Source organism: Pelecanus crispus, chromosome 5 (genome assembly GCF_030463565.1).
Source record: "Pelecanus crispus isolate bPelCri1 chromosome 5, bPelCri1.pri, whole genome shotgun sequence".
Lineage (NCBI taxonomy): Eukaryota > Metazoa > Chordata > Aves > Pelecaniformes > Pelecanidae > Pelecanus > Pelecanus crispus.
The window spans coordinates 82,273,394-82,407,694 of record NC_134647.1 but is presented as its reverse complement, the minus strand read 5'-3'; the positions used below and the strand labels follow the sequence as shown (position 1 = coordinate 82,407,694).

The window sequence follows — 134,301 nt, the reverse complement described above, 5'->3', positions numbered from 1 at the left end:
CACGAGGGGATTTTAAAGGGAGCTCTGGCTTTCCGTGGGAGCGAAAGCAGAGATAAGCAACGACCACCAAGTAGGCGTCGAAGCAAGGGCAGAGATGACCAGCGGCTCTCGGGTGTTAACAGTGGGTGCAGTGACTCCGTTTAATGGTGTAGGTACATGAGGCACGGACAGCGGGGTGCCCTGGCCCTGTGGAATTACCACCCGGCACCCATCTCCGCGCAAAATCTCGGCTGGGTGCGTGAACCGGCCCCGCACGCCGGGTGAAGAGCCCCTCCTGGGGACAGCCCCGCCCGGCCGCAGTGCCGGCTCCCCCCGCGCTCGGTGCGGGGCCGGGGGGGTGCTGGCGGCGGGGGGGAACCCGCTGCGGGCCCCCCGAACTACAAAGCGGGGCCTGCCGGGAGGAAGCGGAGGGCCGGCCCGCAGGAAGCGGGGGACGGCGGCGCCGCCGTAGCGCTGCGGCGGGGCCGCCCGGGCCGCCCCTGAGTCACCGGAGCGGCCTGCGAGGGCGGGACGAGCTGCGGGGCGCCGGGCCGGCACCCCCGCGCTGCACCCCTGCGCTGCACCGCTGCCCTGCACCCTCGCCGTGCATCCCTGCGGCACCCCGGCGTTGCACCCTGCCCTGCACCCCTGCGCTGCAGCCCCGCCGTGCACCCCTGCCCTGCCCCGCACCCCCGCCGTGCACCCCCGCCGTGCACCCCTGCGCTGCACCCCTGCGCTGCCCCGCACCCCCGCCGTGCACCCCTGCGCTGCACCCCTGCCCTGCACCCCTGCCCCGCCGTGCACCCCCGCCGTGCACCCGTGCCCTGCACCCCTGCCCGGCACCCCCGCCCTGCACCACCCCCCCCCGCACCTCTGAGCTGCACCCGTGCCCTGCACCCCTGAGCTGCACCCCCGCCGTGCACCCCCGCCGTGCACCCCTGCGGTGCACCCCCGCCCCGCACCCCTGAGCTGCACCCGTGCCCTGCACCCCTGCCCTGCACCCCTGAGCTGCACCCCCGCCGTGCACCCCCGCCCCGCCGTGCACCCGTGCCCTGCACCCCTGCCCGGCACCCCCGCCCTGCACCCCCGCCCCGCACCTCTGAGCTGCACCCCTGCCCCGCACCCCCGCACCCCGCACCCCGCCTGGAAGCGCCGCCCGGCTGCCGGCAGCGCCCGACCGCCTGGGAGAGCCGTGAGGGAAAGCGTGCGTGAGGGGCGGCCGGCGGGGGTGTGCGGGGGGCCGGGCGGGCCCGGAGGGGGGGAGCCCGCTCGGGAAGTGGTGTTTCTTTTCCCGGAGTGAGGATTCAAATGCTGCGTGTCGACATAGGGGGGCTGTCGGTGCTGGTTTGGAGAGGCGTTCCTCTACAGCGGGTTTGCAAGAGGCTTTTAAAGAGGTCAGTCTCGCAGTTGCTAACGGAATTGGCCAGGCTGATCTTCCCGGCAAGTGCCACGATGCTAACTCTAAAGATCTTAAACAGACGTTTATTTTAATTAGAGAATATATAGCAATATATAGTAACGTCATCCTTACTTATCATTACAGCGTACTGTATGCAATTGAGTAACGCAAGAACGTATGGCAAGCCGGGAAGTCTCATTACCACAGTAAACAACATTTATACTTTCATCTTAAGTACGCTTTTAAATTTTAACTAATTAATCCTCGTGGTAGTACTGGTAGGTACTGTTGTGTCCAGGTTGCAGCTGGGGAAAGGGGATCTGAGGTTCACCTCTGTAAAAGCCGACGCGAGCAAGAGGTGGCGGTCCTGAGAAATGCCGAGCAGCTACTGCTGCCAGTCAGGTTTGGAAGTCGGGCATGATTGTTTACAGCTGTAAAATGAAGCAACCAAACCAAGCAATTAGCTTCTGGAAATAGTTTCAATGACCTCTCCAGCCTCACAACGTAAGGCGGTGGTAAAATCGGGACTCAGGTTTGGGAAGAGCTCTATGTGTGGACGTACTCAGCTCGGCATCCACGCGAATCGGCAGCTCTGGACTTTTAAGAAGTAGGTTTATATAAGCTAAACAAACTACTCTTACAAACGTTCACATAGGATCAATTATTAAAGACAAGTTCTTGCTCTCTAAACTTTTGTAGTACCATTCCTAGAGCAAAAATAAAAACTCCCTTTCTTTGTTCAACTAGTTTTAAAAGAACAAAAATCCCTCCAACAACCTAGGAGCCTTAGCAGACGCAGGTTTGTTAGGCTGCGGTCCTGCATCTTCTGCATCCTTCCTTTCTGTGCTTACACTCATGTTCGCTGTCCCTTCTGCCAAGCTGCCAAACCAGATGGGAAGAACAAAATGCTGTGTCTTAAACCTCTAGCGCAACTGGTAAGCTTCGTGGAAAGAGAGCGTGAAGGCAATGAGCCAGAAAAGAAAGTAATTTTATTGGGACTACTTACCTGCCTGTGGTAGCCAAACGTATATTTTCGTGGTGCCTGCTGAACAGAGCCCCAGACTGCGAGGTCCTGGAGACCCGCTTGCATCTCTGTAGTTGACCCGACGGATGGAACGCGTAGACGTTGCGTTGGTACAAAGCAACGATTTTACAAGCGGAGAGAGATGCTGTGCTTTTTTTTTTTTTTTTCTAACCAGCCGGCGTAGTAACTTCTTTCTGGAGCGTTCATTGAAAGGCACGAGACAATTTTGCAGCTGAGCAATAGGAAGAGGGATTGGACCATTGCCAGGAACGCGCACCTCAATCAGTAATTGAGAGGAACGTTTCCTCGTACACGAATGCTGGGTAGCGTGGGAGATACCTGTTGATCTTCAGTTACAGGGTCCCTTTCATTTCCAACAGGTTCAAAGATCACAAACAACTGTCCTGTAAAATCAAGGGGGGGGAAAACAGTCCTACCTGGCAACAATGAGGTACGTTGAGAGGTTTTTTTCGACTAAAATGATTTACGTTCGTATTTTCAAGCGTGGTATATGCACTGTGGAAAAAAAATGATCAAAACGTCTGTGAAAAAACACACAGATACTCTCTCAAAAATTGTCATGGATGGGGCTGTCCTGGATCCCTTAATTTGTTCAGAATTACTTGCTGAAAGCCTAGAAATTACTAATGGAGTCACATGAGTAATATGTATAGATGAGTAACTGTCTAGTAGTAAACTTAGAATATTCATCTTGTATTCGGTTCGTACTAATCTTGCGAGCAAAGGAGGAAGAACAGATGCGGATGACACATTTGAGCTGCGAACTGTGGAATGCAGTGGCTGCTGGCTCCTGCTGAGATGACAATTTATAAATGTCTGGAGAACCGGGAGTGCCACCTAAGAGGCATGAATGTCGGGGCGACCTTTGTGGGAGCCGCTTTTTAAGAGCTCCTGTTCAGTTCCAAGATCGGGAGGATCCAGCAAGCCCTGCCTTGTGCTAAGGCTGCTCCCCCAGTTAGCTGATAGGTAGCACCTAGCATCTGACATTTCCAGTTAAGGCTGAGTTCTAGATTTGGCAGTCCAGCTGTTGCTGATGTTCTTGCATTCCTGCATTACTCCATTTGGCACGTTTCTTTTGCTCTACCTGTGTTAATAGCCTCAGTTAGCATGATCGGAATCGTATTTTCCACATTAATAACCGTTATCGAGCAGATATACAAAACTATTGGCAAAATGTCCAGCAAATCGGTGATAGAGATTGTTCCTTCTGTGTGTGGTGCCTGAGCAACGGAAAAAGAGCGAGCATTTAACTTCCTCCTCTCTGCCAGAGCTCTTGAGGAGGCTCCTGCTCTCCCTTTTGTCTCCCAGCTAAGACAGAGCTCCCGCAATGCTGCAAATACTGAATCTGTGCAAATTTGCTTGCCAGTTTCAGCTGGATGGGTTTGGTGAGGTATGTAAATGTTCAATCAAAAATGCGGTACTGAGAAAATAAGAGATGATGAACAATCTGGAGTTAAAGAATTACTGTAGATTCATTTTCACAGAACAAGGAAATTCTAAGTTAACCAAAAAAAAGTGAAAAGCAAATAAACGTAGAAACCAAGTACCAGAAGTATCTGTCTTGATAGTTGAAAGTAAGCGGCCCAAGTCCTAAAATCTTCCTTACTTATTCACTTCGACAAGTCTACTTGATACTATGGGAGTTTTGCTCAAGTAAGGGAGATAACTATACATGGGATTAATGACTTTTCCTTTCCTGTTACTTGTTTTAAAGGTATTTTCACTTCTGCAAGCTTCCAGGAAGAGTTATGGGAATCCGCCTACTACGCTTCACTTCTGTGGTGATCATTGTCTTACTTCTTGTGGCAGGTGCTTTAACAGCTTTGCTTCCCAATATCAAGGATGACAAAATGCCCAATTCGAGAAGGGAACCAAAAACCCCGAGTCAGTCTGCCTTGGATTCATTTACTCTTATTATGCAGACATATAATAGAACTGACTTACTGCTAAAGCTTTTAAATCATTATCAAGCCATCCCCCACCTACATAAAGTAATTGTTGTGTGGAACAACGTTGGTGAGAAGATACCAGAGGAAATGTGGAATTCCCTGGGGCCTCATCCCGTCCCTGTTGTCTTCAAAGTTCAAACTGTAAATCGCATGAGGAACAGACTCCAGAATTTCCCTGAGCTGGAAACAAAAGGTAATCAGCAGTTCATATCGCTACTACTAATAGTATTTTCAGACTTAAAATCTGAAAGCTAAAAGAGGGATGGTTTGAGTTATACTGTATGATAAATCCATGGATGTGTTGGGCCACTTTGTAGAACGTGGGTAATGTAGAAGCAGCCCATGTTACGGTAACAGATGCACACCACCGTCAGCGGGCTAGAGGCTGTCAATGAAGAGTAAGGAAAAAAAAGAGGGATGTCAAATGCATTTCATGGGCTTTTGCAACTTGTCCGTTCTCCGTTTCCTTTGTCAGGCAAACATAGGTAGTTCAGCCTCTCTTCCCCTCATGGTGTAAACTGAAATTCATAGTGCATGTATTTGTTGAGTCTCTGCGTTAATTTGGACTTAAGTCATCTGGTAAAGACTTGATTTAATCCATGCATTTTAAGACTAAGTTCTCAAGGATGTTCTGCTCCTCGGAGAAACTTCCCTCCCTAGCAGTCTGGCTTTCTACCTCAAATTATGCATCCTTTTTCAGCGTATTTTCCCCATTCTTTTGGCTATGCATCTAAATATTCTTCCTAAGCTCTTTCCAGGAGAAGCACAACAATAAGCACTGTTTGTTTCAAGTGGAAAAAAACCCCATATGTTGCATTACAGACCTGACCTTACTCATGATTAGTAAAGGTAATTCTGTTTACTGCCCCCTTCCTAACATGCCCTGCTACTCAAACCCCATGATTTCTAGGAAGATACCAGATATTTCAACTTCCCAAGTGTTTTATTTACTGTAATAGGATTTATTCTGACTATAAACTTAAAAAGCTTTAATGCATCTGGAGTTCTGATCTAAGGATAACTTTCCTTTTCCACTTCCTGATAGTCTTTTGCCTAAAATTCGAAGCAAAGATTCTCCCTTCTGTAGTTAATCATATTGAATGTTGCCCGTGCAATTTATTAAGCTTGCTTATTCAGAACTTGCAAGTAGTGAGGAGACGGGTAAAATTTTATACTAATAATCCCGTATAAATCTCGTACACTAAAGAATGGTATCTAACTCTTTATTTTAATTGTATTCTTACACAAGATGAGTAGAATATTAAGTTGCTTTGCCAGCCAGTCCCGAGTTTTCCAACACATATCTGTCCAGCTGTACTACAGATGGTCAAAGGTTGCTGAGTTTCGTTACGGCCTGGCAAATAATCTAAAACTTAGGTTTGCTTCCAGTTACCACAGAGCTGCAACCTTGCTTTAGCTTTGAAATCTAAATGTGTTTTCTCAATCCGCTTTCGAGGGGTTACAATTCAGTTCTGCAATTCAGCTGAACGGTTACAGAAGTTTCACAGCTAACTTGTCAAATACTGTGCTGCATACTGTGCTCATGTATTTAATCTTTTGATAAAAGTTTTTTTTTTTTTTTTTCTCTCCCTTCAGCTGTTTTAATGATGGATGATGATACACTAGTCAGTGCTCATGACCTTGCTTTTGCCTTTTCTGTTTGGCAGGTAATGTTTTGCACCTTGGCAGGCAGTATTTGTGAGCTACAATTGAGATTAATGGTTTTAAGTAGAGTAATACTACATCATAATGTTTTACCATTGATTTTCTAGCTATAAAGTTAAATTTCAGAAGGATCGAGGCATTGAATAGTAGAAATTGCAAAAATATTCTTCAGTAGTAGCTATACTTGTAACCTATACATTTTTAACTCTTCTTGTACATGAACACTGAAGTTTCTGGCTGCTGAATTTATTTAAATTGATAGCAGGCTGCAAAAGAAAAGTGTGGGTTTTTTTTCTCACTAAGAGAAATTGCCTGTAAACTTATTTTGAGTGCCAAATATACAGCTGCAAATTGTGGACAGATGTTTCTTGGCACTGCCTGATGTGGAATGAGGCATGTTGTGTCGGTTTTGCAAAACTGTATTTAATTGCAACATTTATGCAGATCAGAGGACCATATGCCAACAATTTCATTCTTTCCTGGCAATAATTTTGTGCTCCTCTCACTTAAAAAAAAAAAAAAAAAAAGCATAAATCTCTCTTATGAAGATACTTAACACATTTCACAGTGTGGGCTTCCTTTTGATTTTTTTAAATTTCTTTTTTCTTTCAGCAATTTCCAAAGCATATAGTGGGATTTGTTCCTAGAAAGCACATTTCTACTCCTTCAGGTGTATACAGTTATGGCAGCTTCGAATTGCAGAACCCTGGATTTGGAAATGGAGATCAGTATTCTATGGTTCTTATTGGTGCAGCATTTTTTCATAGCGGGTATTTGGAAGACTTTCAAAGACAGCCAGAAGCTGTTTACGCCTTAATAGATGAAACTCAAAATTGTGATGACATTGCCATGAATTTTCTGGTAGCCAAGCATACTGGAAAGCCTTCAGGAGTGTTTGTGAAGCCTGTTGATATAAGAAATTTAGAAAAAGACACTAACAGTGGCTATTCTGGAATGTGGCACCGAGCAGAGCATTTGTTACAGAGATCCTACTGTGTAAATAAACTGGTTAATATTTATGATGGCATGCCTTTAAAATATTCTAATATCATGATTTCTCAGTTTGGTTTTCCTAATTATGCCAATCACAAAAATAAAATGTAAGCCGATGAATTTCAGGGGTTAGACGTTAAACAATACTCAGTGAATTGTACTGAGTTCCAGGAGAGAAGAAGGTGTAATTACTGCATCTTGGCCATCCTTATTTGTAGCCTCTGAATTTTTTCCATTTGGCTTTTTATGTATTTTTTTTTTTTCCTTTCTTACTAATTCTCCAAGGTAAGTTTTGAGAAAACTTAAAGAATATATACTAACATTTAGCTGTGATAAAATCATCCTCCTTCCTTAAAACCTGAAAACCTACTACAATTAATTAGGCCAGTTCTTCAGAAACATGCAGGCAAACATGCACTTCTACCCTTCGGTGCTTATGTTTTGATTTTTTTTTTTTTCCCAATATATGTATCTAGTCAAATGAGGTCTAGGCATATTTTTGATAGTTACATGTTGAGATGCTTCCTTGCCTTCCCCTTCCTCTCCTCACCTCCTCCTACTGAGTTCCCAGTGAAACTACAGAAGGGCAGAAACTACAGGTAAAAAGTCAACTGTTGGCCAGGCTTCCAGACTCCTGTACAAAACCCCTCTGAAGTTTGTATATAAGCTATTCTGCGTTCTGAGATGTTCCTGAAGCTGCTGTGAAAGCAAGCCAGAAAAGAGCACCTCACCTTAATCCCAGATAGTCCTAAAACCATTGCCTACAACGTCTGCTGCTGCTGAGATAGTGGAAAACGATCTCTGATGTGGCTTTTTTTCCTATCATTAATTTGCCTAGAGTTGCTGAAACACTGCAAGCAGCTGAAAGGTAAAACCTAGCAGTTGGAAATACAAGAAACACGATTAAATGAAATATGAAACTTATATAAGCAGCCAGAAGAAACGCGTGGGATATTACTTACTAATACTCTCTTTAGTACTTAGTTTTATTTTGATATTTTGCATGTACATTGTTACAAAAATGTGCCCAAGAAAATCCTCACTTTTTTAAAAATGTCTTACAATTCCTAATAAGAGCAAGCTGTTCTACGTTTATTACAGAGTGTACATTTTGTAATATTACAGGTCTACTGTTTTTTTAACTACTCTTTCAAATGATTATTTACTTTTTGGTCCCTTTCATCTCTGTTTTTGGTGGCTATGACAACAGAATTTAAATGTGCAATGAATGGGTAAAGCATTATATAAAAAAAAAAGTATTTTAAGGTACAGTGATATTTGACAGGGCTGGACTATCATCAGTCTCTGAATTCCCAGGCTTCATCTATCACAAGAAACAGAGCTATTGTTAACAGCTTTTGTTAGACTGGGACTCTGTAGTTCTGGAAGCATTGTGTTAACGTAGACAGGACAAACCTTCTCCATTGCTGTTACAGAACTTTTTTGTGGTACGGGGGAAAGAACAAAAGACGTTGATTTTCCTGGATCACAGAGAGGAATCAAATCTGGCATCCAAATTAGATTTAGTTTCGCTTGCATCAACTTTTAATTGATTGTTGGTATCAGTTCAAAGGTATCTGTGGGCAATCAATAACAGCTAATACCTAGTACACAAAGAGCATCTGCACAAAGGGTGTGTAATTTTGTCATTTTTTTGTAATAAGTTAGCTGAACAAAAAGTGGTTGAAAAATGTGACGAGTTCTTTACAGTCTTTGGGTTTCTTTGGGGGAACGGAGGATTCTTTTGCTGTGTTCTATCAGTGTTAAAGGATTTGGTTTCTGTTCAGTGAAGTCTTCCTAGTACTTTTGCAAGATTTAAAGGGCAAAATCTGAACATGGCAATGTAAAGTCTGCTTAATTTTGTTGTAATAGTGAAAAGTAGCTTTTAATTATTGTGCTGCAGTGATAAGTAGTATACAAACAGGTCTATGATCTTTCCAGAAATGCAACTTTCCTAGTAGCAGTTTACTGCATTTCATTTACTTACTGGTCTTCTGTAATTTCCGTGCAGTATCAGCTAGAATTGTGAAGACTCACAGATGTTGTTTATGTTACTTCTAAAATGTGAAATGACCTGTCAACTCGGCCAAATCTTAGTATTGGGTTCTTTGTTGAGGGGAAGGAGTTGTTTTGGGTTGGGTTTTTTTTGTTCTTCTGTATCGGTGAAAGAATGAATAGAACATGCTTTTATTATACTGGTAAATTTAATTTGTACCATTGTCAAATAAAATACATAAAACAGATTTGCGATGTATTTATTTTCAGATTATTGACCAAGTTTTTCAGTGTTAGATGTCTACAGTAAGTTCACAGTTTGCATACAGATGAGCAGCACCAACATTTCATTTTTTAAAAAACGTGTACTTGTTGGCACATACATTCACTTAATTTAGGCAAGGCCCATTCATGAGGAAAAAAAGGTGTCAAAAACCACAGCCTTAAGCAGTCTAGGCTTAGATAGCAAAGAAAATTCAAAGATAAGACTTCAGCTCTAGCCATAATTCATTGTGCTTAGGAACCAAAAGGGTTTTGTTTCTTTTTTAAAGGCTGGTAACTTTTTCTCCCTTGATAGTTATAAAAGTGCCTTAAGATTCTTTAATGAAATATATTACTGAGAAGTTATATTTTTCACAAAATAATATGCATGTGATGATTTCTTCTTAGAGATTATCTGGATGTCATTTGGAAATATCTTGGAGTCTACACAGATTCATCACCACCTCTGAATGTTCTGTAGAAATTAATGTTTATGCAACACAGGATTTAAAAAATGGTATCTAAAAGATATATTTAAAAAATCCTTGTTGAAAAAATCAGGATATAGTCTTAAAATGATGCAACAGGACTACAAGAAAATTGCTTCTTCACCTACAGTTAAATAAATGCCACAAGATGTCACTGTAGCCTTGATATTTGATATCATCAAACGTTAAAAATAGTAGTTGGAATTGATTATAATAAAAAAATCGTCTGAGGTAAAAACATTCTTTAAGCTAGCATTTTACAAGGTGAAATTCATTAGATAATTGTACTAAAAGCTACTGCAAAAGCAGTACTGGAACTGAAAAAACACGGAGGTTATTTTGTACGTATTTTTACAGGGAAGAAGAGAAAGATTATTTTAAGTATTTTCTATGCTTACAAAGGCTGTAGCTAATTGCCACAAATGAGAGCTTGCATGCAACCAAAACAGTATTTGTAATTTTGCAAAAGGTATAGAAGCCATACACAAACAGCATTTGGCAGCGGGGCTTCAGTTTCTAGTCATGTTTGCCTCCTAGATTGACCAGCCTAGCTAGATGGATTTACAAATAATAGGCTTTAGCACAAACGATGTATCTAGGGATTCTAAATACTGGATAGCTGGCCTGTTACGCTGCTTCATCTTTGCTGCTGTTGCCCAAGATACCTTAGTTCAAGCTAATGTGAGTATGCTCAGACAAACTCCCCTCAAGTAGCATGCAGCACAGACTTGGAAATATAAGTTACATTGGACTGTAGTGAAAGTTTGAGTAAAAAAGGGTGTGAAAAAAACTATGGTTCTGGAGAAAATACATTGATACTTCTTTTCTGTGTAATATATTGATACTTCTTTTCTTTATGTTACCCCTTAGAGAATTGCTTGTAAATAAAACATGAAATATTTGATTTAATGGAGGGTTAAATACAAGTGGAAGTCATATAGAACAATATAGGAAAAGATAAACACATCGATTTCCATGAAAAGCAAGTACCCTCCAACAACCTTTATTTAATTTGCTGTTACGGAAGACTATGGTGTCAGCCCAGCAAGCACCTTGTATGGAATAGTACTTACTACTGGGAATGGGACTTCTTACCCAAGTTCTCAGGACCAGGCCCAGAGAGAGTCGTATTTAGGAATATTAGTTCTGGAGCTATGGAAAAAAAAAGGAAAAAAGAGGAATGTAAGAACACAGATACAAATTATTAGAACCAACGCCAAAAATAAATAAGCAACTACAAAACAATTGCACAAGGGAAGCATTTTCTGTAGTGCTTCGGCGTATTTGGAAGGCTTTAAATGTTAGCCAGTGCTTACGACGCTGGATTAAAAACTGAAGAGTCAAATGTGTTTCACACTCGTGTTTAGCCTCATCTGCCGGCACACTAGAATTAATTATATGAACTGGTAGTTACAGTCGGTTATTTTATAGCGTTAGGAAAGCGCTGTGGTAATAATGTGGACCTCAGGGCTGCATATTGCTTTGTATTGCAGTGTTTTTAAGGTGCTTCAAGGGTGGTTTTTTTTGTTTTGGGGAAAAATAGCATTTTTTTTTTTTTTTTTTCTCAAGGTCCATCTCCTTTGCAACCTTTTGCTTGTTTAGTTGTAAAAATGAGATGGCCCGTCTGCTCTGTTTGGCACTTACTCTTTCTAAAGGGGAGGGCGGCAGAAGGCAGGCATTTCTACCACTTTTAAAGCTTCTGTTCCTTCGGCGGGAGGTTTAACTGCGGGCTACACGCAAACGCAGCTTTTGCCAGTGAGCCACCAGGAAGCCAGTCTTTCACTTTTGTTAAAAGCTCCAGCTACAAGTAATTCTGTGTAGTTTGACGACAGCCTTAGAAGCGTCCGCGAACCTCTTCGCGGCGGGGTGACCTCTCGGAGGGAGCGGGAGCCCGCGGCTCCAACCGGGGCGCCCAGAGCTTCGTGAGGCGGCCGTGCGCGTCCGCCCGGGCCGAAGCAAGCGGCTTCCCCGACATCTTGCTCCCCCTCCGCTCTCCTCAGCAAACGACGCTGCCCGGCAGAGACAACCCCTCGCCGCAGACGGGGAAGGAGGCGGGAGAGCGCCCGGCAGCTGGCAGAGACCCCGGCGGGCGGGCAGGGAGGCGGCCGTGAGGCGGCGGGCGCGGCGCCTGAGGGGAGCCCCGCTCGGGGGGTGGGCCGGGCGGCAGCCCGCTCTTCCCCAGGCACCGCTCGCTCATTGGCTGGAGGCGTCGGAAGGCAGCTTGTGATTGGTGGCGCGCTGTGTCAATCACAGTCATAAGTGTCCCAGGTAGGGAGAGAGCGCTCCGCCGCGCCGCGCCGCGCCGCCCGCCCCGCTCTGGACCTGCGCTGCCGAGGTACCGGTTGCGCTCCCCGGCGCCTCAAGACCCCCTCTCCCCCCTCGGTGAGGCGCTTGGCCACCGGCTGGGCGGAGAGGAGCCAGCGGCGGCGCGGAGCGGGCCGGGAGCTGGGCGTGAGGGCGAGGCGGAGGGCGGAGCCGTGCCGGGTGCAGCGCCGCTGTCGGGCGGCTCAGGGGCGCCGCCGGCCCGGCGCTGTCAGGCGGAGGGCGGGGCCGCCGGGGCGGGCGGGGGGAGGCCCGGTCACTCGCACGCCTCGGCCCCGGCCCGGGCGAAACAAAGGGCGGCCGACGCGGTTGCTAAAGCGCCGCGGGTCGCCTGGTAACCGCCCGCTGCCGCTTCGCCCCGGGGGTGTCTCCCGGCGGGGAGCGGGGTGGAGCCCAAGTCCCTGCGGGCGCCCGCCCGCAGCCCCCGCCGCGTCCCGGAGCTGGTTCTCGCCCGCGCTCCCGTTCCTATGCGGGCTGCGGCAGCGGCTCTGCCAGCAGCCTGGCCCCCGGCGGGCGGGCGGCCCCTCCGGGCAGCGGGTGGCTTCCCAGCGAGCGCGCCCCGGGGCTGCCCGGCAGCGCCATGAGTTCGGAGCCGCCCCGCTCCTCGCTGCTCCGCGCCCTCTTTAAGATGGAGCCGGCGGCGGCCGCCTCCGAAGTGCTGGGGGGAGCCTCGGAGTTCGTGAAAGGTGAGAAGGGGCCGGGGGGCCCTCCCCTGGCCGCGGGGGTCCCGCTCGGCGGAGCCACCCACCCCCCCAAAAGCAGGAAGCCCGCTGGCTTCTTGCCCGTCCTCCTGCCCGCCTGCGCTGCGGCCCCCCCTCGCCCTGCGGCTTTTGCGGGCCGCCTGCCCCCGGCCCGCCGCGGGGCACGCCTGAGCCGATCCTTCCTCCTCGCCTTTCCGCTGAAGAAGCGGGGCCGGCACCTGTTGCCTGCCTGCTGCCGCCTTCTGTGTCGGAAATGGGCGCCGGGGGGGGGGGGGCGGAGCGGGGACCCCCCCGGGGCTGCTGCGGGGTGCGCCGGGCCGCGGGCGGGCAGGGGCGGCGGGGAAGGGGTGAGCCGCTTTGTCCGTCCGACGCTGCTGCCCTCCTCTGCCTTCCAGATCGCTTGTACTTCGCTACTTTACGGAGCAAACCGAAAAGCACCGTGAACACCCACTACTTCTGTACCGATGAGGAACTGGTCTATGAGAAGTAAGTGCTGGGGCCTCTTGTGCCTCGCGTGCTCAGAGTGCTCACCTGAGACTCTTCCCGACCCGCTTCAATACCGTATGGAATCTTTTTGCCCCATTTAGCCACTTGCTCAAAGCATGAGTATGAAGTTAGTCTGAATATATTTATTATATAGGCTGTTTTTGCCCCATTTAGCCACTTGCTCAAAGCATAAGTATAAAGTTAGCCCGGATATATTTATTATATAGGCTGGTTTTGCCCCATTTAGCCACTTGCTCAAAGCATAAGTATAAAGTTAGCCCGGATATATTTATTATATAGACTGTTTTTGCCCCATTTAGCCACTTGCTCAAAGCCCGAATATATTTATTATATAGGCTGGTTTTGCCCCATTTAGCCACTTGCTCAAAGCATAAGTATAAAGTTAGCCCGATTATATTTATTATATAGGCTGGTTTTGCCCCATTTAGCCACTTGCTCAAAGCATGAGTATAAAGCTAGCCCAAATATATTTATTGTATAGACTATGTTTGCCCCATTTAGCTACTTGCTCAAAGCATGCGTATAAAGTTAGCCTGAATATATTTTATACATTAGCTGAAACTAGCTTAACAAGATTGCTATTTAAAAAAACAAAAATAAAAAAAATTGCAAAACCAGCTACAAGACCAGTTAAATGGTTTAAATTGTGGTTGAGCTAGGGGAAGGATATCTGAGCTTTGTAAGATTTGTTTATAAGGTGGAGAAGATCTCTTAAGACTAATTACATCTTATTAAATGGTGTCTTAAATAGAAGACTGTTGTTCGGTATGAACAGATGAAACAATACTTTGTTTTATATGTATTTTTCTGTATAGAGAGCACGAAGTGATCACCTTTTATACAGACTCGTAAGAATGCAAAGCTCAAATGTGCTTTTGAAGAACATCTGCAACTTTCTTTATAAGTCTGCAGAGGGTTTTGAGATTAGCACTTCCTGGTGGCTTTTGTAGCTTTAGAACAGCAGAAAAAGCATTTTCTGTGAAGTAAAAGCTTCACGTGTTTGGACGACACTGACAGCACATAGAAGGTCAACAGTAAAATCGATTGTGGTGTGAATACTATGAAAGGACATAAAATACAGTAAACAAAGTAATAGCTCTATGCTGTAGTTAAAAAGTAGTTGCTCTACACTGTGTTCCCGGATCAACTGTTTCATGTGCGATGATATATATCTAGCTGCTTGACAAGGGGTTTGCTGCAGCACAAGTGAAACAGAAAGCATGGTCTTGTTTTAAATACAGCTTGCTTTCTGTATGAGTTGAAGAACTTGTGAGCATCAACCATTCTTCCTTCCCTTCTCCAGTGACTGTAATACTGCTTCTGTGAAGGTGTAAACCAATCTTCCTTGGTTTCTAGCTTACTTTCTGTGCGGAGCTTACAGTTTTAGGGTTCCTTTTCTACGCACATTTTTGAGTCTTCGTTATCTTAAGCTGTATGTCTTCTATTGCAGTTCCCAAAGCTGACTCCTGTAATTAACTGCTTGGGTTGGGAGTAGGTTCTGTAATGATCATAAAGTAATTTAGGTTGGAAGGGACCTCAGGAGTACCCTAAGGCAAGGTTGACCTAATATTAAAAGCAGAATTCAACTGGAGAAGGTCCTGAGCAATTTGTGTTATATGAATATGTTCCACTTTCTTTAATGAAAGGAAAATTTGATCTTGTATCTTTTGTAAGACTTCTATGTTATGCTTGACCTGAGGTATCTTGTTTCTAATTCTTAATACGCTTCTAGGAAGGGTGGAGGAATCTTATGTGGGATTTGATCTTGGGGGTGGGACGGGGGAGCAGTTCTGTACTCTCTTAGTTACAGGTGATAGTACTAACCAAGGACTGTAACTGGGGTATTTTGAGGACAGCATCATTTAAAAAAAAAAAAAAAAAAAAGACTAAGAAACTTGAGGGGGGGGGGGGGTGGAGAATAACTTTCTTTAACATGTATAAAGGAAATTCAGTAAGTGTACTCCTTAACCCAGTTACCTGTTAACCACATACCAGGGTGTAACTTGATAGCAGGTATAATTACAAGATGATAGGTTGATGGTTGGACTGGTGATCTTAGAGATCCTTTCCAACCTTAATGATTCCTAATTTCTACTTGCATTAAAAATAATCCAGCCACCAAGCCAGGAAACATGAAATTACTACTCTCCCCTGAAGCGGTTTAGTGGTGGACTTGGTAGTGTAGGTTAATGGTTGGACTGGGTGATCTTAAAGGGCTTTTCCAACCTCAGTGATTCTATGATTCTAAGATAATGGAAGAAAGCAAAGTTTCCTTTAGCTTCTAGGGCACATCTAAAGATTTTGGACATGAACTCGTGGTGTATTTTCTGAACTGATAGTTCCTAATTTATTTGGTCTTTTTTAAAGGTATCATTCTGTATTTGGTAACCATAATAGTACTCTCCCTTTTGCGCTCTCAAATTAAAATACTAAAATGTAATAGGAGGTAGAAATTAAGTGGCAGTTACCAGGTGGCATGAATGAATTTTGTGTAACAATCTAACTCTTTTACATAACAGTGCTAAACTTCCCCTGATATTTGTATGCAGCACTCATCACTATCAGTGTATGCGATATTTGGTAGTAAAACCATGCCTGATTTTATTTTTTTTTCTCCTCTCTCTTTTTCCCTCTCATCTCCAAGGAAGTTTATATTGTGTCAGGGAAGTAAAAGCAGATGTCAGTAGGGTTACCTTTTTATATATATATATTTTCAGTGTCTTTCTGAAACTGGAAAGCTAGAGGCAAAATGAGGAATAGAATGCAAGTATCTTGGTTTGTGGGGAAGCAGTGATTGTGCTATAGCTTCCCATTCCCTTGGGCTCATCAGCGAGCTTGACACCAGTCTGTTGTTTCGCAGGCTGCACAGCAAAGTGAGGGGCCTGACATCAGGGGTTGTCTGTAGGTAGCAGTGGAGTGTAACTTTAATACACCAGATCGGGTCTTCTGCTCATTTTCTCAAAAAAGCAGCCTTCTTTCTGAGGAAGTGATTAGAAATGTTTGTTAGATGATCGCAAAATAAACACTTGGAAGTGAGTTTTGAAGTGCAGTAGCTCAGAACAGTGGTTTCCAGAGTCTTCGTTCAAAAAGGCCTGCCTGTGCTGTTCTCGCTGATCACGATTTCATGGCCATTTCTGCTTTTTAATCAGACGAGCTGTTCAGTTTTTAATCAGACGAGTTGTTACAAGGAGGAGGACAGGAGATGTCTATTCAAGCACAAAATCCTCAGCTCCTGTGAGGTACATAAGTAATTTTGTTAATAGGACTGTTTATTGACTTAATTTGGTTTAGATGCATCATTCTAGTGACAAGACGAACATCCTTCATTGTGCATGGCAGTAAACTGCTTTTCTTTGGGCTCTTACTCTGTTAACTTTAGTGATAACTCTTAAGTGTTACAGAAACTTATTTAGCTGACTTCACTGAGGTGTCAGTTTTCTTTCACTGGAGCAATATATGATCTGAAAACCTCATGAATATGTAGTTTTGGGGTTGTCTGATTACAGAGAGCATGTTATTGGATGACGTAGTACTTAAAATCTCACTGCCTCACTTCCCTTTTCTCCCCGCTCTTGAAGAGACATTAAGGAAGTAATAGTGTACATTAATAGTATTCCCCTTTTTTTTTTTAAACAAAACAGCTGTAGCGCTAGATCTAATGGGTTTGGAAGTTTTGGTCTGATAAATGCTGACTTGCTCTTTCCGTCTGTCACGTGGTCTTATCACTAAATTGTACACAAAGTGTGGTTATGTAATCTTGAGTGCTTTAGCCTTCAGTTTTTACTTGAACTTGTCAGCTGTTCTAATGAATTCATAACACTGTCTTCACTTATTTAAACAGTCACACTTTTAAAAATAATAAAGATAGGCTTAAATGCTTTTAAGAACATCTCAAATGCTAGCTGACTAGGAACTCGCTACTAGAACTGTCACTATTTCAGTTAAATGTGCTGCAATTTAACCTTGAACCTATTATGCTAGCGAAATGGTATGTAAATGCCTTGGCTGACGGAACAAGAAACCTGAATGAACTTACCCAATTCTGAATTTTCTTTTTTGATTGTTCTGTTTCTGTAAGATTTTGTCAGTCTCCTTCTGAAACTCTCCGAGGTCCCTCCTGAGAAAGTCTGCACTGCTACTTATAAGGAAATACAGTCTTTCAGGGTAACGTAGTGCTAGGAAAATGGAGTTAATGAGAAATAATCCAGCTTGATGAAGACTGTCATTTGGCAAATAGACAAGCCTTGCTTTGGCAAGACCTCAATTAATGAGTTAGGCGCTATTAAGAAGCTTTCTTTTCTCTAAGAATAGCGTCTTTCATGTTTCACCTTTCAGTAAACAGATCTGGGTTGAGAATACTACACTTGACTGGTTAACTTGCCTTTCACACATTTTTATCAAAGCAACTTTTCCTGTCCTTTTTATTGTTGAGTAGTTTTCTCAAACAAAATTAAAATTTAAATAATGAGGAATAGGAATCTCTTAATGATAAATTATAATGGCAGCTTTCATAAATCATAATGTGTTTAATCCAGTCATTTGTTCTGACTTCAGATCTCTTGTATAAACAGCTTTTCAGATCTAGTCTCTGACATCTTGTGAGCAGCTGTAGAAGTAATTAATATGATATTCTCTGTACATCCTGTGTTTTACACTAAAACTTTCTTTCAAGCCATGGTACATTACTTGCCCATTTCACAGCAGTCTTAATGTTAGCTGCTTCTTTGAGTTCATGCAGCAGGAGAATAAGACAATCAAATGCTTAGCTACAGCAATATTAAGTGAGTCCTGTTTGGACTTTGACTTGTAGGACTCATTTCTGTCCCTGCATGTGTATATGCAAAGAAGCAGTTTCTATTTCCTGTGAGAAGAGTAAGCGTTAACTTGTTTATTTCTACTTTGGCTAAATGCTGCTTTTCTGTGGCTATCCAGTAACAGTACTTGCATAGGAAACCTGAACTTCTCCATTATTCTGTGGCTTATATCATTTGGGAGGAAAAAAGAAAACTTAAACTTAGCCTTGTTAAAACAAACGGAGCTGTCTCTCCACACAGAGAACAGGGGGTTCCTTGTTTGCTTCAGTAGCTTTTGAAGACTAGAACTTGACTGTCAGATGACCAAGACAACTTAGTAAGCTAAAGTCCACACAAAAAAAAAAAATTAGGCAATTTCCCAACTTCTAACTTCTGTCAATGTGAACGTAAATACAGAGCAGAAAAACTTCATATACTAATACTAGCTTTTGTATGTCTAATTCTTACAGATGAGTATTAAGAATAGTATTCCACCTTTATTTTGTTTTCCATCTTAAAATGAGAGATTTTAAATTCACTGCAAAGAAGAAAATCAGATCTAAAAACTGTGAGTGTCAACTTTTCCTTCAGACACAAACTACTGACATAATTTTATATTTGAAACTTGTAAAGTGCTATCCCTTAACACCTGTGGTGTTCTCACCAGTCCAATAGTTTCATAAATTTTATACCTACACATTGCTTTACCATATCTGTCTTTGCTTCTTCATATGGAAAATACAAAAGCAATTGCCAAAAATACTGAGGAATTTTTTTTCTGTTTGCAGTAAATGGGTACCAGGATAAAACAGATCTGTTTTCTAGGTTTCGGTTTTACACTGGATGGGAGTGTAGCTTGATACAGGAAACCCTTTATGAGAAACCTGGCCTCTCTTAAGATGACTTCTTTTTCCATAGAGAGTAGGTCTTCAACATGACCTGAAGATTCTTCTATAGGGACGCTTTGTTCTTGACATCAAGGAGCATTGTATCAAAAATGCATATATCTGGAATAGCTGTTTAATTATCTACAATTTGGATCTTTGAGTTCTTGTTGGATTCTGAAGAATCAGGATTTTGAGGAGAATTTGGAACATTCAAGGGGAAATGGAGTGGGTACCTGGTGTTTTGCATAATCCAGAGCCTCTGCATTATTCCTACCTTCGGATGCAAGCAGTGAGGTGACAGATCATTTCTAGGGTTATATTTGCTGTTGATACAGCAAATATTTGCTTTGTCTATTCAGAAGCATGCAATCCCTAAGTAGTATTAAGTGTTAGGGATTGTGTCTCAGCCCAGATAAGAAAGCTGCTAGCAATTCACGTGTTACTGGAACTGGTGGGGCTGGAGCAGGGAGACAGTGCCATTGAGCATCCCACCTTTGTCTGCATGCTTGGGAAGTGGGGAGGAGGAACACGCTCTAGGAAACGGGATTTGGAGAAAGAAGACTGAACAGGTAAGGTTTCCTGACCAGCAGTTAGGTTGTAATGAATGTGTGGACTGAGCCTCTTGGCTTTCATCCAGAGACTTTGTTGCACGTAAGATGTCTTCAGCTTATGATTTGAAGCATCTACCTGTAGTAGCCGGTTGGCTGCTTTTGCAGTAGCTGGTTCTTGTACTGCTTAACGGCTAGATTCAGAGCACGTGCAGTAAGGGCCTTACAGTGCAGTGGCCCGAATGTTCCAGTAATCCAGCCTAGGAAAGGGGGAGAGAAGCAAATGGAGGATATTTTTCTTATTCTAATTCAGTCTCATTGCTTAATTTTAATAGTAAGCTGGATCTTTGTAAAGTGCTGAAGAATTAGTGTAGTTTTGCAGTCAGGAAGCTGTATTTCTGCTAGTTCCTGAAGTTCTTGTGGTTAATTTTTTGGTTTGAGTAATTGCAAGCTTGGGGTGCTCCTGTTTTGGTAGAAAAATGACTTTGTATGGTTGCTAGTCTCCAAGAAGGCAAGCTTCCTAGGTAAAGGAGTAGTTGTGCTCCAATTCTGGTGTACATGTTCCAGAAGATGATTGCAACTGTTAAACTGTGCCTCTGTTTTCAAGTTACTAAACCAATAATTGAGTAAGCTGCCGTGCAAGTTACGTTATCCCCTCTGAGCATTATTGCATTGTTAGAACTGACTTGGTGGATCTGTCCTTTCCACCCCCCCATATGGTAATTAATTAGGCTTTGGACCATATTCAGACTGTTGGAAATGCCTGCAGCCTGGTAGGAATGCATGCATAGCCTTGTGTTCAGTGTAGCAATAGCACTGAACTTTAACTGGTCTGTCATGAAGAAAAGAATCCTGAAACAGCTTTTCAGATAGAGGTACAGATGAAAGGACAGATTCCTGTTGCTTCATTGCTAAATTGTAAGTGAATGGCAGTACAGAACTACTGCTCTGGTGTGTTCATCTGTGGGGAAAAAGTACCAGGCTTCTGGGGTAAAGTATAAGTAGTGCAGTTATCTTTGAAAGATAACTTTAGCCATAAATAGATTGACTGTGATGTTAATGTGGAGGTTATCAATTCATTTCAAAGTCTGCCAGGCTATAATATTCGTTCATTGACCTTAACCAGGCTCCATCCAATAGTTCGAGATACGAAAGGTGTTTATCATTCTTCTGCTATACTAGGGTCAGTGGTATTCAAATGCTTAGGAAAAAAGGACTTGAGCATCTGGAAGAGGTGCCCAAGGCTTGAGCTGACTCATGGCACCTTCACATGGCATCCCATGGAACTGCATCAGAAACAACTTGAGTTGCTGTCCTAAAGAGTTGTGAACTACATTTTTATTTCACCATTAAATTCCCTGGAAGAATGTACAGTAACTGCTTGCAGAACAGAGTAGACCAACGGGCTCTTCACGGGCTGGTCTTTCTAGGTAGATGACCATTCCTATGATACAATATGGCGAATACCTCAGATGTCAAGCTAGAAGAACTGGTAGGAAGGAGTGGTTCCAAGAGTCTAATCTAAGGAGAATACAGATACAAGAAACCTGTGCTACTGCTTCCAGGTAGCATTACGATAGTATTTTTGAAGTAGAGTATTTAAATATTCATCCGGTGTATTCTGGGGTTTTGCTGCTAAGACACTTGAGAAGCATAAGGATAGCAAATTTCCATGGGATGAGGGGGAAGAACAATTTAAGCTATCATCTAAGTACTTGATTAAAACAAAATATAATTAAATGTAGATTAATACCATACTTGCCTTCTGTTCCTCCTATCTGGTTCCCACCTCCATTGTAAATGACTGTCTCTCTTACCTGGCTTAAGCTTCAGAGGCATCCTGATTTCTTATGGTGTATAAATACTTATTAAAACATATAGATGTAAAGAAAGTCTATTACCCGTAAAAGAGATTGCTATCAGTGACTATCATATAATAAGATTTGATTTCTTTTATGTGTTTGATCTTTAACTTTTGCCAGATAAAATTCTTCATTAAGGTGTTGACTTGGTGTGTCATTTCTTCCCCATTCCCCATAGCCCCCATCTTCCACTTAGAGTTAACTCTATGTCAAAATTCTGTTCTTAAGAGAAAATCCTGTGGGTGAGTCAGGATCAAGTGTCTCTAATTCAAGTACAAAAATGGCCTGTTATGCACCTTCATTACTTTTAGTATAAGATGAAACCCTTCTGTTTAAACGTGCCAGAAACTGTATTTAGTTCTAAGGATATAAGTTGAAGGGTTTTGTAGATCAGCGTTCACTGACTTCAGTACAGAGCCTTGTATTCTCTTTTGGAGAACTCTGGTTTGGAGGTTTGTAAAGCATTTGTTTCACTTAGCCCCATTAAAAAAAGGACATCCAAGCTTATTCCAATTTAGAGCTGTTGAATGGAGAAAGTTAGAATTATACGTGTAACAAGTGACCTTTCTCCTCCGCATATCTACCACAGTGTTTTATCAGCGAAGCCTATGGCTGGTTTATACTGCCTACATGGTGTTATTTACATAAATTGGGAACTGCCAGTGTTTGGTGTGTGGGTAATAATGCTGGTGCAACAGCGACCGACAGTGCCTTTCCTTTATGATTGTGTTTGGATTCTGAGAAATATCTTGTTTCTGCAGCACAGACACACAGTGGTAGTACCAGAGTCTGGAACATTGACGCTTCTTTTTTTCCTCCCCCTTGTGTTAAGAGAAGCACAGCATGCTTAATGGAAATAAGTGATTGAGAAATAGCCAGCCTAAGTTTGTGACATATTTAGCTTGGTGGCTGAGAGAATCTGAATAGCTTTATTTTGTAGAAATAGAATTACTTCATGGATAGACTCAATAAATGTGTTTTATCGTTATCCCCACCAAAACAGTAAATAATTTGTCTATTGTAGATAAATTGACTTGTAAATTCATTTCAGCGTGCTTTTCCTACACTTCTGTTTCAGTTTAATCATGTGGAAAAGTAGAAGTGGATATATGACTTCATATTGATGTACTTCTAGCAAACAAACAGTAATAAAAACTTATCCTAAAGCACAGCTGTAGTTCCTCAGTGCTTTAGATGAACTGTGTGTTCAGTTATATCTTTGAGCTGATCAAAGCTGCTTTGCTTACACTGGTTTAAAAAAGTATTCTGTATTCTAGTAACTATGATATTCCACACTTTTTCACAATACTTTAAGATTATTTTGTGACAAATACTTTTTAAAATCCTAAATTCTACTCTTCCATCATAGATTTAAGTGAAAGAAACTCTGAAGTTAATGGAACAAGATAGGGTTGGGTTTTTTTATTTAGAGAAAGTGCATCAGAACGGGAAGAGGTGTTATAAGCCTTCTGTATAGCTTTTCTAGAAGCTACATTCACTCTAGTGTTGTCAGAGCTCCAGTTTCAACTTCTTTGTCATAACTCATACTTGTCCTTTTTAGAACCATTTTTTAATTTCATCTCTAAAAACTGCATGGAGGGTTTTGTTTTAAAAATAACTATAACTGCTGACCATATCTGGCAGACTTATCTAAGAAAGGATGAGGAATTCTGAAGTTAAATTCTGCTTTACTGCCACTGCAATTTTCCCTTGAGTTAGTTAACTTCTGTGCAACCTACAAATAAAGCCTTAAGAGTTGGACAGCTTAGTCTTTGACCCAGCTAATGAGCTTCTGTAATTAAGCGTTATGTCATAATATTTTGTACTGAAGGTTGAACTGAATCTTAAATACTTATGTTGTTTGGTGTTGTAAAGTAGATGGTATTGACACAGCATTGGTGTGGCAGGCAGGCCACAGTGATCAGCCTAATACAATTGTCCCTTTTTGCACTGGGCTTGGCTTTTTTGTTTGAGAGAATGTGGGAGGGAGGATATTAATAAAGTTACAAAAAGATAGGGCACTCCTACTTTGTTGTTGTGTCTGCTTAGAATAGCAGAAGGGCTGAGGCTGGAAGGCACTTCTGGAGTTGATCTGATCCAAGCCCCGGGCTCAAAGCAAGGTCGACAAGAGCAGGTTGCTTGGAGCCTTGTGCAACTGAGCCGTGACTCCACAGCTTCTCTGAGCAGCCTCTTCCCCATGTTTGACTGCCCTCAAAGTAAAAGCTTTCTTCTTATGTTTAACTGGAATGTAATTAATTTTCCTGAAAATAAACCCTCTGCCATGGGAAGGAAAGCTTGAAAGGTACTCCCACCTATTCTATCATCTCATTTCAGTAAGTTTTCACTCCTTCAAAGCCCAGGAGTCATAGGATATAGTTACCTTCTTCTCTTGCCATTCCCCAAATAACACGCGTTCAGATGCCGATGGCCTGTTTTGTTTGTCAGTAGGCAAGAAGTGTCCTGTCTCTTTTATCAAAAGACTTAAGGCAGAGCAGATTAAAACAGTTTAAGTTATAGTCCATTCTCACTGCAATTCACAATGTGTGCATCAATGAATTTTCATAGACCATCAAGATAAGACTGCTGTACACAAAAAGGGAAAATATTGGAGAAAGCTTGTAACTTAAATCTTGAGCAATTTTGCACAATGGGTGGGGAGGCAGAAAGCTCTAGAAGGCAGTGTTATATGTTGCTTGGTGCCTATAGGGTTAGCTGGGAAGAGCACTGTGCATCCCTACCAGGAACTTGCTTTTATTGTGCAATAATTTGCCTGTACAGATTACTGCTACTAGCTCTTATCCTAAGGACAGTGATTGCTGCTTCAAAGCTAGTGTGAATGTTTGAGAAGAATCTAGAAGAGAGAAACAAGAACAGTCAGAGGACATGAAATAAAGAATAAATTGGAAGAACAGCCTAAAGACAAGAGGACTGGGGGGGCAAAAGGAAACATAATTATATGTGAAGTGTATATGTAATGACTGGAATAGTGGAGGATGGGATAAAAAGAAATAAGCTTAAACTTCAGACAGAGACCAAGACTGGACGTTATTAAATAAATTCTACTACCCATAAGAAATTCTATTTAGCTTATTCTTCATAGTATCTAATGATACAGTCTCCTGTCAAGCAGTTGTAGAACCTTCATCTAGGATGACATCAGCATGGCTTAAAGGGGAGTAGATCATGTCTTGAAGTTCTTCACTCTCTACTTCTGGCTAAAACCCCACGGGATATCATGGGATGAAGAAAAAATTCTCTAGTTAGTGTGTATATGTGATGGAAAAGGTAGTTACTGGAGCATCTCAAACTGCAGCTACAGGTGCTTTCAAATTAATTGTTAGTCTTGTCCTCTTAAATGACTCAATAAAGGGCTTCTCTGTTGCACCACATATATTGGCTACTCGGTATCCCCCAGAAGTTACTGATTTGCAACTTTAACTATCAACAACATGTATGTTGAAATTTGCTTAGCTCTTTTGTATAAATAACACTTCTTTTTGTTGTTCTTTTTCTCCCAGTTTCTATGGAGATTTTGGACCTTTAAATTTGGCAATGTTATACAGATACTGCTGTAAACTAAATAAGAAATTAAAGGTAAGCTTTGTTTAAAAACAATGTTCCTATATTTTTTTGTTTTGAAATTCAACTAAGATGTATTATCCAGTTTGAAAGTGGTTGTTAGGTGCTTGTTATCTAGATGGTTAAGGTTTTAAAGCTTTAGGGTTATTCTTTGTTCTGAGTTTTTGCCTCTGAAGAGTGGAAAAAATGAATATGCTCTCATTGTTGCTTAGCAGGTGAGGCACTGAAGGATGTGTTCACCTTTTTTCATAACCTTGCAGTTTCAAGACAATAGTAACAAAAACCACTCTGGATATTTCATGGGTTTGCAGCTAATGAAGTGGATATGCTAGTATGAATTACTGGAAAAAACAGATACTAGAAAAACAACCAAACAAAAAAACCTATACCCAAGAACAAAACATGGGCCCCAAAATCACACTATTTAGACTAAATCTCACTCAGTGGAAAAGCTAAAATTTCTAAATCTCATTCATTTTAATAAAATGCTGCTTCTAGTAAGTGTTATGGAAGTGTGTCTTTACACACATAAAATGGTTCCTTTTTCTGTCTTACTTGTAGAAGCGTCACTCCCTAACAATTAATTTGTAGAAGTCGTCTTATTTTTTTTCCTTCTATATAATGATTGCTGATTCAAGGCAATTTTGAGGTGCTCTTCACTAGAGATAGAGAATTTTGGTATCTTCTCTGGATACCACAGTAGCTTTTTCTTTTGACTGCAGAGTGTTGGTCTGTCCTTTATAAAGTTGTCTAGAATCTGTAAACGCAGCAGTTAATTCTGAAGACCACCATGACTGAGTTTTGTTCTGACAACGCTGTTCTGTCATAAAACCACAACCCTGACATTGGTTGACCCTGGCCAGAGATTAAACACCTGGTAGCTGCTCACTCACTCCCACCCCAGCCCCAGTATGGGACAGGGAAGAGAATCGGAAAAGTAAAACCAAGAAGAACTTGTGGGTTGAGATAAAGCCAGTTTGAGAGGGAATGAGAAGTGGGAGGGATGGCAGGGGGAACAAAACAAGTGGTGAAAAGGCAATCACTCGCCACCTCCCACCAGCAGATCAATGCCCAGGAAGTCTCTGAGCAACTGCTAAGGTAGAAAGACTGCTCCTCAGTTTTATTGCTGAGCGTGATGTTATACGGTGTGGAATATCCTGGAACCTTTGGGTCAGTTGTCCTGCTGTGTCCCCTCCCAGCCTCTTGCCGTGGAGGCAGTGAGAAACCGAAGGCCTTGATGCTGTGCAAGCGCTGTTTGGCGATAGCTAAACCACTGGTGTGTTATCAACACGGCTTGAGTCACAAATCTAAACCACAGCGTCACGCGGGCTGCTGTGGAGAACACCCAGCTCCATCCCAGCCAGACCCAGTAGGCTAAGCACATATAGCTGTCGATTTAACCTGGTCCCCAAATGCCTGTGAAAAAGTTGTTTGCAGCATGTATAGAAAATTTATCAACTGCAAGGAATGAAATAGATGGTTTAGTTCTAATTAACACCACTTGTGTGCAAATAGCAAGGAGACCCTTCACTAAGTATTACAGACTCAAAATCTTTATACCATCAAATGCTAGACCTGTTACTGATAGAAGGGGAGAATGGGACAACAGGTGCGATAACGTTGGCCACTGTTAAGAGGATTCCTGTATCAAAAATGACATTACGTTTTGGGACTGATGTTCGCTGCACAAATGAAACCATTCTGCAAGTTGATTCACGCTATCTGCTGCTTCCAGGGGCATGCTGACTTCAAGTCAGGTAGTCTTAAGAGGAAGTTCTGCAAATTGAGGGGTTTGTAGAGTTGCTATAACCTTTTGGAAAACAAGTGCTTCTAGTGAAAATTTACATTGCTTCTTAATACAGAACGTTAGTTATAAATAAAAAAAACCCTCTAGCATTTCTAATTTTGAATGCCTCCGTTCGTATTGGGAAAATATTGGATTTGCCATTTCTGTGTTAACACTAAATAGGGCTTGTAAATACATTATCTTATCTCCCTATTTTCCAGTGCCACTGTCCCATCCAAACACATGACCAACGATGCGCACTCACTAGGAATCTCTCTTTTTTTTTTACCTTAATTCTGCTGTTTGTGACCGTATGTTTGGGTTGTTAAAGACTGTGGAGAATGCTTGCTCTGTGAAGTGGTTACTCCAGAGGAGAACCGATAATAAACCTCCTATTCTCACTTTCACTGTGCCTATGAGAACTAGAGAGATTAGTTCTGTTTTTTCCAGATTCAAATTGAGACTGTGATCAGTTTGGGACCTGAATACAGGCTTGCATATCACTGTTGAAGTGTATCTTCATGGTTTGATAGTTGAACTAGAACGCCTTCAAAACTGGACCCTAGGTACCAAGAGTTTCACCCATAAAACAAAAACACAACTAATACCTCAGGACTTTTTATTTTTAATGATGCAGTATTAAACAGGAGTGTCTCTACAGTCTTTATTCTTCTTGTAAGACCATCATCTGCATTGAATGAGGCAAGCTGCTCATCATAAATGGCTTGTAATCACGATGGTATAAAGATTGTATACTATAATGGAAAAAATACACAAGGGAGCCAAACTGAAACTGAATTAGTAACTCTGATGCTTGCAGGGTTGCTTTAGCAAACCATGATGTCATTTTAATGTAACTTTTATACTTTTTGAAAAAAGCAAACACTTGTGGTGCTGGGTGAAGAGCACAGATGGTCAGGAACAGGACAGAGAAACCTCCTGCAGATCAGCTGCAGCCTCAGCCGGGAGGAGGTGCAGTTTGTTGCTGCTACCTGACCAGAAGCTAATTCCAAATGGGTTCATTTAAACTACTAGTGCATAATAGGGAAGGGTAAACTGATAGTGCAGCGACTTGAAAGTAATACTTGAAATCAAACAGCTAAAGCGTGGAATGCCACCAGAGTGGTACAGAAACTTGCCCATGAATAGATTCCAGTCTGGCTGATTGGCACTGCCCCTGAGGTAGGCCAGTACCTGCTAATGTAAGCTTTGCTCTTGTAATAGTTAAAATATATGCCAGCATCTCTCCTAATTTAGATACTGTTTGCTGTGGGTAAGTAGGCTTGTAAGACCAAATCCCAGGGCTGAAGCATGCATCTGATATGTGCTGTAGGCCTAGCTACAAAAGGCGACTGCTCAGCTTCACTAGTTGAGAATTCTGCATATACAGTTTCTACCCTTCTACCCCTCACCTTCTCATGTCTGTCCTTCACAAGTGGCCCCAAGAGGATTCCTGAGGCCTGAACTAGTGTGTGCAAGTAGTTCATGACCTGTGGCTTACCTGCCAGCAAGGCATTGAAGCAATGAGCAACTGCAGCAGCAAAAGTACGGTAATTCTCAGGTGGCACCAGGGGGACGGGCGGGCAGCCCATGATCCGACTTCCAGAGCTGGGAAGTGCCAATTGGACTAACGACACGGAGAAAGGGTCCTGCTGGGCAACCTGCTGCTTGCATGCCCTTGCGTTAGGGGTGACCATGCCCCGTGACCGACGGCAGGAGTTGGCTGGTTATAGGAAGTCAAAGGCGCTGCAGATTATCGTTCTCTGCTGTGGGAGGGTTGCTGTTGCCGTACTGCAACACTTTTGGGACCCTGAGGCAATCACAGTGCTTAAGCCCACGTGACTCCTGCCGTGATTTTGGTGTATACCTGGTTGGGTATGCGCTTCATGTACTTCTCTTAGGAAAAGAGTCTTTAAAAGAACCGTGGCACAAAAAAAAAAAAAAATTCACAAAATGTGATGGTTTTTGTGTGCATATGGTGTCTCAAAAGGAATTTAAGACTTAGGCTTTTATTAAGTTTAAAAATTCTATGAATAGGAACAGGAGAAATGAGAGTGTAAGATCTCATTAAAACAAACAAACCCCACAGACTTTCCCTCAAAGTCTTCCAGCTGTATCTGTTTCTGTTTTGGGAGAGGAATTAGACATGCAGGCAGTTTTCAGCTTTCCCTTCTCCTTTCTTGGGGGACAGGTGGGGAAGGAGAATACTAGACCAACATTTTAAAGTAACCTATTGTAAGTTTATGCTGACTGATTTTAAAAACAGTAAGTAGTTCTGTTCTGAAGAGCTGAAGAATTTATTCAGATACCCATTTGCTGAGAAAGTTGGAGGTAAAGTCCTGGTTATGCTTTACAGGAAAACCCTTCTGACCTTGTTATGTTTGTAATGTTTTGATTGCTGATTGCTATGGAGATGATCTTGACTAGCCAAGTTAACAGCAAGAAAAAATGCTTGGCTGTGCTATCTTCCTACTTGTTCTTTGAATTTTGTTTGGGGAAAAGAAGCTTGACTAAGCAACTGATTCATTTATGAAAGAAATATTTTTTTTCTTCCATTTAAATAAGTCTGATTTCATAAAAACTGCTTTAAAAACCTGCTGTCTTTTATGCGTGTGTAGCTTTACACGGTCTCAATAAATTCAGAAGCAGGGGTAATCAGAGAGGGAGTGTTGCCGAGATAAATGATGCAAGAACCGAAGATTAAAGGCAGGAGAGGGAAGGTTCTGGCAGGCTTATGAACTGTGGGGTTAACATTTCTTGTATGCTAACTGTACTGCTGCTCAGTCGCAGAGGGGGTTTGGTTTGGTTCTGGTTTAGTATAAATAAAGTGCTGGGCATTCACGTGGAACTATAGCAATTGCAAGCATCTCCTTTAGGACAGCTTAGATTTTGAGGCAGGTTGTGTGTACTATGTACGTACTACATATATACACACACATGCACACACTTTTATATATATATCTATAAATAGTATTTGCATTGATCCAGGCTTATTAAACACATTGCAGTAATTTCTTGCTTGAACAATGCAGGTATGTTAAACCATATCCATTAAATAAAATACTGTGGAATAGTCTGGTGATCTAAACAGATACCAATCTCGTAGTTGTCAGCAATGGCACCTTCTAAGCCTGTCATCAATTTCTGTGCAGGAAAATCTCTAGAGGTCTTCAAGAAACAAGAAATGATCTGTTATTAAAAAAAAAGGAATCTTACAGTGAAAATAATGTGTTCTGGAACCCTCTCATACACCCAATCAATTAGTTTTATCACCTAAAACAAAATGTGCCACACTTTTCATATAACTTCTGCTTTTAGTTCAAAAGATTGTCTTTGAGTATATTCCTCTAGGATGTAACTTGACAGCTACTGTTCTGTTATATTGTTACATTTTTGTCTTCTAATGATGTGTAAAACCGCTAAAATTTTCTTACCCATAAAGAAAAATGGCTTTAGCGCTTCATAGTGTGTGCATTAGTTTTGTTTCAGAAAAAAGATTATTTGCAACTATGTTATCTCTAACTACAGCTATTCTGTAGACAACCTGTATTGAAAAATTCCTTGTTGAAATATTTTTGGTTCTTTTGGGTTGCGTGCTACCTAAGGGAACGAAAGCCCTAATCCATCCCGGTGGAGCTCTGGAGCTGCAACAACAGTCACCTTAAAGAACTCTCTTTAACACTCGTTATCATTGAACCTAGCCAAAAGAATAGCTTAGCTTATTAAATGTGGTCAGAAACCAATATTTTTTGAATAGATCATATAGCTTGGTATAGATATTGAAAGTGTACTGAGTTGAGAATTTGTGTGTTAATGTGAACAGAGGCATTGCATTGACACTTAAGCAAACACTGTAAGACTTGATTTTCTGTAACTTGTGTGCAAATCAGTGGTTTGTTTTGCAGCCTTCTGAAAAGTAAAATCCTGATGCAGTTTTCCTCTAGTTGCTATGCTATAAGCTGTTAATTAATGTCGGTTTCCAATTTTGTGTTAGAAGTTTTAGTCCAGATTCAAAAAACATTTAAATATTTCAAATAGCAATATGGCTCATAAGGATTAAACCCTTACATTTTGAAAATGAAGCAATTAAATGATATTGCTTTCATTTAAACGTTCTGGAACTTTTAAGGTGAGCTGTCCCTTTTTGGCTACTTCAGGTACAAAAACGACTCAAAATTTGAATGACTTGACATATGCATATGATTAGAAAAATCCATTTGGTAAAATAAAACAAGAAATATGGTCTTATTACATAGAACTTACTTCCAGCTAGCTAGCAGAATGTGCTTTTTGCAGTTTAAAATGGTGTTTCAGGTGAACTGTAAACTGTTGCAAAGAACTTTGCTTTAAAATAAGTAGCAGTCAACAAGTTATAATTGAAGTTCTGTCACTGTTGCATAACTACTGTAATCTTATCCCACCTACACATCATGGGTGGAACTGCAGTTAGAGAACACTAAAATTAAAAAAATGAGGAGGGGGAAGAAAGGAGGGATCTTAAAATACTGGGATTAATTTTGTCAAGTTTCAATAATGATTGAATGCTTCGCTAATTAAATAACTACTTGTGCTTTGTGTGTTTGCATATACAGTGAGGGAGATGTTGCTGTTGGTCTCAAGATACAACCTCTTCCAGTCAGCAGCAACCAGCTCTCAGGAATTCCAGTCCTCTGTAGATATACTCAGCTGCATTAACTCTCACTCCTTTTACCTGTGGAAGTTGTGGGTAATGAGACCAGACTGGAACGTGCAGTTAGAACTGCCATTAAAGGTGCTATTTCGGGGTGGGGGGGGGGGGGTGGGAGTAAGAAGCTCGCTGTGATACATATCTTGGTTTTCCCCCAAGTTTATCAGCTATTTGGGTTTTTTGCAAAATTTGATTCTGTGGTTAAAGCTGTCCTAAAATTTGCAGCAAGATTTAAGATGAGAGTTGACGTCTACAGATTTCTGGAAGTGAAATACAGTTGGCACTACTTAAATAAATAAAGCACAATTCTGCAGCAGTTCTGTTATCTCCCACCCCCAAGTGTCATCAGTGGCAAGAGTAGGGGAAAAAAAAGTAAACTAAAATTGTCAGATCGGAGTTAAAAACCTGAAGTTGGGTAACAGCAGCACTGGTATAAAGGCAGTTTATAAAATGTGCAACTTAAAAATAGAAAATGCGCTTCAAATATTTAGAAGCAGAATCCAGTATGTCTGTTGATGACTTCCTCAAAAAGTGTAGTAGTACTGTAGAAATCTGTCAGGAAAAACATGAGTGATAGTGTTGCAGAACATAATGAAGGTGTAGCAATTCATGAAGCTAAAAAAATAATAACGCAACAAACTGTCCAACTTGCCATTTTTAAGTGACAATTTTATCTCTCTCTGGCTTTAAATAGTTTTGCTGCAGTTTGTCATTATTGCTCTTTTCTGGTGCTTGTTGGTCTTGTTTTCAATGGGAGTTTTGTCCACAGGATTCTGACAGAGGCTTCTTTTCTTCCTAAAGAAAGAAGAATTGCAAGTGTTACTAGTTTTGTCTCTGCCTAGCCTTTTTTTCAGGCTTTTCACTTGTGCGCTCGTTTTGGTTTTTTGTTTGGTTTTTTTTTTTTAATAAATTCTTGCTGCTGAAGCTTTCTAAAGGTGTCTGTCACCCCGGTTTTAGGTAGTATAGATGGAAGAGTGGTGTTTAACTTATAAAACGCCTGTAAGATTGATTGCTTCAGTTTTTCTCTTGTCTTCTCCACGGAATTATGTGCTAAAGAGATTTAACATATAGGAGGGTGCTTTAGTCTGAAAATTTCAATGTCTTTAAGCAACGTTCATAAGCTATTGTTCAAATATTTAAACGTGGGAAAAAATCCAGTATTTTATATCGAACATTTTGGTTGAACTGCATTTTATAGGATATTTTCGTACAGCAAACTAAGAGATCTGCCCTGATACAGTGGCTGTTTCCCTGCAGTCTTATCTATCATGTAAGAAGATTGTTCATGGTATCAGTAATTTTTTCTCCTTTAATTTTAAGAGTCTCTCTATAGGAATTTTTCAGTTTTGGAAAAGTGACTTTTTAAAGTATTTTTAAAATGTGTTCTTCTCTCAGTAAATATGCTGTCTGTTTTTTTTTTTTTTTTAAACAGTATTTCAGTCTATCAAGAAAGAAGATAGTGTACTATACCAGTTTTGACCAGCAGAAGCGAGCAAATGCGGCATTTTTAATAGGTGCATATGCTGTAAGTATTGTTTATCACGTGGATACTTCTAACCTTCCTTAAGAGACATCTGCTGCATGTAACACAGCATCTCAAGGGATGGTCCTTTAGGGAGGTGGGCAGATTGTCGTTTGATTCTTTTCTAAGCTGCCTTGGAAAATTCTGCTGTGTGAGTTTTAGGGAAGCCCCGTCTTTGGCATTTAACGCCATTTACTGCACAGGGAGTGGCTTTGGCAGGTCATGTGCATGTTTCCCATAGGATACCATTTTCTTGAATGTCAAAAATGCAAACCACAAACTTGCCTCTAAACTTGGCTGTCTTAGGATTAATGGCTGCTCATAGCAGTAGTGAGATTCATACTGGGGAGGAGAAAGCTTATTCTCACAGCCTTTCTTAAAGTTACTAGACCAGAGGCATAGGGATTATTGGATGGATTTCTTTTCTCAGTTAATTTTCATAGCCTACCCAGAATGATGGAAAAATTGAGGTATTGCAGCCTTCTAATATTACAGACAATATGCAATACATAGGGCTGTCTTAGTTACACAAGCCTAATTTATTATGATATCATGTAAGTTTTGATAGTCCCAAGCTGACACTTGCACAGCAACTTTTGTGTTTTCATGGCGCTGTAGCTCAAACTTCAATTTCACCTTCTTAGTCTACTGTCCAGAATTAGAGCCCGCTTGTAGAAAACTCAAGAGAGTCTTTGCGATAGCATGTTTTATGCTGATAAAGTATTGAAACTAATAAGCTGCTTGTCCTGAGCTGACATCCACGTGGTCAGCTGAGTTCTAGAATTCTCTGGTGGGTCAGGCTTATATACTGTGTGAAAGCTGGTGTATTTCTTTCAGGCCTGAGGTGCTGAAAGCAAAGCTCAGTAAATGCAGATGATAATATTGAAAGAATTTAGCTTGCAGATTCTTGTATTTGGAAAAAATGTTTTACTACAAGTGTGGGGATAGTGTGTAAATGCTCTTGAGAAAGCAGATCTATTTAAATTTAAAGATGGAAAAAAATCGGGGGTAAGTTCAAATTTTAAAAACCTTTGGGTTAGATTTTTAACCTTTGGGAGTAGACCTGATGGAACAACTCTGCAAAAGGAAGAGTAAGAACAAATGAGTTAAACTGTTCGAAGTTTGTTAATGTTTTTGACAGTACAAGGCTATATTTAACAATGCTGGATTAATTTCTAATTCTGTGTTTTATATTCTGTTTAAAGAGCCTCCAAATTTGATAGTATATCTTCATAAGCTTTATTGTCCCTTCAGATCCAAAATCTGTCCGAATTGTAGCATCTTCAGTAAGGATTCCCACACTGTAGTTTGTAAAGGAACTTCAGTCATCGCATTCAGACTGCTTTTTGTTTTCTGTTTTCATCATTATATCTCCAGTTCCGTTTTTGGAAAGATCCTCTTCATGTTTTGAAGCTGGTCTAATTAAGCCCGTAGCTAGAGAACGCTCATCTAGCACCTATGTAGATTACAGCGTCCAGTTGCCTTCACTGGATTGCCCTCTTCTGAGCCTGCCTTCACCTTCCGATAGATCTTAGGGAAAAAGTAGGAAGGGGATGAGGTTGTCTTTTTATTCCCCTTGTCCAGTCCTTGTTACGTGGCTGTATGTGGCTGTCGTAGCTAAGCAGCTGTTCTCTGTGGATAAGGGGTTCAAAGGCCCTTACCAGTATTAGGTGGACCCAAGGAGGGAGCGCTGCTGTCCGCAAAGAGAACTTCTGGCAAAGCCAGGCTGTAGGAACAGGAAGGTAAGGAGGTTTGTAAGGCGCAAGACAGAACTCCAAGCAGAGGACTCATCAGCTAAGTAAGACTATGCCATGTTTACACTATTAAACTTAAAGGTGGGAACAGTCTGGTGTATTTGGTAGTCCTTACTTGAAGGAGCTGCTCAGGAGCTGAAGCTGGAGATAGGGGCACGCACTGAGCGGGGAGGGCAGCGGAAATCCCTCTAAAGAGAGTCGGGAGGGGGAGCACGTAGTGTGGGTACCGTGGCAGGGCTGCGTGCGCTCCATGATGGCTATCAGGTGGCCCATCGCATAAAGAGCCGGTAGCTTATGTGTGCGATAAGGTAAATCAGTGTGCCGCGACTGCGTGCACATTGAAATTTAACCTTTGCCTCGCTTGTTTTAAGCTGCTTATAGCTCTTAACTGCTAGCATATGCAAGTGATCCACATCTGCATTTGATAGTTATTCTCCTGTCACACCAGTAGATGTTTTACGTATCTTCTGATTATTGAAGATAGTATGTACCAAAAATAATTCTTTACTAATACAGTGTTACCAGTACAAAAAGGTATTCGTTCTCTTGTTGAAGACACCTTATAGTCACTTTCCAATTCATCTCAATTTAGCGTAACGTTGGAAAGCAGTTTGCACAAAGGTGTCCAATATGTTACATAAGTATGTCATGCCAGAATTATTTCCATAGATGTGTGTTCCTAAACGTGCAAGTGGTGCGGGAGTTCATTCGCCTTCTTCTATAATGATTGATACTAATGACAATAAATTCTTAAAAAGAATATATATTTATTCTAAAAAAGTTACTTATGATCTACCTAATAATCTGATTTTTTTTTTTAACTGCAAAAGTTAAAGCTTTTATAATCCAGGCGTATTCATTTCACACTCAAGAAACAATATTTGCCTTTTTGGAGTGTTTTACCTGTAAATGCCATGTTCAGTCAGATGCGGTAGGTGTACACTCTTGGCTTACATGATAGGGTGGTTCCTGACCTGAAGGAATCTAATCATATCCTTCAGTAAAAGAACTGTGTGTAATCAGCAATTTGATCTATTACAATTTAAATATCTCAATTGTGACAGAAATAGATGTACTCTTTGATTTAAGGTCTTCTAGATTTTATGTCTTTTCTTCGATTATACAAGCTCTTTGAGATCAGGAAGTCTTATAGCTATGAACTCTACCAGTGTGTGAAAGTTAATTGAGAAGGCTTGTTTTATTTGTCCTGGTGTTAAAATATTAAGTGTAAAACAAAACGTGGAAAGCAGTGGATCAGGTTCTAGGAATGGGTTTCCAGTGGTGATTATGCAACTTGGATTGTTCCACTGAACACCTTCTTAGACACGTGGAACTGAAATACCCTATAGCTATTGAAATACTTCAAGAGGAGAGTCATAAGTTTAAGCGAAAGTTAAGTCTTAAAACTTCATTTGCAATAGCTTGCCTGTTTGTAAATTGCATCTCTGGAAGAAGCATTTGCTAAATTTCAGTTTTTACAATGGACTTTCAATACATTTGGGTGAATCGTGTCCAGTTGCAAAATTACTGTCCCTGCTCTTAAGAATTCTGCAAAGGTTACTTCTGTCACAGAATTCAGATTAAGAAGAAAAAAAAATATTTCAAGTGTTACAAGAACAGAGCAACACACAGACTTCTCTGGTCTCAGAGAGGAGTTCCGGGTTCCTCCTAAATGGCCAAGACTACGACAGGGACTGCTCTGCGATGTCAGAAACAGGGTGCTACTGGGTTTTGCAAAGTCTAACCAGGCGCCACAGAGAATATTTTGAAGCTAGTATTGCTTTGCTTTTCCCTTCATCTGTTTGCAGACTTAATTTAGTTGGTAGGGGGTTTTATGTAGTCTTCCAAAAAAGTTAATTTTAAAAAAAAAAAAGTCTTTTAAAAATAATTTTAAAATAGTATTGAAAGTACTTTCATGTGTACCAAAACTGAAGTAGCTGGGATTGACTTGATTTGTCCCTAGTAGTTTGTAGGGGAAAGAGGGGTGAGAGGGAGTAGGTTTAACTGAATTATGCTGAAGTGATGACGTGAAGTCCCCACTTGTCATCAAATAATTGATTCTTGGAGAAGTCGTGAAGGAGAGTGCATTTTCTCCTGTCTGATAACATATGGATGAATTGGGGGCTGGGTCCCTCTTTCCATATTCTTAAGGTATGTGTTATGTTTCTTTTCTGGTTGGAAACCGAGAAACTCTCCTACCTGGCTGTGTACTCTGCTCTCCAGTAAGGTTTGCGTTCCCTGGGGCAGGGAGCAGAGCAGGAGGAATGCTACTCTGTTTGTACCGGGGACTGCTCTTGTACCTCTAGAGAAACAGGGCAGGGGGAGGAGAGAACAGATGTGTAGGAAACTTGCTCCTCCTGGTAAACCTTGAGCTTTAATTCTACCCTTGTAGCAGACAACTACTAGTTGCCTCTTGCAGTTCTTCAAAGATCAAAGCTTGATTAGTGGACCAAAATCTGACTTTTGAGCGGTCCTGGTGAAACATAATGCTTTCATACCGTGACAGGCTCTGAAAAGAGATCCAGTGAGCTCTTTTTGCTTTTCCTTGTAGATAGCAGATGGGCTGGTCGTATTTCTTTCTCACAATTACCTTAAGTGTGTATTTTGGTAGTAATAGCTTTTATTAGACTTCTGTAATGCCAGTAAGGGAGAAAAGCTGTTGAGTTCTTAAGTTTGTAATTTTATCACAACAAATGACATGGGTAATAGCAAACTACTACGGCATGTTTAGTCATTTGCGTGCAGGAGTGTCTTTTCCTAATTTAAAAATATAAATTAGACTTCTCGGTCCTACCTGAAGTTTTAAGGGTTTGTTCACTTGCAATGTAAGCATATCGCACCCCTGCCCAAATCCGTAACCCCTCCCTTGGAGGGTCAGCAGGTACAAAGGCTTTTCAGTTACTCCAGGGTGTACAGCCTCTTTGCTGTTTCAAGCAACACCTTTCTTCAGGTTGCCTTAGATTGCCTTCACAGAATTCTAGTGATGACTTAGCAGCCGTAGGGTGGATCGGCTCCATATACTTCTAATTCAAAAATGGCACGTACGGGTGGGAACAAGATGAATCCAAGTTGTATTTGAAATATGGGTGGGTGTTAAGGTGGACTTGCAAAATACTACTTCCCTTTTTGTTCTGTAAACTTTGTAGGACATATGGTATGAATTTTCTTGGCAGTGTGTATGTGGCCAGTATTGCTAGATGTCTATGTGCCTGCGTAGTGTCCCAACTGTGGAGAGCTTTATCTTTCAACCACATCATTATTCAGTGAGTTGAGAACATAAGAATGAAAATGTCAGAGGAAAAAAAAAAAAAATTGAAACTTTGCGTTATTTGCTGAATCTGTTTTTTACAGGTAGCAGCAGTGCCACATGTTATGAGTTAGAATAGTGACAGTGGGGTAAAGGGAGAAGAACCTTGTCCCTTGTAAAACAACTCTTGTAAGAGAATAATTACTATCTGGAAACTGACTTTTTTTTTTTATAAAAGGCTTTTACTCACATTATTTCTTAGATACAGGTTCAATTTATACAAACTATTCACTACAGTTCACTATGGGCTCTTTGTGTTGGTTTTTGGTTTTTTTTCCTTGTATATGTTGCAGAATGAATGCACTCTGAAGATTCATCATAAGTTTCAGTTGCTGAGTTTTCATTGATAAAGATGAGTCAGAAAGCGGTCTCCTGGGTTTTTCTTAATGGATATCACTACTTTTTAAGTACTAAAGACATGTACTGTAGTGTTTCCTTCTCCATTATCCTTCTTCCTTCAGTTACCGTGTTATTCTTGACATCTGTGATACTTTTGGTTTTTTCAGGAGCTCTGTTCAGTGTTTCTTTCCCTCTCCTCTTTCCTTGTGTGTTCTTAATATCTTGTTTCCTGTTTCCATCCTGGTGTCTTCATTAGGAGCTTTTACGAGCTTTGTGGACACACAACTAGCAGTGTTTGGTTCAAAATGCCATGTAGACGTGTCTGTGTGCAGAGGCAGCTTTGAAGTACCATAACTTCTGTGAAATAAAAACTGCAGCATTGGGAAAACATTCATATAGTACAAATTTGCCCCTGCTTCAGATTTGTGACTCCCCTCTGTGTAAGATGGAAACTCCTCTTTTGCTGGAGTCCCCTGAACTACCTTCTAAGGATCTTTTGGCTATAAGCAGGAATTTAGGCTTTAAATGTAAACTAATTGATGTGATTTTTGACATTAATTGACATGAATAAAATCAGTATTTTTCTCTGAAAGATACCCCCCACCGAAATCTAATGCACAGGATGCGTTGTTCTTAAATGCAAAACCTTTGTGCTGGGGGGGACTGTAAAGGAAATGTAAAGGAGACTTCTTTCACAGACTAAAAGAATCTTTTACAAAGGGCTGTGAAAACAGAATAGCATTGCTATGCTGCAGCAGTTGAAAGCATGGAGTTGGTGCCATTAGTTAGCAATCATTGCTGTAGACAGACCATTACAGCTTGGGAAAAAAAAAAAAAAGGGCCTCTCCACTTTTCGAATTAAGTAAATACATATATCCATTAAGTAAATCTCTGAATCTCTTTCAATATTCAATTACTGGTTTGACCCCAACAAAGAGTCCAATAATTGAGGTAGAAACAATTGTTCTGATAACACAGAATAAATGGAATGGGTTTTTTTATATAGAAATTGTGGTCTGTTTTGATGGTGGAAGATTTCAGGAAACCTTTGCTTTCAGAGGTTGAGGAGGGAGGAATAGGGAAGTTCACGCAAATACAGGGACATTAATTTTGAGAAACCTGTAATTTGGGCACTTGCTAAATGAAGCAGCAACATTGACACTGCTTCAGTATTGAGATTTAACATTCGAAGATAAGTGGGGTTTGCTCCTCTTTTTGGGTACTGATTATACTGATAGACGCTATCAGCATGACCGTGATGAGTGGAGTAGCAACGTTGGAGGCTGAGACCGAAATACAGCTCCGTGTCGGGGAATTGATCTTTTGAAGGCAAATCAGTTTGTGTAGAGGGTTTTGGTCCAAAATTAGACCAGTTGTTCAAAGCAGTGAAATAGATGGTAGTTGAAAACCAGAGATGATTCTGGACCCTCTTTTCAGTGCGCCATGGCAAAGAGTTTTTCAGACTGTTTTACCTGAGTCAATTTTTTTTGTTTTATCCTTGTCTTTTCTGTCTGCCTTGTCCATGCTTGAGGAAGAAATGCAAGAAAATTTACCTACCGTGTTGACATCGTACAGAATACTAAGAATCCCATTAACTTGAGATATAACTCTACAGACATAAAGCAAATTGCAAACGTTCTGGGAGTGACCACCACTTAGCTATATTCTCATGTGTTCAAGATCAAAAGTTGAATAAATCTTTTAGATCAGGAATTAGCCTATGTCTTGGTTAAGAAAATAATTATTAGAATACATTCGACAGTTAGATGTGTGTAGAGCTAAAAAGCAGCCATGTAGATGCTGGTTGTAAGGTGAGTTGGGGGCAAATGGCTAGGAAAATCGTGTGGCTTTGTTTAGAAAACATGTTTGTGCATGTGAAATATGCCGCTCCAAACTGGTTGAAATCTTTTGTTGCAAATAATGCACTTGCTTAATATGTATTCCAGGTTAAATTTATTTTGGGACCAGTTTTACTGTACAAATAGGAATTGAAATGCAACAAGATGTGCTTGTATTCTAATTTCTTAAGTAAGCAAGCTGAGCTGATAGTGTTCAGCGACAGCAGAGTGAACCTTGGCTTAGGGTGTTACATTAACTGTATGGTGGTCTCATAGTAACAGGCTCAGCTTGTTGAGTTGGATATTTTTGCTAATTGGTAGTTTGATATTGACAATTAGGAATCAAAAAATATTTGCGTTGAAAATCTTCCATCAAGCTGTGGTGGAGAAATGTTTCCTTTGTCAGCTGCTGTGATAGTATTTTGACTCATCTCAAACTGGACAGAGAACTGCTAGCATAGATGCTGATTTTTCATCTAAGTATGATGTAGAGTCTGTCTTAAATTCTCTCAGTTGCAGCAATGTGATTTTTTTTTTTTTTTTTTTAAGGGGGGGAATGACACAAAACAGAAACCCCAGTTTCTGTTGATTTCTGAATCTTTTGCTTTGTGTAGGTATGTTTTTTCTGACCTATAAATGTCATAGGAGTTGGTCATAAAGCAGTATAGTATACATACTTAAGAGTTTAGTGGGCTGGGGGAAGCGTACATGTGATTAATGACTTTTCAGGCTCAGGGCTTATTTTTTTTCCTCTCACCCCACCCGCTTTAGGTAATATACTTGAAGAAAACACCAGAAGAAGCTTACAGAACACTTTTGTCTGGATCTAATCCACCATATCTTCCATTTAGGTATGTGAACATGAGAAATGGGCCTAACTTTTGTGGTTTGGAATTTGCTAAATATAAATTTTTGAGATTGCCTTCCCAGAAAAGGGTTTCATGTCTGATACAAATGTTGTATCAAAATGACTGATGTCCAGAAAAAATATTTTTTACTTCTGGTGGAATTACTTGCTCTGTGTTGGAATAATAAAGCCATTATGATTGATCTAAGTTTAAGTAACACTCCCAGTCTTGCAAACTGTCAGGTTTAGAAAATAGTTCTTAGCATGTTTGTGATTTAGCAATTAAAAATTTCTTTATGATATATCATCTTTTACTATTTGGAAGTAATTCGAATCTTTTAAATTACCTAGTACCTAACCAGCTAGACTTACATGAATGAAGAGGGTTTTATGCTGTTACATTTGCTCTATTTTACAGAACAAGTACTGATGTTCCAGTTGTTAAACTGCTTTGCCTTTCTGTTTTCAATGAATCATAGATCATTTCTATCAATCTGTCTTTATACTCTGTACTAAGGTCATACTGAGTTTTAGCTATCATGCCTATCTAATACAGAGACTTCCAGATTTTTTTTTCATGGTGTGGACCATGAAATACCCTTGTACTTTATGAATGAAAATACCTCACGCTATTCTTAGGCAAACACTGGCAATAATAAGGCGGCTGCAAGAAGGTCAATGTTCTCTTTTTTTAGGGCAGTCAGTGTTTTATAAGAAAGTGTTTGCTGTCAGCCAATGCATTTGTAAATGCAGACCTACCTTGTCTGTATCAAATTCATCAGATTCTACAGCCACTCAGCAGAGGAAGATCAGATTGTCTCTCTTCTCATAGCTTGTACAGGAGCCAGATACATTAGAAACTATTGGGATGGTAGATTTGTACGCGAAGACCAGTTTGACTTCGAAATCTTAAACCATCAAACATGTTTTTAAAAAGGTATCAAATCAGTCATAGTTTTTATTGGCAGATTTTATACATTCACCTGGTCATCAATAGCTCTCCAAAGCCCAAGAAGTTTACTGAGCTGTTGATATCCATATTTTTTTCAGCTAATTATAAAAGATAACTTGGTACAATGCATAAAAAAAATGAGCTACAGATGTTTTTTAACATCTCCAAATTCTATATAAAACACAGGAGTGATGATCTAAGTTAAACAAAGAATAATGTATAGTTTTCTCCACCCTTTAGATTCTTTGGTTCTTGATCTTCTCCCAGTTTGAAATAATTACATTGGTCCTCTCCATTTACAGAAGGTTCAGCTATCGGAAACTTGCTACAAGAAGTTCTTTGAAGCAAACTATTATTCTGACCACAGAAACGGTGCCAATACATCTTCTGTCTCCTTATCATTTTTGGGAAGCAACAAGTGAAATATATCCTGGCAATATTTCCCTTCCTTCTGGGGATTGCTGTGTAGCATTTTAGTGGAGTGTAAAACAACCTGATTCTCCCTTTCATATCAAATTCTCAGTGGTTCAACTTTGGCAGGAATATTTCTTTCATATAAGAGCTTTTAATATTAAAGTGACTTAAATTTTTCAGAATCTTAAGCTTAGTTTATTCAAAACTTGCTTAAAAAGCGCAACTTCTGTTAGTAGTGGAAGATGTGTGTTACCTGAGAATAGCTGTATTTTGTTCACTAATTAAAAAAATTTACTGTTTGGAATTACAGTACATTGCTATGTCTTTAGCTTCCTTTCTCCCCCGCCGAAGTAAAGATTGAGGTGTGTAGAAAAGAGGTTCTGACAAAGCAAGGAATCTTAGTTGTCAGATCGTAAAATTTTAAGACAGAAAACTTGGGAGGAACAGTGTGTTTGCAGAACAGTCTCATATGACCCTATTTGCTCAAACCAAAGGCTATACAGGACTTTGCCTTGCAACCAGTTCCTTGTAATAATGAAGATGCTGATAGTAGTAATAATAATAAAAAAAATGCTATTTCTGCCTGACTGGTAGGGAGCAGTGAAAGTAGTTGGCTCTGTGGTTTCTTGTGAGGCTGATAAGAACCACAGTAACAAATTTAATGACACGAAACAGTTTCATTTGAAGTGTTAAATAATTATTCAAAGCAAATACTTGTAGAGTTTGAATTCATAAAATTCTATTCCAAAATAAGAATAGTTAGCTAGTTAGCTACTCTGGCATCAGCAAAGGAGGGGTCAAAAAATACAAGAAACAGCAAGATTTTCTGAATATAGCTTTATATTATTATACAAAGAGCATTTCATGTTTCCCAGGGGAGAGAATACTAACTGAAAACATGGAGGAAGGCAATGTCCAGCAAAGGGACTACGTAGTTTTTGCAGTTCGGGTTGTCGAAATGATTAGAAAAGTATAACCGCTTCATTCCATTTGGCAGCTTCAGGAGAAGAGGGCAATAAATGTACAGAGTAGGCAGTCTTCTGAAATTAACTTCTCTGCAGCCTTTGTCCATGTGTTTCAAGCCCTGGGTTGCCGGGAGATAAATGATCGGCTAAAACTAAAGCTTTTTTGGGAGGTTGTGGGGTTTTTGTGGTGGGTTTTCTGCGGTGTGGTTGGGTTTTGGTATGTTTTTTGGGTTTGGCTTTTTTTCTTTTTTAACGCAAAGCTTTGGCTCTTTTAGAGGGCAGGAGGGAGGCAATCTTCTGGGGCAGAGCCTTGCTATTTCTAGAAGGAATATGGTGTTATGAGCTTTTGCTGGAAGAATTAAACATCTTGATTTCTTGAGCGTTCTTTCTCATACAGCGTGGGGCTGCAAAGCACTCTAGGTTTATTTTGGAGCTGCTTTGGCCTGTGTTGGGTCTTGGCACTGGGTTAGAGCCTAAGCAGATTCCGTCACCTGCGGTATAGTTTGTCCTGCTGGGAGAGAAGGCTGTGTAATCCAGCTGTATGGGAGGTGAGACGAAGAGGAGGGAGGAAATAAACTGAAGGATTCTGACAAGGTAGGAGGCTAGGTAAGAAACGGGGAGTCTGATAGGTAGGGAGGGGATATTTGGGAGTTGAATTCGTGGGAAGAGGCTGGAATAGATACATAAGGAGCTTAAGAATTACTGGGGCTGAGAGAAGGGCAAGTAGATCTGATGAGAGCCTGCAGTGGGACAGTCTAGATTAGCTGGGAATGGGGCAGGAATAATTTATTCCTCTTCCCCTGGTTTTCCAAGGCCTTTGAGATGATTTTCTCCCCTTGTCTGTTCTAAGACATTTGAGACGTCTCTGGTGCAAAATATAGCATGATGCAGAGGCTGAAGCAAATGCATCTGTGCTGGAAGCAGTAGCACTGCCTTAGGTAGTAGATCTGCGTGGCATCGAGCTGTGCTGTGAAGAAACAAGTTGGTGCTCTGAGAAAGTCTGCGCTCCTTCCACATCTTTAGTGTCTTGAAAAGGACTAAAACGACTCTTAAGTACAATGACAAACATAACCAAAATGTCTTACCTCTTCCCTCTTATTCTAAGGATTAGGAAAGAAATCATTTGAGATATTAATCATTGGTATTCAGTAGTTACTGACTTGAATTTATTCTTGGAGCCTGGAACTCAGGTACTATATAACTTCTGTAGTATAGGTCATCTCCATTTGAATAGTTTCAAGTGCAGGAGTTTATCAGTGAGCAATGATCAGTTAAGTGTTACAGCTAGACTATTTAACAAGTTTGTTAATTTGATATCTTGAGGATCTTCTATTTGGAAAAAAAAATGGACAACTTTGGACAGGTAGGAGGTGCGGGATTGTCAGATTCTGCATGGAGTACTGAGGTATGTTTACATGAAGCGATCACTGGGAAACTGATGTACTTTCATCTAGCTCAGTGACCTCAAAAAGCCTTAATCGGCTTAGATCTTAGCTGGTATTTGATTTAAAGACAGCTTCAGTAAATATTGTTCAGGGGTGGAAGGAAATCAGAATAACCCTCTTACAAGATACATGGGAATTCTTTGGTTTTGTTTTTATAATAGAAAAACTAAAGATAAAGCAGGAGGATACGGCACTAACGGTCTTTGAGACACTTTCATCTTATTTTGGGCTGATTCACTGTCACTTGGTAACGCTCTAATCTCTTGAAGATCTTGTACTGGATCTTCTCACTTCCATTTAAGAAAACAGTGCTAACACCATTTTAAATCATCAGAAATACCAGTTTCCTATCGTGAAACTACGTTTTAGATTTTTACCTCAAACTACTCTGTATTGACTTCAATATAAAGAGAAAAGACAAGTGTATTTTAGTCTTACCATGTTCAGTCTCTAGATATGACATAAATTTCAGAGCTAGACTTTAGTTAGTAGCTTTTGGTGTTTGTTTCTTTACTGGCAAGTGCTGGCGAAACAAACTATTTTGTTATTGACAGCGTTTAGAGGTTTGGTGAAAGGGAAAGCGTTACGCAGTATTGAGGTCAGCTACAATAACGGTGAAATCGGATGTGGGATTTGCAGCTCTGTAATGCCGGCTCAGATTCATACTACATCTGTGTCTCATAGAAATATTTACATTTTTCTTATTTTGAAAGCAAATGGAGTACTATCAGGTGATAGTTGGTAAAACACTGTTAGACCGTCAAGGTGGTTATGCATTTGGCCATGAAAGACTGGAAGAATACTGTGATGAAACATGATCAGCCACAGAAATCGGAGCACTCGCGCTGTAAAACTCTGCAGGAGATGTCTGTATGTGCTCTGTTCTACTACTCCGATACGAAATGAGTCTTCCTTTCTCTTCTCTGCTTTTTTAAACGCAGACTTCAGTGTCGAACAAAAAGGTATAACATTTGAAATCCAAATAGCTAGGTTTCCACCGGTAAAAACACCGTAATGTTTTTGTATATGCATAAGTAGTCCCAGTAAGTTAAAAATGACTCCTGTCCTAAACATAAGCACATGCATTGGTTTTCTGTAGGATAGGGTGCTGACTGCGTACAGCAGACAAAGGAGAAGAATAAGTTTAAACAGGAAGAATGTCTGGAATTAATTTTAATTTCATCTCGAATTGTACGTTTCTTCAAGGTTAGTAAAGGTATTTTTTCTTTACGGTGCTCTTCCTCATAACAGTTAGTGCTTGCATTTGGTTTTACTGTGGTACAAAGGGTGACCCATTCAGAATCTATTGTGTTTCATGCAAGCTAAAATTAGGGTGATTAATTATTGCTCTAAAACTTTGCAATCTATCTGTCATTGGTTGAAAGAAAACGCATGCTGGTGGATCTAGTGCTATATAATTGACTTCTCAAGTCAATGTGGTATGAGAAGAGCTGTATTTCTAACAGGATTTTTGTAAAGGTTAGTACTAGTTCTGACAGTATCCAATATTTTTATCCACGGTCTGGAAATTTATGCATCAGTAGGAAGGAAGACAGGTTGACACAGAGGATGGTGAAATTGAACTAGCAGTTCTGCATTAGTTTTTAATTACTTGGTTTTCTCCAGTAAATGCATTAATTCAGGAGGATTCAGAGAATAAGATCAAATTTGGTTTTTAAATATTTACAAAGCTTCTTAATGATTTGACATGGCTTCTGACTGGTTTCTCTGGGCTAGAAAAAGAACTGGGTAACTCAGCCTCAGCCCGGAGGAATCCTCTAGGTGACTGGAGGGGAGGTTTGTTTTGGTTTTGCTTTTGACAAAGAAAGAATCAAAATAATTAGTGACCTAAAATACCTCAGACAACTCCCTCTAAACAAAAAGATATTTGACTCGAGTACTTTATTTAAAACATTCAGGAAATCAGGTCACGATAAACTCTTAATCTTTGCCTTTTGAGTGTTTCAAGCCCTTTCTAGACATGTAGTTGGCAGCGAGACTGGCATTAAGCATCTGTCCTCTAATACTTCTGCAAATGCTCTTTGACTAACTGTAAAGGAATAGTAACACTTCCCTGGAGTAATAAGAAATCATCTATTTGATAGGAAGACTGAATATAAAAAAATGTCATTTCATAAGTACACTGAGACTTTGCTTCATAAACAAACTAGATTTTATATTGTTTTAATGTTTAAAACAGCTCTGTAAAGTGCATTTTGTTGCTTGCTGTGTGTTCTGAAACTGGTAACTTGGGTTTCATCTCCTAACACTGAAGCCACAAGCGCTTGCCTTACCTGTACGTCAGATATCCCTCTACTATATCAATGGATCCAGCATGCAGAGTCCTCATGGATTATACATAAAATTTCTGCCAGATGAATTTCTTTGTTCTTACACCTAGAATTTAATACCTGCAGATAGCTTAGCTTAAAAACCTGGAGCATAAACCAGTAAAGTTTCAGAAAGGGGTTTGCATCTGGAATTGGTTCTAATCAGGCAGTTGTACTTTTGGAAACAAGAAAATGAAAAATATATATATATATTCCTGGATTTACCCTGGAAAGGATTGGGAGTGCTAAAATAAAGTAAACTGTGGCTTTAAGGAGAAAAAAAGACGTGCATAGATTTTATTCCATTTTCTTGTTTTCCAAATGACCATAGAAGGAACTTTTATCATGCGCTTGTGTTTTCTTACCAGGAGATGCTTGAGGGGCGGAGGGGAAGCGAGGGGTTATGGCAAGGTCTGTTGGGACGCGCTCAGTGTGTGCCGCGGTCCACCGAGCAGCGTGCTTTCCCTTGAAGCACTAGGTAATACTAAGCCACTGCTTCCAGGTGTTACTTCAGTGCCATGCTGTACTGTCCCTCGTATCTAGCGTTTCTTTAGGGTTGCGTTACATTACTGCGTTCCGCCACGAAGGACAGATGGGGGAGTCGGGGTCCAGCCCCAGGCAGCAGCTCAGCACCACGCAGCCGTCGCTGCCCCTGCCCCGATGGGATGGGGAGAGAATCAGAGGAGTGAGAGTGAGAAACACTCCTGGGCTGAGATAAGAACAGTTTAATAATTGAAATAAAGGAAAATAGTAATGCTAATAGTAACAATATAATAATAATAGTAATAATAATATCCAAAGCCAGTGATGCACAATGCAGTTGCTCACCACCCGCCGACCGATGCCCAGCCAGTTCCCAGCAGCGATCGCTGCTCCCCGGCCAACCCCCCCAGTTTCCATACTGCCCATGACGCCGTATGGTATGGAATGGCCCTTGGGGCAGTTGGGATCAACTCTTCTGGCTGTGCCCCCTCCCAGCTCCTTGTGCCCCTGGCAGAGCAGGGGAAGCTGCAAAGCCCTTGACTGGCATGAGCAGCACTGAGCAACAACTAAACCATCAGCGTGTGATCAGCATTCTTCTCCTACTAAATCCAAACCACAGCGCTGTGCCTGCTGCTGGGAAGAAAATTAACTCTATCCCAGCCCAAACCAGGGCAGGGGATGAGTTTTTTGGACATTAACTCAGGTGTGTTGCATTTCTTTAAAAAAGCCATTAGAATACTGCTGTTCTTTGAGTTTCTGGGAATTTGGGACTAGGTTTAAACAGCTTTTTATTTGCTCATTCCAAAACTTTGCCTATTTGGAATTTTCCTGGCTTTCAGTCTTCCTATTATTTCAGTTTGCCTATTTGGAATTTTCCTGGCTTTCAGTCTTCCTATTATTTCACTGCGCGCGGATGGCAAGTGTCAGCAGAGCTGTCCCCTCCGGTCAGGGTACGCCTACTTCGAGGGTTAGGTGCACGGCGACGGAAACGAGCTGTTGGGGCACGGGCGATGCAGGCGGTGGATGTCAGCTGCCAGCAGCCGCGTGCGCTCCCCTGGTAACAGCTGCCTGCGGGAGCCGTAGCGAAGAATGCCGTACACCTGGAATTGTGGTAGGCTTGTCTCGAATGGCTAGGTCAGGTGCGACGTTCTCCTTCGCTCCCTTCTTTCTCTTGCTCTCACAGCGCTTCTTATTAATGGGTTAGAGATTGTGTGGCTTTTTTTTCCCAGTATTGTTTTTATATACTGCAGTATCAGATGCCTCATGAGTTGAAGAAGTAGTTATATACATATAGATAAAATAAAAATTATATTCTCGTTACAGCAAAATACAGTGCAATACAGAACGTCTGCTACAATCGTATCTTCCATTCATATTTCTCCGAATACTTAATTTTGTGGTTTGCATTGGTTTAGGTTTTGTTTCTGTCAGCCCCTTCATAAAACTGGTACAGCTTTGAAAGATTTTCTGCTGTCTATGTGTTCCCATTGGAGCCTTAAGATTTTTTTTGCTCGGAAGACCTTTTCGTTTGCTAAAATGCTGTTGTGCTAAAATGATCTGTTATCCAGCTTTCCCCTGTCAAAAATGTATTGTCTGTAAAGTTTATATTTTACGGCTTCGGTATGTTCTGCTTATCTAATGTAAAGAAAACACTTTATGGCTTTTCATTTTGAAAAACTTCTTTGCTGGATTTGGATAGTGAAGGTTTATTCACACTTTAAAGTTCCCGTTCTAAAACACGGTGGCTAAGTATTTTTTAATAAGCTGGTAACTTGAAAGCTTTTCTAGAGTAGCCTGCCTGTAATATGACACTACCAAAATTGTAGCTTTTAGTTTTCTTAAATATTTTCTATGAACACTGCTTGCTCAAAACTGCGATACTTATTCTGCTCTTAAAGAATGGGTAAGAATAGTCTACTCTTAAAGTACTTGGGATTGAAAGAGGGTATCAATACAGCAAATTTCATACTACTTATAGCAAGCAGACTATCAAGAAAGGAAAGTTTTCAATGAAAGATTGAAATTTTGAATCAATTATAGATTAAAGATGTATCTGGCTGAAACCTAAAATTTTGCTCTTCTGATAAATTGCAATTCTTAGCGTTCTGGGTAAGATAGCTTAGAGCAGAACTATAAAAGATTCTTTTATTCTGCTTAGGCAGAATTTTGTTAACATGCAAACTGGTCTGAAGCAGACTTTGAAAAGTACTTTTTCTTTTTTCCACAGTACATTTGTTGCTGTTATTTTTTGGTGGTGTTATTTAGTTTTATGTTGATGTCTCTTACTACTTGAATATATTTTGTTGTGGGGTATGCGGTCATGTTTCAAAGAGAAATTGTTATTTTCATAGTGGCAGAACTGAGGTCAAGTAATTTAAAATTTAATTATATCTGGATAATTTTTAATCACACCTGTAATCAGGCATCAAAATGAGAGCTTGTAAATGAAATCCAAACTAGTAGTCTATTTGCTTTTCCTTGTTAGTGTAACTCAGTGAAGACCTGAATAATGGTCAAAGCAAGTTTTGCTTTATTTGCCACTATCCTTACACAACTGAGAGAGGATGCAAAGGTTCCTGTTCCAGGACAGCATAAATAATTTGGTAAAGGGCATGTAGTTAGATGATGTAAAATATGCACTTAAAATAATTTGCAGTATCTAACTGCATTTACACTGAGCTATTGCTTTGGTAGGGGACTGCTTTAACATGAACAAGCTTCTAAAAAGATACCTTTCAAGTTTAATTCGGATTTCTCAGTGGGATTGGATAACTTGAATATACTCTGTTGTGTGCTGCCTTTCCCCGAGTTCTTAAAATAATTCTGTGTATATTAAATTCATTTGTATTAAATCTATAGGGATGCTTCATTTGGGAACTGCACGTACAATCTTACCATCTTGGACTGTTTACAGGGAGTAAATAAGGTAATAACACTTCTTCCTTAGCAAAACAGATTTAAACTGACTTTTAAATCATGAAGGAAAATGCTGTTAAAATGCATTAGAAAATCTGGTTTCGAAAATCTGGTTTCAAAGCAAAATGTGTGTGAAGGAGGAGCACGCTGTCATGAAGCCTAAGTCACCGAGGGCTGTATCTGAGTAGCGAGGGTGGAAGAAGGTTGCGCTTTCGCCTGGCTGGCCTGGCTTCGAGAGCTTTCTCAGCTTCACCTTGCGACTGGCGACGTGCCCGTGCAGCAGGCGTGCGCGGGGCAGGCGGGAGCTCGGCAGGGCAGGGCAGCGCGCTCCATCTGCGAACGGCTCGCTTATAACCGTGGGTAACGGGGAGTAAGGTAGGTTCATAAAGCCAAGTGAGACGGATGCCTAGGTATACTGTGATTTAATCTGAGCTGCTTTTGCCTGTACGTGGCCCCAGCTTTCCCCCAAAACACTTGGTTCAGTGATTGACACTAATTTTTTCAGAATTGTTTGCAAAGAATGAAAATAATGCATCCTACTGGTGTTTTGATGTGTCGCTTTTGACAGTCGTGGTCCTGGGGAATATTAAGCTCCAATATTGCTTTTTTCTTTTTTTTTTTTTTTTTTTTTCCCAAATGTTACATCGCATCTTAATTGGCAACCTCATGTCATAGTATATGTAGTTCATACTAAGAAAGATGAACAAAGATTTAAATTTGTTCATCATTTCCCAGTCATCTTGATGAAGGGAGCAGGCTATATGACCAGTTTTGTACAGACACTTTATAGACTATTTGTACTTCTTAAAAGTATGGCAAAACAAACGTTTCTTAAAAATTGAAAAAAGAGAGATCGAGCTTAATATTTTTAGTTCTGTGGGGGTGGGAAAGGAGCTGTCAGTTAACAGCAAGACTCTAATTTGTGTGGCATTCTACAGATCCTGAAGCTCTGTGAAGCAGTCAGTGCAGTCACTGTAATTTATCTGCAACAAATACGTCTAAAGGACTTTGAGAATCCGTTTTTCCTCCTTTGTTCCCATAAAATTTATTACTGAATTTTTGTCCAGTTCACCTACAGGGGTAAAAACGCTTTAAGCGGAAACCATATGCCTTAATCTAAAGTAAAATCTTAGTCTACCTGGGTGAATTTGGTTATTGCTTGCGCATGTATCATATACATGTAATTTGAGGGGCCTGCAAATTCTGGAGCGCAGCCAGCCAGCCATGCTTAAATAAAATACATTTTTTCAAAATGAGCTGTTCAGACAAACCTCTTGGTATCTTAGGTTTCATGACAGGTCCAGTCACTGAGCCTGTGTTGTCTATAACAAAGCTAGTTTTGTTTTGTCTTAAAAAAAGTGCTCTATATGTAGCAAACAATGGCAGACTGATGATTATTGCTTTTTAAATCGTAGATCTGTGGTGTGTTTTTTCACACCTTAATCCCAGAATGTTGTGTAATATCTGTGCTTCTCAGAATGCAGTAGATTCAGTATAAATATGTGCTGCAGAACTGTCTTCCACCTGTTCCTTGGAAGAAATTTGGGCTGTGAATTCCTTATTCATAGAATTGGTTTTAATACGGTATTACACACAAATCTTTGGTACAAAATTGGCATATTTAATAATAGTACAGTAATCAAATCCAAAACTCGACTTCTTTCAATCCCGTAATAAATACTGTCTAACGTAGTCTACTGAAGTTCATTCTATCAGTGGAATGTGTATTAAAAACAAATCATAAAATACAGGTTATACACGGTACTGTATCCTCTATATGCCATTTTGTCTGGGTATTACGGTGATAAAATGAGAGTATCATACTAAGTATAGAAAATCAATAAACTGTTAATGTTCTATATTTTGTTATGTCAAACTGCATGAAAATGTATTCAGCATAGAAATCACTGAATGAGTGTATGACAAAAAGGGAATTGCTTTTTAATTTGTCATCTGCCTTACAGAAAAAAGCACACTTAGTGGGGTTGGGAGAATCAATTTTATGATTTAAGTGATATGCAACAACCTTATGTCCCATCGTACACATCCCAGCGTCTTTGAAGGGGAAATAATGAGCCTGCCATGCTTCCGTGACATTGTTGGAGTTTTTGTTGTCTGTGGTGTTAATCTGTGCAAAACGTAATGTTGTCTTAATGTAGAGGTTTCAATAAGCCAAAACCACAAACATTTAGTCGTTTTAGTTTTGATTCTCAAAAACAGTATTATAAAATGAGATTATATATCATATTTCAGAATAAACTGACACCTTGTTGCCTTTTAGGCCTTGCAGCATGGATTTTTTGACTTTAAGACATTTGATGTGGATGAATATGAACACTATGAGGTTTGTACATTTAATAATGAGTTGAATGTGTTTGGTTTACCTAAAATAAGTTTGAATATGCAGTATCCCACAACTTACGACATATTGGAAACACATTTTAATTCAAATAAAACCCAGTGTTCATATGTAAGGTATGTACATCCAAACCCATATGCTGTATGTGAAAAACATGCAGGATGAATATCCTTGCAATTTCAGTGCATCACATAATTAGTCTGCTGTTTCCTCGTAGCCTTTCTGGTTTCTGGGACCTCTTTCGTGCTTTCTCAACCTTCCCCCAGGATATGATCCAACAGCTCTCAGCTGACCCACAGAATCTGTGTTTCCTTTCAACACTTGTTGAGCTGCTTCTTGAGATGCTATTAGTCCCAAATATATGATACATTTTATACAGCCACATAGACTAAACACGTTTTGAGCTTTTTTTTAGTATGGATGCCTTGTATGGGGATTCCAGTAGTGAAAATGCATCCAAAGTATTTCCCTAACGAAGTCCTGGAAAGCTGACAGATGTCATTCATTGTTCTGCCAGCGTTCTTACAACTTAAGTATAGATACTCTAGGTGACTCTAGGATTTTGTTTGGTAACGTACACGCTATCTGCTAGTAGTAGGCAGTTGGCTCAAGCTGTCTTGCTGCAGAGAGCCTTTAGAGTATGCCCGGGCTGCATACAGACGTCTGCTCCGGAATAGCTGCCTGATCGTTGCCTGCCGGGTCCCACGCTCGGTGGAAAGGCAGGGAAGGGGTTTGCTGGTCAGTGACAACCGTGTGGTTGTATTGGACCTTGTCTTTGGAACCCCCTGAAATTCCTGCGTTGGTTAAGGAGAAACATACTTATACTAGAGGGGCACTAAACATTTGAATATATATTAAACTCTCTTTTTAGAGCTGTGTTACTTTATTGTAGCCAGTGTTCTTCCCCCCAGCCCCTCTATTGCAATTTCCAGAAACCTTGGAAATAATGAGAATAAATTTGCTTAGTCTGAAAGTGTCCATTTTAAAATTTATCATCTTAGGTTGAATATTTCTAATATCAAACAAGTTTTAGGGATAATTGCTTTTCTTAAATCTCTGTAACATTTGATAAATAACTATTTTGTTTTCCAAGCAAGAAGATCTGGGTGACTCAGTACATACCTGAAATACATACAGCTGTATGAAATGCTTCATAAATGTTCAAGAAACAAGGTAGAGTCAGGAGAGGAATAAACAGTGGAAAAACTTAATTTACAACACAAACCTATGCAGTCCATGTTGGCTGCAATAGGCACACTATAACATACAGCTATTTGCAAAACTTAAAAGCATTTGTAGAAGGATTTCTGCATACTGTAATGTTCCATAATGATTAGATTGAGAAATTGGTATAGCTTTTGCTGAATTACCGAAATTAAATGAACAGTAACTAAAATTTAAAGTATGAAATTGGTGGGTTTTTGCTTACTCTATGTATGAAAGGAAAATACTTGTTCTAAAAACAAATGATGGTTGGGAATTCTTAGGAATCTGTGTATATAGTAGGCATTAATCTGCCTGAAAAAAGTATTAAAACAATTGACTAAAGCTATCCCATTACCTTGTTTAATGCTTAACATTATTTTAGTTTGTGAAAAGTATGTCTGTGTGAATGATGTTTAAAGTATGCTGCCCACTGTCTGAGTTGAAGAAGCAAGAACGTGAACCATCTTTGATTTTTTTTGTCCATTTTTTGGTATGTCTTCTATTATTTTACATATCGTGGTCAGCTTTGTATGTTTAGATATGTCCTGTGTGCTGTATTTCTAAAACTTCAAGCGTTCCAGGTTTTTGCTATGTTAGGTCTTCAAATGTGCAGTTATGTGGGGAAAAGTTGCATAAGACTTAAAGGGAGTAGGCTAAAGGAAATTCTGTTTCACATTTATAGTTCTTTCACCTTACTACATTATCAAGGCAGCTAATTCCCCTTTTGTTGGACTAGATATAAAATACTCAAGTTCTCTTTTTTTAATAAAAATGTTGTTTAGTAGTGTTCAGTATATATACACACATATACATATGTGTCTGTAGTTCAGATTGGTGAAAATTTAAATTATTCACAGTAACTCATGTAACTATAAAGAACTAGGTAATTCACAAATAAAACTGGTAATGCAAATATAAAAATCCTTGTAAGTTATTGAACGGGACTTCTTCCTTAGAGGGGGTAGAAGCGGTCCTGACTCGGCGTAAGACGGGTTCGCTGGTCCTTACGCAACCTTGTTAACTTACGGGAATTTTCGCTGTGTGAGGATGTTTGGAGCAAGCTTCATGGGCTTAGCTGAGCAAACAGTTGGTGACTTGATTACAGCAGCGTCCATTATCAGAACCGGTCACTCATTAGGATGTTTTGATGAGCTGAGAGCTAAAAACACGAGCTTAATAATGCAGTTGAACGGCGTGCCGTGTCCTTAGAAGTCATGCTGAGAATCACTGCATTTGCCAAATGAGGAATGAGCACTCTTCAATTAAAAACAAACAAAAAAAAACACCACAAAAAAAAAAAAGGCAGTTTTCAACTTTAGTTATGTGTTTCCAAAGAAGCTTCCACTTTTGGCACTGACAGAATTTGCAGAGCCCTTTTGAAGTTTTCATTGAAAAGCGAGCAAGATATGCAAAATGTCACCGTTTCAAAGTTTTTTTTAAAATTTAGTCTTTTTATTTGATTTATACTTTGGTTCTGTGATTACTGGCTCATCAGAGCTTATGCCAATATGTAAATTTCAGTTTGTACAAGGAAGGGGTAATTGTTTTTCAAGGCTAATTGGTTTTGAATTTTTTTTTTTTCTGTGAATTGGGTTTTTTTAGCCAGTGCCTTACAGGGAAGCATTTTTCCCATATTCTTTGATTAAAACATACAAGAATGTTGGTGTTTGTTGCTATAAGTAGGTGTCTTAAAATGCTGAACCCTCTAGGGGAGAAGTATCTTAGATAGGGGATCTTTCTGCTTTTATTGGAAAACTTCAGGAAAATTTTTTGCATTTCATTTCACTAAGAGATTTCTGAGAAGCAGCTTATGGTTAATTTGTTTGTCCCATATAGGTAAGCTAGCTAATTACATTTGAAGTGTTTTGTTTTAATGCAGCAAGAACATAGTAAAAAGTAAAATAAAATCTTGAGTCATTTTTTTTAACCTTGCATGTACAGATATTAAAATGCTTTTCTCTTTCTCTTCTAAAATTTTTATAGCGAGTGGAAAATGGTGACTTCAACTGGATTATTCCGGGAAAATTTTTAGCATTTAGTGGACCACACCCAAAAAGCAAACTTGAAAATGGTATGGTGTATATTTTAATGCTATTCTATCATCTTATTTTTTCCAGCATGTTAAACAGTCATAGCAAATGAGCAGAAGATAATAGAGGTTTATAGATTAGTTTCCATCTTCAGAAATAATCAGACAGTGAACATTTCATATACCGTCATAGAATATAATTCCAAAGGTTTTGGAATCCTTCTTTGCTAGAAGAATTCCAATTCTTCTAACAGTCGGTGACTTTCATTCAGTGACAAAGTGCCTGAGAAATGCAGGTCCCTTACTTTTCTCCTGGAACCTGACACCTGATAGGATAAGTATAAAGAATTAAAGGTGAGTTGCATAAAGCAAAGGAGACTGTATTAAGAGTTTTGTACCAGAGGCAAGGAAAGACTTGAAAAAGCAGCTTGCCTTTACTACTGAATATTCTTGGGCTAATGGGAAGAACCTATGTGATTCCAATGGAATAAAAAAGAGAAACTTGACCGACAGAGGGAAAATAGAAATTTGGTCCAGCTAAAAGGAAAACTAGTCATTTAAAAACTACAATCAGATTTTTGCTGCATTTCACCTTATTCTTTGTGCCATGTCACTTTGTTTATGTGAGCGTGTTTTCTGAATAGCTCCCTCTTCCTTCCCCAGCCCCGCTCTGCTCTCTCGTGTTGCCTTTATGACTGGAATGCTGCTAATTGCATAGTGTCCACTGAAGAGTAAACAAAATCCAGGGAGAAGACACTTAGACTGGTTTGAGTTTCTTCCCCAATCACTGTTACAGTCCCTTCTTGCAGATTTTTTTAAAAAATTACTTATTGTTCCATGGAATTTGGAAAACCTGGGCTTTATTTTTAACACGTATATAACTGAAAATTACTAAATTAACACTAATGCTTAAAATCCAGTTATGAGGCTACAAATAAGCCTCATATGCACCCGGGTGAGTGTAAGTACACATTACAAAGCTACATTTTTCTCATTATTTTGTGGCTCTAATTGCATTTACCAATGCATATATGACTTGTGGAAACAACCTATGTTTTGTGAGGAAGCTTTTGGACTTTATTTGAACAGGAATAAAAATTCTGGAGATAAACTAGTGATTTGGTCAATGACAGACCTTCTGATTTTTGTGGCAGCTATGTTGTTCCTGTGTTTTGTTTAGAAGACTTAATTGTTAATGGAAAAGAATAAACTGCATTTTACATCCATCCATCCTGTAGACGTGCGTGCGTGTGCACACGCTCCCTCACACCCTCGTCGACAGAGAACATGTATTTTGGTCAAAGTGTCCGAAACAGTTGTGGTGTGGTTGGTCTTTGACCTCCCTCCCCTCCATCTTCATCTAGAGGATCCTTTTGTCTCTCGACTGAATCAGGGCACTAAAGGTTTTCTATTTCACCGCGGAGCAAAAATATTTCTGGTACCACAGTTTATCCTGGGCTATTCCTGTTGTTCAAAGTAAAGATCACCGATCTATTTTCCTCGTAAACACAGTGCTTCCTCTTAAAGCGTGTTCTTATTCTTTGAGCTGCAGCTTGAGCATAGATAAGCAGCTGTTCTGAAATGCTGAATTCATCTATCTGCCTAGCTTTATGTATAAAACCCTGCTTGTAGAGGGGAATGGGCTAAACAGGAGACAGTACAGTGTTTCACATACACTGTGCTTTAATTTTTTTTTCTGATCCTTTTTTTTTAATTGTAGTGGTCTTTATGAACATTTTGTGGACAACATTTTTTATATCACTTAACATGTTTATGCTGAATAAAATATTAAAGCATTTTCAGTATTATCATTCAAAAGAGGTTTTGGGGGCAATTTTGATTAGTAGGACTTTGAACTTCACCTATGACATTAAATGATGGTTGCTTTATTTTTTTTTTAATAGGTTATCCTCTTCATGCACCTGAAGCCTACTTTCCCTATTTCAAGAAACATAATGTCACATCAATCATAAGACTAAACAAAAAAATTTATGAGGCAAAACGCTTTACTGATGCTGGTTTTGAGCATTATGACCTGTTCTTCATAGATGGAAGCACACCAAGCGACAGTATAGTTCAGAGGTTCCTGAACATCTGTGAAAATGCTGAAGGCGCTATCGCTGTACATTGTAAAGGTATGCGCTCTTATTTAGTTCTCAGATTGAAGTTCAAAATAAGTATAAATCCGTAGAGTTTAGTCCAGAAATAAAGCATTTAAAAAATAACACTTTCTGGTTGTGAAAGTAATACTGCTTTTATACTTGTCTAAACATATGACAAATATTTGTTATTTTCATGTGCATATGAAGTTCTTCCATCCTACACTACTGCTTACAGTAACTGACGATCTGTTGTTCATTGTTCTGTTTTTTCTTAATACGACTTGAAGGCTTGTCTTAATATGAGTCTTAGTTGATGGAGATTTCTCTTTTGCATTATGCTTTCACAGCATTATGATCATGGGCTAGGAAATGCAAAAGACTGAAAGGTTGCCTTTGTGCTTTTGGACTGTTCTACATTTTTCCGTGGAGCATGACTTCCACATTTCAAGTTAATGCGAGTTATTGTGATGCCAGCATTTCAAACCAGCCTCTTTCAGCAAATCAGCCAGAAAATACACAAAACATGCTTAGTCAAGAACGATTAACAAAGGCTTTGAAGGGTTCGCCTTGATGTATGTTTCGAGTTGTGTAAGGACATTGTGGAGACGAATGGCTTGCTGATCTGAAACAAGAATAGTGCTATTCATTCATAATTTTTCCATGAACAATAAACATGCATATCAAAGATAAATAAGTTTATTTGCTAACAAGTTGTTCCTGTGGCTAGAACCCAGAAATTCTGGCATTAATAAGCTGGACATCTGCTGATTGACTAAATGACTAAATGAGAGTATAAATTATTGATTAGCAGGAGTAGATTGTTATTCTCCAGGCTTAGTTGCTAAAGGAATACAATATGCTTTTCTAGTGACTTAGCATTTGCTAAACTGAAGTATTTTTGGTCTTTCATCTGACCATTTAAGAAGCAAACCAACAGCCTCATTCTTTTTAGGTTTTCTACACCCTTCTAAATAAGCCTATACAAAGTTAAATCAAGAGTTAACGGTAGTTTTCTTGTACTCTTATTGCAGAAGTGTTCCAAGCACAGCTTCCACCCTAGAAATTGCTTGTCCCAGAAGTTATAGAATGGTTTAATGCAAAGGGTTGCTATGGGAAGTTTGTACATTAGCAGGAACTTGGAGAAAAGAACTGAAGTCTCAGTGATATATGCAGTTGGTAGATGTCACGTGCAATTTTCAGAGACCATTTCTTATTCAGATGTTATGTTTAGTATAGTACAGCTCTTGGTTACCTATTTGCATGTTGCGTTCCTCTTGCAGTTTAAAAAAACCAGAAGCAAAACCTCAAGCCCAAAACACTCTCTAACAATACCTCCCCCTTTTTTTTAAATGATTCTTCAGAGCTGGTCTCCCAGTATACAGTTACGGAATGTTGCTATTTGTGACCCTTTACCTTCATCCTTTTACCTGAATCATCTTAACTTCCCAGAAAGTCACAGCAAGGTTTAGTTATTGGTTAAATGTAAATGGAAAGAGCTTGTAGTTGTGTATAGACTGTGTCTGGCTGCTTAGAGAGTTTCTATGTGGATAGTCATTGGTGCATAAACAATAGCTGGCCACCATGAGACTGTAAATACTGTATTTGTGGGAAAATAAGTTTTAAATGGGGAGACACTCTACTAGTAGATAAGACGCAGGGCTAGAGAGAGACTAATTTTGACTCTACAGTTAGAGATTTGTCTGATAGTAAAAAGCTGATTTTTCTGTCTCTCTATTCTCCCCTTAAAACCAGGATTAGTTTATGATTGGGGGGCAGTGGGTTAAATTATTTTAAGCTATTGATATATAAAATTATATGCTGGTCAACATTCATTGCTGTTTATACAGATAGCAGTGAATAGTTTTATAGGTTGGTTTCACAACAAAACCGATTCAAAATGAAAAAGGCACTGGGTGAGAAGACACATGCTGCTATCTGTTGTGTTGTATTTGCATATATTTGAACCTTGATTTGTAAAGTGTGTGTGTTGGCCTCTCAAAGGTACTTTGATTTTGGTTTTTACTGATTTTATAAATACGAAATTTGTATTCAGCTTGGTCACGGCTTTTTTAGAATATCAGCCTTTTTTAAAAAAAAAAAGTTTGAAGCAGAATTGTACAAGTGCCAAGAGCGATCACTGTTGCGTGCATTCTTAAACGCTGTTAACTTTTTATAAGTATGATGTATTTGTTCTTAAATCTACAGCATTGAAATCCAATTATGTGATAAACAGGATACTGAATCAGAAATTCTTTCTTAAAATACTGAGGTGGTGAATAACATTGCAAAAAAGGCTTCTCGTATCCCACACTTCAGTTTGATAATTATGAAATGCTGATAGCTTTGTATGTGAATGTTGATATTTGTCTTTCCGTAGCTGGCCTGGGCAGAACAGGAACGCTGATTGCCTGTTACATAATGAAGCACTACAAGTTCACACATGCTGAAGCCGTGGCTTGGATAAGAATATGTCGACCAGGCTCTATCATAGGACCCCAGCAACACTTCTTGGAAGAGTATGTATACCTTCTTTGCTACTAAGAATCAACCGCGTCTCTACATCCCTGTCCATCTTGCACTATTTATAGCATCTACTTTCCGTCTACTGACGTCGTATATTACTGCCTCTTGCAATATATTTAGGGTTCGTCAACTTGGGATTGAAATCAAATTTGCTCAGTAGCAATTGTCTTCTCTGGAGTGCTGTGCATTTTGTCACCTGAAGGGGCAGGGGGTCTCAAGACTCTGCATGTTTGCGTTCTGGGGGATTTAGGAGTCAAAGACAAACGTTGGAAGTATAAAGTCCAGATGTGGACAAAAGATTAAATCAACAATAAGAATTTATTGAAATATTAACATAGAAAGGATGGACTTTATGTACATTTTATATAGCCTGTGATGGCACTTAAAATGAATCTTACAATAGTATAATAAGTTTTTTTCTTTCTTGTAACTAAAGATTAAATAAGTACGTGGTGGAGAACTTATGATCTCTGTCAGATTCCTAGCATAATGTATGAAGTCTTTCTGATTTGGAGCTAATAGTCATTAGCAAAACAAAAGTATGGTTTTAATACAACCCCTTCTCAAAATTGACTGTATTCTTTGGATTGAGAACATTTCATGTACGAGTAATTTGAATGGGTGATTCAAGGTTTGATCCTGACTGGAAATGAATGACAAAATTGCACTGGCTTCAGTGATGTAGACATTAAGTTTAATTTCGTAGTGGTTTCTACATTGTGCATTTACCAGTGTAGTGGTTATGCTATTATATAGCGGTTATGATTTAGGACGAGAGGAAATGGGCTCAAGCTGCGCCAGGGGAGGTTTAGGCTGGAAATTAGGAAAAATTTCTTTACGGAAAGGGTGGTCAAGCATTGGAACAGGCTGCCCAGAGAGGTGGGGGAGTCCTCATCCCTGGAAGTGTTCAAAAAACGGGCAGATGTGGCACTTGGGGACATGGTTTAGCCTAGTCTACCCTTGATTGGTTTAGGTGGGCTTGGTAGTGTAGGTTAATGGTTGGACTGGATGATCTTAAAGGGCTTTTCCAACCTAGACGATTCTATATTATTGAGTTGATCCCATGATGGTATTTAGTTGGAGGCATTTTCACTGTTATAAGAAAAAACATTTTGAGAGAATCCACCACAAATCTGTCACTTTTTGGAAAAAAGGTACCTACATTATTAATAGCTAAGAGCTGTAATACTGTTCAGTAGGAATTTTCTATTGTCCTAATGGCAATAGATACCTGTTTTGACAATCAGAGTTCAAGTGATGTCGCCAGTAGTGTCAAAATGGGATTGAGAAAGGAGGAGCTAACATCAGTTGCATCATTCTAATATAAAATATCTTGCCCTCAGGGCCGCAAAGTTGCATCTGACAAAAAGGTAAAATCTTGCAACTTTGATCTCCCAACCTTCATAGATGTCAAAGCTTCATCTCTTAGGTTTTGAGGTTTATTAAGGGAGGTTTGAGTCGTCTTTTTTGTAGAGACCCTCCCACCCGAGTATTTATCAAATCAGTTTGTTACTGTGAATGCAATTAATCTTGAAAGATTTCAAAGGTATTTAAATTCAAGCATGTTTTCTAGGCTACTTCTGTTAGGTGAAATAAGTGGTGCTCCTTTTTTTTTTTTTTTTTTTGTGATAGACATTCAATTTTTTTTTTTCCAGATGAAGATGTACAGAAGATTCAAATCTGTACGAGTAGCATGTTTTCATATTGGTTTTTATGTGTATGCAAATTTGTTGATATGGATTGATTTGGTTTTGTATCCTAAAGGAAGCAAGCAATGTTATGGCTGGAGGGAGATCTCATCCGATCAAAGCAGAAACAACGAGTAGTTGATGGAAACATTAACAGAGTTCTTTCTGGCTTGAATGACATTTCAATCAGTGACAGCTTGAATAAAGTACAAGACTTGGATCAATACAGGGAGGTAAGAGTTCGTAGGAAAAATGTCAAATAAGCAGAGATGGAGCTGATCTTTTAATAACTAGCTACAGATAATTTTTAGGGTTTTTTTTAGGCTTGTATTAGTACAAATTGCTTTCACAGCTGAACTTTTTCTATAGGTCATGATTAGAACAAATCTCCACTTTTTTTTTTTTTTAAAAAAAAAGCTTTTGGATTATTTCAAGTCATTCTTTCAGGGTTTTCAGTTGTTTATTGGAGAACAGAGGAAAAAAAAAATCAGTTTTCCTCCTGGAAATCTATTTATTCTAGCTAAGAATGCATGACTGTATAGATGTCCATCCCTTTATCACAGTGTTATGGATTACTGATGTGATGTGTACATTTAGGGTAAGGACCTTACAATTGTTTATTGGAAGCATAGGCATGAAGTGTGAACTGAAGTGAACATACTTCTGCTTCTGGGCTAGTAAAAATCTTAAACTGCAGTTTCCTACGGTATCTGTGAGAAGCAGTTTCGAGGAACTATGCATTTGATGAATCCTGTCTTAGCTCTGTAATACCTAAAGAGCTTTTATGTTGCTGATGGAATCCTTTACTTGATGTAAAAGACCAGGGATGTAGTGGGCGCCTTATCTTCAGATAGTTATTAGTATAAATTAAAATAATTATCTATCATGTGATCTATTATAATCTGGAAGAGCACCTTGAATGCATTTCTGTAAAGGTACTATTTCCCGTTTGGAAGTTCAGTTTGTGGCTTGGAATATGTAAAGGTAAATACGTAGATTACTAACTGGAGAATATAACGCTGCGTAGAGATGATCTGGTGTGCCTAATGAAAACAGCTGGCACGTAGCCATATGGGTAAAAGTAATGGGTTTGAATCTGAGCTACTACTACAACCTCACTGCTTCCAGTATTCAGGGCAACTTACTTGCAGGTAACTCGACTGCCTGTACACCGTGTAGCAGCTTATGTACAGATTCACAACATAAGTTCACAGTGCTGCTTTTTTCTACTGTCACCCTCTCTGTAATGGGTATATTTCAGGGTTTTTTACAGATGTCATATTAAAGCTGTTTAACATTCAGTTTTCAAAACATTTAACTTACCTCTTTGGATGTTTGGTTATATTTCAAGACCTCATTATACGAGGCTCTCTAGAAGCTCAAAACAACGTAACGTTCCCAGTCTCAGAAATGCATAAGGTCTTGGAATCAGAGGACAGAAAAGCTACATGCCATAACTGTCAGGCAGGTAAAGATAGTAAAACAAGTATCAGCATTGAGGCTGAATGATAAGTAACAATGGCCTAGCATATAATCTTCAATGAAATCTAGTTAAAATATTTATATTGTCCTGTAATTAATGCAACACTTGGACCATCACATCATTTGATTAACTTCTATTGTATTACTGCTTCTGTCAATCTTTCATCTTGGTTCATGGCAGAAACTTGTTCTGTTTTATGTAGAGCAGTGAGGTCACGTAGGCACAATAGGAGCTACAGTAATACAAACGTGTTCTGAGGTCAAGTGAAGTATAATCGGTATACCTTTTTCATTTAGCAATTTAAAAAAAAAAATCACAGTTCTTGCTTTGTGTAACTCATTTTTCTGCTACTGAAGATACTGTCTCTACTTAATACTTGGGTCTTAGAAAAGTCTATTTTGAGATAGTCAGAAATTATAAATAGGCATTTAAACAGTGCTGGCATACACTTTTAATATTTCTTAAAGTTTATAATATTTTCTGAAGCTAGAAGTAGGATAAAACTGAAATCTGTTCATCCTATATTCCTCATTAAGTTCTCATAAGGGAACTTTTTTCAAAACTATTTTTCTAGATGTCATGAGAAAGTTGTATTTTTTTTTTAAAAAAATCAGTAATTTAGGAAAGTTGATTTTTAGCTCCTCTTGCAGGACACACAACATTATCTAAATTTCTTCCTCATCTTGCGCATATCGCAAAATTGTGTGTTACTGCTTCCCTTCCCCATTGATGATAACTTTAAAAATATTTATGGAGGAAGGAGTTGGAGTTTAAGTTCTATAGAAAAAGACTTCTTTGAAGTAAATAAATACTGGTGTTAGACTCAAGCATCCTGAACTTTGAGGTGAGATTCTGCAGAAAGCCTCTGTGAATGTGCGTTTGTACAGCGACGCGTTTAATTCACTGGAACTACGCAAAGACAGAGTAGTGCCCCATGTACGCAGAAGATTGTAGATTAGCCTTTTAAATGACAGTCTTTGCAAAGGAGATGTTCAATACTTTGAAACTACGCTGCTCCTAAGGATTTGATACATTTCCTTGCTTGCATACCTTGTGTTTCCCAGAATGATTTTGAAGACAAAGCAGGCGTGGAAGCTCAGAATGGCATGACGCAGGGAGATAAGCTTAATGCCTTAAAAAGTCGGAGGCGGCCATGTTCGGCTACAACTGGAGCTCTGAGGTAATGAATTAATTCTGAGGTAATTTGCAATTTTAAATGCAGTCTGTGCTATCAGATCTTTATGACAAGTGCATGGCCTTGTTTAAGGCAGTGGAACTAGTTGTACCGCCTTCTGTGGTGGAAATTCCTCTAGATATATACCTATTAGTTGCAGATTTGGTTTATTAATTTCTTGGGGTTTTTTTCCCCCCCTCTGTCTCCCTGTTCAGGATACCTACTTATTATGTAGCAGTAAAAGATAAAAAAATATTTCAAAACCTTCAAATTTATATCTAGCATTTTAAAACTCATGTCTCGTATAAAATATTCTTCAGTGAACTTAGTTATCTTTCTAGAATTACTTTTCTGTACTCCTTATAAATTTTGAATTTTTCAGAACCAGTAAAAGTGTGAAGTTTGACAATAAACCTGCAGTACCTCTCTGTTGTTTAACTGCAAATTAAAATAATGATTGTCAACAGTTCTTAGCTCCTGTTAGTCTTGTACTTTAAAGCCAGTGTGAGACATGCAAGTATGCTTTGGGGGAGGGGAAAGGCTTTTTATCCTTTGGTAAGATTGCTGTTTTGGTTTCTTCAGGCTGCAAGACATGAAACTGCACACCAGGTCACTATCACAACCTTTCAGGTATTAACTTTAAAATTATAGTTCTAAATGTATACCCCTCAGGTCTTAAGTTTTCAGTGTTTTGAATTATATTTGTCACATCAATTGATTTGCAATTTCAGAATTCTGAGAAGTGGCAGGTAACAAACTCTTCTAAACACCTGCAAATAGGGGAGGAAAAAATAAATCTAATGGACAGAGGAGTACAGCTCTACTTCAGGGATACCTTGAATTCTTCTTAATAAATAATTAGCACATACAAGTAATTTCCTCAGTCACATTTTCTAATATCTATGCTGTTATGCAATGAAGGATGGCTAGGTAACTCATAATCACTTTATCTCTGTGAAATTAAATACTTCTCTCAAAAGCCTAAATTGGCTGCGTATTGCCTGCGTATCACAATTTTTGTCCTGTGTGTTTTAGTAGATGAACTAGAGGTATTGCTTAGTGGATACAATCATACTTTTTTTTTTTTTGAAGGTGTACCAGATAAATAGTGAGGTTTAGTACCTTTCCATATTTTAATACAGGGTCCTCACTGTACACTTTATTACATGCTTTGTTCAGAACTTTCTGTCGAGCCAATAAAGCCAATAGTTTCTTCTCGTTTTCTAAACGTTTATTTGATTTATGACCTGTACTAATCTCAAATCGGTACTGACAGTGCCTCCCAAAAGAAAATAAAATGTAGAGTGAAAATTGACTTAATTTAAGAGTTACAGGAATGGCAGAATTGAGTCGTCTGTTTTTGTAACCATTGCATCCTTTACGCCATTGCATCTAAAATACAACACGTAAGACAAAATATCTGTCATTATAAAGCATTAATATTGAAAAGAACACATTATCATCAGTTTTGTGACAACCTGGATTTTTGAGACAGATTACTTCAGATGTCTAACCTTGGAGATGTCTGTTTACCCTGTCCTGATGTGGAATTAAAGCTGTTTCTGCTCAGTGTCATTCCTTCTGTGCTTGTAGCTTCTATGCAAGTCTTTTCATCCTTTAAGAGCTGATCATGATAATATGCCCTGGTCTAAGGATGGAGAGAATGTCATATTACTGCAGGGCTATTTGTTTCTTAGTTTTTAACAAACTAATACGGACAGCTCTAATGCTAACATTTTTGAGTAGTCCAGTGTACCATACTTACAGCTTATTATCAAAATATGAAGAATTTGGTCATTAAGAGTCCCACCCTAGAAGGAGCTGTATGTTCTGTGCAACTTTGTAAAAATGTTCTTGCTGTCATTTGGAAACGATGGCGTTCTTCTCATGGAAGCTACAGTGTTGGGTTTTTCTACTTGTACTTACTTTATAAGCACAAACAGCATTCTTTCTCAAATTTACAATATCTAAAATTTATAATCAATTTACAGTAAATTGGATACAAAATGGACACTTAGCCTTTACAAATTATCAAGGTGAAAAGTAGCCTATAACTGTATAATATGGTACAGCAGGGAAAAAACTTGGGAGTGGGATATTTGAAAAGTTTTTTTGAAAAGATGTTTGAAAACAGGCAAACTGATTTATCGCTACTGAGTTCTCAGTACTCACTCGAGAATTCCCATTCTTTAAAATGTCAGTCTGGGTATTGAAAGGCTGTGTATGTTTCAGAGATGTTTATTTTAATTATACAAATCTTCCTTCTCACTAAAACTCTGCACTCCTTTTAGACTGAATACTTCAGGTAGCACAGAAGGATCCATGTCTCCTCTGAAGGCCTCCAAAGTGACGCCAGCTAATTCACCATCTGCAGAAAGAATAAGCAGAATTCCCACATCCTCAGGCTCTAACCTTAAAAGGTTTTTTTCCTTCTTATTTTGGTACAAATACTTACTGTATATTACAGTGGGTTTCAGCACATATGCGGTCTATGCAGCGTTTACTGTTCTTGGGTGTAAGAAGGCTTAAATTCACTTGCAAAGTGATTTGCTAGCCAAAAATTTAAAAAACAAACAAAACCCAAAGCCTATACTACTGGATAACCCAAAACCTATACTAATGGATTGAGAGTTTTGGTGGCATTACATCAGAAACAGTATTATGTTGCTCAGGTTTGGGTTTTTTTTTTTACTCATCTGAGTTTACAGAAGTTTTGCAAGCCTATATACTGTTAGTATTAGAAGAATACTGAGCGGTAATTAACATGATTTTTATGAACCCTTGATTTATTGCTATTTAATTCCATTATTATTATTGTACTAAGTAATTATGGATGTTAAATTAAATTTAGAATGATTGACGCATTTTTGATAACTTCTGGGCACAAATATCTACTTGAAGAAAATAGACTTAAATAACTTAAAGAGATATTTCAGGACACCCTATTTTTATTCTCAAATTTTATTATATTACTTCTTGGTTACTTGAGGACTTGTATCACGTTCCTGATTTCAAGAAACAGGAGTTCTTAAACTGTTAGGTGTACACAGAGTACCTCAATGTAGATTAGCCGCTGCCTAAACCTTTTAACACCGCCTCCTGCGTGTGGATACGGTTTGACAGAGGTGAAGGCTGGCCATGGCAGTGCTTGAATGAACAGAGTTTGGGAACTCCTGACAAAGAATTCTGGTTTTCGTTATTTGAGAGCTAGAAGATGAACCTGTGTGCAAACACAGATTACTTCATAATGGTCTATGTTATTCACCTAATGTCTTCCGAATTGTCTGTTGTTGTTTTTTTTTTTTTATTATGTATCTGTACATACCTTGTGTGTATTTTTTTTTCCCATGCATGTGTTTTCCATTCAGCGTTTCCATAAACTCCAGACTAGCCAGTTCTCTAGGGAACCTGTGTACCGCTTCAGATGACGATGAGAGCAAAATGACATCATTGCCCTCTAGGACAGGTTTTTCTGTAAGCCAAATGTCCAGCCACTTGAACGGCAGCTTGCAGCTGCCTCACAGAAATAACCATGAACTGAACAACAACTTGTACAACAGAAACAGCAGTAGTGGCAACAACCTGAGCAGCCCAACCAGTTTTCACAGCACCGTGGTGGATGAGTTCACATCAACCTTCCTTTATGGGCCTTACAGCTCCTCCGGCACGATACCAGAGTCAATCAATTCCTGTAAGTCCATAGTCACAACAGCACTTTCAGGCATCTGACTGATGCTGAACCTTCCTTGCTTCTGCGAGCAGAGCTGTCGCAAAAAAAATCTTAACCCAGCATAATTCTCTGGCTTCCTTTAATGTTTCTGAACAGCGCCTTTGTCTGTTACCTTTTAAAGCTTTTTTTTCCATCTCTTTCAAGCGTCTAGATCGTGGAGGGTTCATGAAAGTAAATCACTCCTGAACTTAAACTAACACCTTTTCTGATATCTTTTTTTATGGACCTTCTTATCCTTTAGATTTTTTTTATTTCAAATTATCCATAACATACTTTATAAGTTTATTATGTATCTTAATCTTCATGCAGTAACAGATTTAGAGAAGCCTTTGTATGTATCATACTAAAAGCAAGGTACAACATTCTTGAAGATAGGGCTCGTTTGAAAGATGAGTCCACTTGACTTGAAACCTAGTCTTTTTCTAACACTAAATGTGAAAAGTATTTTACAGCAAGGTATTTCTGATGGTCTCACCATTTTAGCTTTCATTCCTCAACCACTTTGCTGCCTCGGGCTTATTTTGTACCCTTTTTCTGTGTGAAAGAGTCTGTAAAGAGGATGCACGGATAAATGAATGCAACTTGAAAGTGATTCTATACAAAATGCAGAGAAGAGAGATTAGAATCGTAACTTCAGTTATGAAATCAGAAATAACTTCAGCTATTTTAGGGAAAAAATAAACCTATTTACTACCATAAATCTAAAAATAATTTAAAATCTCTGGTTTCCAAAGATCTGATAACCCACTAATTACAAAAATTAGTGCACTGTTTTTAACAGAATATGTTGCCTACAATTAATTGAAGCCGTCAGCCTCTGTTTAGTAGTAGAGACTTTAGATTTTTATTTTTTTAGCTGCTGGAAATAAAATTACCTTTGTATAAAATTAACTTAAGAATACTACACCTTTCTCTTCTGTTTCCTTACCACTGATAATTGTTTCAGTATAAAGAAAGTTTTAGTGTTATACCTGCTACTGGCTTTGAGTGTGGCGAGTCCGCTGTCTTAAAACAGCTAGTACACACATTGTGTGTCTCTAGGATGTTGGCCAAAAAGATCATTCTTGGGCGTGTTCCCTTTTTCCTGAGGAAGTGGGGGATCTAGCCTCTCGTTAACAGCTAGTGTGTGGCACCACTTACAGTTCAGAAGCCACGTGTTTATAGCTTGGGAGTATGAATTGCGCTTTCTGAGGATAGGTGACAGTAGGAAATAACTTCTCATTGTTCCACTGTGGAATTAAATTGCATGTATGACTGAAACCTGACTAGAATCCAAAGTACACTGATAATGAAGTGAGTTGAGGGAACTTGATTCTGTATTCTCATAAATTCAGTGGATACTTCCACTGGAAAAGGAGTAGAGTTACTGTGCTAGGATGTGCTTGACCTAAATTAACTATTTAAAATACTTGATGCTTTCAGACTCCTTGTTTGAAAGTACATCTAGCATCTTATTCACGACAACTTATCTGGAAATAAGTGTTAATACTCCATGAATCTTAGGATCACTGAGTTGTTCTGCATTGACTTTAAATTTTACTTGAAACGTCAGCCGTAACTTACTTGGAAGGGACTTCTTGAACATTGCCATATCCTTTCAGTTTTTAAGTTGTTCTACCTCTTTAATTTGGCTGTGGTTTTGCCTGCTACATGGGATTGAGGTAAACTATATATAATTGAGATTTTTCTCAAGTTGGCTATAGAAACCATCCCAGTTTTCTTATCATGAAACCATTTCTAGAACAAGAGAACTCTTACTTGAACTCTTTAGTTTAAGTAACTAATTTGGTATAATTTCTCCAGGCGTAGAGATGAGGAGAGAGGTGAAAAGCTGTACAGCAAGCTGAGGATGTTTGATTTGAGACACATCGATGAGTTTTTCATTTGTTCACGAATTCCGATGTTTCTGGAAAGTCAGCTTTTTTAGGTGTTCCCAGTCTTTTATCCAACACACTTACAGAAGTTCAGTCCTCAGGAGGACTGACAGAGGCTCCACTTGAGTATACTGGAACCAAACTCAATACACCTGCAATGGTAGAGAGCAATCACTCATCTGAATAATTAAGTGGTAAAATGTCTGATTTTTTTTTTTATTTATTTTATTGCCTTCAATATTGTGTCATATTTAATGTATTTGGACAATAATTCTTTGGAAGGTCAACCCATTCCCATTCTTTTCTGTGGTACCTTCTGTAAATGACATGCTGCCAGCAGCAATTCCTAAGAGTTTTTTTCCTTATTCTAGTTACAGCTGCGTATTATGCATAAATACGTAAACCTACATGCAGAGCCCTAAAGGGAAGAAATGCCTTATAACTGTAATGTGACTCAGTCATGAAAATAAGCTGACATTGTTCACAATAGGCCAAAAGTTACAAGAGTACCAAATGATAACATAAACCATTACGCAAACAATCAGCACATTTCCTCAAACAGCTTAAATGGTTGGATGAAAATACATCTTAAAAACTAAGAACTGTCATCCCCTTTGGAAAGGTAGTTGCCATACCTTTATGCTACAAATAATTTTTAACAATGAAAGCAAGGGTAGCGTAGGCATAGGCATATGCTAAGAAGCTATAAGCTTAGGCTAAGAAATTAACTAATGGTTGACACTTTGTTTCTTGTTTATGTCTAGATACTTAGAGAATTCTAGGTTAGCACTATGTTTCTCTTTAATCTCATAAGCTCTCAAGGTTCAACGTAAAGGAATTGACACACAAATTCCCCAAATATGTGTGGGGAGAGGGGCTGGGTTTACAGTGTGTCAGAATCTTCCAGTATCGTAGCACACATTTCCTTCTTACATAATGGTGACTAAAATACTTAGGAAAAGGCAGAAAAGCAAAGGATGTTGATTACGGCTTAACTGAAGGAAGAGGAAAAGAGCAATTTATGAGCAGGTGGCCATCTTGGCATCAGAGAGGGACTGCAGCTACGCGCATCGTGGTAAAGAGGGAAATGAATTGTTGTTCCCTTGCAATACAACTATCAAGTGAGTTAAAACAGTGATTCAAATGAAATATGTTAGGCATAGTATAAAGTTTTAGGTTGAATGGGAAACACTTTTGCAGAAAAAGCTTTCTAGAATGCACGTTTCTCCTGTTAAAAATATTTTTAATCGTCCTACCTATCTTAATGACTTAGGAATGCATGGAAGGATGTAAGGGTGTAGCCTTTGAACAATTCTTGGCTTTATCTAATTTGCTGATTAGGAGTAGAGGTTATACACAGTCAAATATAGCAAGAGCTTTGAATGGGATGCTATTTTCAGTCTTGTCTGGAAGAGTGAGGTAAACAAAAAAGAATTTTATGTGTTGTGGTGTGAGAAGCACCGTTCCTTAGGAAAAATCATGTCATGCAAAATCTATGTCGCGAAATACGAGTTTCTGACTCACCTGTAAAGTAGTCTTATTTCAATGTAATTATGGAAGCAGGAAATCCCTGCTTGGAAGATGTTTTTCAAACATGTCCTGAATGTTGCATGTGCCTCCAAATACACCATATGGCCCTGTGCATCCATCACAATCACAGTGGAGTGTACTAAATTGTTACCCATTTTTCGCACAGTTGACTGAGTTGAGTGCAGTTACTGTGATGTCATGGAGTTTAAGACAAGAGTAGATTATTTGATCATTTAATCTCTGAATGCTTTCTGTCTGGTAGCGAGCCTCTGACTTACTGGCTAATACAGATCCATCTTCATGGTGGTTTATTTTGAAGACAATATAATTTTTCTTCATAATTGGTCCCAGTGGTTGAGTACAGTCATGCTTAAAACCGTTTCACTTTTAATCTGAAATTTAGTGTATCTCTTTATTATGTCACTGTTACAGTTCTTTATTACCTTATTTTCTTGTCATGAAGATATTTCATGCTAGTCATCTCAACTTGATTGTCTTTGGATAAGCTAAGTTGGCTCAAAGATCCTTTTGGAAAGTGTTCACATCCTTTACAGTTTTTGAAAGGTGTTTTTCGAGAAGTAGATGCAACACTCTAACATTCATCTTTCAGGTCCAGAAAGCTTGCTACTCAGTGCTGTCCTGCTTATAAATCCATAGCTTGTGTTGGCTTCTTTAGCTGTGACGCACTGGGAGTTCATGGGGAGGGGGGGAAAAAAAAAAAAAGCTCTTGCCATCCAAGATACTGACTTGTATTTTAGTCCAGTGTCCTGCATTCCCTGATTTTTTTTTTTTTTTTTTTTAATGTGGCACTCTGCATTTGGCTCTATAAAAGCATCATTTTTTTTGGCTTTTTTTCCCCTCCCCTTTTCTTAATGGGACCAATTAACCAACCAAGACAGATTGGTTTGTCTTACCACTTCAACCACTGACACCCAGCTATTTTGCGTTGGGTGATATTCAACAGTGGTCTTAAGCTCATAAGCAAACTACAGAGTTGCATCAAGCCTTAATACCAGTTCTGGCAGCAGAATTCTGTTTAATGATTTCCACTTCACTGTTTTAGATACTGAAATTACTTGGAAGTCGTGTCAGCCAAATCTTAGTCTTGCTGCAGTAAGTGTTTGTATTACATTGCACTTTTTTCTAATTGGAGCACATCAGATAATGTACCTGACATTAGGTATTTGTCTGTTACAGTCTATTACATATACTGGTGGTTATGTTTATTCATTTAACTTCTCATCAAAGAACTCTTGAATGATATGAATTATATTCCTCCTCTTCTTAGCAGCAGAATCTCACTTAGATAAGTTAGATATCAAGCTAACCATCTGTAATCACATAGGTACTCTATTTTAGAAAATCACCTTGTCACTCGTTATTTCTCTTTCTAAGTTTGTTAACTATCAACGTGGGTGGTGCAGGAGCATTTTAAGATGGTCAGGACAGTAAATGTTCAGTTCTAATTAATGTTCTTTAATCTCATTAGTGAGGAATTTGGGAACGTTATTTTTATGCAATGCAAATACGTAATTTTTTTCCCCCAGTACGAAAGAGAAAGTTATTCAATACTTTTTTTCCCTGTTTTGTAATGAAACATCTAAAAAAAACCATTTAGTAATACTGTTGTTCCACATTCCATTTAAAACAAACAAAAAATAACCATGACTGTGACTTCCTGTTGTTGTTAGCCATGTATTTTTCCCTAATGGTTTTTGTCTTTCATCACTGTAAGCTTATAATCCACTTCCATTTTATCATGTTTATGCTGTTATATGCTGATGAACTAGAAGAAAAGCTTGATTTTCATAGAATAGACAACTTGCCATTCTAGCCAAACAGAATAAATATTTTATTTGCAAATCTTACAAATTGGATATTTTGATTAAACAGGATGTCTCACAATTATAATTTCCAGAAATACTGAGTATAATCACATTTAAGGTACCACAATAAGATTTTTACTTTGTTCTTAGAATAGTTATAAATCTAAATATCACTCTTTAAAATGTATTTTTATTGAAGAATATGTAAGTGGGTAGTCTTCAGATGAGTCACCTTTTGCTTCTATAGCTGTCATGGAAACTGGCAAGATGGAAAAATTTCAGAAAACTGAGAAGTGTAGCAGTATTTTAAAATTCATATACATGATCTTTATACTTGTAGGAAGTTTTTCTTAATAAGAACTTACCATTAATGAATATAGGCCAGTCTTTGCAAAAAGACAGACAAACACTAGTGCATCTTCCTGATCTGTACATTTAGCAGATTGAAAGGATCACTTCGAGTGTGTATGCGTTTTCTATAATATATCGATTTATTGTAGTGGAGCTTCTGTAGTCACAGTAATTCTTGCCTGCTGCAACACTTCTGTTGCAGCAGTGTTTTAGAAGAGTTGATGCACAACTGAAAAAACTTAAACTACTTTTTGCAATTATCTGGAAAAAGTGCATGTTCAGGTCCTAACAGATAGCCCTGAATGCTACAGGGTCATTCCCTCTTAAAAGTTAACTCGCAGCTGACTTGGTCCTGAAGTTGAATGCATGCAAATACAGTTCTAGTGCCTAGATGGATCTGTGGCTTATTTTCTCTTGCAGGAGGCTTTCCGTGCCTCCTAGTGAAGAAGAAAAATGATCGTGATCTAAGCAGTTGCTTCAGCATGAACTTCATTAGATATCACTCACTGCAGTGAAGCTACAATTCTTAGTTCTTTATTTAAATGTCTGATACTTGGGTACAAAATGCCAAGCTTGACACTGCATGGGGCCACTGTAGGAGTACACGTTGAGAATTATACTCAATTAACTGATTTTATACTCTAGTCATTGCAATTCAGCACTTTTCTTTGGTTTTTTCCTTCTGTTTTTACCTCTATTTTAAATAAGATTTTGTTAAATACCAGCATATCACTTGTAAAGGTGGATTAGGGCTTTTTGTTTTTAATAAAGCTTTCAGAATCACAGGCCATACTTTGAGTCACTGCAAATAGGAGGCAGGAATGTAAATTTTCAAAAAGAAAACTCCTCAAAAGATTAAAAAAAAAAAAAGGGGGGCGTGCAGGGAGGGAAATCACAATTACAGGCTTTGAAATATTACAGTCAATCTCTTTGGACAATGTGAAGAGATTTAATAGCACAAATTACTTAACTGCAAAAGCAAAAAAAAAAAAAAAAAACCAACCCCAAACCCAATGCTTCACAGCTATAATTTAATTTTTCAAACTCAAAAATTATCCTGTATACCTTACAACAGCTCGGTTGTCACGGCTATCACCATGTTTCTAGTAATAGGAACATTATGGGAAGTCACATCAATTAATCTTAATCTGGAAAAATGCTGCTTAGATTGAACTCTTCCCTGTATTTAGAAAAGGCTTTAAAACATTAGGAAGAAATAATTGCTATGTGAAGTAGAGCTATGGTGGGAACACAGTAAAAAACATATTTCTCAATTTGCAAATTAAATAGAATAAACCCTGCCTACCCATCTGTAATGAAAATTAACAAAACACGTTATCTTGTTTCCAAGCAATCTGTGCTGCGTGGATATTTGTTCTTTTTATATGCTGCCATTAATTTTTGTCCGTATTTTTGTAGCTTGGGTTCCTAACAATTGTAAGAATTTTACTTCAAACTTCAGAATCTTTAATTTATGGTTTGCTCGTTTGCTTATATAAATTAAGATGTAGAATTCCTGGTTACTGCTGCCTGCGAAGTAAAGCGCTGCTGTTCGTAGTTCTTTGGCAACTAACGCTCGCTGTTCCTAAGATCGCCAAAAGCATACAGCGCTTTCTGGTCGTCTTTCATCTGTCCAAGCCTAATGCAATCTACTACTGTACAACATGTGAGAGTACATAATTAAATTTCACGCATTTTTTTATGTTTGTTAATCAACTTTACTTGGAATTCAGTTTTGAAGGATCCATTTCAAATACTGCTCTAGTTAAGTCTAACAATAATCACAGAATCGTTGAGGTTGGAAAAGCCCTTTAAGATCATCCAGTCCCACCATTAACCTAACACTGCCAAGTCCACCACGAAACCATCTTTCTGTTTGTTAAAATACCCTTCGGAAAATGAGAAAGCTTTTCAGGATCATGAGGAGAGCGGAAGTTCCAAGTGCTCATTAATGAAGGGCTATTCCTTCTGCCTCGCTCTTACACACGCAATAAATTGCTTGACAAATGCTCTCACCACAGCTAATAATCCAGAATGATATTAGAGAATAGAGTGGGGAAAAATAAGCTTCTACGACTGTGTATGCCATGGTGATTCTGAGCCTATAAGGAAAACCCTCTTGTTACATCTGTTTAGTTTTACAGTAAAGTATTTTCTATTAAATGATACCCTTCGTGTTGAATCCATTCAGTACCAAAGCCAGTCCCTTTTCAGTCAGTGGTTTTCAAATCTTTATATGCTGGCAGCACTTCTTTTTCAACCTAGGAGAGAATATCCAGATGGTCTCAGATCTTCAAGATGTGAAAATGCATTTAAAAGACAACTTTGGAAATATACACTGAGACTTAAGATACAGGAAAAAAAAGTGGTTTTGTGGTATTAGGTAGAGCTCTAAAGACTTATATATCTATTCTGCACTTTGACTAATTGGTTTCACTGTGGATTCCAAAGAGCGTTTCTGCAGTGACCAGTTAGGAACAGTGGGAAAATGGAAGAGAAGGCTCCAAGGTTCTGAGCTTTCTTGGGACTCACGTTGTTCTCCAACAGTTCTCTCTAATTCTGATGAACTGATGCAGTTTTAAAATATGGTTTGCGTTTTTTATCCATCAGAATGACTTCCTGAACACATCTGTATAGGCGGTAATAAAATGTTTGGAGGCTGTCTAAACTGATTAATTACTTTGTAATAAAGCCGTAGACTTCAGCAGAACCAGAAATGTGAATAAATAGAGTAGACCAGGCTATGCTTTCCTCTTAATTATACTGGCTGCTTGCTAATCCAGGTGAACCATTTGCAGTGTTTTATTTTCATCTGGTTTTAGTAATCATGCATACATCTATTCATGAGCATAATTGTACCGCTGTAGCTTTTTTTTCTCGGTAATTAGCTACACCGTATGTGTTTCCTATGTCATTACCTGAGTCAACATCTCAAGTATGCTGTATTTCTTACAGTAGCACTTTTGATTCTCATTCGGGATAAATGGAAACAATTCAATTATAGTAACTGCAATCATATGTTTCCAACACATTTTTAAGGTATTGTTTTAAGGTGCTCTTTTAAAGGAGACTTGTAACACTTTCTTCAAGGATCTCTACAATTTGGTTTGGAAACATAAGTGTAGATACAGGAAAGCTGATGGACTTTACTGTATCTGGCTTTTGAGTTTCTTCTATTTTATTCATCTTTACCTATGCAGAGATTCAGATCCCCCTCCAACTTCCTGTTTATTTTTCTTCTTCCTGTCCTTCCTCTACTCCTTAAGTGCAAAATGCTATTAAATACAAGGATAACCTCCCCAGTGAGTTTTAATCAGTTTTTCTTCTCTGCGCAGTCCCTTCAGCCTGAGCGTGTTCAGTACTAAAGCCTTGCCGCTTTGGTGAAACCTGCTGCGCTCTTAAAATCCAAGTCCTTCCCGAAGGAGAAGAACTTAAGGAAGCTGCTCACTCGGAGGAGTCGTCGTCAATACAAGACATACTAAAAACTTAACACCGAGAGGAGACTTCTTAACAGGCAGAAATTTCTTGTTAATGACTACTGCAGATGCACTGATGTTGAATTTATGGAAATTATTTTACCCTATGTTATATACAGATTTAAATTTTTAATGTTGAGACAGCTTGAATATATTTCTAATGAGTTTCATTAAGGCATTTATTAACTTGTGTACAGTGTTAAAATATGTATTAAGAGAATATTTTGGTAAGCGCTATATATAAAATTATGTAAAAATTAGAATATATTTTAATTTAGTGTTCACTTCTTTGCTACAAAAATGTGTATTTTAAAGAATTTTTTCCTGTTTATCAAAGATGAGAAATTTTTTATGAACCAGATGTTTTTCTTGTTTTATGGGTCCATCATTATTGCTAAAAGCCTAATGTCATTACTTTTTCACTAATTGGTCTTCCGGTAACTTAATGGAAGCCTAACTAGTGAGAGACAAGTTATCACACTGGCAACTGAAAGCACTTGATACATAGTCTGCTTTCCACTTTCAGCTGCTAATGTTTCATAAGGAAACACTATGAAAGAAAAATAAAGGGAAAATATTTGTTGAGATGTAATGTACCTTACATCTTTCGTTGCGAAGGGAAAGGAATTTATCCGATGATTCAATTGTACAATTAACACTTTCTTTCAGTTTGTCTTAAAGGAATGTCTTAACTTTTTTTCTTTTCCACGTAGAATGTTAAATCTTGCTATGCAATACATACTGCAAAAATGAAGGCAGACCAAACTGAAGTTGGTAGGAACGTGTATGTACAGTGACTTTGGCAGTGCTGCATACTTGGGTGTTTTTAACCTACGTTTGGCAGTACGTGTACAGTTTCATTAGCAAAGCATACTAAAGTAAATGTTGGAAGTATATTAAATTTTCACCTATCAATTGGACGCTTCATAAACTTTTTAATTTGGAAACTATTGTTAAACATACAGCTAATGTAACCTCCTGTATCACAGAATGTTTTTGTCAGTAGTAAAGATGCTCTTGAACGTATAGTTTAATCGGGTGTGATTAGAATGAGACTTGGAATGAAGTGGTATTACAGCAAAGTACTAAAGATCACGTGTAAAGTGTTCAGAACTCCATACGTGCGTAGTAAGCAAAAAAACGTAAGCGGCTGTGAAGACTTGATTTGCCGCTAATTTAGAAGATGAAAACGTAAGATTTGTTACCTATGAGTTTTTCCGGTATCTACGGAAACTTGAAAATAAAACTTGAATTGTCAGTCTTTGTTCCTGAAGACCTGTGAATGCCCTGCATTTGCTTTACAACTGAAGTTAAGATAAAGTGCCACTTTTTTTTTTTTTTTTAAAGATCAGATCACAAATTGCTATGGGAAGTTGTACTGAAAGTGTTAATAAGCAATACTGAGAGCAGCTATATAAATCACTGAATAAAATTTACATGCAATATTGTACTTTTTTCACAACTGTGTATATGTAACATACACACACAAAGTAGCATGTGTGTGCATATATATACACTATACTGTATACGAATTATAGATTAATGGTAAGGTAATTCTACCTCTTATAAAGAATTTTGTCATATTTGTTATAAATAGTTTTCCTTATTAAAATATTGTTTAATTTTGAAATGTAGAGAGAGATATATACATACAGCTAATTGATAATAAAATGCCTATATCAGCCAGCTTCCTTGTTTCTTGGCTTTTCTTTGATCTGTTGACGTGAACCAATATGATTAGATCTCTAATTGAAGAAGTAGCTCTTCCATATCACCTTATTTCTTCTAAAGCACCTAACATATTTATAAATAAGATGCTGTTGCAAAAAGACAGTATGATAGGTATCTGATAACTGATCGCTGCAGCTAACCTTCTTGTATTTGCTTTGTATAACAGCAAATATTTAATCAACATGTCGATATTACGACGTAAAGGTTATATTTCAAAATACCATAATTTAAAAGCTGTGTCTGAATTGAAGAAACTTTTTTTTCTTCCCCCCTGGACAAGGACCCTTGTTAAAGGTGTGATATACCTCGTCCTTTCTGCACGTGCAACAGGTTTCTTAGTCTCGCTCACAGCAGGGTCTTCGTCCATAAGAACCTAAAGAATCACGCTTTCATTTAGCTTTTTATCCTTCCGTCACTCAAAAACTAGTCACAAATGGTTCTAACGTTGCTTAACTGCTGTCAGGTAAGCCCGCACCGCAATAGGTGACGCGGGCAGTACGGAACTCTTACACAGCCGCTCTAAAGGAGTGGCAAAGCCGGGAATCCAGTGGATGCTTGAGAAGTTGCCCAAATTCCAGTGACAGTCTAATCTCAAAATGCAATAAAAGGCTTCTGCCACTACGTTCAGACAACTCATGCAAGTTGATTTGGATGTGGAGAGCAAGTATAAAGGAAGAACAGCTCCTTAAAAAGTTTCTAGTATGCAGGCATCAACCTCTCCCTGAGCCTTCTTCCAGACTTAACTTCTATTGCCTTTTTTATACGAAATACAGTAATTACCAGCTAACGTGCAATGCATTTTTTGTTCTTAAAACTGAATGATAAATATAGCCAGTATTCTGTAACAATCAGCTGCTTAACCACAACAAACCTGGGGACAGTGAAAGGTCAGGGCGGTCTTCAGAACCCTGTAGCTTTTAAGAAGTACCCTGAAATCTGTTTCATACCCTGTGTTCATTTATCCTTGAACTTCACCATTTCTGTTGCTTCATATGTATCTCCTTGCTCTGGGAGAACAAGCTATAGCACGCGAGATCTTTAAAAAGAGGTTTGATAAACATGTAAGGATGGATTAAATCAGTCTAGAGGTCTCTACTGGGCCTTTGATTCCGTGGCTAATGCCTTATGAAACTGTTAATCATCTCTTGAAAGTACGCTTTATGGAGCTTTTTGGTTAGGGAGGTATTTCTTGTTACAGATTTAGAGAATATTTTTCAATTGCAGTACTGCAGAAAGAGGAGGATTTGAGTTTCTGTAATAACTGTTCTCTACTGACAGCTAAACAATGAAAGGCCTCAAAGGTTTGACACTTGATTAGATCTACACTGTAAAGTGCAGCAGGCAAAAAATATGGTAATTAAGGGACTGATCAAGTAAATCACTCGGGTTACGTCTTTAACCTTAAGCACATGAGCAATCTAATTAATTAAAAAAGAGCACAGATACTCATGTTTGTAACAAATCCACATTTGGATCAACAGTCCTGTCAACTGCAAACACGAGCCTTTCTGACAAATAAAAGATGTGCTCTGTTGCAACAAAACAATCCATTGACCCACACCAATTAACTTCATTACCTTAAAGAATTTCCACTGTAACTATAATTACATCCTCATATATAATTTTGGTATTGTCATTTGTTAGCATCGTGGGTTTAACAGTATCTAAAAACACCTTATAAAGGTATCTTTGGTCATTATACAGCTCATACCTTATGAGATTGCTTACTTCTGTAGCCCACATATCACCCACCTGTAAAAGCAGCTTTTCTCCTAAGCTCACCACAAAATTAATCAGCATTCCTTTTCTGGAAAGCTTTTGACAGGAAATGTAAGTTCTTTCACTCAGTTTCTTATTAAATCTTGTCCGGGCTGAGGACAGTTAACATTTTGTCCCTGGTCGAGGAAAGCACTGTAGAGTTCCTGGGAGAATCCCACTACCAACTCCTCTCTGTCCGGAGGGGGAGCGTTAATCCCCACGCTTCAACCAGCTTTTAGTCCGCCTAAGAACCTGCCACTCACCTCTGCGGGAACTTGTGCTGTGAATTCATTCCTGCGCGAGACCGTTTTCACCCGCTACGTTGATCGTGTTTTATCTGCGAGCTCACCGGCGCCAGCGTTCGCCTCCGGCAGGTTGGCGATGCAGGATTTCCTGCGGGCTGGGACGGGCTGAGTTTTGGGAGGAAAGGTAGAACCTGCAGATTGAGAACCAGCTTCCTCAAATAAGAAGGTACTGTCTTACCAAGGATCTGTGTATCTATCGTGTTTGGAAGATTTAATTTGCAAAGTGTTATCGTTATTATAGACCCGTTCTGAAATTAACTTTAAGCTTGCAGAAGCACAGTGTGCTTTCTCGTAAGAAAAATAAGATCAGAAACAATCGGTTTCCGTATCTAGCAGAGGAGTTTCTACAGTAAAAGGACTGTATTTTGGACAGAAGCGACTGGTACTGGTTTGAAGGCTTGCTGCAAATCAAAGTTGTGTAAATGGGTTAGAACCAGGAAACCGGTGAGGCAAAGAGAAAAGAGTCAGACTGTAGTTGCAGTATTTCTGGAGCACGATAGGGTTTGGGTTTTTTGTTTTTTTTTTTTCCTCTTGATTTAACAAGTTGAAAATCTGCTGAATAATTCATGAAGAGTGGAAGGGCTGAATCTTCCTGGAATGATATACAGTGTACGTACCGTGGCACAGGAGAAACCGCAAAGCTTCGTATCAGTTGCTGCCGTTCCTGCTGCTGATTGCAAGGTGCTGCTGCTGCTTTTTGGCATTTTCCCAGGCAGAGAATCCTCAGTCGCGCTCCGGTCTGCTGGCAGCTACCTGCTCCCTATGGACCCACCTTCGCTAGCTACGATCTGCGGGATCTCTCGCTACCTGCCCGCCCCGGCCACTGCCGCTCCTGGGATCGTCGCCTCCAACAGCGTTTTCCGGACCTCGCGGCTCGTATGACCGACACCCGCCTCGGAGCCCCTCGGCTGCGCGCCCTCCGTCGCGCTCGGCGGGGCGCTCCGGCGGCAGGATCCGCTGACCCGGACGAGGATGGGATTCGCGGGGAGCCGGCGAAACTGAGCCGCGTTCAGCGAGATGCCCAACGCCTCTGCCTGGAGCGCTAGCTCGCCTCTGCTGCTGCTCTGGGAGGACTCCTCCGGGACACGCATCTTCCTGGCGCTGCTCTACGCCGTCCTAGCCATCTCGGGGACTTTATCCAACGCGATGGTCATCTACTTGGTCTTCTCCTTCAAGAAGCTGCAGACGACCAGCAACGCCTTCATCGTCAACGGCTGCGCGGCCGACCTGAGCGTCTGCGCCCTGTGGATGCCCCAGGAGGCCGTGCTGGGGCTGCTGCCCCCCAACTCGTCCTCCCTGCGCTCGGCCGAGTACCGCCTGCTCCGAGGAGGGCTCCTGGGCCTCGGCCTCACCGTCTCGCTGGCCTCTCACCTGCTGGTGGCCTTCAACAGGTACGTGCTCATCACCAAGCTGCCCAGCGTCTACCAGGCCCTCTACCAGCGGCGGCGCACGGGCTGCATGATCGGCCTCTCCTGGGCCCTCGCCCTGCTCCTGCTCCCGCTGCTGCCCGGGCTCTGGACGCCGGGCCCTGCCCCGCAGCCTCCCCCGCGGCCGGCGGAGGGCGGCTCCCGCTACACCGCGCTGCTCCTCGCCCTGGCGCTGCTGGCCCAGACCGCGCTGCTGCTCCACTGCTACCTGGGCATCGTGCGGCGGGTGCGCGGCAGCGCCAAGCGCGTCAGCGTCCTCAACTTCCACCTCCTGCACCAGCTGCCCTTCCCCGCCGCCCCGCCGCCGCCCCGCCGCGCCCAGCGCCGCCTCAGCAGCGTCTCCGTCCTGCTGCTCTGCTGCGTCTTCCTGCTGGGCACCCAGCCGCTGCTCTGGGTCAGCCTGCTGGCCTTCTTCCTGCGCCCGGCGCCGCCGGCGCTGCAGGCCGCCAGCTGGCTGCTGCTCTGCTGCCTCTCGGCCCTCAACCCCCTGCTCTACACCTGGCGCAGCGAGGAGTTCCGCCGGGCGGCCCGCTCCGTCCTGCCCCGCGCCGACGGCCCCGCCGCCGCCTCCGCCGCCGCCCCGCGGCCCGCGGCCCCCGCCCCTGCCGCCGGGGCCGGCCCGCCCTGCCCGCCGCTACCGCGGCGCCGGGGGACGGCGGGCAGCGCCAGCGCCGCGCCGCGCTGAGGGGGCGGCGGGGGCGGGCGGGAACGGCCGCGGATGGCCGACACCCCCCCCCCCCGGCCCGGCCCGGCCCGGCCCGGCCCGGCCGCCTCACGTCGGGGAGCCCGCCCGCCCGCCAGGCCCCGTCCCCTGCCCGGGAGCGCTCCGCGCTTCGTGCGGCCTCGCCTCGCCCCTCCCGGCCTCGCCTCGCCCCTCCCGGCCTCCCCTCGCCGCCTCCCGGCCTCCCCTCGCCCCTCCCGGCCTCGCCTCGCCCCCTCCCGGCCTCGCCTCGCCCCCTCCCGGCCTCCCCTCGCCGCCCCCCGGCCTCGCCTCGCCGCCTCCCGGCCTCCCCTCGCCCCTCCCGGCCTCGCCTCGCCCCCTCCCGGCCTCGCCTCGCCCCTCCCGGCCTCGCCTCGCTCCCTCCCGGCCTCCCCTGGCCGCGTCCCGGCCTCTCCTCGCCTCGCTCCCTCCCGGCCTCCCCTCGCCTCACCACGTCCCGGCCTCCCCTCGCCCCATCCCGGCCTCCCCTCGCCCTGTCCTGGCCTCCCCTCGCCGCGTCCCAGCCTCCCCTGACCGCATCCTGGCCTCCCCTCGCCCCTCCCGGCCTCCCCTCACCACATCCTGGCCTCCCCTCGCTCCCTCCCGGCCTCCCCTCGCCCCTCCCGGCCTCGCCTCGCCGCGTCCCGGCCTCCCCTCGCTCCCTCCCGGCCTCCCCTCGCCCCTCCCGGCCTCGCCTCGCCGCGTCCCGGCCTCCCCTCGTTCCCTCCCGGCCTCCCCTCGCCACATCCCGGCCTCCTCTCACCGCGTCCCAGCCTCTCCTCGCCTCGCTCCCTCCCGGCCTCCCCTCACCTCACCGCATCCTGGCCTCCCCTCGCCCCTCCCGGCCTCCCCTCACCACATCCCGGCCTCGCCCCGTCCCGGCCTCCCCTCGCCGCCTCCCGGCCTCCCCTCACCCCTCCCGGCCTCGCCCCGTCCCGGCCTCCCCTCGCTCCCTCCCGGCCTCCCCTCGCCGCATCCCGGCCTCCCCTCGCCACGTCCCAGCCTCTCCTCGCCTCGCTCCCTCCCAGCCTCCCCTCACCTCACCACATCCTGGCCTCCCCTCGCCCCTCCCGGCCTCCCCTCACCACATCCCAGCCTCGCCCCGTCCCGGCCTCCCCTCGCCGCCTCCCGGCCTCCCCTCACCCCTCCCGGCCTCGCCCCGTCCCGGCCTCCCCTCGCTCCCTCCCGGCCTCCCCTCGCCGCATCCCGGCCTCCCCTCGCCACGTCCCAGCCTCTCCTCGCCTCGCTCCCTCCCAGCCTCCCCTCACCTCACCACATCCTGGCCTCCCCTCACCCCTCCCGGCCTCCCCTCACCACATCCCGGCCTCGCCCCATCCCGGCCTCCCCTTGCCGCCTCCCGGTCTCCCCTCGCCCCTCTCGGCCTCCCCTCGCCCCATCCCGGCCTCCCCTCGCTCCCTCCCGGCCTCGCCCTGTCCCGGCCTCCCCTCGCTGCCTCCCGGCCTCCCCTCACTCCCTCCCGGCCTCCCCTCGCCGCCTCCCGGCCTCCCCTCGCCCCGTCCCGGCCCCCCGCAGCCGCTGCCCGCACACCCCGTCCATCCGGCCGCTCCTGCCCCGCCGCCCTCGCCCCCCTCAGCCCCGCTCCTGCTCCCGGGGCCGGCCAGGACCCCAGCCAAAAGCGGTGGATTGGGAACGCTGGGCTAAGCGCTAAACACGGCAACGTACCTCACTGCTGTTACGCTTTAAAGGTTTCGCTATGAGACGGGCACCTGTGAGAGCTCTTCCCGGGCCTTGCTGCAGGTTCGTTTTTATCAAATCTGGGTCACACTTCCAGCGTTTGAAGTAATGCTTTGAAGTGAGCTCCCCGAACGCAAGGTTCGCTTGTGAGGAGCTAGCAGGTGTCTCATCACACACACACACACAAAGAAACAAATCCGCCGGGAACTGCTTCCTTTGCCCCAGGTTGCCCAAACCTCTGTGCTCCATGCAAGACTCTCCTTCAGCTTTCCCCAAAAACTCCCGGATGATGCTGTCTGTGGACGCTGTTAAAAACACATACGCCTTTGCGTGATCCGGGTTGGGTGTTTGGCTTCGAAAGCTCTTTCTACAAGGCCTGTTTTGACGCAGGCCGCTGCCCACGGTAATGCACCTAATGAAACACGATGCAATACGGAGCCCGGTGTTGCCCCTCTAACCTTGTCACCTGTTGAGTTACCGGTTTATTGTGTTTCTGTGAAATGCGTTGTTGCTGGAGTGCGATGTCGCAGCCGCTGCTAAATATAAAATGACAGATTTCTGCGTGGCGTTTGGAGCAGGCGACGGCTCCTCACGCTGAGGGTGGCGAGGGAAACAAACTGCAGTGGTGAGTGCTGCGACCTCATTCCTGCCAGGAGTGGACATAAAATCCTTGTGTTTCCTTCCCTGTCGCTTGAGCACCTCCTTCCTCTTTTCCAACGCAGTTGCCGTTGTTCTCGTGGTGATGATACTTAGCGCTCTGTTTGCCTCTTGGCACAAAAAGCTGGAAGAAAGTAGTTGTTTTCCGGATTTCTGGGCATTGCTCGTTGAAACACAGCAGTATCAGCTAAATTGTGCTATCTGGAGAAGAAGAATGGACATGTGGAGACATAGGAAAGTTCTTCACGACGGGAGTTTCTTGCGTTGGGTGACGGGTATTGATACGAGCATGGCAGCTCTCATGAGGATGTTTGAACGATGGGACAAGAGCAAGGAATAGACGAGCCCGATGGGTATAACACAGAAGGCCGTATGGCCGTATTTTATAACGCTCAACACTTTGCTTGCCTTACCTGATGGCGTTTGGCTTTCAACAGAAATTGCTTTAAGAGGAAGGGAAGAATTGCAGGTTTTTCCCAAGTCTAAGACCTGTTAGGCGTCTATGATACAACGATGTATCTACAGTCCCCATACCAATATTTTATTTTTCTAAGTAAAACAAATCACCATCATCACAGAAAAGATTCTTCTTGAGGTCAGGATTTGATAAAGACAAGGAACCAAGGCCTCAAAAGGGGGGGAAAACATGATCCTGACATCCTGAAAATCTATCAACAACTTGAAAAGAGCTTTAGCCACTTACAAGGACCTGTGGAAAAGTAAGAGGAGTTTCCTAGAGTCTGAGGCTTACAGAGAGCTTCTTCCTCCGTCTTGGAGACAGTGAGAGACAGTGAGGGCCAGCATCAGAAAAGAGGGAGAGGGCTAGCAAGGAAACATGAACACATGAGATATGCAAGATTTATTTTTATCAACACTGTGCACGTATCTTGGCGAGTGGAGGAGCCACTCTACCCTTGTCGGAATCTCTCACCCTAATCACAGCGACTGTGCTTCTGCTCGCTTTGTGCAGCAAATGGCGAAGGAAAAGCGTTCCAGCCGCGCCTATACCAATTCTGGAAAACCTTCTGGATCGTGGCCAAAATGAAGCTAACCCAAGGGCCGCCCAGGGGTGAGACCCTGTCCCATAAAGCAAACCCACGAAAGGATGCACATCGCCATTTCCCACCATGGCTAAAGGAACTGAAGGCACTTGGTAAAGCTCACTACTGGGCCCGTAAGCTAAAGAACAAACTTTAAAATAAAAAAATTAGACAACGTGTCGTGTCCCCCCCCCCCCCCCCCACCTTGGTTTTGGCTACGGAACATGTTAGTCTGGAATTAAAGCAATAACCTGTTTCAGAATTCAATGTCCAAACATCAGATCACTGGAACTTCTGAGCTTCTTCCCTTGTAAAATAGCATGCAAATTAAATCTGAAATGCCTGTATTTTATATAGACTACGTTTTAAATGCAAACATGTCTAAAAAATGCTATCATGTACAAAACTCCAGTCAGCTATCCTTAACGCTATGCATTAATTCCAGAGAACAGCTGGAAAAATCCCTTGGAAAGTTTGATGTAATTACATCTGACTGTAAATCTTTGACTGTTTTAATATACTCAGGTGACCTAAATAGCATTACGCAGAAAAGAATTTTCATTTAAAGTAATTAAGAAAGAGTGATTGTCTCAACTTAAGACGAGTTTCTCTGAGAAATGACTGCTCAGAAAAGTCCTGTATGCCTTGCTCTACAGCCATATTCTTTGTATTTCCACACTGTAAATACGCCATGGTAAATTGCGATGGAAGCTCGGCTTAGCTCAACTTCTCCTGGCTCTGTGGTACTGATTCTTGGTTGAGAAAATTGATCTGACTCTCGGTTTTTGGCATCTATGCTTTACTTTCACAGCTGATTCAAATGCGTCCGCTGCTAGTTTAATGGTGACTTTTCTTCAATATGCACTCCTGTCACGCTCAGACAACTAATTTGCAGATGCAAGGGGTATGTTGCCAATCGTCCTTTAAAACGTCTCCACCAACCAATCTTTCAAGAGGCGTAAATTAAGCTGGTGGGGAATGCGGTCGGCAATTCCGGCGAGGTTCTCCGTCGCCCTGGTGTTGTGCCAAGCGAGCTGCCTGCGCACGGCGTAAAGCTGCCCTCCCCGGCACGGCTGGTCAGCTGGCTTCGCGTGTATTCGACGCGGGGCGCGATCTCATTAAAGCGTTGGATTTGTTACGCGGTAGCGCGGATCAGGCGCGTTGTTCACGTGCGATAGGTGCCTGTGCCTTTGCTGTTTTCTCAGGGCTTCTGGAAACAAGAGCAGCTGGGAGATAGTAAGAGGCTGGACGAATTGTGGCCAGTTGCACTGACGTGGCTTGAAAACAGCGGCGTGTTGCGGCCCAAGTCAGCCTGCCGCTCGATTTGTGGTTTGCCCGTGCAGAAATACGTGTGAGACCTGCTTTTTGAAGGAAAAAGTGTGATGCCTCAAAATAGCACCCCAAGGCAGAAATAAAGTTATTTGTGAAAATTGCTTGCAGAGGGTGTTCATGAAGTTATCGTTTGGATTAAATCTTTTGAAGTTACCCTGAATTTAAGATGGTTGTAAAAAGCCGTCGAGCTGCTTCGTGGAATCAGGTAGCTACAGTAGTATGGGCCTCCACCAAAACTGGACGGTCATTGCCCTCAACAAAGGTGCGTAAAAAAGCACAGGTGGCAAAGCGATGCTGGGAAAATACGACGAGAGGAGGTAAAGGTAGCAGGACGGGGGCCCTAACAGTGTGATCCTGAGAAACAACACAGGGAAAAGTCTGAAAGCCAAAAGAGGCCTGGGATTATGAGGAAATAAACCATCTCAAATTCTTTGATTCTTTATATATGTGAGGAAACGGAATTCTGTGCTTTTCTTAATAAATAAAACCATGCAATTGTATTCTCAGTTTCTTCTTTTAAGAAAGCGTTCCATACACCAGCAAATTTTCTTTAACCTCTGGAGTCGAAAAAGACTCAAGGTATGAATTGCATCAGCGTTCTTAGGGAGACCGCGTTCCCCAGCGTTGCTGGACTTCCAAGCAAGGATAACATCTTAGCTAACCTCCAGATCCAGTCAGCCGTGAGCATGCTGTGAACCTTTTTTTCCTAACTACCGAATTGATGCTATTTTTAAAAAAACCCACATACAGATTATTTTCAAATGAAGACGTTTAAGTGTAGCATTTCATTAAAGAAAAAAGTGACAACATATACTTTAGCTTTCTATTTCATCTTAAATCACATAACTAGATTATTGCAGTATTCTTTAAATTCAGAAGTCCCTTTCCCAAATGGCAGCGAAAATAGCTTTTCTCGTGACTGTTTAACTTCTAAGAAAGCTACCTTTTTTTGCTCTTTTATGTCAATCCTTCCCATGCACTGTCATCATTTTACCAGGGTAATAGTCTATTTTCTTTCTGTTTTTTTTCCCCTTTCTTCAGTATTTTCTGTAATTTCCTTCACTGAGGGAAAAGTACTTGATCCTGCTGATCAGGGCATGACTCCCTGCATGGCGTAAGTTTTGGGAGACAAATGTAAACTAAGGCTAAAGAACTGAGGGACGAATCCCACATCCTTAAATTTCTACTTAAGACCGAGTAGGTTTTGGAGGTGGGTTTTTTCCTGTGTGTAGTGGACAAATGCTGTCTCTGTATTTACAGGTACTTGCATTTGATTAAGGCTGTGTAGAAAACAGAAATAGATAATACAGAAAATAATCATACAGAAAAAAGTCACAAATAGTTTGAAGGCTGGAGAAAAAAAACTTTGTAGCTGAAGAGCTCATTATGATTAATTTATCAAAAGTGACCTCATTACAGAATACACACCCTTAGGCAAGTATTCAAACCAATCTGTTACCATATGAGGTGACCTAATGATCTCTTCTGGCTTGGAAAACATGACCTTAAAGGAAAATAGCTTTGCTTTAAGAGTGTGGGCCACCTTGTTTGTTCATTGGCGATGAGTTCAATATGGCAAGACTTCCTCTGCAGTCTTTGCCCTACACCTAGTCCGGGCAGGTGTTCATGAAATTAAAGAACTGGAAACAAAATAATCCTGAAGAAAAACCACTTATGGCTGCTTTCTGCCCTGAAGCTTTGGGTTTCTGAAGGAACATAATAACCGCTCCAGGAAGGCTGTTTGGTGTTTACGGCAAACTGTAGGATATCTAACCTGCAACCCCACACCAAGCTTATTGTAAGTATAGAGCCAAGCTTTTGGGAGTTGTTCGGAAAAAAAACAGACTGTCTGTTGGAGGGGCAGCTTGAGCCAAACAAGGGAGCCGTGTAGCACCATAGGCTTCACCGTGCTGAACCATGCCTTTGTGGGACAACGGGTTGAAATAATAACAAAAATGTGCCTCCGCCAAAATTTTTCAGCATTCTTTGAATGCCTTTTTCCCTGTACTTCTGTAAGATCATCCTCTGCTTCAAAAGCTTTCCTGCTGCTTTAGAAGCGACAGCAGAGGAAACCCGTCTTTAGTATTAAATATTCCAGAAACGCAAAGGAAGAAGGAGTAAGTCTCATTCCCGCTGGACAGAACCGGCTCCCGTGGTTCAAGGACCAAGGTACAAGGAACAAAGGCAGAGCTGCTCTTACTGAAAAGCTTCGCTCAGGGCCAAAGACGCCTTGCGTTCAGGAGCAGCCCTACGAAGTGAAACGGCTGCTGGCGAAAAATGCCGTCCCAGAGCCATGCCCTAGGTGGTTGTCACATTTGCTGTTTTCTGAATGGACGCACCGGTGGTGTTTGCCTGTGGTATTGCCATTAGGGCAGGTATTAATATTTGCGGAAAAGAGCCGTGCAGCTTGGGCTTCTCAGAAAGGCCAAATTTAAATTACTGCAGCAGGACTTGGCCTTTCTGTTCCCTCTCTTCCTGAGGGTTCAGAGAGCAGCTGGGTGAGGAAAGTCAAGTGCAGTCCTGGGGGGAGAAGCAGCAGGAACTATCATACCTGGAAGAGATCTCTTTGATGCCGTGTTATTTTATTCATAGCTTCATGAATCTGCCATCTCAGATGGAAATTTCTTAATGGCTGTCTTCAGGCTGTCTGGAGTCTTCACCTGTCCTGTGACAGTCTCAGGGCAGAATTAAAAATGCAGGTATGCTTCAGGCAAGAGCTGCATCCATCCTGATCTGTTCTGAAGCTGAAGACGTGATGGAGGTGCAATGACAGTCTGAAAGCCACGAAGCAAGCATTAGCGACAGAAGAAATCTATGGGAGAGAGAGCTTGAGAGACAAAGTTGGTGAATCGAACAACAGCCAGAGTTTTGCAAAGCCTTACGCAAACTTTGCTTCACGTTTGCTCCAGTGAGGTGTCACGGTGAAATGTCCTCTTTGTTTTCTTCTGCCCTCTTTTTCTGCCTTGCCTCGGTGTACCGCGGTGCTGGGATAGCCACTTCTCACCCTAGAGCCTCTGACGCCGACTTTGACGTCATTCCGTAAAACACTCCTTTATAAACTTTGCACCTTTCCTTCTGATGCTCAGCGAAATGGCTGTAGCAGTGTTGTAGCTGTGGAGACAGGAGCAGCAAGGTTTGAGCAGAGGTAATAACCAAAAATACTGTGAGGATAGGCGAGTAGTAGTTCTTCATATCTACATTTGAGTATTACTCCTTGGTCTCCTGTTGCATTTCATCCATTGCTATCTACGCATATTGGCATAGCTTCGTTGCAGGAGCGTCCTTTTCCATAAAAATTTCTCTTTCAATTAATCCTTTTTTATAAAAGTAGTGGTAAAATCTTGCAGGATTTGAAATGTGCAGCCATGTTAGCTCCTCCAGTGAGCGTAGTTGTCCCTCTCTCATTCGATAGAGCATCTTCCTTTACTTGACATTTTCAGTCTGTGGCGTTATTTCTCTCAGGCTGCTTAAATGAGAGAGTTAGTAGACTGCAACATGGCAAAAAAAAGAACAGCCTCGCTACTGCTTCTGTTTGATTTCAAGGCAAAGGCACTTTTCATAGCTCCCTCTGTGGCTATCAGCTTTTTTGGCACGGTATTAAGACAGTAGAACTATCTGCTGTGTTAAAAAAAAGAGATAAATAGGAACACAAAAATTATTCATTGTAGGTGATGAGTAAATGTAAGCTCTCTGGATTCCGCAGTAGGTATCTGGCTTGGCTCTTTGCTGTTTATTGTAACCGTTCTGTACATGCTAACAGGATTAGGAAAGTCACACACAAATATAACAAATGGTGGCTCTGAGCTGAATTAAAGGCATGAATTAATTTGCTTCTATCTCATGCATCATTAAATATTGCTATTGTACTGTCTACCGATTATCTATATTATACCTGTCACCTGATAGCAACCACGGTCGTTATGGTAATGTCAAGATTATAATTATAGTCCCTTCTGCAATGTAGTCATACTATGCTAAAAAAATGTATCTTTGAGATGGTAGTGTCCCATGCTTGGTCTCAGCCCAAACAAAAAACCATTTTGAGATTTTTGAGGGGAAAAATATTTTGTTTCTGAGTTGTTGACATTCAAGGAAAATTATATGCTTATATGTACATATACGTGTATATATTAAAATATATATAGCCTTTTAGTATCATTCAAGGAAAATTATATACTTATATGTACATATCTGTGTATACAATTAAAAAAATATGTAGCTTTTTGAACTATGGTTTTACTTCGTTTGCGATAAACAAAACTTGTCAGAACTTCTTATCCCTTGCCGAACATCCCTTTGGCTGAGTTTGGGAATTTAAGAGTATAAAGAAACGCCGTTACTACTCAGAGATCACAGCAATCCTGCAGCAGCTCGTTTGGCAGCAGGTACCGGCAGGTATCGGTGTGGTAGAGGAGCCCATACGCTGTTGCGGGACCACGCGCGGTGCCCCGGGCGTTCTGGCTGTAGCTGCCCAGGTCTCCCTCCTGGCAGAGGCTGGTGGCCTCCAATGCCCAGGCGCCGATCCGGGAAGCAGAGCCAGGGCTCCCGGGAGCCGCAGATTGCGGGTGGCAGGGAGAGGGTGGCTTCCCAGAGAGTGAAATACGTGCTTTCAGCGTGATCTGATTTCTGTAGAATGTAAGGGCAGAACTCGGAGAAGAAGTTTTAGGGCATTATCTGGTCTCTTCTTCAGATTTCATTACTATCATTGCTCTATTTTCTTTTAGATTTGGGAGACAATTACTCATTTAATTCTAAGGAAAACAAAAATTGTATAGTACATCGTAAGTATAGAAATGCGTAAAACAATTCTCTTCCCAAATGTGAAAAGGTTCTAGGGAAACCATATTGAAGAATCTGTGTGAATGCACTCGAGGAGCAAATAGTCCAAAATAAAAACCCACTACATGTAAAGCTAAGGGTCTTGTAACTATTATCTCATTTAGTAACATCTAACAGTATAATTACCCTGGTGAGTAAAATAGCTGATTGTATCTTAATCATATCTGTAACTTGAAAATAATTATGATCACCATAATCAGGATAGAATGGCAAAAAAAAGCTTTTCTCTTTCAATGAGATATCTGTAGAAATACTGCAGTGCTGGTTTGTTTCCTAGTCTCATTGCTTGCACAGTACTGTACTGAAATACTGCTTTTTATTAATTGATTTTGAGAACAAAGTTGGTGAGTTGTGGTAATGTATTTTTGGTAATATTTTGGCATCAATATCTGGTTTCAAGCACGAGTGTACAAAGCTGTTTATGTACCAGCCATTCCCAGGTTGGCGTAGGGAACCCGTGTGTACATACTTTTATTTTTTTTTATTGTGTACATGCTTCTATTCAGGTAGTCTCTGAACAAACTATTGCCAAGAATGTCCATTAAATCATTCGGTGATCGCAGGGTTGTCTGTAGATGTTGAGCAAGGGTGTCTATGCTAGTGGATGCCATCGGGAGGGGGGATAGCTGTGTCCGTACGCTCTTTTACAATGGCCAGTACTCAGGAGCGCATTTATAGAATCATAGAATCATAGAATTGTTTAGGTTGGAAAAGCCCTTTAAGATCATCCAGTCCAACCATTAACCTACACTACCAAGTCCACACTAAACCAATCAAGGGTAGACTAGACTAAACCATGTCCCCAAGTGCCACATCTGCCCATTTTTTGAACCCCTCCAGGGATGGGGACTCCCCCACCTCTCTGGGCAGCCTGTTCCAATGCTTGACCACCCTTTCCATGAAGAAATTTTTCCTAATATCCAATCTAAACCTCCCCTGGCGCAGCTTGAGCCCATTTCCTCTCGTCCTCGGATCCTCACAGACATGAAGTAGTTTATGTGAAAAGGAATAAGGGCAGTGGAATATCAATTAGTTTCTCAATTATTTAGGGATTAAGGCCTTATTATACCCTAATCGTTTAAGAAGTTTGTTTGATTAGTAGAATGTCATGGAAAATCTTTATCTTGCCATTGAGTCTGAAGTGCGAGTTTTGAAGACTCGGCTGTTTTACTACTGGGTGTAGGCAGTGAGAAGTTCCTGTAATGATGCCGGTTGATGGAAGCGAACCATGTTTATGAGACTCAGCAGGAAATATCCCTCCTAGCAGCGAAGAGCATAGCAGTGAATTAGAAAGATTAAGTAAACTAGGTTGGAACTTGTATAACCCTGGCTCACCAGGAGCTGCCAAGGACGTCAGCCAGACCCAGATGTGGAAGAGGCTTTGTCTGCTCTTCTACTGCGGCTTTTGTTGTGAGGGCACACTCTTGTTAAGGGGACTGGATTGGTTGTGTGCTTGCATATAGGTAGGTCCTGCACGTATTGCAAAACAAACGAAACGCAGGCATCTTTGAGTGTGTCTCAGGTTCCAGGTGTATGCAAGGAAATCCATTACCCAAAAAGGGTTCCCATTTCACACAGCTTACGGTGGACTGTTCCACGCCTGCTATTCTGATAAAAAAGCCTTTGTTACTAAAGGAAGAGACAACCCTCCCCCTTCATGTGAATGAAAAGTAACTTTCTCTGGCTTTTTTCCTTTCTTGGCACCTCAGGGAATCATAGAATCATAGAATCATGGAATGGTTTGGGTGGGAAGGGACCCTTAGAGCCCACCCAGCCCAGCCCCTGCAGTGCCAGGGACAGCTTTAACCAGCCCAGGGTGCTCAGAGCCCCGTCCAGCCTGGCCTGGGATGTTGCCAGGGATGGGGCCTCCACCGCCTCTCTGGGCAACCTGGGCCACTGCCTCACCACCCTCAGCGTGAAACATTTCTTCCTTATACCCAGTCTAAATCTGTTCTTCTTTAGTTTAAATCCGTTATTCCGAATCTTCCAAGTCTTTTCAAATATCACTCCTTTGAGAGCAGGGATTTTTCTTTAAGAGACAAATGCCTTCAGCAAGGTGCGAGGATCTAGCCGTGTTGCCCTTGATGTCCTAAGTGTGTATCGGTATTGGTGTGGTGCCAGAGCTTTTGCAAAGGCACGGGTAGCTTGCCTAGATCGTCCGTATGGATCTTGATTTTCCATTTTGGAGGGAAGAAATAAGACCTATTCCAAAGGAAAATACATACTTTTGTCTCCCATTTTTTAATGGATGATCAAAGAGGAGTTTATGGAGAGGCTCGGTGAGTAATTTCTTCCCCTTATTCAGCTGTATGTCTAGATAAATAGTCAAGACTAGCTTGACAATTATATCGACAAGAGCTCCCTGGGCCTCCTTTTGCTACACCACACGATTGTGTTCAGCACACGGAATTACTGAGGTCAGGAAAAGAGAAGCTAGATGGCACTATGGTCCAAAGATCATGCGCTGCTGGTGAACAAGATGAAACTCTGCAAGTCGTCTGGTCTAAAAAGCGTCTAGAATTTCATAGATACCAGCAAAACCAGGGTCAGAATTCCTGAAGTGGAATTATGGAGAGAACAGGCTTTCCATCGATAGAATTATGTAGCTTTTGGGTTTTTAACACTAGCAGGCTTAAACTTAAGCATATAGACGTGAAAGAGATTACAGATGTAAAATGGCTTTAAGATTGCCTACACAGATAAAACTGTGAGAAATACGTTGTGCATCATTGCCTCAGCATAACTTAAACATATTTGTGTTTTTTAAACATGCACTCAGATACTTCTGCTCAAATATGGTAATACGTGTGGAAGCAGATAGGCAATGCACCACATTTGTGCAGTTAAAGAAAACCAATACATTCATCTTACCGGGTCCAGGAAGCTAGAGGGGAAAAAACTCCACCCTGATCCACTCATGAAACTTTTATTTGCTGATTTTCTAAGGATGGAGATACAGGGACCTGTGCTGCCAAAGTATAAATTTTGTGCAAGCAAATATCTGGGGTGGTTAATTGTGTGACACTTACTAAGTTATCTTTGTATACCTATATTTCAACTTTCATATGTCAATTTTCCTAATCTTTATTATTAGAACAATTTTTTTTTTTTACTCGGTTATACTAGTTTTTAGTTAACTAATATATGTAATTAATCCATTTTTATTTTTGTCAGAAATAAGTGTCAGACAAGAATGTATTGATACAGTTTTTATTAAAATTATAAAGCCAACCAAAGCCTTAACCTCACCTATAATTAGTATTTAAGAGTACAAGTAGGCAATTTAAGCTTAAGAATTCCTTGGAGGAATGTCAAAGTTGTTCAAACACAAAAAAAATAAACAAAAATATCCCCAAGCTTTGGGAGTCTGGGGAGGTCTTATTTAATAACAAGTGTAAAGAAGGTCTCAGCATTTGAAAGTAAATAAAATCCAGGCAGCCAAACAACTCGGTGTCTGTAGTGAAGCCAGCCTCTAGGCTTTTTCGTTAGTACACTTTGTTCACGCAACGAAGGGGCCTGGCATTGCAGCGCGCTATGTTTGAGCCAAGGTCTTTAGCTAAAGGAAGAGTCCTTTTTTTAGAGGAGCTCAACAGTCGTTGGTTTAGAGGCAAGGCGTTGCTGTACGAAGTGGCAAGTTACAGAAATACGCATCTGTCACGAAACAGATAAAATAAATGACTGATTTTGTAGTATTTTATCATGGCAGAAGGTAACCATGGAATGCCATACTATTCCTTCAGGGTTCAGTATTTCATTAACGTGGCAGTAAGGATGGGCAGGTAGCTAATCTGGAAACGCTAGAAAAGCTTCAAGGTTAGTGGCCAGTAGGGAGGCGCTTGAGGATCTTCTGGGGACCCTGCAAAAAAGCGCCAGCGAGATGAAATGAAAAGCTTAATATAATTACAGAATTTTAATGCTTAAACAATTGCAAAACTGCATCCGAAGATGGTCAGTGAGGCAAATTCATCAAACTGCAATCCTTCGGGGACAGTTAAGAGACTAGCAGCTGGAAAAGAAATAGAGCTGATGAGTAGGAGTGAAGTTGAGCAAATGGGGTTGGAAGGAACAGGAGAACAGGACACCTTGGAAGTGAAAATGAGATAATGGACGTAGCCAAGATGAAATACTGGCAAGAAACTTGGAAGTTTATCAAAGATGCTTGAAGAGAGGGAATCTGTAGACAGAAGGCATAGTGGAAGAAGGAGGTCAAAAGTTTTGTAGAAAGTCTGCAGAGAAGCAGGTCCATGTTAATTTGCAGTAGGATTGGAAATTTGACGAACCAGGCTATTAGAAGAACCATACACTGGAGTAGCAAAACAAATTTCCCTTGGGCTAGCGAAGAGCAAAATATCAACTATTTTTAACATGGCACTTTGCTTAAAAATAACAAAAAAATTAATTTCACAGCAATTATTTTTGCGATCTTCCTCCCCTTTCAAGATACACTGAATTTGTCAGTTCCTGCTTTATTGTGTATTCGATGATTCAGCAGTCCTTTTTAGCTCCTGTGTTTGGTATCAGGATGCTAGGAGGACGTACTTCAGGTTCAAATGGGAAAAATTATGCTTCCCAAGAGATTGAAAACATAAAAGCCCTCCATGACCAAAACGGCTGACTGGTGGGATTTAGGAAGAAAATTTAGAATAAATTATCACAAATTCCAAAATCTTTTCCTTCTACCAACAACATGTGAAAACCTCAAGTTCCTGTTAACACCTTTTAGAAACAGCACCTTGCTGGTCTGCCCCGTTTGCACCGAGTGCCCAGATGCCCTAGATCACCCAGAAAAACGAGCATCATCCAGTAAGTAGTATCGTTCCTCCAATTTACATTAAGACATGGCAGATCATGAGCCTTATCCTTAATTAAGCATGGATTACCGCTGCTTTATTAAACACTGGTCTTCATTTTTTTTTATTTCTTTTTACCCTTATGGGAGTCGCACGCAGTTTTTTTCTTTACGGGGACCGTGCTGTGCAGTTTGCCATTTGGCTCTGGGCTTCTGCGAACTGACTGCAGGTTTCAGCCTTCAAAAGCCCTACGAGATACGGTAGTGCTGATACAGTACTTGTATAGCTGTGAGTTTTGCTTCGTGCCACCTCAGCAACAAGGAGGAGGACTGTCCACAGGGTACTGGCTGACCTAACCATGTTTCTGTTCTTTTCTTTTTTTGTCATTCAAGTGCTTTCCCCCTAAAATTCAAGGAAATCCACATTTTCTTTTTTCTGGTGATGTGCCAAATCCTTTTAAAGTAGCATGGACTTTGGCTGAACGTTCTGCAGGTTCAGTCTATAATGGCTAAACTGAACGAAAGCCAAGAAGTTCTCTATAAGTGAAGGGTCATGTTGTATATGGAGCAAAATACATGTATAGCAACAGGAAGCAGACTTTTCCCTATGTTTTAAATAAACAATAGCAGCTCCAATTTCTAGTTATTGGTGATAGGAAGATCTCCTTGTTCTACCAGATTTCTGTTTCCTGTGACACTCTATAAGGTACATCTTCTTCACGCTTGCTGGCATTATTTGTATTTTCTAAATGTGTGGTGCAGCAAATTCTTAAAAATAGCTGTCAACTTTGTATTTGTTTTCAAGAAAGTGCTGATGCTAAATAAAGTACTAATTTTGGATTGCAGCAGCTACCCTAAAATGAGCACACTCAGCAAGAAATCTGACATGACTATTTTTTTGCTTTAGTGTCATGAAATGAAAGGTGAAATGAAGAAAGCGCGAGTTGGTGAATTCAATGTACTTTAAATCTGTGAGAATGCTTAAAAACAATTGTTCTAAAAATTAAATTTTTTTTAATTGCTTGCCATACATTGAAACCGCTCATTTTACTTCACTATCCTTGGATGAGTTTATCCACAAGATGGTTCATCAAAACAGTATGTTTTAAGGGAAAACTGCAATGTATTTATAAAATACTAAAAGTAATAGGATAATTAAATTTTGGGCGGTGACTGTTCACAGGCGGTCCAAACAGAGCCTACAAAACAGGCCTAGCACATTGTGAGTCTTCTAGCAGAAGGCGCAGACAGCACATGAAAATATTAACATTTCTTAAAGGTGTTCCTTGCTCTGAATTAACGATCAATTATTTATTACAATGCAAATATTTTCTGAGCAATACTAGGAATGTATTAGAAATATACAACAGTATAATGGGATGTTGAGTAGGCTCTTTGCTGACATAACATTTTGCACCGTACCGATTTGAAGAGTGGATTAGAATTTCAGATGATTATTACAAATGCCTTTGTACAGCAGTGGTCACTTAAAAATCACTCTTCTGCTTAAAAAACTGTTTCTGGTAAATTAATTTGCTTCACATTCTTGGAAGGTGCCAAATTAATTATGTTTGTTTATTTCAATCCTCTGTGAATATTTGCTGCAATATTCTGTTGCAAAATTACATGCCAGGTCCCCAGCCCTGCCCCAGTATTTCCAGAGATACGCTAACTGGGTTGCAGTAATTCAGCTACAATGTGTTTTCCAGGCTTCCTGCTGAAGAAGGCAGGCTGGAGAATAAGAGTAGGAGCTGAGGTTGAAAGACCATTTTTCTTCTTCAGCCCACTTTAGGCTGCAAACGCCAAGCCTGCAACTGCATTTGCAGATGAAGAGACAGCTTGTGGAAAGCCACACGTCTTTCATCTCCTGTTGAAGCTCTTCAGTAGCTTATATGCAAGTGACTCCAGTCTGGCTGCCCAAGCATCTCTTTCCTTTACAGCTTTGAAATTGGCTGCAGCTTCCACAATTGCTCCCCACCCGCAAGACACCATCCCGGGAGCAGCAGCCGTCCTCCCAGGGCCCGCTGCTGGGGGAAGGACAGAGATTCCCGCTTGCTTCTCGCTTGTGCATCACTCTCTCTGCTTCTCTTCTTTCCCTGATTTCTCTCCTGAGTGTAAGCTTTGAACAGTAATGCAGCTCTGAACTACAGTTTTTCTATCATGAGCAGGAATGTCTAAAAGCAACTTGCTGCAGCACAGGTGAGGTCTAAAGAAAAAAAGATGAGAACATTCATAACCAGTGGAACAAGCCAGAGAAAAGAGCCTCGCCTCCGTGCCTCTGCTTTGCTGTCCACCGCCTTTGGGTGAAGCGGGTGTTAGTTTGACCATGTGCGTTCTTTTTCTTTCTGTTCTAGTCTACTCTTGCGAAATGCAAGAGTGATTCCAAAAAAAACTAAAGAAGGGACTAATATCTAACAGAGATGAGGTTTTTACTGGGAAAGAATAGTTATGAGCAGGAGACTTTTGGAACAACTCATGCCCCTGAGGATGTCCACAAAATATCAGGAATGCAGGAAGGTTTTTCCATATTCCTAAACATTCAACTTAGAATCATAGAATCGTTTAGGTTGGAAAAGACCCTTAAGATCGTCCAGTCCAACCATTAACCTGACACTGCCAAGTCCACCACTAAACCAGTTAAGGGGAGAGTAGCAATTTCATGTTTCCTGGCTTGGTGGCTGGATGATTTTTTAATGAAAGTAAAAACTAGGAATCATTAAGGTTGGAAAGGAGCTCTAAGACCATCAGTCCAACCATCAACCCCACACCACCATGCCCACTAAACCATGTCCCAAAGTGCCATGTCTACACTTTTTTTGAACACCTCCAGGACTCCCCCACCTCTCTGGGCAGCCTGTTCCAGTGCTTGACCACCCTTTCCGTAAAGAAATTTTTCCTAATATCCAACCTAAACCTCCCCTGGCGCAGCTTAAGCCCATTTCCTCTCGTCCTATCGCTAACTACATGGGGGAAGAGCCCAACACCCCCTCCCTGCCCCCTCCTGTCAGGCAGCTGCAGAGAGCGATGAGGTCTCCCCTCAGCCTCCTCTTCTCCAGGCTGAACACCCCCAGCTCCCTCAGCCGCTCCCCACCAGCCCTGTGCTCCAGACCCTGCCCCAGCTCCGCTGCCCTTCTCTGGACACGCTCCAGCACCCCAATGTCCTTCTTGTGCTGAGGGGCCCAAAACTGGACACAGCATTCCAGGTGCGGCCTCACCAGCGCCGAGCACAGGGGCACAGTCACCTCCCTGCTCCTGCTGGCCACACCATTCCTGACACAAGCCAGGATGCTGTTGGCCTTCTTGGCCAACTTCATCCATCACTCTGATACTGATTTTATATAAATAAATTTTTGAAGCAATAATGGGATGTGGGGGGATTTCCATTTCCTCTCTTTCACAAGGGTATTTCCACAGCTTGCAAACCCTCATTAAACAACTGTCTGCTCCTAGTACAAAACATGTGTTCAGAGCTATGAAGATGTGATTGCTATCATAAAAGTTTGTTAAAGCTTATTTATGCAAAGCCTGTGAGCCTCTGAGTTCATTGGTTAATGCTCTACCAGCTAAGGGAAGTGTCTTCTAACATTTTTACACCTTCATTTACACTCCTTATTTAACGATAGCGAGGGCTTTTTTAGCAAAACTCTTAAGCGTATATGAGACTTCAGTTAAATAGTTAACTGGAATTAATGCATTCACTGATGTTATGTATATACTTCAGTATTTTGGAGAACTAATAACCAAAAATACTTACCTGCAGAGTAACTTTGAAATTTTTTTTTTTCATTTTTGAGAGTCTGCAACGTTCTGAGAGCCTACACTGAACTTAGTGTGAAATGTATTAAGAGATTTATTAAACCTTCTTTTGTTTTGTTTCACAAGCAAGGAATTTTTATCCATTTTTTTCTTCTTTCCTTTTTATTCTTCTGTAGAAGGTTTCTGTTTCAGTATCTTAAAAAAAAAAATTTTTTTTTTCCAGGTGGGGCATTTCCAAGAGCGTAACTGAAAGAAAGAATACTAGGAAATCTTAATGAATTGAATTCTACTATTTTTGGACAAATGAACTAGCTGGAACAACAGAGCAGGAACTAGATGGGACGTTGATGCAATACTAGCAATTAACATGGGGCTAGGTTTGATATGGATTTGGAAGCAAGGAGTTTGAGAATTCAGCTAGTACTGGAAGTTCTAAGAAATGTGAACAGTTTCAATGCCTGCAAATATGCTACAAAACAGCTTACGGTTCTGCTACTTCTAGCTGTCAGAGCAATTGAGGCGACATTCAACAGTGGCTTGTGAAAAAGTAGTCAGCTGAGTGGTCTTGCTCTTCTCAGGTACAAGTGAGGAAGTGTTTACAAAGGAGTAAGAGGGATGTTCAGCATGCTGAATGCAAGGTTAGCTGTAATTCAGAATGTTAGAAACTGACTTTTGGTAAGGCAGATTGGAAAAGAAATGAGAACATTCAGCCTGTGATCTTGAGAGGACTGGAAAAAGGCATGAGAACAGTTATGGTGACAGAAAATGTGAGAACTGTCAGTGTAGAAGAGAATCTTTAAAGAAAAGAACAGCGGGTTTTTGAAGTTACCCTCTGCAGAATTGAGAAGAGAAAATGAATATGCAAAAGGGAACTGGATGTGCCGAAATTAGTGTATAAAGTTGCAGATTATTTCATAATTAAGGAGGAAAGTAGTCAAACTGAAATCCTGAAAATAAGATGAAAAATTAATTCCCAGCAAGAAGAGTTTCAAAATAACTCTGAACTTACTCATAACTGAGAGGAAATTGAAAGAGGAGACCCCAGGTTCTTAAAGAGGCACTTCTGCAAGAAAGGTTCAAAAGTTTCATATACCTGATGCGAATTTTAATGCTAGCACTTGCAACTGTTCTGTCGCAGTAGAATAGCCAAGGTTTGGTGTTGCACGGACTCGTAAGGCTGGAATGACAGAGCAAGCCACCTTTGCCAGCAGGCTGTCTGCACCGTTCTAGGTTATTGCCGTTTGCTTGGAGAAACGCGCCGAACTGTTACAGGGAACCAGGGGCTGCTAAGGCACGTGATAAGCAAGAGGGAAGTGTAGGCATGTGACAGTGAAGAAGGAAATATTTTAAGTGCCTTTGGGTCTGGGAACAGTTTTGTGTACATGGAGAACTATATGCTTGCGAGAAGTAGATCTTCCCTGTACTTTTCAAACAGTAGCGTCTACAGTGTGTCAGTGCTTTGTGCAGCGGGGCTTCCCCAATCTTGAACTCGCCAAAATAACTTGGGGCGTTTGCTATAGCGGAACTGCAAAACTGCTTGGCAGCGAGGCAGCTTTCTTCCCAGGGGTGAATTTCTCTTTGTAGCTGTGTTTTCATAAGGTACTGGTTCTTTACGTGCTCACACTTGTTAGAAGTTTATGGCATGACTCCCTATTCCCCACTGCATGAGGCCATCAGCGTACTTGAAAGGAGTTTGCATGACTTCTGACTGTCCAAAAGGAAGAAAAGAAAGAGGAAATTACTGTGAGAATGTGACCTGCAGCTGTCTGTATGTCTGAATAAGAAAACTATGTACGTATTCACACAATGACAAAGAAGTCATTGGGGATCGGTCGTTGGTATTTTTATCACGAAGGAGCTCTATTAATGTATATCAGTCTATCAAGAAGTTGTTAGTAAATGTATTACTGTGGGCTGTTTTACTTTTTCTCGATGTAGTTAGAGCATTTAAGAGAAAAGGAAATTTAGAAAAGGTTATGATGAGCTTCTGCACACTATTGACAAAGTACGCCATTTCGCAGAAAATTCTAGAAAGCAGCAAATTGTGTATGTTGTGAAAACGTTAGAAGGCAGACTGTTATTTTTGCCATTGTATAACGTAGGCTGTTGCGCATGGGACATCTAGCTGGGAATGATGTGTACCATAGCTAGTTGAAGCGTAAGGTTTTAACGTGAGCAAAGCTTTCCCTCGCAGCATAGGCCCATCCGCGTTTGGAAATGGAGAATGACAATAGTAATGTTCTGGAGGTTTTGAGACCTCCAGAGCATGTACTTTTGTATGTTTGTTGTAAATAAATCTTTTTAAGGTTACAAGTAATATAAAGTTATCCGATACTAACCAAGCTCGATTCCACCCATTTTTTCCATTGTAACTCCTTACTACAAGTGTTACATCACACCACATCCCCCAGTGCTAGGAGTCACTGTTGAATCTAAATTCTGCACGAGGTCTTTCTCTCTGTAGTGGGAATGTTGTTCTTTGATTGATGAGTGCTCTGGGTAGATTTTTCAGGGTCAACCTGAAGACTTGCAGGAGCCCAGAGGAACCTGTGCTGTGGAGGGGCTTGCGGCAGACGCCGCTGGCTGCTTGCAATCAGGCGCCTGGGTTCTCCGCAAGTGCTGCACTGTTACCTGTGAGTCGCTCCTGTCCTGGTTTTGGCTGGATAGAGTTAATTTTCTTCCCAGTAGCAGGCACAGTGCTGTGGTTTGGATTTAGGATGAGAAGAATGCTGATAACACGCTGATGGTGTAGTTGTTGCTGAGCAGTGCTGACACCAGTCAAGGACTTTTCAGCTTCCCCTGCTCTGCTGGGGGCACAAGAAACTGGGAGGGGGCACAGCCAGGAGAGTTGATCCCAACTGCCCCAAGGGCCATTCCATACCATCCGGCGTCATGGGCAGTATGGAAACTGGGGGGGTTGGCCGGGGAGCAGCGATCGCTGCTCGGGAACTGGCTGGGCATCGGTCGGCGGGTGGTGAGCAATTGCATTGGGCATCACTTGCTTTGGATATCATTATTATTATTATTATATTGTTATTATTATTATTTTACTTTATTTTATTTCAACTATTAAACTGTTCTTATCTCACCCCAGGAGTGTTTCTCACTCTCACTCCTCCGATTCTCTCCCCCATCCCATCGGGGCAGGGGCAGCGAGCGGCTGCATGGTGCTTGGTTGCTGCCTGGGGCTGGACCCCGACAGCTCCTCACCCAAACTTCACTGACCTGCTTTGTCATTGTGTTTTGTAAGACGGACTGTCACAGAGCAAGTTCTTTATCCGGCCCATTTCTAAAAAGAAAGTGTTTTCCTGGTGTGACTGAAGGACTCCGCATGTGTCCTGCTCCAGGGACTAAAACCTCAGTCTCCGCTCGGAGGTGTTATTTCACAGAATTGCAGAGTATCTCAAGTTGGAAGGGACCCATAACAGTCATCGAGTCCAACTCCCCACTCCTCGCAGGGCTACCTAAAACTAAGCCATATGACTAAAAGTGTCGTCCAGACACTCCTTGAACTCTGATTTCCCTCGAGTTCTCTGGAATTTAGGTGCACGTAGTACAGAAAAAACGCATGAACTTCTGGCAAGAGAAACTGCCGTGAGCGTCTGGGTCTTGCTTGCTGTTCTTTCCTTGTAGAAATGGATGTGTTTGTAGGAAATCGGACAAACATGTGTCACTTCCGATGTGAAAACTGTCTAGAAGCTGGATATAGCCTAAAGCTGAGGAGCTAGATATAGCCTACAGTTGTTTTTTCAGTTGCTCAGTTATGGTGCATTCTTGTTTTCATCTGTAATCTGGAAGCATTTCCTCATAATGGTGAGGATATTATGGCAATTCCCATTAATAACAGGGTTTAAAAGCTTTCCTTTCCTTCGCAGCTTATTCAGAGCATAGTAGGTGTACTGAATTGAACTCGTGGTTTTATGGTACCTACACCCACATAGTTGATGTAGATCACCAAAACATGGAAGATGACTGCCACTGATTAGTGTGTTGGTTTTTTCCACCCGCTTCTCTGGAGCACCTCAACTCCATTAACTTTGAATGCCTAATTTGAGCACCTGAGTTTTCAGAGTAATAAGCATTCCTTACTGCTTTAATTAGGCAAAAGATGGTTCTCATTAACCTTAATTGTGGCTATATGAGGCAAAGTTCAGGTACAAAGAATCTCCCTTGTCCTCCAACTCCTCATTCATTCCCACAGTCAATGTCTTCTACAGTAAAGAACTGAAGATTTCCTAGCCAAAAAGTTTGTCAGCCTGTAAGTAAACTTTAATTCTCTTCTTTTGCATTTTATAGCATGTGGATTTGCAACCTTAATAGCATTTTTAAACATAGTATCTTACTGCAGAAATTCCATCATACCGTGTCGTTCTGACAGAGACCGTGGGAAGGCCTTAAACTTCGAGCTGCCCCAGCTCAGCTGTGCTGTTCAGCTGTGCTGTATGTGGATTTAGGACTATCCCGAGTACATGCAGGCGAGAACTGAAATATGTTTATTTGCTCTGAAGGGATGGCCTGTGTGTGGTCTGGTCACACACCATAGTTACGAGGGGCTAATGCCTCCATTTGGAAATAGCTGAACTTTTTGGTCAAAAAATTTTTAAAAATTGTTAAAATTTGCAGAGTTGTAAGTGTTTTAAAGAACATATTAAAATAAGTAATGTGAGCAACTATATCTTTTTGGGTGCGGGATATTAAAAATTATATTGTAAGAGCAGCGTATATACCATGAAATCCACTGGACGCTTTGCTATGACCAGTCTGTTTTATATGGAATTTGCTAAAATACTGGTGATGTGTTTTAAATTCTAATATGGTTGAATAAGCAAGAACCTGAAAAAGTGTTTTCTGCTGTATTTGTAAAATATATATGTACACAGGCATTCATATGTGTAGGGAAGGATCATGCCTCAAAGCTTAACAGATCAAAAAATTTTATGAAAGATCAAAAGTGGTGATGAGAATTTTGAGATTTTCCATAGGAAATGATTCCATAGTGATTTTTAAGGATGTTGTTAGTTTGGAAAATTTACACAATTCGGGGGATATTGTGAGGGGTGCAGACGTTTTCAAAATTGTCTTAATTGCCAGACAGTATCTCAAAGCCAAAAAGCCTTTAGAGGGAAAATATAGTCATTGCCATCAACCTGCTTTAACTCGTGTACTGTAAAGACAGTGAGTGGGTACTGGTGAGGCTTTGTATGTCCGGATCAAATTTAATTTTTTTTTTTTTGGGCGGGGGGGGGGGGGGGGCGGTCATTAAAGCCTGAGAATCGGATCAGTGCAGTAAAGCAGCACAGGTCTAATCAGGTTTTATGCTGTTGCAGCCTGTACTTTGAAAACCATTGCTTGAGGTATCAGAAAAAAAAAAAAAAACAAACCAAAAAAACCCACTGATCAAATTGAGAGATTCTAGAGCAATTCTCTCAAGCAGTATTCATACTTTATTTGAACAAATTTCTGAGATAATTAAAAAGTATCTTAAGAGCTTCGACACCCCTTGGGAAAGGCAGTACTTCCTAAATTCTTGGGAGAAGTGTCTACTCTCTAGGTTTCTTAAAAGCCTGACTTGTTTTCTTTTTATCAAAGAGAGAAAACAGACTAAAATAAGAGATATACTTTGGAAGGGACCCTGAGATGGATTTTGTTTTATCAAATGGTGTCAATACAGAATTTGACTATGTAATTTTTTTTTTTTTTCTACATATAGCTATTGATGTGGGAGTTTCTAAGACAATGTTTTGATCAATAGTCATCTTCACTAGAACAAGTTTGGAAGTACAAAGCACTTCCATTTTAATAACAGTATTTGATCCATGACTAATTGCTTTTATCCTGTGAAGCTGTGTTTCTGTAAATGTATCTTTATGGTTTTAATGAGCGTTTTTAAAGTCGAAAGCTAACCCTATAGCTGAATGAACAAACTCATCAAGAACTAGGAAATTAGTTCAGTTCAATGGTTCAATTTTTTTTGTGTGTGTGTGTATTATTACTGTAGCACTTCAGAAATATGAGGTACCCCACAGTGAAAATGAGAAGCCAGGTCCTTAATTGAGGTAAGTTCGCATCAGGTTCTGATCTGGCATGTACACAGTGGTCAGTTTGCACAGAACTCGCAGCTGAATGAAAGCTTAATTTCAGGGATTGAGAAGATTTACAATCAGGACATAGGGGCTGTAATGCGACGAACTGCATTAAGGTGACTCTTTTGGCATTTAGCATCCGTAGCTGAGGTTCTGAAAAACAGGAAACTGTTTTAGGGTGGGGACTCCTAAAGCACCTACTGTTCTTTTAACGTAATTGTGTGAAATGCCTATGTGTCTGTAACTGCTACATGGGCATTTGGGATTTTTCTTTGTTTTTCTTCTCTTTGCTTCCTCAACATTTTTAAGTTTCTGCTGATGTTATCGGCTAACTGCCTCTTACCATCTTTCAGACAGACGCCAAAATGAAACCGAAGCTTGGAAATTACCTTTAGCAAAATATTTGGAAAAAAAGGTGGCTATAGCAGAGGGAGGAGTTCTGTCATGCTCCCATCACAGAGTCGATTCGCAGTACAGCCAGTACAAACTAGCACTGACTTAAGAAAGAAATTAAAAAATGATTGGTCCTAAAAGCTGTACTGCAAACCAAGATTAAAATTATTCTGCATCTGGGAACTGGCTGTATGTTAGCTTGATGTGTATCCATACCCAGTCAAAAGTGATGCAAACCCGACCTAATTGCAAAAGTAGCATTACAGCAGGTTGACTTGCCCCTAAATGTAACAGTCTTCTAACTAAAATTTCTTAGAAACTGCTCCATTCCACATGCCATGGCCTAGCAAGACATGTATTGGAAGCTATATGGTCTTGCAACGTAGGGAAATGTTACCGTATGTTCTGATAAAACGTGTCCTACCTGTTACCATGTTCTCTATATTTTACCAAAGCCATTTTTTCTGCTTGTATTTCGTATGGAACAGCTCATCGTGAATTGTCTAGAGCTCATCCAGGGGCACAGTACAAGCCACAGTGGATACACTTAGAGCTGCCCCAAATATTGCCTTCCCTAATAGAGGAAAAAGTCGTTCTTCGCTACTCTTGCTCCAGCTGTGTTCGTCCAGGAAGACTTTCGTTCAGTTAGGGACACACAGCAGGGTTGATTAGAGTAACATTGTGAATTAAGAGAGCAGCCCGGTGCTATTAGTTTCTAACTGTCCCAAGGAGATTTTTTTCCTTTTGAAAGGTATTTTAGATCTCATTTAGTTGGGTTTTATTGTTCCAAATGAAAGGCCCTACCTCCCTCTGCTCCCCAGAAGGTTGTGTATTAAAAAATTAGAGGAAAACTTCCAGTGACCTATTGCATTGTTCTAACGTTAACTTTTCCTAGCAAAGGCTGCTTGTGTTGGCAGTCATTCATAACTATGAAGTCTTTCCAAAGGCAGATAAACCTCCATCCTCTTTCAATTGGTCCAAAAGAATCAAAATTCAGCAGCTTGTGCTAATCCTTGACAATAGCTTTCTGAAGTCATTGCCAATAAAGAACTTGCAATGCCTGATTAGTGGCAAGACTTACAGGGCCTGCAGAAAGAAAGTCTCATGAATGTTTGTATGGCCAAATCACCGTGGTCACATATTTCTCTGTAGAGAAACAAATAAAAAACATTAGTGTCTTTCAGTTGCCTTTTTTTTCCAAATAAGTACTATCTCTATTGGTTATTATTTATAATAGTAATAACTCTGATGCTTTACTACGTAACAATGCTGCATGGACATTTATAAAAATATGACTAGAATGTCAATTCAAAAAATCTGTAATAATAGGATAAGGGATAGAATGTATTACACAGGGGAAAAAAAAAAAAGTCAGTCAGGATATTGAAAGCAATTGTGTCCCTGCGTTGGGGAGATGACTTCCGTGTTCTGCTGGTGGACACACATGACAATTGTCAAAATCAAAACAAGATATGGGTGAATTGTTATTTTTTTGTAACTGAAAATGTTTTTCAACTGTTTTTTAAAGAAAACTAAAATTGAGATTGACTCAGCTATTTGCTTGTACATGGACTTTATTTGCCCTGTAGAGAATACAGTACTTCTGAAGACTGACGTAATTCAACATGTAGATATATTGGTTCAACATTCGAGTTGTCTAGAAGGATTACAGTAGAACTTGGAATGTTGTATTATTTTCTTTCCCTTTAATACTACAGTTAGGTCTTTAACTTTCCTGTCTAGTTCACTCACGGTGAGTATTTTCCACCCCGGCTTGAATAGCAGCACACGTTTCCTCTGTGCTTGTTAGACAAAGCCAAAGAGCAGTTTCCATCAGAAACAGTAGTCCACCGCCTCCACTTGTACGCATACAAGCAACTTGGTGATAATGGCATTCGCCAGCAAAGTGAGAAAAATGTCTATAAATGAACTTAAATTTCAATAAATCTGAGATAGTTTCAACTCTAAATTCCTTGTCTTATGCAGAATGGGACTAATAAGTTCATTGTTGAAATGGGTTGAGTTTCTCTTTTAGGTATGGAGTTTCTTAATACCAAAAATAAAATAAATGCAGATATAGCACTCCTTGTGGCACTAGGAAACAAATTATTTGTATATTATGTAGCTTTATTAAAAGATAGCTTATAGGAGACATTTTCAGTAGTAATCTGAAGTATATACATAAATCACTAAGTAAAAACTTACTCGAAAAGAAAAGATAATATGTGGAGAAACAGATGTGTATTTTCTCTTTTGCTTATAATTATTTAGTACATATGTCACTTAGACATCAGTAACTTACTATATTGATATATCTGCATATGCTTCACATAACACAGAACATTTTTATGATATTAGGATAGACCATCAAGTTTTGTGTTTGTAAGGAGTTTTAAACTGTAACTGGGAATGAATATCCTTTCAAAGGGATATAACAGGATGGGATTAAACTGCAGATACAAACACCTAAATGTAGGGTATCTGGAGGATATCTGTAGGTGTCCGGGTGTCAACTCACACAGTTACTCAAGTTCAGTAAAACCGGTCTAAGTCCTACAGCTCAGTGGAATGTATAAAAAATAAAAAAATTTTTTTTGCATGGCAATGATTTTAAATTCTAGACCATCATAAACCTTAAGTTCCTTTTTTTTCATTTTTTTCTGTCTTTCTATAACTTATTTTGATTAAAGGTCAAATATTATGCTCACAGCCTGAAGATAGGAAATTGCAGTGTTAACAATATCACAGCACAGATGAAATGAGGAAAATTACTTTCCTTAGCTGAAGAATAGGAAGCACTGTGCTTTGATAAGTGAGAATTCCTCTAATTTCCAGTCAAATGTTTTGCGTTTCCTTGAATTAAGTAGGTTTTGATTTCAGATAATGATACTGTCTGATCATATGATATTTTTTAGTTGGGAAGTTTTCAGGCAGTTTCTTGCTGTTCTCAGAGTTAAAATGCTGGAATTTTATACACATTTATATGCTCCAGTACATACTGCTTGCTCGTATGTATTGTTCATTCTGCACGGGTTTTGACTTTTTTTTTTTTTTTAAATTTTGTGGGTTTTCACTGTTGAAGGCACAATATTTGCAGTAAAGTAAGCCAAGCTAAAGAAGGAAGTCATACTTCAAGTAAGGGGACATAGTATTTTGTGCAAATGAGGAAATTATTTTAAGCACTGCATGATGAACTTGGCCTGTTATGTGCAGTCTTCGTCTTCCGCTGAAGCACCCGCTGTTGCCTATCTCTCTAAGCTCGACAGTGGACCAACAGCAAATGCTGCTGATGTGGCAAATGATCTGTTCCCCAGGCAGATTTTGCCGGAGTACACTACAGCCTCGCACTTCTGGCCTGCGAACGATGGGTCTCTCCGTCCAGGTGGCCAACTTTGTCAGGACAATAAATCGATGTTCTTTTTCCTCCGTCCTGGAGGAAGTGTGGAGGAGGGAAGGTGGTCTTCCTTCCAAAGGATATTTGCCTTTGCCATAGTGATAGAAAAAGCTGATGAATAAATCAACCAGAAAAACAAAACGGAAGGGTCAGAAAACTTATGGCAAAGGAAAAAACAATGAGAATATTGTATATGTCAGGACTCTGGTTGCCATTTCATAAACAAACTTCTTCCTATTTTTGTGTATTTTACTTGGATATCCTGTTTCTCTGTCCCCTGTGAGACGCTGGGATTTTGAAAAGGACTGAAGCCACAGAAAGGTTTCATCTGTGGTGTATTTGGAGAAGGCGGAGATTCTTCTGCTAAAATTGAGACATGTTTAAAGAGTGATAATAGATGCTACTAAAATGGTAAATGCCAATTTTCTCCCAAGAGGAGAATGGAAAGAAACACATCAGGAAAATAAAATTATTAAAAGTGATAGATGTTTCCTTTGAAACCTCTTTGTATTTTGAAACCAGTTTTGGCATCTATTTTCAAGTTGTGTTGCAAAGCCAACTTTCACTCTTTAGATGAAGATGTTTATTCTTTGTGATAAATTTTGCACACTTCTGTACTGTGCCCAAGCCAGCCTTCTGCACTAGAGCCATGCTTCTTCCTCATGACTTCAGCTACACAGATCTTCGGCAGCAAAGTAGCTCTTCAGTCTTTCAGTCATTCCAGTTTTTAGTGGTAGTGAATGTGATGCTTTCAATGTTAAGAAATCAGTTTGTATGTCATTACACAGCTGAAGGGGACAATGCGAGGTCTAATAGTATCTCTAGAAGATTCTCTATTTGAGTCCGTTGGGTTTTAGATCAGGCCAGAATGAAAACCTCACCAAGAAGGTGACATGATTAACTTCGGGAAAACTTACCTTTAGAGGTGGATGCCAACAGGCAGCTTTTGCATGTAGTGCAAAGCCAGCTGACGGAGAAGGGGCTGCACAGCACATTATTTATTGTGTTTTCTGGAGCAACTGTAAGCGATTCCCGAGCAGAAAGCTGGCGTTTGTCAGGAAAGAGTTTAAGGTTTAGAGTAAGAAGAACTTAGGGTGCTTGTAAGCATTTGATTTACCACTCTTTCAAATAGCCTCTCACTATGTGGATCCTGGAAATTTTATGAAGACGTTCACGGCAGTGTCTGGCATTCGTGCATATGTTGAGTAGTAAATTTCTCAGCTGAGTCATCCATTTCTCGGAGAAAAGCCTGTGAAATTTATCTCTGTGGAAAGCACAATTACACTGGCAGGAACGAAAGGTTTCAGTCCTCTTTAATGGCAAGATTTTAAAGCTGCTGTGGGCTCCTGGGCACTTACTCCTTGTTCATCCAGGAAGCACAAAGCTGCTCTCGCTGTTACTGAACACTTGCGTGTGTTGTAAACCCAGATGTGACAATGCCGACTGTACTCGCTTTCACTCCAGGCTCTTGACATTCCACGTACTTGAGAGCGCTCTCTGAATAGTGTAGACATTTTCCTTTTGAGAGACAGCGAGCAATTAAAGCTGAGATAAAACTAAAGTTCTCTATCACATATCAAGTTAGGCTTCCATAGCATTTCACCTTCAGTGACCTTAAGGAGTAGCAATGAAATTGTTACAACTGATGTAACCTTGTTATTATGAGATTACCAAGAAATTACAGATGAGTTCTTGGTTTTTTTTTTATTGTGCTATTTCTTCTAATTAGATCCTGACAGGATTTCCAGTTACTCACAATGGTTTGCTTTACAGCTGTGTGCCAGAAAACTGCTATTCCCAGCCAAGTCCAGTAGATAACTGTGTCTGTCAAAGCACTGAGCTTGGTTGTTTGCATTTTGGTCATCTAAAAAAGGATCAGAAGGCTAAAGTGAATCTTAAATGGTATACTTTACAATACAAATCCTGATGAAAATAGATGAATACCATAGTATGAAATGCATTCATTAAAACACTACATTTTACACAGAAGAGTAAGAAATTAAAAGGTCAAGGTAAGTTTACAGATAATTCACAAAAAGGAAACTAACCTCACAAAGAATGTTATGCGAAATTGTCAACTCATCGTTTATTCATCTTTATAATAATCTGCAGCTTTAGTCTAAATTAATGGTCTTTTTCAACTGTACTGTCCAATCCTTTATCAAAAGGACTTACAAGTGACAACACTGCTTGCAGTTAAAATAGTAATATGATGATCTAGTAGGCACTAGTAAATAGTACAGATTAATTTAGTCATTGCTTTCCCCCTGGGCAGTTATGGATTTTTAAACACACTGCTTACTTTTCAAACTTGTGATACATTTGTGTTCATTCTTGTAATCATTCTGTACTATAGACTCCACCTGAAAATTTGTCCTCCTTTACATTAAATGTGAAAACCTCCTAGTAATCTTTTAAAATAAATTTTATTAATTAATTTTTCAATTAATAAATTGCATATAAAAATAAATAAAAAATAAACATTCCACTTAATAAATCCAATTTGCAAGGTAAAGGGCAACAATTTTTGCTTAAATTGTCCAAGATCCTAAATCCTTAATGGAATATATCTGCTCTGTACAAACACATTTTCTGAAGCCATAAGCTACAGCAGGATCCATATGCTGACCTTGGAGGTAGAACGAACATGTCTTCATGCCACAAAATTCAGTACAGTCATGGCACAAGACACCTGAAGGTGCATGAAAAGCAAAGTCAGCAGCTGGATCTTGGCATCATAGCAGATGAATCAGTGTAGTAAAATGTGGTAATACATTGTTTAAAGGCTGATAGTTTTATGTCAAACACTTTAGATCAATAATACAGAATTATTAAAGAGTATTTCTTTTTTGTGTGAGGTACTTGTATTCATTCATATAATCTAGGAAACTCAGTGTAAGATAATTTTCTCAAATCTCAATGGATTCACCCTTGAACGTGCCCCTGGAAATTCCCGTGCCTTCATCCTGATGGTCTTGCAGATACCAAGTCACCGTGCTACTCGATATCCTGAATACAGAAAGACATTACAGAGGTAAGACTAATCTCAAGCTCATGAGCCTACCAGAACTTAACTGGATCTGGTCCTTGATCCACAAAAGGATTCAACACCACATATGCAAGATTCACATGTCTTCCTTATCTTTTAGAAGCTGTGGGCTGCACAGAAATGTTTTGTTTCCCATTAGGATATCCCAGCTTCCAAGTGAAAGCTCTAGCAGAATGACCCAGTCTGACCCAGTCAGTAGCGATTTCATTCAGCAGGGAGAGAACCTCGGCCAGAAAACCGTATAGGTAGAGCATGTGTCTGAAGCTGAGCTGTTGGAAGACAGGTACTAATATCTGTTCCTTATGCTGTGGAGCTAATTATAGTCAGAAATGGAGTCAATAGAGGCAAAATTTATCCAACCAAAAGGGTCATTAAACCATCTGTTCCTTATGAATTGGTATTCATGAAATTCTGGGAAATTTCAGGAGGGATCCTTGGCTAAGAAGCATGGGAATGTTGAAAGTCGGACATTTCTCAAGTTAATTTGGTACAGACCTTTGCCTGACAGCAATTTCAAACATGCATCACATTTCTCAAGTTGCCTCTCTTATCACTGGAGAGTAACATGGTCTATGATAGAGGGTGACACAACTATGAAAGTCATTCTTGCTCAGTTGTCTGTATCAGACAACAAGGATTGGTGCTTTGATCCCTAGCCAAGTAATTGTCTTGAAAGGGGAAATAAACCCCAGCAACTCACATCTTTCTTACCCTTGCTTGTCTAGAAAAACTCTGCTGCCCATGGTTTTTGTCACTTAGCTACTCTGAGCACCCTGCTCTGGTTAAAGCTGTCCCTGTCACTGCAGGGGGGTTGGGCTGGGTGGCCTCTAAGGGTCCCTTCCAACCCAAAGCATTCCGTGATTCTATGATTCTAGCGTATTCCTTCCATGAAAGGGTTAACAAAGCAAGTAGTTAAGATGATAACTTAACTCTGTGGGGAAAAAATGGAAGAGAGAAATAGTCTAAGTAACAAAACAGCATGTGGTTGATTTAGGGTAGAGCACATTCAAGAGATAAAGGAAAGGTGCCAGATCCTTAACAGACTTGCAGTTGGCTATAAGTGTCACTCGATTTATTAGTGTATGCACACACACACAAACAAATGCTTTTTCTTGGATACTTGTCATTTTGGCTTGACGGAAGTAAAAATCACTTCGTCCTTCTTTTTTCTACTCGGAGGGTCATTTCCTTTAGAACTTTCAGTCCACTTCCAGAGAAGAAAAAGTGACAATATCTAGATAACAGAAAGATTTCCTTATGTGACTTTTAAAAAAAAAAAACAAACCAAAAACGTTTAAAAAAACCTGACCAATCCCTATAAGATTTAAAATCTTCCAGATCCCTGGAAGATTTAAAAATTGTGATTGACTCATGCAATGTTAAGTCATTTAATTCCTTTCTGATATCTGTGTAATATTTGTACCTGTTAGTGAGCCAGTCCACTGTGGGACTACACAGATAACATCTTATATATAACGCAGTGCAGCAAAAATAACATCTACACAGCTGAACGCAGCTCTTCAGGATGTGAACCATTGTAAGAGAATAAAGAATATAGTCTGTGATAGACAAGCTGAAGGATAATCAATTAGTAGCAGTGCAGTCAGCAGCAGCCTGCCTAGGAGAATCCAAGTTCTCATTTGTTCCAGCTGGAATGGTCTGTTGCAGACCTTGCTCTAATCATTCCCCTTTTTCTTTCTGGGTCCGTAGTGTCATACATGTGCCTCATGACTGCGGAGCAGGAAGAAGGTGGAACGTAGGGAAGTGGCTGGTCTCCATTTCCCCATCATCGGGTATCTACAAGTGCCTTGGAGAGCTGGTGAGTAGTCACAAAGCTTGCTTTCACTTTTAGATCCAGCATCACTAAAATCATACTTTCGTTTTTTTAGAACTAAGACTTGGAATTTCCAGAGCTTGTTTTTTGCCAGCAACAAGAGACTAAGACAAAGAGTAGGGACTTTTTTCTGTACTGGCTTCTATTTATTTTTTAGATGAACTTTTTGTTCTGTTCATGAAGTGATATAGACAATGCCTCTGAATAGAAGAAAATAAGAAATCAGCTAGTTTGTAGTCTATGCAAGTTATCATACCTCTGTATTATTTTATCTGGCATCTTTTGTGGATTCTGAATGCCTTCAGACTAACCAAGCAGGATGTGTCATAGGTGGGGAGCTGGTGCCTGAGGAAGATAATGAAGGAAGTAGATGCATTTATTTTTATATGTGGTATTTCAGAAATTCCAGAAAAGGGAAAGAAGCAGATGGTAAAACTTTCTTAAGTTTCTTTTTTTCTCTGTTGTCAATAGATGACAAGTTAGATGTGGAATACAATTGCAAGGTGTGATGTGGGTTACAGGGTAATGCGTTGGTGTTCTTTTTGTCGCTAGGAACAAAGATACAATTCCTGAAACAGACACAACCCTTTAAATAGATCTGCATGTAGATCTTGTCCTTCCCATCCAGAGATGAGACGTCGAGGGAGTCAGCAGGGCTCTCCTGTGGTGGGTTGGCCCCGGCTGGATGCCAGGTGCCCACCAAAGCTGCTCTATCGCTCCCCTTCTCAGCTGGGCAGGGGAGACAAAATATAACAAAAAAGCTTGTGGGTTGAGATAAGGACAGGGAGAGCACCCAGCAATTACCGTCACGGGCAGCACAGACTCGACTTGGGGAGAATCAGTTTAATTTATGTCATGGCTCAGCCCCAGCAGCAGCTCAGCACCACGCAGCCGCTCGCTCACTGCCCCTGCCCCGATGGGATGGGGGAGAGAATCGGAGGAGTGAGAGTGAGAAACACTCCTGGGCTGAGATAAGAACAGTTTAATAATTGAAATAAAACAAAGTAAAATAGTAATAATAATATACAAAACAAGTGATGCGATCGCTCACCACCCGCCGACCGATGCCCAGCCCGTCCCCGAGCAGCGATCGCTGCTCCCCGGCCAACCCCCCCAGTTTCCATACTGCCCATGACGCCGGATGGTATGGAATGGCCCTTGGGGCAGTTGGGATCAACTCTCCTGGCTGTGCCCCCTCCCAGCTCCTTGTGCCCTCGGCAGAGCAGGGGAAGCTGAAAAGCCCTTGCCTGGTGTCAGCACTGCTCAGCAACAACTACACCATCAGGGGGTATCAGCATCACTCTCATCCTAAATCCAAACCACAGCGCTGTGCCTGCTGCTGGGAAGAAAATTAACTCTGTCCCAGCTGAAACCAGGACAATTTATTACCAATCAAAATGGAGTAGGGCAATGAGAAATGAACCCAAATCTTAAAACACTTTGCCCCCACCCCTCCCTTCTTCCCGGGCTCAACCTCACTCACGATTTCTCTCCCTCCTCCCCGCAGTGGGGCAGGGGGACGGGGAATGGGGGTTGGGGTCAGTCCATCACACGCTGTCTCTGCTGCTCCTTCCTCCTCAGGGGAGGGCTCCTCACACTCCTCCCCTGCCCCAGCGTGGGCCCTTCCCCGGGTGCAGCCCCTCAGGAGCCGCCTGCTCCCCGTGGGTCCCCGCGGGGTCCCCAGCCCTGCCAGCAACCCTGCTCCAGCCTGGGCTCCTCTCCCCACGGGGCCACAGCTCCTGCCAGGAGCCTGCTCCAGCGCGGGCTTCCCCCGGGGTCCCAGCCTCCTCCGGGCACATCCCCTGCTCCGGTTGGGCTCCTCCCCGGGTGCGGGGGGATCTCTGCTCCCCGGGGGCCCCCATGGGTGCAGGGCACAGCTGCCTCGCCATGGGCTGCACCGGGGGTGCGGGGGAATCTCTGCTCCGCGCCTGGAGCCCCTCCTGCCCTGACCCGGGGGCTGCAGGGCCGCTCCTCTCACATAGCCTCACTCCAGCTGCACCTTGTTTGGTTTTTTTTCTTTCCCCCTCTTTAAATCTGTCACCCCTGAGGCACTGCCACCGTCGCCGATGGGCTGGGCCTTGGCCAGCGTTGGGTCCATCTTGGAGCCGGCTGGCGTTGGCCCTGTTGGCCATGGGGGAAGCTTCTGGCAGCTCCTCACAGGAGCCACCCATGCAGCCACTACCAAAACTGCCAGGCAAACCCACCACACCTCCCCTCTTGGGGGCTATAGAGAAGTTGTATTATTGTCAGGTGATGAGATGAAGGTGGGGGGCGTTAGGGAAAGCAAGGGGTCAGGGGAGCTCTGGGAACCAAAAAGCTAGTAGGCACTGAGGAAGGAGAGGCAGCATATAACCCATATAGCAGGCTATTGAGGTTGCTGAGAGCTGAGAATTTTGAGGCTGGCAGATTGTTATCTGCTGTATAAGCCATACAGGCAGCAGTATTCATACATGTCCTCCAGGTTCATGGTTTTTCAGTTACTTGATCAAGATATGGTGTTACCTTGGATGTGGTGCCTGAAGGGCATTCCTCCTCTGTTGATGAGATACGTTTTCCCTGCGAGAACAGTTCTCATTTGAGTTACAGCACGTTCCTCTGGCTGTTATTCTTTAGGCATGATCATACCGTGGAGGTATCGGGCACTCTGCATAGGGTGAAAGGTGCTCGTCCCAGGTGCTTCAGTAAAGCATCAGAAACCAGAAGCTCTGTAAGAGGCTTTCTTATACTCAGATGTCCAGCGCGCATCCCAAGGAGATCTTTCGTGAGACGGGTGAGGGCTGCAGTTTGAATGGGGGACCTACGTATGAGCTTGCTGGAATACCTCTATGATCGGAGGCTGAAGAATTGTTGAGTCGGACTTAGCTGTATCTTCTCCCCTGAATGCCATTTCTGCCACAGAAGGATTCTGCCCTCTCAAGCTGATGGGACGCAAAGATGCTTAGTAATAAACCTGTTGCATATGTTTCTGTGTTGGGGCCCTGTATAGCAGTTACTACTCCAGCATGGGGTATTTTAGCAGAAACCCCAAATGGTGGCTCTAGATGCAGATATTGGGGTGAAGCGCCATCAGGAAACAGAATGTCAAATTAGATGAGTTTCCTTCTACTTTTTTTAATAAATCTCTGCTAAAAGAGAAAGATGAGCCCTCTTGTCCATAGGTCCTTGGCCATAAATCACAAAAGCAGTGGTGAAGGTTTTAAGAGACCAAATTCTGCATGAGGCTTAGCCTTTCAGCTTTCCTCTAATAGCGTCCATGGGACAGTGCAGTACATTAAAAACGCAGGAAGAGGGTGAGAAATGTTGGATAACTAACATGTTGCATAACGTGTGTTTCTTCAAATAGTTCATTAAGGTATCAAGAACTTGTTATCTCTTTTGTCTGGAGGAAATTAATTGAAGTTCATCATTTAGGTATTTAACACGATGAAGTTCATTGTAGGTATTTAACAGGGTTGTAGAAGTATGAGTTAAAACAAATGCTTAGCACAGTTCTGAAACGCTTTTCTGTTCTCACATTCCAGAAGAGTCTTAAGTTTCAGTTTCCTGAAGGACACTTGTATTTTCTGATGCCAGGCCAAAAATGATGCGTTCACTATTTCCAGAATACCTTCCGAGACACACAATTGTTCTATCTTTGCCCAGCAAAGCCTGAGAAAAGTCTCTTTTGATTGCTAGATGTATTGGGAAACATGTATTTACATCCGGTGCTTAATTCTTTTAATCTCTTTTGCCTTTAGTAATATTTTGTAATACTTGTTATATTCCAGTCTCCATTATGCTCTGCATGTGTCAGAATTTCTTCCAGCTGATCCTGTAATACTTGATCTCACTGTGAATCTAGATGCATCCTCTGTTTTTATCCCCAGCATCCTCCTCGGTGCCATTTGAATAAAAAGCTAGATTGTCTGAACTCTTGAGATCAACTGCTAAAGCTTGTCAGCTGATCTCTTATTTGTTTTCAGACAGAACAGCCAGTTCTGAAAATAAGCAAGCTTCATACTCATTGTCCTGTTTGCAGGTTGATGCTGAGGATAGCGGGAGCAACAGTAAAGTGTGCGTTCTTTTTAAAATACATAGAAGGCTCACATTTGAAGCTGAGTAAAGAGCAAGTTTTAAGAAATTTTTTAATTTCTTGGCAGATCTGTACTTTCTTTAATAATACTTGCTGCCTAACCCTGCTCTTACCTGTACTGTCTGAGTTCAGTTTGTCTGATGGCTCGGTATAGTAGTCCCTCTGGTAAGGACCATACTCCAGTAAACTTAATGGCAGCTGTCCAGTTTAATTTACTGAGCTGGATCAGAGTTATTTCCTATTTCATGTTATCTGATGAAGGGCTTGATTACAGTTTTCCAGCGTGCGGATATGGCTTTCTATGTTTATATCTTTTTGTGTCTAGAAACCGATTTCCCAGAAACAGGGAAATTTTGCCTTTTCCCCTTCAGCTTAGCCTGTGATTATTTAAGCAGTCAAAGCAGAAGAGTTTCATTTCTTGCTTCTCTCTGCCTATGATTAAAAAGTATTTACTTGCAACATAAATAAGAGAGTGTACTTCTTCAACAAAACCCTTTTCTGTGCAGTAAAATCACATTCTGTAGATGCTGTTACCTACTCTGGACAGATTTTGCGTTTCTGGATTACTTGCATTTCCTGAGGCTTATGAGATTTTCTTTTCTTCCTCCTCTAATAAAAACAATGATGATGATAATAAAAATAATATATTATGGGAGAATCCAGTATGGCAGTTTCAGCGAATTTCAGCTTTAGTGACTTTTGGTTAGGCATTGCTGGGTGCTTCAGATTTCCCTGTTTTATTGTCTTCAGGGTAATTCTTTGGTTGTCTCGTTTAGTTTTTCCATATTTCTAATATTGTTATTATTATGAATTATTATTATTTTGAAGACATACTTTCTGCCTGAGATCACAATTTTATCTTCCCACAGTCATTATATCCCTTTTATATTTATGAGTTTATGATAAGTGTATGAAAAAAGTGGTTGATGCTTCTTATTTTACCTAGTGTAAGGTCTGTGGCAGAGTCATAAATGTATTTATTGCAATGTGCTTTGGTGTTTCTGTAGCAGCTTCTACTGTCCAGCTATCCTTTGATGAGGATGCAAATGTAGGGGCAGCTGCAGTCAGGGAAAAAGCAGAAAAAGTAGTTCCTGAAGCAGACGTGCTGCCTGTAGGCCAGCGGGAGCCTTATTTCCTCTGGTACGACTCTCACCTGAACGTGGTATTTTGGAGCTAGCAATAGGTTATTAACCGTAAAATCTGCTTGGCTCAAAAAAGTATTAGGTTGATGTAGTGCCGGCTTTTCAGCAATTAAATTTCTTTAGCATTTACAGCATTGGTACTTCAGCCTTTATTTTTCCAAGTATTTACTCATTTACTAGATATTTGAATCTGTACTGTTTATAAAATATACTATATGATGACAATATTTCATAGACATCAGATGACCAAACTATTACATACTGAATTATTTTCCAGAGACATTTGAAAAACGGGAATGTTTTGTTTTGAATTTCTTACTGCTTTTATTTAGTGAGTCACAGTTGACCAAGATGAGCTACTCAAGTAGCTGAATAAACAAACAACTGAGATTTGGAAACCTTTATCCATTCTTTGCATTCATAGCATTTCCCAATTGGAAATTAAACACTGAAAATGTTATTTTACTTCGTTCATAACATTGTCCCTATATTAACCAGTAATAGTTGTCCTCAGAAATATTCCAAACTGGATTTGTATACCCACAGGAAACCAAACACTGAAAATAATCCCAGGGTTGTATTATCAACTGCTGCATTTCAATTATACATAAACAGGACATGAGAGACCTGAGAGGCATATCAGTAATGCAATGCAGACCAGTAGCATCTTGAAAGAGGGACGTTTTAGAGACATTTTTAAAGTGGAACTGGGAAAATCGCTTCATTCAATTCATCCGAACGGGATGAGCCTGATTCAAGCTGATATAGTCAGAACTCCAGACTTCTGTTATCTGACTTATTTCTTCATTTTTAGGGATCAAAAATACTTGGGAACACGAGTAACATCACCTCTTAAACGGGTAGCACAGTTTTCAAGAGGAATACTGAGTTAGGTAAAGTTATTTGCAGAACTGAGTATTGTTAGAAGTATTCTCAAGACAGCCCTACGAAAATATTTGCACTGGAAGCAAACATAAGTAAATTCCATCTGAGAGACGGTGCTATTCAATTACTTGGAATTACCCGCAGTCTTTCATTTTATCAGTTTGCAGGATCAGATCTTGACTTGGTCTTTTGAAGTCTAGTAGGCACTGCATTACAAGTGTTAATACTTATTTATTTTTCTGGGCTTAAAATACTGTATTAAAAAGGCAGCAGAGGGCGCTGAGCCTCGCCGGCGTAGCGCGATTTGGATCTCTTCCTGCTCTGCATTTCCCTGTCCAGGTCCAGGGATTTCCCACTCCACGTCGAGGAGAGCCTTTATAAAAGAGCGCGCTGGCTCTCCTCTAATAAACTGGTGCAGAGCAGCAGGATCTCGCTGTGCTGCTTCACAGAAAACAGAAAGCAAGGCTTTTTAATTGACTTTCTTTGCCCAGTAAGAGCAGTAACAAATGTTAAAGCAGATGGGAAGAACAAGCCAAGCTGTGCTAATAATTTTCTATGTGTTAATGACTGGTAAGTTGTGTGTGTGTTTGCTTTATTTGTTTTTAATTTTGTTCAGTGTAAGCTGACCTACAATTTACTGTTTGATCTTTATTTCTCTTTGTTCCAGTTACTTTTACTTTTCAGTGAATACGACTGTCAATTAAGTAGTTCTGTCAAAATGTCAGGAAGCTTTTTTTGGCATTTACTTTGAGCTTTTCCGTGCTCTGCAATGACACAGTCATTTTCTTATTGAGTTTGCTAAAAGACAGTCTAGGAGACAACTGCAGTATATCGCTGCGTGTTTGATATTTACTGTCAAGCCTGACGGCATCAGTCAAGTTTGGTGCTAAATGTCCTGGTGAAAGTGATTCTGTGGTTGTCCTTACTATCTTACTTACCACCCCTCCCCTCAAATGTTACGAAATTTTAGAACCAGATCCACCTGACAAAAAGTTATATTGTGCCAATACATTTATTTTCACTGGCAGCATTGGGTTTATGCCATTTTACATGTGAAAACTCTCTGTTAGAATAATTTGAATCTGTATTATCTTTGGCAAAAATAGCAATGTTTATGGGGTGTTTTGGAGATGTAAACCACTGTATGAGCTTTATTAGTTTAACCTCTACACAACTGTAAAGCAAACTTGCGAATGACCTTGTGTCACAGTAGAACGTGACAAGAAATGCTAAAATAGATGTTGAGAATGCTACTGAGTTCATGTATGTTCTCCCTATTGTAGTTAAAGCTTTTGAAATGGAGATTGTACCTGCTGACAGAATTGTTGCACAGATTGGAGAAACACTCGTGCTCACATGCAATACTACTGGCTGTGCATCACCAAGTTTTTCCTGGAGAACCCAGATGGACAACCCCCTTGGAGGAACAGTGAACAGCCATGGGACATACTCAACCTTGACTATGAATCCAGTTAGCATTGCGAATTCTCACGATTATCTGTGTACTGTCTTCTGTGGTGAGAAAGGGAAAAAAGAGAAGAGTATCAAAGTTGAACTTTACTGTAAGTAAAAGTGTAAAATTCTCTTTAAGTAGTACATGTTTGTAAAAAAAAAAAAAAAATCAGTAGTTGTTTTTAGATATCGTGGTTGGTAGTTAACTGATAATGCTAACTGATGCTAACTGATAACAAGTCTGCTATAGCTCAACATATATTTCCTTGTAAGATTCCTTTATCTGTCTGTTTGGGACTCTTTCTCAGCCCCTTCTTGCTCAGCTTTCTGCACTGAAGGTAGTACATACTGGTCTTATTTTATTTTATTTTATTATTATTACTGGTAATATTTGAAAGCCAAAAACATAGACTCCCCAAGACGTTGGTAGACCTGGAAAAAAAAAACACAACCGATGTGGCTGAGATGGATTTATTTGGGAAACCTGCAAGGGCAGAGCACCTAATCAAAGCCTTTGCAGCTTGCAGGGGAATGATTCAGATGTCTAAACCTACCAGCACAGAAAACAGGATACCACCAGTGTATGGATTGCTCTGGATGCCTGTATTTAGGCAGCTGTATCACTGCCTAGGTGCCTTGCTGGGTCTTATTAGGTCATTTGTGATTGTATTTCAACAACTGTACAAATATAATTCCTGTTAGTGTATGAACTGCTTATAAAAGACCTGTATGTCTTCCTATCAAGATATGTCTTGTAATAAAGTTGATATAACGTCATGTTCTGAACACCTTTAAACTCAAGATGTTTGATGTCTGGATCTTGCTCTTATGTTGACCCTAGAGCTCATCTCTGCTAGACTAAAGAAATGGACTTTATTCTTTTAGCTTTCCCCAGTGATCCTATCATTGAGATCAGCCGATCTGTAGGTGCTGGAGAACCAGTCACTGTCATCTGTAAAATTCCTGATGTGTATCCTCCTGATCGCCTGGAAGTACTCCTAAAGAAAGAGGAACAGGTTCTTCTTGAGAAAAATTTTTATGACCATGGCCGCACAAATACACAGACCAAAACTGTGACATATTCTTTTAATCCCACGGCTGATGATATTGGGAAAGAGATTGCCTGTGTGGCCGGTTTACCAATTGCTGAAATGGACTTTGAACCCAAAGAAAGAGTAACTTCTCAGAAACTGAATACAAACTGTAAGTATTTTTATTCTAGGGCTTTCACACCAAGCACTGTTTAACGTTAAGTTTCATGGTACGGGTTTACAAAGTGTGTACTATAAATCATTTATAATCTACACTTGTTATCTGTATTATTTTTTGTAGATAATCTGTTGTATTCAATTGAATTATCTTGTATTCAGTAACAGTCATTGAGTCATTAAATACCCACTGTTGTTTGTGACAACAGTTAGGCAATGCTTTAGTAACTCCTCTCTCACTCTCTTTCATTGGGCACTGGTGCTCAGTCAGAAAGTAAAGACCAGAAGAAAAATGGCAGCATGCAGATAACCAATTGTTTTTAAAATTGCCATTGTACGCTTATCAGTTCCAAGTTTATAGTCCTAAACAATAGGGAGACAAATGTAAGAGTAAAAAAAAAAAAAAAAATTGTACATATTTTGTCTAGCTTAGCTTTCAAAGCTGCAAGCTAAATGTCTTAACAAGTCTGGAAAAATTATTCCACTGTGTTACTGGAATACACATTATTCATTTTTTCTTGATATTGTGGGAAATGTACCTCTAGAGAAGCTAGTGTTAAAGATGCGCATGTCATTCTTCATTAACTTACTGACCTCATCTCTCTTTTGTTCTCTTCCAGTTGGTCCACAAAATACTGTCATTACTGCATCTCCAGGCAACTCGCCCATGGTGGGAGACTCTCTAAAGCTCACTTGTGTGACTGAGAGCAATCCACCACCACAAATAGTTTGGAGAAAACATCTGGCTGATGAAAGCATTCAGCATCTGGTAGAAAAGAATGTCCTTTCTATTCCCCGTGCCCGTTTCGCTGATTCAGGACTGTACATCTGTGAAGTCATTAATCTGGTGACTAATGAAACAGAGAAAGCAACTGTGGACATCGTTATACAAGGTACAAGTCTGCTTGAATTTAGCTTGTATCATCCAGTACCCAACTGGCAGCTTCCTGTTGGGGTGAAGGACTCTGAAACACTGAAAATTAGGCAATTATGGGGCCGCCTTTGCTATGAATTTGGGATTTAGCTTTCAATTTACTACTGCTTTTCATGGGCTCTGCTTTTCATTTCTATGCTTAATTTTCAGCTAATTCTCTCTGTGCTGCTGTTGTACATGCATACCTCTATACACTTCCTGCAATGCAACACTCAAAGTGGTAAAAGAATCTGCAAAAGTGGTGTGGGGGACACTGTTATTTCCTTGAAATGCTAATGTGCATAGCAATTTCACAGGGACGTCACAGTGTCCTTCTTTGAACTAGTAGTTTTAGTTATTAGTAGTAAATTTAGTAGTCATTTAATAGTTTTACTGTTTGGGACATCATCATTATTGTTGTCATTGTTGTTGTTATTTATTATTACTACTGCTACTGTTTCAATAGAGTCAAAAGTCTCAGGTGGAGCCTGGGACCAAACCCAAAATGAACAGATCCTTGGGCGAGCAGTTCCTGCTTTCTTCAAACCCTCTCTGTCTTTAGTACTTCTGCATTAGTACAACAGCCTTTTCTTTTATCACGCAGGTGCTCCAAGCATTGCAGAACTCTCCATTGAGCCTTCTGCAACAGTTCAAGAAGGAGAAGCTGTTTCCATACAATGTTCTGCTGAGAGTAACCCTCCTCCCAATATCATTTTAAGGAGAAAATCTGACAGTGGAGACCTGCGGCCTTACGCTGAGGGGAGAATTTTCCTTCCTTCTGTGACATTCCTAGATGGAGGAAACTACGAATGTGTAGCAGAAAATAAGTTTGGGAAAAGTAAACGTGAAATAGTATTTAATGTGGAATGTAAGTATGTGTAATGTTTTCCCAATCATTTAAAAATAATTAGTTAATTCTCCCCTTACTTCAGGGATGAATGTAACCATCAAACTAAACAACCCTGTGAGTACAAAAAAATCAGCATAGTCCTTTGCTCTTCCCCAGAGAAAGCAGTGCTGATGAGCAAAACAAAGGCGTGAAATCTTTAATGTAATGACAGTCTTAAGTCAGGATCTGAACGAGCGAGAAACTGATCTACCTTCTTAAGGTTCTTGGTTAGAAGTACTTGGTTAGGACGTTTAGGCTATAGAGAGTTTGTATGGAAGCTCTGATACCATGTGCTTTACTTATTCTGAGAATGAAAAAGAAATTAACTTTGGGAGGCGAACAACCTGGCATCCAGTAGGACATGTTGGATCCATCTCTAAAAAATCCAGTGATGATTAACTACAGGATTCTTCCTTTCAGATGGACCGAAGAATACAATGATCTCTGTTATCCCTGCTGCTGCTGTTAAAGAAGGAGAAACTGTGATGATGAATTGTACTAGTTCTGGCAATCCGGCTCCAGTGATCTCTTGGAAGAAAAAGAACGCCACTGGGGAGTCTGAGAAAATTTTTCAAGATGCAATTTTAACTCTACAGAACATACAAAGTCAAGATCTGGGGCTTTATGAATGTGAAGCTTATAACCAATTTGGCAAAGAAGAAAAAGCTGTGGAATTACTTCTTCAAGGTTAGTAGAACAGGATGGAACACAGGTTTTTGTTTTATGTATTTTAGGTCCAGATCTCATTCTGTGACGAATGGGGGGATTCTGTCTTTGATGTCAGTGGAGTTAAAAGGTGACGCTAATGTCATTAAGTCATTTAGGAAGCTTTAAACAATGAAGGGTGAAATCTGCCTTGGAACAGGTAGCTTATGCCAAGTTCTCACATCAGCTGAGCTTCCATCGCTCCTTCCAGTTGGCAAATGTATGCATGAGGCAAAGAAGCTACGCAGTGCCCATATTTTCTGCCAAATGTGTCTCGGTGGAGGATCCAGCTACCTGCATACAAAAGATACAAAGAGAAAGTACACGCTGAAACTTCTCTGTGGAGGGACTGTGTTACAGCCCCTTGGCTCTCCTTTAAGTTTCGACTCTGTATCCTGTTCTCGCAAGCTGCGTGTGAGCTATACCAAATGCTGCTTCCTCAACCTGCATGCAATGACAGCAGTTTCATTTTCAGACTTCCCTGCTTTAGCCCTGCTGCTTCTGCTTATTGCATGGCACCAGTGTATTGCTTAGGGATCACTTCTGCCACTAATCCATCTCTCTTCTTTATTCTTTACTATTTTTGTAGCTGCACCAAAGAATATACTTTCAGTTTTCCCTTCAAGTGCAGCGATACAAGGAGAAACCATCTCTTGCACATCTGCAGATGTTACATGTGTTCAGAATACTCTGTGAAAGAAAATAGGGGATGGGATCACAACCCTTGAAACAGTAGATGGCAAATATACCATAGGCAGGGCTCAGCTAAAGGACGCAGGAGCATATGAATGCATATCATTAATGAACTGGGAGAGCAATCTCAGCACGCAGTACTTTATGTCAAAGGTTAGTTAAAATAACTACTGTACAGAGTTAATCTTATGACTTGGTTTAGACAGACAGAATGACGTCTTCGCTTCAATTCCATTAAGAATTGTCTTTAAAAAAACTGAGGTGAGTTGCACAGGTTCTTGTCATAAGTGGTAGGATCTTAGCACTAATGGAAACTTCTGCCCAAACTGGCAGATGCACAAAAATAATTGCTGCTTCAAAATTTTTCATAGTTCCACTTCCACCTTTGAAAACAGGATGTAAAATTGTGGAACCTAGTGAAAAAAATACTATTCTAGGACTCCTTCCTTTGCCTTTTCTGTCTCTCTTCTGTTGAAAAAGGACATCAACCGCTGGATCTGTTGGTCTGTGAACTCAAATGAATAAACAGTGAATTTAAAATAAGAAAACAAGAAAAGGCTCCATATGGTTAGCTCAGTTGGTTAGAGCGTGGTGCTAATAACGCCAAGCTCACAGGTTCAATCCCTGCTCGCTGCAGGGGGGTTGGGCTCGATGATCTCTCAAGGTCCCTTCCAACCCAAAGCATTCTATGATTCTATGATTCTATAATGTAAAAGATATGCAACATACTCCATCAACTGTTAAAATGTTCTTTCTGTCAGCTGCTGTGGACTGCAGTCTGTGAAGGATAGCTAGTGAGAGTAGTGTCTAAAGCTATGTGCTCCAATATTATAGTGAATTTGTTAACCGGATTAGTACTGTGTGTGTGCAAGCTGCTGATGCTTCATGACCTTTTTACTTCTGTTTGTTGTTAAATCCTACCTTGCATTTCTTTTCTTCTCAGTTCCTCCCCAAAATGTTACTGTGTCAGTGTATCCATCAGAAAATGTCAAAGAAGGAGAAAATGTCACTATTATATGTAGCACATACAGTAACCCACCACCACAGATGATCCTGAAAAAAGTCCATCGGGAGAATGAGATTATTCTGCCATCAGTGAATGGAACCTTTATACTCTACAATGTCACCAAAAATGATACAGGCAGATATTTGCTTGATGTTTTCAACGAGGTTGGAAACAACATCCAAGTGATTGAGATAGCTGTTGAGGGTAGGTGGGTCTATTGCCTTAAACTTATTTTCTTTGTACTTTCTAATGAATTTTGTGTCAAGGTGAGCACAACTAGTTCGTGGCTGATCCTTGTGCAACAATACTGCGGTTAGCCTAAAAAAACCCCAAAACTCAACCCAAATAATAGCACAGCTGGTGAGAATAAGCTGTATTTAACCTCCGTTCAGTGTGGATGTTATTGTCTCTCTTACCTGAGTTGGTGCAGTAGCTTCAAGGATAGGGCCAGAAAAAGGTGGATCCTGGCTGCATTTCTGTCCACGTGCATGAACAGTGAGACTAATCCAGAGGAAGTTCTGTTTCACAAAGAGATCTAAAGATTGGGCTTTTTAAACATGGTCTTCTCCTGAAGTATTGTTTTCAGGAGGTAGAAATGTCCCCAAATGTTTCCTGGGTAAAATACATGATATTCTTCTTGTATTCTTCATGAACTCCATGGTATTCTTCATTGTAGATGGTATCAGATGGGTTTGAACTTGCATAGCAAATTCAAGACCAAGATAGTGGCTAGGAATTAAAGTGTGTAATATGGAGCTACTAAAGAAAAAAGCATAAGGAAAACATTTTGAAATGTGCTTTGTGCATGAAAACAGAAATAGCGTTCTAAATGAAGGTCATTAATAACACTGCTTTTACAGTAATACACAAGTATCTGTTTCAATCCGGTTTTACACAGCTTTTTTCTCCTTTTGTCTCCATTTTCAGGAAGATTGGAAGAAAGACATCAAATCCTACCAGTGATTATTGCATTCTCCTGCGTAACAGCAATAGCAGTGCCTATAGTTGCAATTTTGATCTACGTGTCAAGACAAGGAAAGATAAATGGATCCTACAATCTTGTAAAAGCACTCAGACTGAAAGTGTGATCGCACGAATATAAGTCTAAGTTCACGATAAGCAATGTTATTTATTGCTGTGACTGGTTCTACTCTCCTATAACATATGGTAACAAACAAGTGACAAGAACACTGCCATCTGATAGCAAATCGATTTTTTTTTTTTTTTAATGTTTTGATAAGTATTTCAGTATTTAAATTAAAGGGACATCCTGTCCTAGCAATTGGTAAATCACTTCTGTGCTGGAGCATGCTGAACAAAGAGTTCCTTGGAGAACTAGGTTTGTACATAGTGTACAATTTGTGTTATAAATATGTTCAACTGAATATCAGTTTGTAAAATTGCAGTCCTACTGCAACTGTACAGAGAAATGTTGTTAATTCAAAGATACAAATCAGCATTACTTCAGCTGATCAGTTGATAATATTTTATTTTGTATTATTCTACAGAGTGCATGTTTTTAATATAGTTTGTCTGCTTGTGGTAATGTTCGGAAAATGTTCTTTTTTTCACTCATATTGCCATAAACGCTGTACATTCAGTGAAGTTACACAATCACTGGGCTATGCATTTCTAATTAATTTAAATTCGTTTAAGATCTCAAGGCTCATTTGTGAAACATTTTACTTTATAATCCCAGACACTTTCTGAGTAATATTTAGTCTAGTTAGTTTTAGGACAGCTGAGGTATTTTTGTAGGGTTTAATCATTCTCAAGTCAATGTCAGAATTCTGTTATTTTGCGGTGAGCCAAATCAGACCCTTCATTTAGAATATAAGCTGCCGATAAATACACTTTACAAATTTCCACTGCAAAATAAAGCTACCGGTAGGTTTCTTTGACTAGATCCCCCTAGTGATTCTTGCTTCAGATTATGTCAGAATACATGTTCCTATGGAAGGAACCAGCGAAAACTATTATCCTTAGCAACAGCAGTCGAGTGTCATGGGAAGCCCTAGGTGTAAAGGCGCGAGCAAGGCAGGCAGCGACGTAAAGGCAAGGGGGAAAGGCAAAATCTGTGCGGCCTCAGCAATGGTGGTGGAGTTGTTTCCCGAAGAAATGCCCTTCCCAAGCTGCTCACTGTGGAAAACTAAGCCCCTTGCTTGACAACTTTCCTTTTAATAGACAACCAGTGCCTGCACACTTCTCCCTGGTTAGCGCCTTCTTTCCTTGCCCCCTCTCTCCGCCGTTGGCAAAACGCGGTGAAAACAGTGGGCTTTCTGTGCAGAGGCAAAGGTGAGGGGGAAGGAGAGGTGGAGTTTGATGGTGTTCTCCCTTACATCCCTTCTCCTGGCTAGCAGTGCTGCTTTGACTCACCTGGTTGGTGACGTTCCACGCTGAAGGCAAGGCTGTGGGAGGCGTGGGCACTGCGGCTGAGATGTTGAAGTGCATCCAGTCGCCGCGGCGCTCAGCCGCTGCGTTAGGCACAGGAAAGTGGGCTTGGCTCCCCCAAACCTGCACACGCAAGGTCAAGCACAAGGTCGAAGGTGGGCTTGGCTCCCCCAAACCTGCACACGCAAGGTCAAGCACAAGGTCGAAGGTGGGCTTGGCTCCCCCAAACCTGCACACGCAAGGTCAAGCACAAGGTCGAAGGTGGGCTTGGCTCCTCCAAACCTGCACACGCAAGGTCAAGCACAAGGTCGAAGGTGGGCTTGGCTCCCCCAAACCTGCACACGCAAGGTCAAGCACAAGGTCAAGCAGAGATATGTGAAACCAGTTCATTTACATTATACAAGCGGTAACAAGTGCCCCCAACAGCAATACAAATGCAGATGTCGCTTGGTGGCTAGCTGCGGGATGAGGCAGTGGTGCAGATATCTCCCAGATATTTTTCGTAGCGTGTTCGGTGGTGATTTGTGCACTAAATCAGTGCATGCAGGGTCCTGCGCTTATCTACAGTTGGAAAGGGAGGCTTGGAAAGTGGGGGTGTAGCAGAAAAATGGGAGAGCGGTGTGGACTTGGCTAGGAGGAATGTGAGCATGCAGTAGGAGGGTGAAGAAAAGACTGAAAACAGAGGAGGAGGAGATCTTTGACAGGCCCATGACATAAATTTCTTGGGGGTGGTGCCAGGCAGATTTATTCAGAATAATGTCAGGCCTGTCTCGGTGCTGTCTTGTGAACGAACCAGAAAGCATGATTTTTCCACTGTGCAAAACTTTGGTGCACACACATTTTGCCTACTGGGTATACTTCTGGTATCTGTATTGCAAGAAGGATAGTTAGAAAAGATACAGAGAAGGGAGGACTGGGAAACAGGAAAAATGAAAATGCCTGGGACTTTCCAGTTTGGAGAGAGAATTCTGAAGGAGGAGGGGATGTGACTGACGTTTTCCAAATTGGGAAGACAGTTGATCACAAACAACAGATGCAGAAGTGCTGTTTGCTAGATCATGCAAAGCCAGAACTGCAGGGCATGCAAACTAAGGAGAGCGCAGTTTAACAAAAATAATAGAAAATACTTCTTGACACAGTGAATGGTGAACTGCTGGAAGCTGCTGCAGAAGGTTGTGGAGGGTAACAGCATCAACTGGCTCAAAAGGGGAATGGAAATGGATTAAAGGTCCATAAACAGATACTAAAGGGAATAGGCAGAAAGTACTGCATAACATCCCTAATCCAGTGGCCACTGGCGCTGAGCAATCCTCAGGGAATATCCTGCACAAGGTGGCCAGGTGCGCATGCTCTCCTGAAGTAGTGCCTCCCGCTGCTGGAGTGTCCTGGTTTGGGCTGGGACAGAGTTAATTTTCTTCCCAGCAGCAGGCACAGCGCTGTGGTTTGGATTTAGGATGAGAAGAATGCTGATCACACGCTGATGGTTTAGTTGTTGCTCAGTGCTGCTTATGCCAGTCAAGGGCTTTTCAGCTTCCCATGCTCTGCCAGGGGCACAAGAAGCTGGGAGGGGGCACAGCCAGAAGAGTTGATCCCAACTGCCCCAAGGGCCATTCCATACCATCCGGCGTCATGGGCAGTATGGAAACTGGGGGGGTTGGCCGGGGAGCAGCGATCACTGCTGGGAACTGGCTGGGCATCGGTCGGCGGGTGGTGAGCAATTGCATTGGGCATCACTTGCTTTGTGTATTATTATTATTATTATTTTATTGTTACTATTATCATTACTATTTTACTATATTTCAATTATTAAACTGTTCTTATCTCAGCCCAGGAGTGTTTCTCACTCTCACTCCTCCGATTCTCTCCCCCATCCCATCGGGGCAGGGGCAGCGAGCGGCTGCATGGTGCTGAGCTGCTGCCTGGGGCTGAGCCCCGACATGGAGACATACTGGGGTAGCTGGACCCCTGGTGAGACCCAGCCGGGCATGTCTTGCCTTCTTATGCCTTCTCTGAGCCGTCTTGGGCCGGGCGTACTTGGAGAAGGGGCTTAGCAGTTCCTGTGCTGTTTTTCCCTCTCCCTTAGTCACTTAGAAGGAATAAAAAGAGGAAAGATGAGTGGGAGAGAAACAGGAGTCATCTTGAGACAGCAGTTTGGTGCTTGTGTAGTATTCCCTGGAAATTCCTCCCCGGGTTGCCCGTATCCTCTCCGCTGTTGGTTTCACGGGTGTTTGGGATATGGATACAGACCTTAACG

General features: G+C 41.0%; 4 protein-coding genes across 7 annotated transcripts; all 4 read left to right on the top strand.

The window, feature by feature from the left end:
- Positions 1-2,790: 2,790 nt before the first annotated feature.
- Positions 2,791-7,141, top strand: EXTL2 (exostosin like glycosyltransferase 2). The gene is made up of 4 exons (XM_009485091.2): positions 2,791-2,853; positions 4,138-4,565; positions 5,969-6,039; positions 6,650-7,141. Exons 1-4 carry the CDS (start codon positions 2,849-2,851, stop codon positions 7,139-7,141), a joined length of 996 nt encoding a protein of 331 aa, XP_009483366.2. The 5' UTR covers positions 2,791-2,848.
- A 5,535-nt stretch (positions 7,142-12,676) lies between these two features.
- Positions 12,677-79,481, top strand: CDC14A (cell division cycle 14A). Of its 4 annotated transcripts, none has more exons than XM_075710016.1 (16): positions 12,677-12,782; positions 13,193-13,283; positions 24,913-24,988; positions 32,879-32,971; positions 40,978-41,057; positions 50,502-50,568; positions 52,840-52,902; positions 56,107-56,194; positions 58,057-58,287; positions 60,632-60,770; positions 62,542-62,698; positions 65,013-65,128; positions 65,705-65,752; positions 67,414-67,542; positions 68,491-68,813; positions 77,769-79,481. In XM_075710016.1, exons 1-16 carry the CDS (start codon positions 12,677-12,679, stop codon positions 77,780-77,782), a joined length of 1,821 nt encoding a protein of 606 aa, XP_075566131.1. In that variant the 3' UTR covers positions 77,783-79,481. The 4 variants fall into 4 exon arrangements, with proteins under 4 accessions (XP_075566131.1, XP_075566130.1, XP_075566132.1 ...); XM_075710015.1 differs by lacking the exon at positions 77,769-79,481 and adding an exon at positions 70,656-70,709; XM_075710017.1 differs by having other exon boundaries at positions 12,687-12,782; positions 67,414-67,563.
- A 3,239-nt stretch (positions 79,482-82,720) lies between these two features.
- Positions 82,721-83,815, top strand: GPR88 (G protein-coupled receptor 88). Its single transcript, XM_075711553.1, has one exon. The coding sequence runs from the start codon at positions 82,721-82,723 to the stop codon at positions 83,813-83,815; it is 1,095 nt and encodes a 364-aa protein (XP_075567668.1).
- A 37,933-nt stretch (positions 83,816-121,748) lies between these two features.
- Positions 121,749-130,758, top strand: VCAM1 (vascular cell adhesion molecule 1). Its single transcript, XM_075711234.1, has 8 exons — positions 121,749-121,925; positions 124,004-124,352; positions 125,128-125,445; positions 126,071-126,343; positions 126,968-127,231; positions 127,673-127,939; positions 129,594-129,864; positions 130,584-130,758. Exons 1-8 carry the CDS (start codon positions 121,749-121,751, stop codon positions 130,756-130,758), a joined length of 2,094 nt encoding a protein of 697 aa, XP_075567349.1.
- Positions 130,759-134,301: the final 3,543 nt, after the last annotated feature.

What these genes read in the sequence shown, in the direction of transcription:
- VCAM1 (XM_075711234.1), top strand. Translation starts at nt 121,749, where the DNA reads ATGTGCTTTGGTGTTTCTGTAGCAGCTTCTACTGTCCAGCTATCCTTT. An exon ending in TCAGAAACTGAATACAAACT is followed by an intron (nt 125,446 to 126,070) that starts GTAAGTATTTTT and finishes GTTCTCTTCCAG; the next exon opens with TTGGTCCACAAAATACTGTC. An exon ending in TGTGGAATTACTTCTTCAAG is followed by an intron (nt 127,940 to 129,593) that starts GTTAGTAGAACA and finishes TTTTCTTCTCAG; the next exon opens with TTCCTCCCCAAAATGTTACT.
- GPR88 (XM_075711553.1), top strand. Translation starts at nt 82,721, where the DNA reads ATGCCCAACGCCTCTGCCTGGAGCGCTAGCTCGCCTCTGCTGCTGCTC.
- CDC14A (XM_075710015.1), top strand. Translation starts at nt 12,677, where the DNA reads ATGAGTTCGGAGCCGCCCCGCTCCTCGCTGCTCCGCGCCCTCTTTAAG. An exon ending in CAGCAACACTTCTTGGAAGA is followed by an intron (nt 60,771 to 62,541) that starts GTATGTATACCT and finishes TGTATCCTAAAG; the next exon opens with GAAGCAAGCAATGTTATGGC. An exon ending in TCAGGCTCTAACCTTAAAAG is followed by an intron (nt 67,543 to 68,490) that starts GTTTTTTTCCTT and finishes TTTTCCATTCAG; the next exon opens with CGTTTCCATAAACTCCAGAC.
- EXTL2 (XM_009485091.2), top strand. An exon ending in CCCTGAGCTGGAAACAAAAG is followed by an intron (nt 4,566 to 5,968) that starts GTAATCAGCAGT and finishes CTCTCCCTTCAG; the next exon opens with CTGTTTTAATGATGGATGAT. An exon ending in TTGCCTTTTCTGTTTGGCAG is followed by an intron (nt 6,040 to 6,649) that starts GTAATGTTTTGC and finishes TTTTTCTTTCAG; the next exon opens with CAATTTCCAAAGCATATAGT.